Source organism: Carassius gibelio, chromosome A15, assembly GCF_023724105.1.
Source record: "Carassius gibelio isolate Cgi1373 ecotype wild population from Czech Republic chromosome A15, carGib1.2-hapl.c, whole genome shotgun sequence".
Lineage (NCBI taxonomy): Eukaryota > Metazoa > Chordata > Actinopteri > Cypriniformes > Cyprinidae > Carassius > Carassius gibelio.
In genome coordinates, this window is record NC_068385.1 from 10,412,313 (window position 1) to 10,556,491 (window position 144,179).

At 37.2% G+C, this 144,179-nt stretch overlaps 3 protein-coding genes, 2 long non-coding RNA genes and 1 pseudogene across 8 annotated transcripts in view; 2 read left to right on the plus strand and 4 right to left on the minus strand.

Moving 5' to 3' along the window:
- Positions 1–15,753: 15,753 nt before the first annotated feature.
- On the minus strand, positions 15,754–17,948 carry LOC128029495 (uncharacterized). Its single transcript, XR_008187405.1, has 4 exons — positions 17,691–17,948; positions 17,488–17,572; positions 16,809–16,936; positions 15,754–16,688 (listed from the first exon to the last, which is right to left on the minus strand). It is a non-coding gene; the product is annotated as an uncharacterized LOC128029495 (long non-coding RNA).
- Positions 17,949–26,613: 8,665 nt separating this feature from the next.
- Positions 26,614–70,778, plus strand: LOC128028846 (Fanconi anemia group J protein-like; annotated as a pseudogene).
- Positions 70,779–90,963: 20,185 nt separating this feature from the next.
- LOC128029238 (T-box transcription factor TBX4-like) lies at positions 90,964–106,541 on the minus strand. Its single transcript, XM_052616882.1, has 9 exons — positions 106,208–106,541; positions 102,959–103,104; positions 102,689–102,783; positions 98,282–98,401; positions 96,782–96,929; positions 94,247–94,399; positions 94,049–94,137; positions 93,743–93,972; positions 90,964–93,160 (listed from the first exon to the last, which is right to left on the minus strand). Exons 2-9 carry the CDS (start codon positions 103,100–103,102, stop codon positions 92,517–92,519), a joined length of 1,623 nt encoding a protein of 540 aa, XP_052472842.1. The 5' UTR covers positions 103,103–103,104; positions 106,208–106,541; the 3' UTR covers positions 90,964–92,516.
- A 13,245-nt stretch (positions 106,542–119,786) lies between these two features.
- LOC128029171 (T-box transcription factor TBX2b) lies at positions 119,787–127,721 on the minus strand. The gene is made up of 7 exons (XM_052616776.1): positions 126,696–127,721; positions 125,661–125,928; positions 124,417–124,563; positions 123,317–123,393; positions 122,978–123,144; positions 121,754–122,385; positions 119,787–121,232 (listed from the first exon to the last, which is right to left on the minus strand). Exons 1-7 carry the CDS (start codon positions 127,055–127,057, stop codon positions 120,798–120,800), a joined length of 2,088 nt encoding a protein of 695 aa, XP_052472736.1. The 5' UTR covers positions 127,058–127,721; the 3' UTR covers positions 119,787–120,797.
- Positions 127,722–127,732: 11 nt separating this feature from the next.
- LOC128029172 (uncharacterized) lies at positions 127,733–135,363 on the plus strand. The gene is made up of 2 exons (XR_008187305.1): positions 127,733–128,246; positions 135,026–135,363. It is a non-coding gene; the product is annotated as an uncharacterized LOC128029172 (long non-coding RNA).
- Positions 135,364–135,727: 364 nt separating this feature from the next.
- Positions 135,728–144,179, minus strand: part of LOC128029170 (BCAS3 microtubule associated cell migration factor) — a 223,762-nt gene continuing 215,310 nt past the window's right edge. For 2 of the 4 annotated variants that reach the window (XM_052616769.1, XM_052616767.1), the window contains exon 24: positions 135,728–137,303. In XM_052616769.1, coding sequence (XP_052472729.1) covers positions 137,155–137,303 — 149 coding nt within the window. In that variant the 3' untranslated portion in view covers positions 135,728–137,154. Of the gene's footprint in view, positions 137,307–144,179 lie in introns of all 4 variants that reach the window. The other 2 variants (XM_052616768.1, XM_052616766.1) reach the window with 1 other exon arrangement.

The following is a 144,179-nucleotide window of genomic DNA, read 5'->3' on the forward strand; positions in this document are numbered from 1 at the left end:
CATTTTAAAATAACTGACATGCTTTTTCTCTTCTATTTATTTATTTAACTCTAATTTCATCCTCATTACTAATAGTCACTTTAAAAAAAAAAAGTAGGGGAGAAAGAGAATGAGAGAAGGAATGAGTGTACCAGGGCAAGTGGGCCCCGCTGGGCAATAATCTGATCAGCGTTATGGAAACAATCACAATAATTCCCTTAAATTAGCCCGATGCGGCACCCTGCCAACCAGGAGATTGGAAAGTGATCGCAGAGAGACTCATCCTAATATGAGCGCTAACTACCCAGCTAGGGCAGAAAATTGGGTGTCTAACAGTGGTGAGTTCCTAATTGGCAAACACACGGTGCACAAATAAAGCACTGTAAATACAAGAGGTGATCTAGCAGAGACCCCCAAAAGAGTTTGTGTGATTCATCACATGTTTTATGTCTTATTTGGCCTAATATGCATTGCACTGAAGATAATTGTATATAATGTGACACTTTTGTCATGTTAATTCATTACCCATGACAAGAAAACCGCAACATGCCTATTTCAGAAAATTGCAACAAAGCTTTTTAAGTAATTACATTTAAATAATAAATTAGCAAAAAAATAAATAAATAAACAAATTATAATAAGACATGATAAAGATAAAAAATAATACAATAATATTATTGTTAAATAATAACAATAGTGTAAATAAATAATGCATGACAATAAATAATATTAACATCATTATTAATAATGACAATCAACTATTTAGCTTTATAATTAAATTAGTTAAACAATAAAATGAATAATAATACATAACACACAATAACAACAATTATTATTATTATTATTAAAACAATAAATTAAATATTTGACTATAGAAATAAATGTATTCAATAAATGTAGTCAAAATAATATGAATAGTAAATAATACATGATAATACATAATAATATAAACAATATAATTATTAATAACAATAATAATAATAACAATTCGGCAAACAAAAATGCATTTATGCAAGTAATACAATTTGCAAGTTATTAAAAAAAAATCTCCCCCCTTTATTTTATTTTATTATTAATATTATTTATTTTTAACATTTATTTTGACAAATGACTTAAGTTGTAAAGACTAACTAAACATTTAGTTGGAAATTGTTCCATAGTAAGCTTCTTTTTTTTTTTAAGGCATGAATATTTCCTTAAATGATGGCAAAAGGGAAGCTGACAGAAGTTATACAGGAACATTTCTCAGTACCTGGAAGCAAAACTTCCCCCCATTGTCTGCAGTGATACCAGATCAACTCTACCGACTAATAGGCGAACTCCATGTTTCTTCTCGGAACAGCAGCAATTGAGCTTAAATACGTGGGGTATCCCTGGCACTAGGATCTGTGGCTCTTAGCTTGACTCGACAGCACTACAGCAATAACACACTGCAATTTTCATTAGCGTGACAAATTCTCTGTGACAAACTCCGTGTGTGGACGCCAGCCAATCAACGCTTAAAATCCAGCCAAATGTGCGAGGTGTACGAACCCTTTTACTTCTCACTGGCAACAAAATGTGGAGGAGGGGAGAAAAACATAATCCACTTTTCACTCATGGAGGAGACACACACAGCTAAAATATTTACACAAGCCAAACAAAAACAACTGAATGGGAGAGTGAAGGCTAATTTAATAGGATTGAATTCAGAAAGAGGGGTAGCGAGGAGAGGGAGGTGAGGGGCAATTGAAGACAGCACATATCCTGTGTGCGTCATGTAGGAAGACCTTACAGTCGCAGATGGAGGGACACAATGATGCTGGTGATTACCTTTGAGGGACACAAAACAAATCTGCCTTTTTGCAATCAAGGCCCTATGTTGTCTAATCAAATGAGGTCGAAAGGCAGTAATCCTAGCATTAAAAAAGGAAAATGAGCCAGTGTTGTCATCCATCCAGATCCACACAGGAGAGCATGAGTAGCACATGTAACGCAGAGCAGTGATGACAGCTGAACTCAATAGCCCTCCAACACACACACACACACACACACCTGCACATGCTGGCTGTAGCTCACAATCACCTATTGCATTTAAGTGTCTTGGAAAATAACACACTGAAAAAAAAAGAAGAAAAAAAAGAAAGCAAGCAAAGTTCATATACTTATATTACATTAATTGAAAAATAATTACAATTACTGAAAAAAAATCATTTACACATATTGCATAAAAAAAAATATATATATATATATAAGACTTAATTTCATGAGGACTAGAGAGTGATATGGATTTTCATTTTTGAGTGACTATTCCTTTAAACCTTTACTTTTTCAACATCCGTGTTGTGCACTGTGGCAGGACAGCACCCAGCCTTTAGAGAACATCTCTTACCATGAGAGGTGTCTGCATGAAAAGTGGTTGTGTAAGAGAAACATAATAAATCTAAAATGAATTTGCCATAAAGGTGCTTCAATACTTTGTAGAGGAGCGCTGCAAAGTGGACCACATACGAAGACAAATACACTGTGAGCAGTGACGCGGCCTGCTGGGTTCTCCTAGAGATAATATGGTTCATACCACTGTGAGTGAGTCCTTTGGTAGCATAGTAGGATGGGATGGCAACACTGCAGGTAGCTGATGACCTAATCTGGCCCTCAGAATCTGGACTCTGCTTTCTGAATCAGACACAGATGATAACAACAGGAGAAGACAACAACACACCTTTTATTATCTGCCACTCATGCCATGATTGGACTTCCAAGAGCCGGTTACAAAGAAGTGTTTTTGAAGCATCTGTATAAGTGTGCATGTGTGTTTCTGATGAATGCATTGAAACAGATAAATGCATTATCATTGCTACTTAATTAGCCTATTATTTAGTCTTTTCTATATGCCAACTTCAGTTGTGTAAACTATTTCATATGAATCTGTCATCGCATTTTTAAAAATGCTTTAGAAAGCCTTTAGTCTCAGTATTGCTGCATTTATTTGATTAAATTTATAGTGAAAACAGCAATATTGTGAAACATTACAATTTAAAATGCAATTTATTTGAATGATAATGAAGTTATCATATTTCCAGTCATTACACAAGTCTTTAGTGAAACATGATTCTACATAAATCATAGCTATATGCTAATTTGCTACTCAAGAACATTTCTTCTTAACATCAATGTCGAAAACAGATTCATTTTCATCGATATAAATGTCTATTCAAATATACATTTCTATTTTAAATATTAATTCTTATTATTTATTTTCTCTTATTATTTTTTTACTGTCCCCAAATGTGGGGTCTTTAGTGTATGAAAAAAAAACAAGACCATAATCATATTCAGACTTATGTGCAGCAAACCCTGCCACAGCCTTGCATGCAGAAGATTCGGCCAATGGCAGCCAGATCACAGCATTTGAAAAATACAGTATGTATGAGCTGAAGGCGCGATTAAAATTCCTTCATGTGTTTTTAAGAGGCTGAGACTCCATGATAAAACTTGATGTATGTTTCTGAAGGAGACGCGAAAGGGAAGAAACACATAGACTTTGTCAAATGTGGTCCCTTCAGGATGTTCCAGGCAGGGATATACCTTCAGTCTGACTGTTTTCCTTTTTCAGCTGCTGGTAAGCCTTCAATTAAATGACGGCTACCTTTTTCATGTTAGTAATCCTCTTAACATAGAGCCTACCCTTTGCCATGTGCAGTTTCAGCTCCTAGCAGGAAGATGCATAAACTCAGAGTGCCGAATCATCCTTCTCTGCCTCCTACAGGGTCAAAGCAGGGCCACACATCCATACAACTGCAGACTCGGCACCCACACAGACAATAATGCAGCACATAATGACTTCAAGGGACATGGAAACCTATCTACTGTAAAAATAAACAAAAAAAGCTTCTTGTTGGACTTCATTCTTATATATAAAGGACACAGAAAAACAAGATATATGCTCTGATGCAAAGCCACAAAGGCATTAAAATGGAAAGATGCAGAATGTGTGGGCTCTGACTGAAGGGTTTGGTGATTGTAAGACACGTTCACATGACCATGTTCAGCTTGTGTCATTCTTTTCCTCTCAAAACCATTTCAGTGCCCATCTGCCTCCACTTGAAAACGGAAAAAGGCCAACTTAAGACTAAATCTCAGCCTGTCTGATTGGGAGGGCTCCTGTACTCTGCCTCCCCATTAAATTGCTCTTCCAGCTCCTCTACAATTTAGCAAATTTGAGTAAGGAAAATTACCATTGTTAAATATTTCATTTCCTTCCGCGTTACAGGCCAAAATTTGGTTCCATTTCCATCTCAAATTTGTTTCAGAATGAGAAATGGGTGGGTCGGAGAAATTACATCAAAACTATACACATGCATCTTGATGTTCTTGAAAATAATGGGGTTTTATCCATTCTGGTCAGGGGCAATCAAGTGGACTTCAAAAATTAAGGAGATAGAATGAGGTTGGGCGGCAGAAAATACTTCTTTAACCCCTTGTAGTCCAAGAAAGGTGCATAGACAAAATCTCATAATTGTCTCCTCTAAGACAGGGTTCCCTAAATTGGAGTTCAAAAACCCCTATGGGTTGATGAGGGATCTTAAGTCTAATAATTAAATCAGAAAATTACAATAAATAAATAAAAACAAAATCACACTTTCTAAGGTAAAATATTAAATTTGCTTCCCTACATGTCATGTGACCATTAATTTATATCAATGAAACAATAAACATGTAAATGTGTTAAGTATTAACTGACTATGAAATCAAAATTGACCATTATTATTTATTAATATAATGTAACACTGCAGTGTTTATTCTAAATTATTTTTCAGTGTTCTTTTTTTCTCTTTTGATGCAAAAGCTGCACAACCTGTCACTCATATGAGATCACAGCAGTTGCAAATCACAATAACCCAACAAACCAAACAATACCTAATGAAAAAAAAATTAGGTTCCACACAATATTTTTTTTTTTTCTTGGTTGAGAAGCTATTTCATTTGGGTATATATCATTATAGAGAAACAATATCACAACTTCCGTATCATGAGATTTTTTATTTTTATTTCAGGGGTACTCAAGTAAATATTTTAGGTCAAAGAGGTTTGACTGACAACAAAAGAAAAAAAAAACATATCATTAGAAAAAAATAACAGACATATAACAAATTAAACAAATAAACAAATAAAAAAAATACATACATTTATAGTTACACAATTAGATATTTAATGATCTTTTGGACATACATAACCAGATAAAAGCATTTTTTAAGTATTTACATAACCACAGAAAGCTGTCCTGCCAGTTAAAGAGGTCATATGATGCTTTTTAAAAGATCATTATTTTCTGTAATCGGAGTAACAGAATGTGTTGACATGCTTTAATGTTCAAAAACACCTTATTTTTTTAAATACTGTACATTAATGTGTGTCCTCTATGCCCGTCCTCTCTCAAACGCTTGTTTGTCCCTCCTTCTGACAAGCGCAGTCTTCTCTGATTGGCCAACTGATCCAGTGCATTGTGATTGGCCGAACACCGCAAGCACTCAAGCATGGAAATCTAATGCCCCTTTCCATAATCGTGAGCTTCATCTTTCAAAATAAATTTAAAAACAGTTAATAATGTCCTTATTTTTACCACCAGTTCAAGCCCAAAAAGGGAACAGAGTGGCGTGACAGACACAGTGATGAAGCTCGTATGTGTTTGCAGTACATAAGACACAGGCGGTTAAGATGGCTGACTCCACTGTGTGACCATTTGAACATTTGAACAGTCAATAGCAAATACTTATGACAAAACATAATTACAGTAGCTGATTCAGAAGCACCAAATTGTCATAGCAAAGTCAGAATTACCTCCCCTCCGTTCACAAAATGGTCATCCATAAAGTAAGAAATCTTAAAGATTCCTAGATGCATCTACTTTCGGAAGGCCAAATAAAGTGCATTTGCCTTTGCTTAGATACACACAGCATCTCTCTGACTGCTTCAACACTAACTGTGGTTACTGAAACCTCACCTTCTTTCTTTGCGTGAACATTTGGGTGGCATTACAAAAATATTTCCACATAGTGATGTAGACATGTGGGGGTGTGTTTGAATAAGCTGTTTTAGTGGGGCATAGCAGTCTTAATTTTGATAAAGAATATCTCTCTGGATTTGAGACTTTAGTCTTTGCAACTTTACAGATCTTCTTCATGCAACAAGAGCTTGTAAAACTCAGAAGAGAAAGGAAAAATTTAAATCACATCATATGGCCCCTTTAAAGACTCTCTAAAGTCTATGTGTTGATGTCACCTTCTGACCAGCAGAAGCACTGTGGCATCTGCTGTCTTTTCAAAAATTACTTCTCAAATAAGTTCTGATTGCTACCTTGTCCTGTTGTTGTCAGAAAAAATGGACGCCACTCGTTTTACCTACAGACTTGTCACACTTGTCATCTATGGTCCTAGCATCCTGCCAAACTGAGAGTGAGGAGAGCATCGGAGGCTAAATCACTACCACACTGGCATACTTACAGTAAATGGGCCAAACCACAGAGTCAGAGTAAAGGGTGTAGGAGGGGTTAGAGCCAGAGCAGTTGACGTATACTATAACGAAAATCATTTATGCATTTAGACAGTCAGCCCAAACCCTGAGTTTGGACTTGGTGACGGGCACGTAGACAAATAAAATCAAATATACTTAAAAACCTGTGTCCTTTCCATCACAATGACAGACGGAGAGTGAAGGGAAGGATGTCAGGAGGTAAAGCAAGTTTGAAAGAGTGTGAATAACAGTAACCAGTGACTTGATCACATGTGGGAGTGGAGGAACTAGAGATGAAGATCTGGTGCATTGACACCTTCCCAGAACTCCCTTTTCTCTCCCAGTGAAGAACATACAGACAGACAAATGCTGCTTTGATGTTTCACTGGGCTGGAAAATATTATTTAGTGGTAAAAGGTTTCTATAAACAAAATTTCATGAACAATAAATCAGCAAATCATGATTTATTAATGGAAAAAATAATGGAAAAGCGATTACACAAAAGTAGAGCAATTATTTCATAAAACAGTGTTTATTGGTTAGATGACAATTGATATTGGAAGATAATAAAAATAAAGCATCTGAATGAACAAATCAAGAGAGAATAAAGCCATTATCTGCCAATATCATTCTCTCTCTCTCTCTCTCTCTCTCTCTCTCATGTCAGAACAAATGTCTTAAACTGCTCTAAATTACTTTCCATTTTTCACATTCCACATACGTATCTTGCGAACATAATGTACATGATTAACACACAATTGCTGTTGATTTGCAGGTCATATATCAGAATCAGCAAAAGATGTAACCACAAACTATCTATACAACCAATTCCCAGCTGTCCACTTTTATTCAAAACCTTATAATTGGGTTGAGATGAGCGTCTCCTTATTTGTTGTGCTAAATCACCCCTGGCCCATACAAATGTAAGTCATCACTCTGGTTTGGCTACACACCAAAAATTTACACACATCCATCAAAGTAATCAAATGGAAATAGGTCAGCATTGATTGAATTTAGGCAAAAAAAAAAAGGCTGAAAAAAAAAGACGAAGAAGAAGAAGAAGTTTTTTAAAAGCCTTAACTCCTACGTAAAGTATCAGGAAGGAACTCAAAGGCTGCCAACAGCAGATTTCCATTCGACATGTTGACTACTAAGGTCATTGATTTATTTATTTTTTTTATTGTTTTTTAATTGTTTTTAATTTTTTCAATTCAATTGAATTCAAGTTTATTTGTATAACGCTTTTCACAATACAAATTGTTGCAAAGCAGCTTCACAGGGTTTTTTTTTTTGGAAGATTACTGACAGTTTTTTAATTATCTGAACTCCACTATGGTGGAGGTTGTGTTAGTGTAACCACCAGGGAAGCACTGTAACCAGGGAAGCACTTAAGCTTGGCCACTACAATTTTTTTGTGTAAGAAAGACAGATTTTATTGCATGAATCCATGTTTTTGAACGAATCGAGTGAGTCACTGTTTCAAGGCCCTTATTCATAAAGACAGTCACTTGGCTCATTTCTGAATTTATCAGCCATTTGAACGAATCGGTTAAATTAATGACTAAATGACTCACTTATTAAAAAAATATTTAAAACATTAATCTTATAATATTATTTGTGCATTTGCCATTTTGTGGTGTGAATTAATTTTATGGCACCTCTCAGCTTCATCAAACATTCTGTTTAAATACATCTAATATACCACTTCAGATGCAGCTTCTGTGTGTCACACACCTGGACTCATTTAGTGTTTTTGCCCCAGTGACCCAGTTTCTGTCTTCCGTGTTTAGTTTGATTAGTTCCCAGGTGTGTCTATTATCTTCCTCATGTGTTCCATGTCCCTGTTAATTTAATGATTCCATCCACCTGTGTTTCCCCATTATCCTCTGTACATAAGCCTTGTCCTTTCAGTTCTGTTTTGTCGGGTCTACTTGTCATCAACTTGTTACCAACTTGCCACTAACTAACTCACTTACGTGTGTCTATCGCTGTGCTCCATGAGTTGAATATATTAAAAGCCTTCTTTCGTTTATCCTCTGCTCCGTGTTTCTTCCGGCAGCGTAAACCGTGACAGAAGACCCGACCTAAAAGAAAGTAGAAAACTGCGTGTTTTCCCTCCGTTTTGTTTTTGTGTTTTCAAAGTCCTTTTGTTTCATAGTGTTGATGGATCCCCTCTCTAGCCCCGGATTCCTCCTCCTCATGCTGGAGCAGGAGGGACGCTCTCTCGAGGACCACACCAGACGGTTCCTTCTGTTAGCTAATGCCACCAGCTACCCGGACGACGCGCTCTGCGCCTTCTACAACGCCAGCCTGAACCCCAAGTGCAGAGCGTTGTCGTCCGAAGATGGTCCTCGGGAGGATTTCGCCGCATTCGTGGAGTGGACTCTGGCGAGAAATGGCTCACCTTTCACCGTCTGCCCGATAGAGGATCTCGCCAGTCCCACTCCCGACCCAGAGACCAGCCAGCCACCATCACGCCGCACGGAGCCAGAGCCCGCCGCAGAGCCCGAGCCACCCACTGACAGGGAACAGGATCTCGAGAGCGCGACTGACCAGGTGTGTGAGCCGGCAACACCGTGCATCGTGGGAGTCCTCGTGGAGATCGAGGGCGTGGAGGAAAGCCCTGCCCACACTCCTGCGACTGAGGGTGAGCTGTATGCAGTCTCTGAAGATCGTATGGAGCAAGTTCTGGATCTGATGGACTGGTCTATGGAGGTAATCCCTAATTTTCCTGTTTCCCTGCTGGTTCCGTCCAGCCCTGATTCCCCTGTATACCCTCTCAGCCTCCAACCTGGTCTCACAGAATTCCGTGAAATGTCCACGGGCCCTTAACTCAAAATCCGTGAAGCCATCACGGAATTGCCCCAAATTCCGTGACCCGGCCACGGATATTTCTCCAACGCAAGTCAATGACACTGACCTCCCGTGGTCCACACACGGATACCCGTTTCAATGACGGAGTACAGAACTCGCTGAACGGACTTGCTTTCTCATTTGAAGTATTTGTTTCTTTTCCAACATCAAATGCCATAATGACATTAACCAGACAGCTGTTGTAGTTATTGCATTGTCCTGTCATCATAAAAATTACGTTTGTTTCAGTTACAAAAGTCCCGTGATGGCACGGACCTCCGCAACCTGACCTCACTCACTTGTTTAGGAACTTACAAGCTTTTCGTCGACTCTGTTGCAATGGCATGTAATTAACTTGGCATTTTTTCTCGTCCTGTCATCATAAAATCCAGTTTGATGGCGTTTTACACACATTTTGGCTATAGTCAGAACTAAAATCTGTGATAGGAGCACGGAGTGAGTCTGTGCTCTAACGCAAGTCAATGGCACTCATCTTCCGTGGTCCGTACACGGATCGTTTCAGTGATGGAGTACAGACCTCACTCAATGGACGTGCTATCTCATCTGGAAAGGCAACATTTGAAGTATTTATTTTTTTCAACACCAAATACCATGACCAACCTGACTGTTATTGTAACTATTGCATTGTCCTGCCATCATACAAATTCACTTTGATTCTGTTAGCCTAACTAAAATCTGTGATAGGAGCACGGAGTGAGTCTGTGCTGAGATCACGGATAACTCTAACGCAAGTCAATGACACTCTTCTTCCGTGGTCCACACACGGAAACCCAGTCTCACGGCAGTTCGTGATTTTGTCACGTAATTTAATCTATTTATTCGTGGCAGGCACACGTTAATTTCATTATTTTCGTGATTGCAGCACGTTTTTTTAAACTAATGTATTTCAACTGGAGGCATCTTTCGTGCATCAGCACAATATTTTCTGATTAATTATTATTATTATTATTTAATTTTTCACAGGACAACAGAAGAAACTCACTGAAACTTGAAAAAAAAATCGGAGCTTAACTTACTGTACAAAACTGAGCAACATACTGTATTGCTGGTGACAAAAACACATTAAAACTTTTTTAGCTGTAAAATGCACAATGGTTCTTTTTTTACTTTTTCATTGATTTTTATTTTTTTCATAGGCCTATATTTAAAAAAATTTTATTACAGAATTCAATATCAAGTCCTTGACACATAACTGTAACACATTTTTACATTAAGAAACAATTTAGTTTAAATAAAAAGAACAAAAAAAAATTTTAATTTATTTTTTTATTTTTTTACTTTAGACTCTAAAGTTAAAAGTTTTTATTAAGGCTATTGTAAAGGCTTCTTAAAAATGCTGTCGCTGATGAGCCTCTGATCGCTGTCAGATTCTGTGATATGAATGTCCGCTAATGGGTTTAGAATGAGCACCGCTCGGCCCGTGTTCTGGCTTACTGTAATATTTCACCTGTAATAAGACCGAAATAATATAATTAAAATAAAGAAATGAATGAATACATGATAACATCTAAATAAATGTTGATAGATTTAGCGTTATAGTTTTAAAAATATTAATAAACAGCAAATCAACACAGAAAGACCTAAATAATAATAATACATAATTAATAAACAGCGCCGCCCCTCCCACCACGCGCATCACGCGCTGTGCGTCAACCCCAAAGCGTCAAAAACTGAAGCGTGGTCAAGCGCCTCTAGCGTCACTGACATGAGATGTTTATCGCTTTGAAATCACGTTCAAGAAGTCTCATTCAGCACACATCGCGATACTTTCCATCAGTTTGCAAGAGCCGCAGGTTGGGTGAGTTATACAGTCTATGGTGAGTAGTAGTAAATATGCTCTTTTAATGCCTGTCATAAAACGTATTCTGTCTTCTTTATTAATCAGATGAGCGCCTTATGTTTACTCTCTGTATTACATCGGTCATCCGAGGCTGTCTTTGAGTTTCATTGTGTTTAACTAAATGAACACAGCTGCTAACTGGTTAAACTCTATCGGTCACGTGACGTGCCACATACCTGGGATCCGTTTTATATTCATTTCAGGTTCAAAGATGTAAGTTGTATTTGTATTAAAATCATGTTAACCATGACACCTACAAAAGTAGGTAAAACCCAGTAAACAAGACATTTACCATGTTTTTTTTTTTTTTTTTACCACAGTAACTGTAGTTTTACTGTGGTATAGTAATAGCACATTAATCACCAAATTAACTATAGTTGTACCACTGTAATGGTAGTGTTTTAATGTGCTTTTATATGACTTATTTCACAGTAATCACATTTACTGTACCATGCTTGTAATACCTTTTTAATGTAAATAAAAAAAATAATAAAAAATAAACATTTTTCCCATCTTGCAGTTCAATTTATATTTGTTTATATCTTAAATATTTTGCTCACAGATCACTATTAACATTCTGTATATAATTCTGTTTTATTTTCTTTCCCCTTGTATTAATTTTTTAGCTGAAAAGACGTAAAGTAAGCAGTCACCCCAGTGGTGTTTGTGGAGAGGTATTCCTTCAGAAATTGAGAAGACTGAAAGCTGCAGAGGCAGGTTGGTCTGTGATAGTTTGTCCCTTTTATCAAACATTCCTGTTGTTATCATTTGCACAGCATTTTGTTGTTTCTTAAACTGTTGTACGGTCCAAATACCCACACTTGCCATCTTTGCACATTTCCTTTATTTGGCCCAAGTGAGCATGAAGATCACAATGTGTGTCGATCTTAACATGACAAAGTTCGTTTCAACTTTGTATTTTAAAAGAAACTTCTAAATGTCTTTTCAATAGTCCCTATTAAAGATGACAATTTATTTTGTGGTGCTTCTAATTAAGTTATAAAAAGAAGTTACAAATGATGTACAAAATAAATATACTTTTCTGTGCACCAAGAAAACATGCAACACTTTGTTTTACTACTAAATTAGTCTCAATTTCTAATTATTATAAATAATATTTCACAAACATTGGAAAGTTGCGTGACCTCCTGTGAGATCTCTGCAAAAAGTCTCACATTAATTCCAAAACATGATGCATGATGGGATACACTAAGTGTTGTATAGCGCTCCGGAGCAGTATTGGAGAGGTTTAGTGTGTGTTAAGGACACCGTGCTTTGGCATTATTAAGACCGCGGACAGTCTCATAGTCAGTTGCCCCACACAGTCAGAAAGTTTATATTGTTCATTGGCTTCTCATTAAATTACTTCAAATAAGCCCCATCAGTTCATGTTCCCACTATACGTGATCTCCATGACTAGATATTGCTATTAATGACTTGCTTTTAATAATGGATGCATTTAACATTTAATTATACAGCATCTTTGCAGATTATGCTTTCATGGTCTAAAAAAAACACAGTAATGTTGCATTTAATTACATAATATTTCTATCCTTTCTGTCTTACAGGATTGTTTCCAGATAACACTGTAGTTCTCCGTCATGCACAAGGACTCACCAACCCCCCCCCCCACACACACACAGAAATGGTTCCTGGATCAGTGACTCAAGACTTTGCAGTGGTTTGATTTCTGCAGAAGATGTAACTTTGTTTTAATTAACCTTATAATGAATACATTGTGACCTTCCAGCAACCCATATACTGTACTGTATACAGAAACAGTGATGACAACAATAGTTAAAAAATAGCATTTATCATATTGATAAAGCATTGTGTTCTCTTTGTCAAGCTTCATACAGGAAACTTTACTTCTGGTGCTTTTATCATAAAAAAGCTTCAGTTCTCATCAGGAGTTTTAGTAAAGCACATATTCATGCACAGCAATCCCCTAGTTCCAGTCATGAAGTGAATGATGTTATTGTTAAAGTTATATTTCTGCATTTTTATGTAGCAGGTGTTTGTTTTCCTGAACACTTTATCTTTCTTCCATTGTTCGGACAATCAGTGTTTACTTGATGCTCTGCTGATTGAGTTTTATAGATGATATTGCACACTTGACATGCATGTCTTCATGATGTTATTTTGTGAGTTTGAAACATTTACATTGTGTTGTATCACTTTTTGGTCAATAGAATCTTTTAAGAAAATGTATATTTTTACATGTTCTCTGAAAGATATATACCATATTTATAATGTTTTGTTTTTTAATAAAAGAATTTGCACACTGAAAATTGTTAACGTTTACAACATAACTGCCTTTTTTTTCTTCATAGTTTTATTCTTCAAAAACGAGCTTGGTGACAGTGCAGTAATATGCGCACTTTGTCTTTAAATGAGTTTGACATATCAATAAATACTGGAAAACTCTTACAAAATTATGTATGTTCATTATGCTTTATTTCAGTTTTTATTCCTAGAGATTAATTGGTAAAGCAAGGCAAATCACAGAAACAAATTTAAATAATTTAATAACTTAATAATTTCACTCTTTTTATTAGTAAATGCTCTTGTCTTTGGTCAGGAAAAAATTTATCTTTTAAATTGAATGAAATGAATCTATTGGTTAGATAAGATACAACTGTGACTGTGCAGTTCACATCACGTGTTGTACACACACATGTACACATCGATATTGCCAAATTGTTGTCAAGCTGAATAACAATAATTTCTGTATTTGCATTATTGTTGGAAGAAGGTGTAGACGTTAATAAAACACTATCTAATAGGTGGCAAATTTAATTTATTGTTAACCAATCTATCCCTTTAGCCGAAAAACGGAAAACAGCGTTCATGAATGACAATAAATGGTTAAGGAAGTGTGATGACGCTGCTCAGCTTTGATGTCATTGGCTGTGAATGTCCCTTGTCATCGCAGGACTGTCTGTGGTTGGATTATCTTTTAACCCATATTAAACAGCGGATCATGTTACAAAAGTATGTTTTGCTGCTATTATCACATTAGTAAATATATTAAGTCAACATTGGTTGTTTCTATGTTGAGAAAAATCACCTTTTTACCGAGATCCTAACACTAACCCTAAGAATAACTTCAATGAACTACAAAAAACAGCGCCTAGTATTCCCTTTCCATAGATAGAACGATGGAGGCTTATGGGTAATGTAGTTTAAAAAGTTTTATTAACGAAATGAAATAAATAATATATTGAATGGTAAACTAGACATATAAATATGTTCACTGTGTAAACCACTATGATATATTTGAGAGGCATGGTGAAATTTAGTATTTTAGAGTATGCAATATGTAAAATGCCTTTATGCCACCTTTCCATTTATTTCTGAAAACTGTGCCCAACATTATTTTATCAGCATAGCATAAGTAGTAATCATGCTGATTTTCGCTTTGATATGTTAATTGGACTCTGATTTACAGCCATTTGAATTGTACAGTTTTGGGCTCTTCCGGGGGGTGCTACTGGGCCCCTGGGGGTAGAAGGGCAGTAAAACCTACATATATGTATTCTTCTCATCATGGACAACAAACTGAGCTGAGTCACATTTATATCTGACAGTTTTCACAGTCCTCTGTTTTCTAAGTCTTACATCATTGCTATTATACCTTTTGACAGGACATTGTGAGGCCATCTGATGAAACATGGAAAAATTATAAAGAAATGTTTTGATAATAAAAATAATAGATTATTTATTTGATTTTTGAAGTAAACATCAATAAATATAATGGATGAACCCAACATGCCATTATCTATTCCCCACTGTTAAGCAGTAATCAAGGACAATGTATACACATTGTGATACTTCACTATTACACAAGGACAAATTCATTCATATATATATATATATATATATATATATATATATATATATATATATATATATATATTACTAATAACTAATTAGCAGAAATCAGCGTAAAAATGTCCTCTCACCCCTGTCTCTTGCTCCTCATGTGCTGGACATCAGTAATGTGTGTGCTCTTGGTTTTAATGCAGTACAAAATCCACATTGATCATTCCTGCTACATTCTCAGTTATCCCTCAAGTGTTTGTAACTATAAAGCCCATGGCACCATCTTGTAATGCAAAATAATTAATCTCGTAACTCCCTTTCTTTCACAAAACAATTGGCATTTGTTACTAAATATAAACAATAATAACTTTCTGGTGTACTGATGTCCCAGATGTCATTAATCTGATCAAATATTTTTATGTCTTAAGTAAAAAATAATCCCAATAATGATTATGTAGTTTTTCCAAGTCTAAAATAAACACATATGAGCCTACCTAGTAAAATGATGTATTTACCAAGAATCTTCAGAACACAATATTCATCATATTCATTTTATTGAAGCATACACTATAAAGATGATAAAGTAGCATCAAGACAAATAAGATTCAAGGAAAATAATTATTCATAATCAAAAATACATTAACCTCATATATTAATCAGTTCACACAGATGAGTGATGAAATGTCCTTAAAAGTCACAGTCCCATCCAGTCAACTGTGATACAGATCACGTGACACATATAAGACATTTGATACTGTTTCAGAAAATAATGATTCCTTATCAACACTTCTAAACTGGTTTCATCGTGATCTTCTCTCGTGTCTGGAAACAGCTTGTGGTTGATATCCAGCACTGATGTGGTGTAGCTTGTTCTCAGCCAGAAGATTAGATTAGATTAGATTAGATTAGATTAGATTCAACTTTATTGTCATTATGCAGAGTACAAGTACAGAGCTAATGAAATGCAGTTAGCATCTAACCAGAAGTGCAAGAATATAGTGTTTTATATACATAAAAGTGCAGAGTAAGTAAAGCTATGATATACAGAATGTACAGTGGAGTTGCTATATACAATATTGATCAGAGTATATACAGAATATAAATATGAATGTAATGTAGGGATTGTATGTACATTATGAACAGAGCAAAGAAGGATTATATATACATTATGAATAGCAGGAACTTGAGAACAGTGGTAATAAATACAGTTGAATGAGTGTGCAAAAGTATAGTTTAACAATTTATTATATGCAAAATAATAGTAGTGCAATTATATTTACTGTAGAAATAGTTTACTGTGCTTGTACAGTAACAGCTTTAGACAGTTTATAGTGTAATAGATTTAACCATGTGCAGTCTGTGCAAAATATGAGTAGTGCAATACATGTATGTAAAGTACTGTGACCAGTGCAGTAAAAGAGCAGGTGCAGGTTAGATTGGTGGTGCGGTGTTCAGGAGTGTCACAGCCTCGGGGAAGAAGCTCTTCCTGAGTCTACTAGTTCGAGAGCGTAGGCTCCTTTAACGCCTGCCGGATGGAAGGAGGGTGAAAGGTCCATGGTTAGGGTGAGAGGCATCCTTGATGATGTTTCTTGCCCTACCCAGACAGCGCTTCTGATAAATGTTCTCTATGGAGGTTAACTGGGTGCCGGTGAGATCTCCCAGTCCTAAGATCCCAGACCTGGTCAAAGTGAAACAAACAATCCAGATGAAGGTGTTTAATGGACATAGAGCTCATCTTATGTTCTGTGCGATTTTAGCAGGGTGAGTAACTATGACCCTTGTAGTACTGTACACTTACCATTCTTCAAGCTGTTTTAAGATCTTTTGAGAAGCTTTTTCTCTGAAGACAATTTACCACATCCTCTTCTTTCAGTCCTTTCAAGAGCATCACTTGGTCAAAACCCCTCATTTGGTTGATGAGATCATCTGTACAAAGTAAAATTGTTAAAATACTGCAATAAACAATTTCATTATGCAAGAATTTAGAAAAAGTTACAGAGGCAAAGGACTTGCTCATGAGACTGCATTAGCATGTGTACTTCTCAGAGACTCTAGAATTCATCTATTGTTGCAGTAAATGTGTTTTCTTCCTCTAGAATCTTTCTCCAGAGTTAATGACTTCTCTCACAAATGTGTTTTAGTCTGTGCAGTGTAAGGCCTGGCTTCAAACCAATCAACTATCAATTCACAATTTATAACACAACATTCACAAAACAGTGAGATAATGTCAATTGGTGTTTATATCAATTAAACCACTTTTATGACACTTGTATGCTTTTAAGAATAACAGGTGGTGTTTTTTTAAAACTTTAGATTAAAAATGTTCCAGTCAAACTTTGCTAACATGCTATAATTATTATAGCTGTATCAAATAAAATAAAATAAATATAAAAACATTGGAAAGAAAAATCACGGCTGACATGACCAGTCCTGTGAGAGATCATCATAAAGTCCTGTAACACATAACACACACATACCAGAGGACTTCTGTTTGCTTGAGCACAAGATGACCATCTTCATTCCTCATCCTGAGCAAATCATTTCCTTGGTCTTCCTTCTCTTCTGTGAAACAAGATAATCTTACTCTGTGTGCAATGAGCAATATTGCTCATTAAACATATAATTAAGTTAATTTAAAGTAAGATTCAGACCAGAGCATTTGATGAGTAAACAAATTTACCTGGGAAGAGCTGATCGTGGCAAGAGTCGCTGAGACTCAGTAATAGCTCTTTTAGTTTTTAGGAAGGTTTGTGAGGGTTGGCTCCCCAAAAACTTCTGAAAAAGAAGAACAGCATTATCTGCAAACAATCCTGTAAGACAGAAAGAAAGGAAATATTATTTCATTACATGCAACTTATACATTACTATATACTTTAACTTATACATTACTTACATACATTATTTTTTAGACCATGAAAGCATTAGTGAATTATTAAGACTTTGATGTGCGACTGTATTTAGGGATCATTTTAAAGACTTTTCCCCTTTCCAGATACCCACACTTGAGGTCTTATTCACTTGAGAGTGTGTGTACGTGACTATGAGACTGTCCGCGGTCTTAATAATGCCAAAGCACGGTGTCCTTAACACACACTAAACCTCTCCAATACTGCTCCGGAGCGCTATACAACACTTAGTGTATCCCATCATGCATCATGTTTTGGAATTAATGTGAGACTTTTTGCAGAGATCTCACAGGAGGTCACGCAACTTTCCAATGTTTGTGAAATATTAATTATAATAATTAGAAATTGAGACTAATTTAGTAGTAAAACAAAGTGTTGCATGTTTTCTTGGTGCACAGAAAAGTATATTTATTTTGTACATCATTTGTAACTTCTTTTTATCACTTAATTAGAAGCACCACAAAATAAATTGTCATCTTTAATAGGGTTAATAGGGCGCTAATTTAGCGCTTTGGGTTCTAGAAAAGTGCATTAAAATGTATTATTAGGGACTATTGAAAAGACATTTAGAAGTTTCTTTTAAAATACAAAGTTGAAACGAACTTTGTCATGTTAAGATCGACACACATTGTGATCTTCATGCTCACTTGGGCCAAATAAAGGAAATGTGCAAAGATGGCAAGTGTGGGTATTTGGACCGTACAACAGTTTAAGAAACAACAAAATGCTGTGCAAATGATAACAACAGGAATGTTTGATAAAAGGGACAAACTATCACAGACCAACCTGCCTCTGCAGCTTTCAGTCTTCTCAATTTCTGAAGGAATACCTCTCCACAAACACCACTGGGGTGACTGCTTACTTTACGTCTTTTCAGCTAAAAAATTAATACAAGGGGAAAGAAAATAAAACAGAATTATATACAGAATGTTAATAGTGATCTGTGAGCAAAATATTTAAGATATAAACAAATATAAAGTGAACTGCAAGATGGGAAAAATGTTTATTTTTTATTATTTTTTTTATTTACATTAAAAAGGTATTACAAGCATGGTACAGTAAATGTGATTACTGTGAAATAAGTCATATAAAAGCACATTAAAACACTACCATTACAGTGGTACAACTATAGTTAATTTGGTGATTAATGTGCTATTACTATACCACAGTAAAACTACAGTTACTGTGGTAAAAAAAAAAAAAAAACATGGTAAATGTCTTGTTTACTGGGTTTTACCTACTTTTGTAGGTGTCATGGTTAACATGATTTTAATACAAATACAACTTACATCTTTGAACCTGAAATGAATATAAAACGGATCCCAGGTATGTGGCACGTCACGTGACCGATAGAGTTTAACCAGTTAGCAGCTGTGTTCATTTAGTTAAACACAATGAAACTCAAAGACAGCCTCGGATGACCGATGTAATACAGAGAGTAAACATAAGGCGCTCATCTGATTAATAAAGAAGACAGAATACGTTTTATGACAGGCATTAAAAGAGCATATTTACTACTACTCACCATAGACTGTATAACTCACCCAACCTGCGGCTCTTGCAAACTGATGGAAAGTATCGCGATGTGTGCTGAATGAGACTTCTTGAACGTGATTTCAAAGCGATAAACATCTCATGTCAGTGACGCTAGAGGCGCTTGACCACGCTTCAGTTTTTGACGCTTTGGGGTTGACGCACAGCGCGTGATGCGCGTGGTGGGAGGGGCGGCGCTGTTTATTAATTATGTATTATTATTATTTAGGTCTTTCTGTGTTGATTTGCTGTTTATTAATATTTTTAAAACTATAACGCTAAATCTATCAACATTTATTTAGATGTTATCATGTATTCATTCATTTCTTTATTTTAATTATATTATTTCGGTCTTATTACAGGTGAAATATTACAGTAAGCCAGAACACGGGCCGAGCGGTGCTCATTCTAAACCCATTAGCGGACATTCATATCACAGAATCTGACAGCGATCAGAGGCTCATCAGCGACAGCATTTTTAAGAAGCCTTTACAATAGCCTTAATAAAAACTTTTAACTTTAGAGTCTAAAGTAAAAAAATAAAAAAATAAATTAAAATTTTTTTTTGTTCTTTTTATTTAAACTAAATTGTTTCTTAATGTAAAAATGTGTTACAGTTATGTGTCAAGGACTTGATATTGAATTCTGTAATAAAATTTTTTTAAATATAGGCCTATGAAAAAAATAAAAATCAATGAAAAAGTAAAAAAAGAACCATTGTGCATTTTACAGCTAAAAAAGTTTTAATGTGTTTTTGTCACCAGCAATACAGTATGTTGCTCAGTTTTGTACAGTAAGTTAAGCTCCGATTTTTTTTTCAAGTTTCAGTGAGTTTCTTCTGTTGTCCTGTGAAAAATTAAATAATAATAATAATAATTAATCAGAAAATATTGTGCTGATGCACGAAAGATGCCTCCAGTTGAAATACATTAGTTTAAAAAAACGTGCTGCAATCACGAAAATAATGAAATTAACGTGTGCCTGCCACGAATAAATAGATTAAATTACGTGACAAAATCACGAACTGCCGTGAGACTGGGTTTCCGTGTGTGGACCACGGAAGAAGAGTGTCATTGACTTGCGTTAGAGTTATCCGTGATCTCAGCACAGACTCACTCCGTGCTCCTATCACAGATTTTAGTTAGGCTAACAGAATCAAAGTGAATTTGTATGATGGCAGGACAATGCAATAGTTACAATAACAGTCAGGTTGGTCATGGTATTTGGTGTTGAAAAAAATAAATACTTCAAATGTTGCCTTTCCAGATGAGATAGCACGTCCATTGAGTGAGGTCTGTACTCCATCACTGAAACGATCCGTGTACGGACCACGGAAGATGAGTGCCATTGACTTGCGTTAGAGCACAGACTCACTCCGTGCTCCTATCACAGATTTTAGTTCTGACTATAGCCAAAATGTGTGTAAAACGCCATCAAACTGGATTTTATGATGACAGGACGAGAAAAAATGCCAAGTTAATTACATGCCATTGCAACAGAGTCGACGAAAAGCTTGTAAGTTCCTAAACAAGTGAGTGAGGTCAGGTTGCGGAGGTCCGTGCCATCACGGGACTTTTGTAACTGAAACAAACGTAATTTTTATGATGACAGGACAATGCAATAACTACAACAGCTGTCTGGTTAATGTCATTATGGCATTTGATGTTGGAAAAGAAACAAATACTTCAAATGAGAAAGTAAGTCCGTTCAGCGAGTTCTGTACTCCGTCATTGAAACGGGTATCCGTGTGTGGACCACGGGAGGTCAGTGTCATTGACTTGCGTTGGAGAAATATCCGTGGCCGGGTCACGGAATTTGGGGCAATTCCGTGATGGCTTCACGGATTTTGAGTTAAGGGCCCGTGGACATTTCACGGAATTCTGTGAGACCAGGTTGCAGCCTCCCACTCCTACCCCCTCCAGTCATTTCCTCTGCTCCATTTCCGCGGGTTCCATCCAAACGTGAATCTTCTGTCTCTCCGCTGGTTCCGCCCAGCCCTGTATCTTCTGTCTCTCCGCTGGTTCCGCCCAGCCCTGAGTTTTCTGTTTCTCCGCTGGTTCCATCCAGCTATGAATTTTCTGTTTCTCCGCTGGTTCCGCCCAGCCCTGAACCTTCTGTGTCTCCTGTATTCCCTCCCAGCCTCCCTCTCCCACCTCCTCCCAAACCTGCTGGTCCCTCTACTCCACTTTCGCTGGTTCCGTCCAGTCCTGATCCTCCTGTCCTTCCTCCCATCCTTCCTCTCTGTCCTCCTCCTAGACCAGCCAGTTCCTCGCCATCCCTGCTGGTGCCAGTCAGTCCCGCAGCTCACCCTCAGTCCGCGCCATCGGGGCGCGACGGTTCGCCACTGGACTGCCAGTCTCCAGCTCTGCCTTGGCGCGTTAAAGCCCTGTCTCCGCCTCCAGCCTCCGAGCCCTGGACTCCTCCTCGGTCCTTCGACCCAGCGGCTCCGCCTTGGCTCTTAGCTCCCTCGTCTCCACCGTGGCCTGTCATCCCACCTGCTCCACCGGGCTCCCTCGTCCCTCCGGCTCCACCTTGGTCGGTCGTCGACCATCCGCCGCCTCGGGACTCCACTCCTCTGGTTCCACCTCGTCACTCCATCCCTCCGGCTCTGTCAGGCTCCTCCTTCCCTCCAGTTCCACCTCCATCCGGTCACTCCAGCTCCACAGCGGTCTGCCAGGACCCCGCCTCCGCCTTGGTCGCCTGAGCCTTCTGCTTCACCTAGGCCCTCCGGATCCTCGACGTCCCCCTGGCTCTGCGGCTGTGCTGCTCCATCTTGGGCTCCTCACCCACCGGTGCAGTCTCCGCCTGTCGGCCCCCTGGTGTCGTCGACCCCTCCTTCACCATGGCTCCTCCCGCCGTCGACCCCACCTTGGATCTCCGTCCTGGCTGGTCTCTGGTGGACCATCTGGCTCCTCCTGCTCCTGTCTCCTCCCTGGCTCCTCCCTCCGTCATCTCCTCCCTGGCTCCTTCCTCCGTGGTCCCTGTCTGCTGGCCCCCTCCTGGGAGTCCGTCCTCCACCGGAACCTCCTCCCAAGTTACCACACACGCCTTCCTTGGTTGTTTTCTACGGTGCGAGGACGCACCTACAGGGAGGGGGGAGTACTGTCACACACCTGGACTCATTTAGTGTTTTTGCCCCAGTGACCCAGTTTCTGTCTTCCGTGTTTAGTTTGATTAGTTCCCAGGTGTGTCTATTATCTTCCTCATGTGTTCCATGTCCCTGTTAATTTAATGATTCCATCCACCTGTGTTTCCCCATTATCCTCTGTACATAAGCCTTGTCCTTTCAGTTCTGTTTTGTCGGGTCTACTTGTCATCAACTTGTCATCAACTTGTTACCAACTTGCCACTAACTCACTTACGTGTGTCTATCGCTGTGCTCCATGAGTTGAATATATTAAAAGCCTTCTTTCGTTTATCCTCTGCTCCGTGTTTCTTCCGGCAGCGTAAACCGTGACACTGTGTTTCCTGCAGTGGACATTTTTTTTTTTTATGGTAACAGTTCTACAGTTTCTTATTATTGTATAAACATAGTGGAAAATGGCATCTGTTTTGTTATATGCAACTCATTTTCAGTTACATGTTATTTCGACCCTTTTCAAGTCACAGGGCACTTTATTTATAGAGCTTTTTAGTGAGAGAATATCTGTAACTCAGGATTGGGAGAATTGTAATGTTTAATCATTTCATTTATTATGTAATTATTTTTTATAGTCAATTTGTATATGCTGTTAATTATATAAAGAAAATTGGAATCAGCAAAAATCTGTATCAGTATTGGTATCGATATCAGAAGGTTAAAAAATAAAAAAAAATAAAAAAAAATAAATAAATTAACAGAATCAGCCAAGAAAATTGCTGAAAAAATAAGTTCAAGTTCAAGTTTTCACCACAATGATGACCCCAAAAAATGATCAACACACACCAACAAGTCTCCATCTTGTATAATTTTGCTCAGAATGCATCAATTAATTCCAACATCTTTAAGTTCCTCATAAAATATGACACCAAATATGACACAGTACAGACACCCTAACTGCAACTTTAACACACTGCTGCTCAAAAACACCCAGACATAACACAGTCCTTTCATTTACTATCTGCAGCAATTGACACCAGCTCCAGAGCACCTGCATACTGTTTCTCACTGAGAACTGGGCCAGAGCATTTGAGGCTGATGGTGAGAAAGCTCCTCAAACAACCCCCTCCTTAAACCCTGGTATCTACCCATGCATATAACATGCTGGATACAAGGCAGCCAGGGAGCAGAGGCTAGCCGTGTTTATGTGTTTAGCGTGTTTATCAGTAAGCTGATGATGGGGGGCTACAAGAGAGAGGGAGGAGGACCAGATGAAAGAAACAGCTGTAAACAAATGACAAGCGTGCATCGCTCACCGCCTCCCACTGCGAGAGGGCCTTGTGCGGTCATTGAGCAGCTTCAAAGCATCAGAGCCAGCCACAGTGCACAAAGAATCTCAAACAAGCACTTTCTCTCACACACACACACATACATGAACGCCAGTGCCAGTCTGCTGCCTCACACTGGAGAGGTTGCAATGAGACACTGTGTGTTTCTATGCCTGCCTGAGCATGCCAACCTGGCAGGAAGATGTTGGGGAGCAAGTGTAGTGGTTCAGAGGACTTGTGGGAACAACCTGGTGAGCACCATTCCAATATAGTTTGTTCCAATATAGTTATGTAATTTTTCCCTAAGACAAAACACAATAATTCAAGACGTAGTCAGTATTTTTTTGTAAATTAAAATAGCCTTACACATAAATAAATATGCATATTCTAACTTGCTGATTTTGTGCACAAGAAGCATTTCTTATTATTGTTATTCCTGTTATTATTATTGTGTTATTGTAATTGAAACTATGATAATATATATATATATATATATATATATATATATATATATATATATATATATATATATATATATATATATATATATATATATTATTATTATTATTATTTTTATTTTTTTTTTTTTTTTTTTTTGATGAGTAGAAAGTGCAAAACAACAGCATTTTAAATAAAAAATTGTCATTACAATGTAGAAATCTTTAATGTTACTTTTAAACAATTTAAATGCCAACCTTGCTGCATAAAAGTTTTTTTTTTTTTTACTGACCCTAAGCTTTCTAACAGTAGCGCTTTTAAAACAATTTTTGAAGACTCCAGTTATATCAGTAGACTAAATAGTTATATATTCATAAAATGTATAGTTAAAATATATTCATTATATGTGTTTATAGTAGCCTATAAAACATATATTTACAATCGTTCTATTTTACATATTGTGAATCACTAGTTGCTGCATCCACACCACTAGGTGTCACTACAAGTCCAAGATAATAGCCAAATCAGGTGTTGCTGGTAGTTAGCTAATTTGTTTGAAACCAATCAAATTGTTTTTAATTGTATATTATAAACTAATAATAAAATAAATTACAAAATATGAAAAAAAAGAAACTGTATTTGTGTCAGCAAGCTCAGATAGGTACAAAACTATTGAATAATTTGTAGTTGTTTGTCCTGAAGATAGTAAAGCACTTATTAGTGCCCTCACCTGGGGCAGAGAGGAGATGGGGGTGTTTACTGAGGGTGAGTGCAGAGGACGTGGGGAAATGGGGGTGGTGGGTGTGCAGGCAAGAAGGGGGTGAGTGTTACAAGGAGAAGGAATCGCACCTTCATGACACCCCATAGTAATTACACACTTGAGTGGCTGTACTGTGGAGGAAATTGAAGGCCTGAGCGGGAACCCAGCTGCCTCCTTTTCCCTCCCCATCAGCATGGTTGTGATTGAGCCTGGCCGTTCGCTCCGCTCGCCCCCTCCCTTCCTCCCGCATTCACTCCCTCACTCAATCCTCAGAGGAAATGCCGCTTTGTGTCCTGGTAATGAGATTCTCACACACCCAACCTTATTTACCATCCCAGACAGAAGGAGAGCAGATGAGAGGAGAGGAGAAGAACCCAAACACAACCCAACTTTCTCTCATCTACAGAAGTCCTCATCCAAACAGATTTGAGACTCTGGTTCAGGTGCTCGGGACTGGAAAAATACATGATGTTACATATCATGCTGAATCATATTTAACTGGACATATTCCACAAATAACAGTATGACCCAATCCATTCCTTTGGTCATTCTAATTACAATTGTTTTACTTTACTTATAAATGCAAGTTGCTGCATCCACACCAGTAGGTGTCATTATACTGTAAGTCGAATAGTCAAATCAGGTGTTGCTGGTAGCTAACTAATCAAATGATTTTTAATTATACCTTATATACTAAGATTTTATATATAAATATATATATATATATATATATATATATATATATATATGTGTGTGTGTGTGTGTGTGTGTGTGTGTATGTGTGTGTGTGTGTGTGTGTGTGTGTGTGTGTGCAATATATAACCATTATATCTGCAAGCAGCAATTAAGTGGCCAGTCAAAACATCAGAAGCTTTGACAAGATCTTTGAAGATCTGAGAGACAGTTTAAGATGAATGTAGGTTTTTGACCTATTGTTCAAAAGTTATTAGCAAACATGAGTGCAACTTTTGGCTGTTGATGGTGTTAGAGGGTTTGAGATAGAGACTCCAAAGTTCAAATGCTTTAGCTAAAATTCAGAGTGTTCTCTATCTGTGTGCCCATTTTCATTTCTTTCGTAAAGGCTGCCATAGACTCAAGAGCAGAGAAAAAAATAAGAAGAAGTAGTCGAAGAAGAAGAAAACTAATGGATACAATAGGTGCCTACACACCTTAAGTGCTCAGACCCTAATAAAAATAATACTATTTTGAATATAGAAAAGTAACTATAACCATATTAACAACCTTCCCTCATCTACAAAAGTCCTCATCGAAAATGATCCAAGACTCTGGTGCTTGTGACTCGAAAAGGAATGACAGATATATGATGCTACGTACGTATCAAACTGAAGCTTATTGGACATTTTCCACAAATAACACTTATGACTCAAGGCATCCCTCTGGTCTGGACACAATCAGTTGTGTCCAGTTCTTTCTGACCACCTACTCATACAACAGAACCTAGTGGCATGCATTGGCGAGGCTGCCCTTGTTCTCTTGGCACAATTCGAACGTGTACTTGTCATAGCGGACTGGGAACGCACACAATTAAACACGTCAGCATGGGGTACCTGCCCTGGGCCGGCAGGGACACAGCACTCGCTGTCACCAAAAGCAGCGCCTCTGATACACACTTCCACCAGATGGATATGAATGTGTGTTCGAGAGAGGGCGCAGGTGATTAAGAAGTTTCTCTGAGCAGCATACAAAACAAAGCGTGACCTCAATTTACACCATTCCTCTGTAGTGACACTCAGTGTGGATATTCAGAGAGAGTAAGCGAGCGACACAACGCCTCGAATACGCCATTCTCAAAAGCCTGACTGGGTCACAGGAAGATATGTGTGCATGAGCAGCAACATCCTTTTTCCTATTTCTCTAAGAAATACATTTACGTGCAAAGCAATATCAATGTGATAAAATACGTACCACAAATAGACCACAAAACTGCAGTTTGTGTGACAAACTCACAGACGTTTGCTCAGCAACCATTTGCCCGAGCACTGTTATTCTTGTTTGTGAGGGAGGCAGAGGCAGAACTGCCTCGATTATGTGCAAAAAGTCAATTAAATTAACTGTGAAAGGCTATTTATTTTAACCCGAGGATACATTTTTTTCTGTTCTTAGTAATTATAGAAAAACAGCACAACATGTGTTGGCAAGAGAACAAAGAAATATGCTCTATAAGACTAGTCCTGACATCATACTGCCATCCTGTGGTTAAAGACATGCACTGCTGTTTTGGTTTAATAAGAAATGGACAAGACGTTCACCTTTGCAGCACCGTGTGCCAGAATCTGCAGGTATATGGACTTTAGAAAACATAAACAAGAAATCAGTACTTCATTCAGCAAGGACACATTAAATTGATCAAAAGTAACAGTAAAGACATTCACAATGTTACAAAAGATTTCTATTTTAATCTAAATGCTATTCTTTTGAGCTCTGTTAATCAAAGAATCCTGAAACAAAATGTATCACAGTTTCAATGAAAACATTAAGCAGTACAACTGTTTTCAACAATGATAATAACCAGAAATGTTTATTATATAAAACTTATTCAGAGCATTACTGTTTTTACATAATGTGTTTTGATAAAATACTGTCAATGCAGCCTCGATGAGCATTAAAAGGTATAAATATATTTTTTGAACAGGAGTGTATATAACTTGTGTGAAGTGGGAGAGATGATTATGCATTGTGCATAATAAGAAGCATCACATTTAGTTGGTTTAGTGTGGATGTGTGGGACAGAAAATCTGGGGCAAAACTGTGTACACTTAACCATGTGCTTTACTACAATAGTGAATTGTAAGGGTTTTCGAGGATAATATATAATCCAGCTCCATATACTACATTTCTTCATCTTTATTTTTGAGCATTGCTATACTCTTTAAGCAATTGTGTTGTGAGCTCAACCCAGACGACAAAAAGTACAGCCAAAAACTGAGATAGCAGTCATGCAGAGATAAATTGATAATCTGTTTGACAATTATTTTGCCGATATTCACACTTCTCAATCGAGTCAAATGATACCATTTGGCTTGGCTCTACGGAATAGTACTGAACAACATCATTACACCACTGTGTGTTCAAGAGGAAACAGCCGTGTGCACAGGAAAATGAATGTCGTATTTCAATATGTTGGTTGCATAAATTATTTAACTTAACATGCACTCATGCTTAAATGAGATGTTAGAGAAATGCTTGGCATGTAGCATTATACGTTATCTGTTTATGCATTTAGCAGAAGCTTTTGTCCAAAGTGACACTTATGAGCTGCTTTATGAGCCATGCATTTTGCTGGGAACAATTGTGGTTGCAGCTTAGCAATAATCAATAAATGGCTTCAGAGACAAATAAATAAAGAAAATAAAGCATTCTCATTAGAAAACAGGGTCAGGGGTTCATTTCCCAGGGAAGGCTAGAACCATGTAAATATGCATATTGTGAAGTCAATGTAAGTCACTTTGGATAAAAGCGTCCACCAGATGCTGAACATCATGTTTTGATTTAGCTTTAGCTGACTGAACTTCTATATCCAAATAAAACTGCAAATCATCTGTGATTATATATAACTATTCATTCAATCACTTATACCATAGGACACTAAGGTGAAGTTCCAGCATCTGAATATATATATTTTTTTAAATCACAACATCTTACAAAAATAGAAAAGAAGCAACAAGGCAACTGTTCATAGTCCTTGGACTTTGATGAGGTCGGTTACTGGCTTGAGAGAATCTGGAGACTTTTAAAAGATTGCAGTGATACATTAAGTCATGTAAAGTCTATTTCTGCTTTACTGATTTTGTCACTAACTCTCAATAAACTAAACAGTTATTTCTGTTTTACCTGTTGTCATTTCAAATCACCAGTGGGAGAAAAAAAATGAATGTCCCAAAGCAAATGCAAGCACCCACACACACTCACACACACACATTTGCAAATGTAATGACACAAATTGCCTTTGACATCAGCACTACTGCACTGCTCTGCTGAATATTAACAAATTATCTGCATAATTAATATGCATCTTAAGTGATCAAAACATCAACTCTAGTAAAAATAAATAAATAAATACCCAGGCTGGATGGAGAAGTCTTTGGTCAGGTACCTGGTGGCTGGGGAACTGGCAGAGGAGGTGATGTCGTCTGGTTGACAGCTGGAAATGATTGTAGGTCATGAGGTCCCACCGGTCCAGCTGGGGTGGAGATAAAATAACTAGATTCTTATTAGCCTCTTCTCTCACAAATGAGTGTCATATCTGTAATATCAACTATAGTGTTATATCTGGAATAGGAACTTATTATTATACATCAATCTCGAAGTGAGGGTTCTGGCAGGCCTTTAGATCTAGGGAATTGGACACAACATTTAAATTTCATTGTTTTAAGTTCTGGGATTTGCACAGTGCTGCTTTTCAATGTGATATCACCCCACCATGCTATTGTTTTTTTCTTAATTTGGAGCACTGGAGTCATCTTTAGCTGTATATTGTCGAACATGCACAAAATTAGCCTTGAGAATTAAACCTCTCACATCTTTGAGCATTTCTGAACACCAAACCTGCAGAAATATTGCATACGAAATGCTGAGTGATATGGAAATGAGGTTTACGGCACTCTGAGCATGTTAATAATGCTAATCCTGGGATTACAGGCACATTTTCAAGGTGCAATTACATCACCAAGCATCTTGGGATCACCATAATCACAGATTGTGCATGACGCTTCAGCATAATCCTGCCTCATCCTTATTAACTAGTTGGTGCCACCCAGACTCCTGTTAAATAACACTGCTTTAGAATACTTTTTTTTTCCTTGATTCCACTTTTCTTCAAATCATCGCTACATTATTTAATATAGCTGAAATATATATTCAACTTAAATTTAAATAAATAAATAAATAAAAAGGTCCACTTTCCATATTTAACCTGTTCTGAGTTCAACAGTGTCAGTTCAACCATTTAGTTAAGAGAATCAGTGTCATTAAAGATACCATCAAATACTCAATAAGTACCTTGGTCCATATTTATACCCCCCAATTTGAGTCCCACATAACTTATTCTGTACATTAACTAATAGGTAAATACATTACATACATAGGAAGTATATGGAAATAGGACTGTACAATAAAGTGCACCATTTTGCATAAACATTACACAGGAATTACCAGTTCTTCAAACTTTGTAAGCACGGTTGTGGAAAGTTATTTAGCATTAACAGTCAAGCAACTGAAAAACAGTCTTCTTTTTATTAGGTAAGGTTAGGACTTAGGAAGCGTACCGTATATACCAAGTACATTATGTATCTTGTTTGTTACCACATAATACCACATTTTTCCATAGGTGCTACACATTTTCCATGTACATATCATTAGTATGTAAAGTAATGTGTTCTTATTAGTTACCATGGATACTGTAATGACGTGACCTTTTTGTTCTTAATTGTCCGTAAGTACTATATAATTATCATGTATATAAATTAGTACGTAGAGTAAAGTGAATATTTAGTTACCATGAATGGGCACTACCTGTAAGTGACTGTTCTTACACAAACTTGTCTGTATGTACAAACTACAGTACAGCCAAAAACAGCACAAACATTGCATCGACATTGCATCGATGTCAAACAGACACCCTGACTGCAACTTTAACACTGCTGCACAAACACCCCACAACACAACACAGTCATCTAATTTATCTATGCACTGCTGCAACAATTAGCAGCAATTGACACCAGCTCCAGAGCAGCTGCATCCTGTTTCTCACTGAGAACTGGGCCGGAGCATTTGGGGCTGATGGTGAGAAAGCTCCTCAAACAACCCCCAACTCAAACCCTCATATCTGTCCACTTTATAATATATAGATCAGTGATTGGACTTCATTTAGAGTTCCTTTTATTTTGAAAGATGAAAAAGATATGAATAAAATAAAATATGAAAAAAAAATAAAAATAAAAAGTTGCTGTACAATTTCATTTTATTTATGTGTGACTTATTTATTTATATTAATAATTGAATAATAATGTTTTCTTACAACTTCCATTTTATGAAAGGTTTTATATATTCCAAACATATTTGTATATTTACATTGGAAAAGTTAATGAATTTTTTTTACATACTTTTGTTTCATAAATCACATGACTAATCTGTATCCACGTTTATTTGGATTGTTTTGAATGAATCTTTTATTGATTGATTGATTGTTACCAAATTTATATATAATAACTGATTTTTATAAATAAAAAAAATCACTGGCATATGTGATAATGTTCACATTTCTGATTTAAAAAAATTAAAGGTAAGTAAAGTGTCTTTTATTTTGACTGCGGACGTTACGTTGACATACGGACGTCATGTTCCTTCTGCTTTGCTGGAGTTGCTGGCACCCTGGAGTTTGTATTAAATTTCATAATCTTATATGCTAAGTTCTTTATACACAAGAAATTTAATAAGTCTTCCTTATGTTTTAAGCATTATATTTTGGAGCTTAATATGCTTCTTAAATCACACAAGCTTATAAAGAACAAGAAGAATGGAAAACTTTTGTATAAATATTATGACCTATTTCCCGAGGTATTCTTATTTTTCCACCTCTATTTAGTATGTTTGTTCTTTTTTTTTTTGTCTCTGGCATGTTATGTCTGTATAAATGTTTGATTGTATATTGATGGTTTTACACGTTTGTACCCAATGTTACCTTCAATAAAAGATTAAAAAAAAAAAGATTCATTTTTGTACATTACATACATTACATTACACAGCTACTTTTAACCCATCAAAATGCATCTTTTCTTTGTGATGTAATCCATCTGATATTGCTCTTAATTACTCCTGAGGTAAATGAAGTAATCTACAGGTGCTATTGCAGTAGTAACAGAAAGATATTTTGCTACGTAGTTAATATTTATGTACGTTTATGATCACCTGAAGCACTGCTTTAATCCCATTGCTGGCTGAATCGTGTTTTGCAGACCTCTTACCGTCATGTTAAGTTTCAGTTTAAATATTTTCCATGTACATACGATGAATTGAGATAAAGCAGATCCTATATTGATTCGTAAAAAAATATTTTTCAGTTCGTTTTGCCACATTCCGAAATTATCAGTCAGTTTAGATGATCAATTGTCAGCCAAACTTGGTGTAAATTTAGTGTTTACCCACAATTCACTTGTGGTGGCTCAAGAGCTGTCAAATGAAGCCAGTTTTCCAGTCTTCTGCAGCTCTAATGATTGTACAAATAGTTCAAATGAAATATTCTGTTATGTTTCACAGAGACAAGCTTATCTGTCTTTGACTTCTGTGTTGAAAAACTTAAAACAATGGCTCCCATGTTGTTCGTTTTCTGACGTTTTAAGGTAAGGAACAGGTTGAAGGCACTAGTTCGGCTGACTGTAAGAAACCAGAAGTGGCCACTCCATGTCAGTGTGCGTGCCATAACCGAAATGCACACCCTACTTTCAGTAACACAGCATCTAAACCACCTCTGGTTGATCTTCCTCGTGAAGGTACTTCTGCTCAAGCTACAACCCCTCTCTCAAAAGAAGGTAAGCATTTTGAACAAAACAAAAAACATGAAACACCATAATAAATTACTGTTGTTTGTCTTTATTGAGTGTGCTTTCTTGTTTCAGCGGTCAAAAGTGACCAGCCTAGGAAGTCAACTTTGTTTTCCCGTCTCTCTGAGAAACTTCAGGCCTCTCTCTCCAACGGAGAACAATAATAATAATAATAATAATTCTTTACATTTATATAGCGCTTTTCTTGACACTCAAAGCGCTTACATAGTCAGGGGGTATATCCTCATCCACCACCAGTGTGCAGCATCCACCTGGATTATGCGACGGCAGCCATATTGCGCCAGAACACCCACCACACACCAGCTTACCGGTGGAGAGGAGACAGAGCGATGAAGCCAATCAGTAGACATGGGGATTGTTAGAAAGCCATGATGGTCAGAGGCCAATGGGCGAATTTAGCCAGGATGCCGAGGTCACACCTCTACTCTTTCCGAAAGACATCCTGGGATTTTTTAATGACCACAGAGAGTCAGGACCTCGGTTTAACGTCTCATCCGAAGGACGGTGCTTGTTGACAGTATAGTGTCCCCATCACTACACTGGGGCGTTAGGACCCACACAGACCACAGGGTGAGCGCCCCCTGCTGGCCTCACTAGCACCTCTTCCAGCAGCAACCTAGTTTTCTCAGGAGGTCTCCCATCCAGGTACTGACCAGGCTCAGCCCTGCTTAGCTTCAGTGGGTAACCAGTCTTGGGCTCCAGGGTGATATGGCTGCCGGCCATCAGAACAAGATGATTTTAAGATCGACAGGAAGCGCATTCATACAGTACACCAGGCACAGAGCAGAAGGTACTTCTGCAAATAGCTTCTATTCCTGTGACATTATTGATTGGCTTGAGTCTTGTCATCACACTCAGTTTTTTATTTATTTATTTTCACAGAGCAGCAAGCGAAGGTGTCTTGAGCGAGGAGTGATTTACATTGATGATGATGAAGAGGAGGAGCATCTGGAGAGACCAGTTCCTGGGGCTCGGAGTTGGACCGTGGAATTGAACAGTGGTGCCAGAGCCGACAGCTGCCAGTCGCAGCCACAGTGTTGTGTGAGTGCACCTCAGACACATCTCTTATTGGGAGACTATGATGTAATATAGTGTCAAAAATAGCCACGGGGAGCACTGTTTGATATTTCTCCAGATTTCGTCATCCAATATCATTAAAGGGATAGTGCGCCCAATAAATGTAAATTCTTACTTTATGGAACTCAAAAGAACATATTTTGCAGAATTTTAGTATCTAAACTAGTTTGGTGAACATTGACTACTGTTGTATGGAAACATACTAGGATTTATTTTTTTTTTTTTCAAAATAACTTATTTTTCTGTTCCACAAAAGAAAGAAAATCATACAGGATCATAAATGATGATAGAATTGTCATTTTTAGTTGTACTATCCTTTTATCCCTACTTCAGCTTTTTAACCAAGGATGCCACTGGAACAGTATGTTATTAAATAATGTTATGATAAACAATATGCTAATTAATTAATGATTTTTTTCATTTTAATTTATTTAAAATATGTATTTAATTTAATAATAATTCATTTAAAATAAATCAATTCATCTTGTAATATTTCGTTTATGTTGTGTTATTTTATTGTTGACCACTTGGTGGCAGCAGAGGATGGCTCAATACTGAGATTTCAAAGGTTCATGGTGATATTGGATTTATTGTGGGGGTTTTCACGCTGCTGTTGGATACTTAATTATGTGTCTTTAAGCAGGCATTATCTGCTTAATTACTATAATTTGACTAGTACTGTGCCACAACAAGCCATATGACTCCAGATTAAAGGTATGCACACATCCTGAATAGGACAGCGCTAAAGCAATGTCTGACTGAATGCAAAACAGGATTTTATAGACGTTTGAGAATGCTAGATTTGTTTTAGCATATAGACTTTATGGGAAGGTTTCCAGCCTTTTGGATTGCACTTTGGTAATCTTCCTGACCCATCCTATCCATGCTTTGATAAACCCTAAATAAACAATTGGCACTTCATCAATTTCCATCAAGCAGAAATCCTCCTAATCTGGGGTTATGAAGTGTTATTATGAAGATGGTTTATTTGTTTTGTTAAGAGAGGCTGATTTGTAGGGCAGTTTAGCATCTCCATGTACTCCATAAGGCCTCTTAGAAAATCTGATGGAATGTAACCAACACCACGGCATTCACATGGCCAGTGGGGAGAAGAATCGGTGTCAGCGTGATTGTCCTGTCACACAGTAGGACATATTGCTTATAACTGACACAGTAGAAAAGGAGTGACTTGTGCTATGCGTTCCTCAAGATTGGTGGACTGTCACCGAGGAGGACGTCCCTGGCCTGATGGGCGGGCCGATGGGTGTGTTAGGTGGAGGGGGAGAAGAGAAAGCAGGCCTTAGGTTTCACTCTCTCACCTGACACCGTTCTCGGCCCCTGCCAGTACTGACTGACATCTTCAATGGGCCCTTTGAAGCAAGCTCCAGTTTAATTAAGAGGTTTGCCTTGCTTGGCAGTGATCTGTGAAAGCCTGGGATAAATATTGAATGGGGTTCACCTGCTGGTTACGGCGCTCTGGGGATAAACAGGTGCTTTGTGAGATTGGGGATTTGTGGGGTGGGGGCACTCCGGGGCAGCTATCAGGAGGGCTAAAGGGAGTAAAGACCTCACTGAAATGCTTCACTCGCTGTCTCTGTGTCTCGCCAGCTAACTATTTCTCTCTCTGTCCATCTGTATGGTGAGGGTGCAGTGGCCCAGGCAGGCGGACAGTGTGAGATTTCAGTCTCTCAGGTGTCAGGCTCTCAGAGCCAGCCTGTTGAAATGCAGTCTCCATTGTTCCCGCTCACACTCAGGCCTGCATCTTCCACCACAGGGCCATTGTAGAGCGCAGACAATCTAGCCTCACCATCTCAAACACAGGAGCTGCTCTCTCCACACTTCACCTGGCAAACAGAAATGCCACTGTCTAACAGAACAAACCCAGCTCTTATGATGTTTTTTCACCACTATCCGATAAGTACTTGGTAGATTCCTCCACATCTTCACACAGGAATTTAACAATGCTGATTTGTCTTAATTCTAGTTTCTTAATGGTGCCACTAAAGATTTAATTGAATCTGACTAACTTATTGACAACTTTAGCATGAGAATTTAACTTATTATCAGTTGCTATGAACGTTTTGGAAATCCATTAAAAAGAAACTTTTAATTAATGTGGTATACTTGGGAATCCTTTGACTTCATTGGTTGCATTGTAATATGTGTTTATGAGCTGGTTGTTTTCAGTTAATCAGAATCATCAGCTCAAGAATCATACTACACTGGTTAAGCTGTTATGTTTCTGATTTCTTAAAAAAAAAAGGAATCGCTTAATATAAGTTGCTCACTTGGGAAACTTTTAACTTTACTGATTGTAGTCTGTGTTTACATCACTACAGACGCCTGGTGCATAAGTTTATTTGCTCAGGAATCTGACTTCACAAGTAGAGTTGTATGATTTTGACAACTTCATTGTTCTCACCGTATGTTTTTTACAGGCTAGTTGTTTATAGTGAATCACAGTCAAGTTTGTGCTGTTTTTAATTAATAAAAAAAAAATAAACATTCATAAAAGGTGTTTGATGTACTAAAAACAACTTGGGAATCGGACTACACTAGTAGCGCTGTATGTTTTTGATTCATTAAAGAGAACCAGGAACTAAAAGTAATTCTCTTGGCACTGTTTTGACTTCATTGGTCCCACTGTATTTTTATTTTTTCCCCCAAAAAGAAATCGACTTATAGGAGTAATTTGCTCGATAATCAGACATAATCAGTCATACTCTGTTATATGCTGACTCTTTTCCAACTCACTTTCATTTTGCACTTTCTGGAACTGTTAATGTACTGAACGTCATGATGATGAACATTTAGTTCTGGTTTGGGGGAAAAAAAAGATTATTAGAAATGCACCATATAGTGACCAGCAGCTTATTTGATGTATTTGTAGTATGTGTGCTGGCCCTGAACTGTAACTAGCAGTTAGGTCCCACAAGAGCTGTGAAATGCTGTCATTGAACACCAATGCTTCTAAAAAAAACACCAAAGATGCTTTTATTTTCTTAGTGCTAGAACAATGGCCACATTTTCTTAGCAGAGCAATGAGCTGCTGGATGCATCTGCAGGTGTCTGCCCCTGTCTGGAACAGCATGCTTGAGTTAACGCTCCTACACAATGCCATGCACTGTTTTATTAGGAGCCTCTGTTGAGGTCTGGAGTGGCCTGAGGTGTACCTCTCTGCTCCACTGATATCAGGGCTTCGTCATGAAAGAATGTGCCACTCTGCCTGAATGTGTCTGTGGCGGCGGGTTCGGCCAATGGAGGCTGTTATCTGCATTCCAGGGGTGTCTTATTTGCTGTGCGGTAGTGAGTGGGGCCGAAACTGTGGCAGGCTGCATGTAACGGATACTCTTGTGTCAGCTGTTTCCTGCACTGCTGCTGACAAGGCCTTCCATTCACAATCAGCCCTTTCTCTCCCCCCTGCGATGAATAAGTAATTATTCGGTATAGGAGGCAGGATACTTGGACCGGCTTATTGAATGTAGCAGCAGCAGGTAAGGTGATCGGTAGGACCGTAACCTTAGCTGCTGCCAGCTCTCTGTTTATTTAGCATGTCGACACTGGTCTTTGTCCCAACGGGGGACAGTTTGCAAGACGGCTTACGTTCGCTTCCATTCTATCACTTACTGTAATATTTAATGACAAACAAGGTTTGAGAAGCAGCTTGGGTAACCGGAGCTGAACCTCTTCAGTGGAGTGCAGGCTAAAGGACAGCTTGATCCCTGATGTGAAGGTGTAACACACGCCGTGACTTCGCATTTGCTTATGAGGGATAATCTTACTGTCACTCTTAGGAAAAGAAAAGAAGCTAGTGTTATTTTGAAGGGCTGAAGGAAGACTGATATAGGAGTATTTATTTATTGGTATCAATATATTTATTTATATTTAATTGTACATGCTCATTTAGATTGCATTTACCACCATCTGACGCTCACTAAAAGTTTAAAACTAATTTTAAAAGTTAATACTAATGTAATAACACAGTTAAATGTAATCTTAGAAGTCTCAAAATGATCAATCATTTTTCACATGCATAATGTGATGTGATACCTAAAATCATTATTAATAGTACTGATTGATTGATTTTTGTGTGTCTGTTTTATTTTAAATGTATTAACACTCAAACAAAAAAGTTGTCAATCATGCCTGCAAAATCATGGTGTTGAGAGGGGAAAGAATTTGTACACACATACTTATAAAAGACACTTTTTATTTAGAACTTCAGTTTTTAAATAGATTTTTAATAGGTCTCTAGACCAATTTGCCATTTACAATTTCTTTGACCCTGATCGATTGACCGATTGATTAAATTTTTTGGTGCGGATATGTACAATGATGTTCAAAAGTTTGTGGTAGTGTGTTTTTTTTTATTTTTTTTTTATTTATTTTTTATAAGCATTTTATGCTCACCAAGTCTGCAATTGTTTGATCAAAAATACAGTAAAACATGAATATTGTGAAATTGTATTAATATTTTATTAATATTATTACGATTTAAAGTTAATACATTTTAATACATTTAAAATTGTATTCTTATGATTATTATTTTCAGTAACCATTACTCCAGTTTCCTTTATCAATGTTAAAATCATATGTGCTTCCTAATATTTTTGTGGAAACTATGATTTTTCAGTATTCTGAATAAAAAGTTCCAAAGAACACCATTTGAAATAGAAATGTTATGTCATTTTTATCAATTTAATTAATCCTTTCTGCATAAAAATTATCTCTCTGGAAAAATCTTACTTACCCCAAACTTTTTAACTATATTGTTTTAACAGTTTATCGTGCTTAAATCAATTCAGCTTAATGTTTACCCACTAAAATCAGTGCAGAAAATACAAATAAAAAACCTGCGTATTCTGTCTGCTCCTACCTATCAGCAATGATTAGAAACTAAATCCATAAACATACCAGGAAAGATTAAGCCCACTAATGCTCAAGGTGAAGAAATTTTGACTCTGTCCAGTTCCTGTATAACAGTTACTTTATTAAATATTCCAGGCATAGCAGTTCAGTACTGTAGATTTAAACACTTCACAAGCGTTTCTTGTTTTATGCATGCAGTATTTCAATGCTCCCACAGAATAAAGCAGAGACTCTCTGCTTGACACCAGCTGTGTAACGCATGAGTTGTGTGTCATTCCCATGAATGGAGGGGAAAGTGGGACACTTAAAATGCTCATACCTTCCTCAAGATCAGTTTCACCACTATAGCTGGCTGCAGCCAAGCATGGCCCTTTGTGTGAAAGCTGCAATTAAAGAGATCCAATCAGAGGGGCCAGTAGCATGAACAATGGCACAGTCTAAAATTACAGTATTGCTTGGGGTCATTCTGTCTTGACTTGTAGCATTTGCCAGCTATGTGAATGATTATCTATATCACTGCTTATACAAAAGCCTTTTCATGAGCTGGACAAACAAGGGCTGTAGCATTGCTTCAAGTAGGTTGTTTTTCTTTGTAATGTTTCTGCTTGACTTGTTTTTCTCTTTTTGTATTCCACAGTCTCCCGTGTCTTGTTCTCTCTGTCCTTGCGCCAACCTCAAAGCAGTGCAGAAAACGGTTGAAAAGTCCAAGGATAACGATAAAGACAAAGAGGGAAGCGAAAGGAAAAAGATCCCAACTATCTTCTTTGGCACTCGTACTCATAAACAGATCGCACGGGAGCAGAAACGAACACTTTACTCCACCGTGCCTATGACTATTCTGTCCAGCCGAGACCACACCTGTGTCCATCGCGAAGTGGTGCCTCATGCCAGCCGCAACAAGGGCTGCAAGGAGCGACTGGAGGCCAAGAATGTGAGTCAGCCCCTTTCCCACACCATGTGACATTGCAACCACCTTTTTGAGCAGAGGCTCTTCATTCATAAGTCATCATTAGAGCCTCTCGGAGGAATAAAAGAGAGTAGACTTAGACATCTCCTGGTTCAGTGAGTTCAAGGCGTGAACCCTGAACTCTGGCGATATTAGTGTTGAGAGAGTAACCTAAAGATCATCAATGAATCTCCACTCCACTCAAGACTGAAATTAAACTAACAAATTCAGGGTACATTAGGCCAAAAGAGAATAATGGATATTTAAAAATACTTATTTTAAATTTAGCTTTGATTTAATATTTGTATAATATTTTTTCATGTGTAGAAGATATTCTATGAATATTAGAATATTTTAATTATATAAATAAATAATATATAACACTTTTTTTGTTTTGTTTCTTGTTGCCATTTGTATTTAAACATCTTGGTTCCAACGACTTGAAAAATTGCAATTACGCCAATGTTGTTTAATGCAATGATGACTTTAACCAAACAAAGAGTGAAGTAGTGTGAAATAATAATGGTGGAAATGGTTACATTAGCATCATTTCTGCAATGTATGAAGCAACGCCTATACAAAAGTTACTTTTAAACCAAAGAGCTTTGTCAGTGAGGTGAATCCAAGTGACCAACTTGAACCTGCTGCGAAATCTCTGTGGGGAGATCTTTCCCCCTCAGCTCAAATTCCAGATTGTGTGGATGCCAATTTGAAAAGATCCACTGAAAACAGTTATGTGGCTGTACCTTAACAGTTTCTGTCTGCGGTGTGGGGCTGTTTTCTTTGGCTGCAAACAGCGTTTGAATGAAGATGGACAGTTTTTGTGGTCCAAATTGTGGCACATTATTAGAATGCTCTCATTTTAGATTTTTGTATGATAATGGTGTTTTTTGTGTGTGTATTGAAGGAGTGGATGCCGAGTTGCCATATCCTTCATACCAGAGATGGGACCAAGTCCCCATGTCTGCTTCATACTGATATTATATTATATTATTACATGATTTCTTGTTTGACTATTAATCAAGTTATAGCAAGAGTGAAATGTGTAACCTTATGTGTGCTGTATTTCTTTTCCTCAAGATTAATGTCCACATATTATGTGTGTGTATCCAACCGTAATGATAAGACACTTGCCAGTGCTAGAAAGCCTTGAATTTTAGATAAGTTCTCTGTGTATGTGTGTTAGTATCTGTCTGTACAGGGAGAAGCTCAGACAGTCCCAGGACAAACGATCAACTGCCAGTGTCCAGCGTATCAGATATACGTCTTTGGAGGGTTTATCTAGGTTTTGGAACCAATCAGAATTTTGTTGACTCATGTATTGACGCAATTAGTATCCTCTGTCAGGGTATAACTGTGGTTGATTTTGTATTGTACTGGGGGCGGCCTGCGAACTCCTTCGAGAGTGTTGAAGCTGACTTCTGCTGATGAAATTGCAAACTATTTTCTTCAAGTAAAATTATTATTATTAATTGAACTCATCTCTGAGTCCTGGTCTTCATTGCGACATATCTGGTCCTTGGGTTTTAACTGTAAATTCCCCTACAGTTAATGGTGGAGGATCGGCGGGCAATAGTTCTTTGGTGACATCCCTGATCAATCATCAAACCAAGGTAGGAAAGATTTTAGATTTAATATTATTGGTTAGGGACTGTCTGTAAGTGGAGGGGGTCGAGAGAAGGAGGAACGATAGACTCACTCAGACGTGAGGGGGTAGACACCAGCTCCAGGGTGGAGTAAGGTAAATTGGTGTCACAATATACCTGTAAATAAGTAACCTTGTGAGTATAAGGGGTACAAGTACACATCGGTAGGTCTTGATATAAGATATTTAGAGATGTGTACAGTTACAGAGGGAACAGGTGCACACCTATAGGTCTTAGAGAGAGACGTAAAAATTTTCTAGGTGTGCACAGTCCAGGGGAGGACAAAAACGCATTCTTAACAGGCATGTGAACCCGTAAAGGGCAGTGCTGGGTCAAGCACCGAGGGACAAGGGACACATAGAGCCGTAAATAGGCAGTGCTGGGTCAAGCACAGAAAGCCGAAAAGCACGAGAGGCCATAAAGGGCAGTGCATTTACGGCCAGGGAAGCCAAAGTAGGGGTATGGGAAATCCCGAGAAGAATGTAAGACGCTAGACGGGGGTTCTAGTCGTATCTCGCTCTTCCAACTCTCGATCACCCACCATTACAGACGGGGGCGCCCCGAGCTTAGAAATAGGCCAGGTCAGTGGTTAGGGAAAAGAGTATCCAAAATTAGTGTTTAAAAATAAATAGTGATAATTCATATGTGCACCTATAAAAATATAGGGATATATGCAAAGGGAAAGTATTGATTGATCTGGGATGCCTCAGGAACAACCCCAAAAGAGCTAAAATGTAGTTTTCATGACCCTGATTGGATTGGACCAGTATATGGAAATTCTGGAATATACTTTGTAATTTCATCACGCAGAAGTCAAGTGCTGTTGGTAAGATCGCCGCCTCAATATGTTTTTGGTTTATGATAGAAATATGACTGACAAATTAGGTAACCTGGTCAGCCCTGATAGAAATAATGAAACAGAAGAGAGCAAATGCTGTAAACAGTTTGGCTCTGAAGCTCTGACTTTAAAAAAAATATATATATTCTCTGAATTCATTTAAAGAATGATCAGTCTGAGCTTTAATTCTGATTGTAATGTTAAAACAAAAACTTGATTGGCTTTAAACTTAGAAAGAACCTGAGAAATAAACATTTATAAATGTATGTGCCGATTTGTTAAAAATAATCCCAGAAGTAACTGAGTGATGATTTAATCTGATTCTCTGTGCATAGAAGGTTTAAATGACAAAGAATGATATCATAAGATCTGTTCCAGTTCTTATATAATTGTTGAAAGTTCTGACAAGGCATACTGAGCAGAATTCTGGGTTAGTGAAAAAAAAAAAAAAAAAAAAAAACTGTAGGCACACAAATTGGCAGTGGCATTTTGGAAAAACTTAGAAGCTTATGTTTTGCTTTAAAAAAGATAAAATTACTTTGACTACAATGAAGCCGTTGTTTTATCTCATGCTGGCCCCCACCATGACTCTGGCTTAAGCTTTAAAAGTACCAGAGACATGTTCTGAGTAAAAAAAAAAAAAAAAATGTAATTCCTATATTTACTAATGTTTGGCCAAAAGAGTAATTTTATTGTTGGATTGCAAAATTGTAGTCACGCAGCATCATAAAAAAAGAAAAAAGAAGAGAAAAGAAAATTATTTTTTGTTTATGAGATGATAAAGTTGTAAACAAGTAACATAAACGGGGGTTTCAAAGTAACTTTGAAGACAGCATGCTAGCAAGACCCAAAGTAATATACCTGGGTCAGATAACCTCTGACAGATTTAAAACCAATGTTGAAATTCAGAAGCCATGGCCAGAATTAAGTGAATGGATAAATACAAGTTGATGTAAAAGTAATGACAATGACTGCAAAGAACTTTGAGAAACATTTGAGTTGCGAAAAAAAGTAAAAATACAAATATAAAGATGTTTATTTTTAAAATGCATATAATTTCTGACAAGTTTTAAACTGGGCTAGAGTAAAATGATAGTACGATGAAATTATGTTAAAAATGAATGAAAAATGCATTGTTACGAGTCCTGAATCCCTCAGAGTTCTCTCTCTCTCATTCAAAGTAAGCTAAAATGCCGTTATCTGAGCTTGTGTTTAAGTGATAAGATATTTATAGTACAGCACAGTGTTTCAGTCAAATCATAGGCAGAGATGCTAAAGGACATGATAAAAAGAGTTCAGATTTAATGCATTAAGGGCAATTGGTAGTTAAATGTTCAACTGCCCAATGCATGTAAGAAATAAGAGATTATAAAAATAATGAATAACAATTTAGGAGCAATTGTTGAAGAGACATGAGGTCTTTAAAATCATAATACAGACCCTGAGCTATAGATGTAATAATTTTGAATAGTTAAACAGTTGTATTGCTATTTGTTCTATGACCAGTAACTTATCAGTCTTATTTTTAGTCTCCACCCATCATACAGGGCCTGATGGCTGCAGCTACAGAAGCAACAGAAAATTACAATGAATGGACGGGTGTGAAAAATAAATTCACTGAGTAATCTCAGCATGATAGTTTGGAGGTATCCAATTGAGTTTAGCGATTAAATATTAGTTTGATTAACCTTTTTCAATGTTTTAATACTAGTAGGTGCTGTCAATGGCTCTCATGGTTCTTGAGTGCACCTTTCCTAAGCTGCAGGAAATACTGGATTCTGGAAGAAGACTGTCGAGGATGTTGCAACGGGAAAAAGTGGTTACCAGTGTGCATGAGGTGATTTCTCAATGACGGGTAAGATCCTCTTCTGGCCAATAGGGGACAACCTAAGGCAGGGGGTCACCGCCACTGGGCACCTGCCCTGAAGGGAGGTGTTATATGTGAGATGGTAGTGGAGTTGAGCAGATGCTTGATAGGCCTAGAGCATCATTAAGAGGGGAACTGTATGAAGTACAGCAATCTGCCTCAAAATGTGAGCTCCTCCAGACCTGATCACCAGCAACCGCATTCCTTGACTGATTGTTGTGACAAGCGTCCACAACTTGATGCAACTATGCCAGTGGATCACACCCTGAGGACAAGGAGCTTATTTATAAAAAGTTAATGGCAATGGGCTTTCAAGAACCATCTGAGACCATGTGATGACAGCCATTATTCTGAGACAAAAAAATTCTTATGAGGCTAAAATGATATTGAACTAATATGTCTATATCATAGTCTTTACTCATGCAGGTCATTAGGCATGGCATAAGATGATTACAAGATATGGTGGTGGCTAAAAATGAAGACTGCTTCTGCTTAATCAAGAGATGGTTTAGATAACAAAGGTTAAGGGAATTAAACATGTAAGGTAAAAATAATTTTAAAGAAATGTTCCTAGCATTATGTATTTTAAACAGTTTAAACTGAGATTTTAGATCTAGAAACTTTGACATTTTTAACTTATTTGAATAATTTAGGGTTATATGTTGTAATGAATTTTATATTATAGTCTAAGTTAAAGTTTGGCAAAAATTGTCAAAATAAATAAATAAATAATATTTTGCACAGTAAGAGAGAGAGAGAGAGTGCTTGAGTGGAGGCAGGGATGGTGCTCTTCTTCTATTATTGGCCTGCTAAGAAAGAGTAACCAAAACAGAGCAATAATTTTAAGACCAAAACAACCCAGCTGATTTTTCTCAAAATAAAAATCATTAATGAACAGGCAAACTTTGAGATTAGATAAGAGATTAGGTACAAACTTGGTAAAATGCACAGACAATGTTTGAGTTTAAATCCTTCCGATGTAATACCAAAAGGAAAACCTTAAATATGAGCTATTAAAATATAAATGTGTTAAGTATGTGCATGCATGAGGATGGCTATATATATATTATTGGGGGACAATTCTGTTCCTGTTTTGTTTCAATTGAGTCACTAACCTCTGGAATGAGTGTTTTATCATTACAGATGTGTTAAGTGAAATTACTTTACAGAAGTCGATAATTCTGAGTGGAACTAATGAAAAGACAATGCCAAACATGGGACGAGCTTTAAGAGGATTGGTTATCCAGCTCTGTCTGCTACTGGTAATAATGACTTGTTTTGTCTTTTATAATACTGATTTAAATCACTCTCTGGATTAATATGTTAAAGAGTGTTTATATGATTGGATTTGTGAAATTTAAGTTTGCCGTCCAAAATGGGTTTAAAATCCATGCCTAAATTTAAATGAGGGTCTAAATTTTAACAAGTTAACACTTTGTTGTTTGAATGGTGAAGGTAAATATTTTAGACTTGACGGCAGAAAAACAGTGACAGATTGGCTACGTCACTAACCAAATTATCCAGAGAGCACCCTCACATAAAGAAGCCTGGTGGGAAAACAAAGGAGTGAATCCTGCTTGTGTACTATAGTGCAAAAGCTTTATGTAGTGGTTTATGTAGAACAGAGATAAGTTGAACAAAAACGTGTGGATAGCCCCTTAATGGAGCAAATCCATAACAAGAGGTTTGAATTAATTGAAATAGCACAGCAAAAAAAAAAATTATAATAATAAATTTTGTTTAAACAACACAATTGTAATAGGCTCTATGGAGCTGCTTATGAACACTTGTCAAGTCAAATTAATACTGTGAACACTGACAGGTCTTTTTGATAATGTATACTGCTTCAATACAGATTTACAGAAACTGATGATGTCTCTTTAATAAATATTTCGCCGTTTAGAACTAAGTAATAGTATTGTTCATTTAGTAATAGTATTGGGAAATCTGTGTGCTCTTTTTTTAGTTTATAATAATTTATGAGTAAATAAATATCACTACCAATTGACAAACATGAACGAGGGTTTTAAAGACATTGATCACGTAGCTGATGTGTAAGCATTTCTAACTGACAAAACAGTGAGAACTAAATTGACTTAATACGAGGTATTGAGGATTTGCTTCTGAATGTGTCATTAATATAGTCTGAGTACAGTAATATGGTATGATAATTGACAAGACTTACATTAAAAAAAAAAAAGGGTAATAATAAGGCAATGAGTATGGTTAACAGTAATGTCCTGGTATAAAATACATGCATGACAATAAGTGGATAGGTTAGTTGTATTTTTGAAGTTAGACACTTCGATACTTAAAATGTAATTTTGATCAAATGTTGTTAACAATGACAAGTTTGGGTTAATGGTTAATATATGTTTAAACAGCATGTGAACTATGATGACTGCAAATGGATTCGTGGTGAAAGTAAAACTTAATAAAAGGGCTATTAAGTATTAAACTAGGAACTGCTCTAGGTTTTCGAGGAAATAATGATTATGATTATTTTTTTTTTTTTTTTTTTTTTTTTTAAAGATGGCTCAATATTGATCTTACTTATTTTTGGTTTGTTTATTTTTGTGTTTTTAACACCAAGTTTGGAATGAAAGGGTAAAATGGATATTCAATCTCTATAATTGTACCATTGATCGGGAAAATGATAGATTTTCATAAAATAAGGGTATCTTTACTGGGATTTAGGTTATAAGCAATGTCTGTATTTGGTATCTGTGAGGTGACTGAGGGTCTGACATATGTCAGGAATGCAATAACAGTGGTTATTCATTTAGCCCGGCTTCCAGAGAATAATATATATACGTTTATTGTAATGAGTTTATTTTACTATATGACCAAATTAACTAAAATTCATCATAGTTGTATAAGACATGTTAAAAGAAAACAAATAAGACAAATATCCTTCTTAAGGGTTAAATTTTTTTTTGAATTGGTTATAGTGTATGCGTTTTTCTTTAATGATTTGTTAAATCTGGTTAATGAATATGCAAATTTAGTCTTAAGGCTGTTGGATAAATGTTTGGTTTTAGAGGGTAAGTGTGAAGTAGCTGTAGTAGGAAGAGAGGTATTTACAAAGATATGTTGATGAAAGTGAGGACACTTTTCCAGGTAGAGGGACACACAGAATGATTCACTGGAAAAGACATTATGTGAAGAAAGACTAGTGCAAGTGCCGATATTGTGGGATTAAGTAAGTAGATTAATGTATATGGGAAATAAGAATGTATATGGGAAGTATTTTGTACAAAATATTGTGTTTATTACTAGAAATGTCAGCCAGTACCAGAGATTTTAAGTATGCACATGTTTAAGTTGACCAACAGTCTGCATTCTTAGCATGCATCACAACGACACCTGACCTCATTTATTAGACCAGATGTGGGGTATTAGACCCCACATTGATCTAAAACGGGGGACTGAAGGAGTGGATGCCGAGTTGCCATATCCTTCATACCAGAGATGGGACCAAGTCCCCATGTCTGCTTCATACTGATATTATATTATATTATTACATGATTTCTTGTTTGACTATTAATCAAGTTATAGCAAGAGTGAAATGTGTAACCTTATGTGTGCTGTATTTCTTTTCCTCAAGATTAATGTCCACATATTATGTGTGTGTATCCAACCGTAATGATAAGACACTTGCCAGTGCTAGAAAGCCTTGAATTTTAGATAAGTTCTCTGTGTATGTGTGTTAGTATCTGTCTGTACAGGGAGAAGCTCAGACAGTCCCAGGACAAACGATCAACTGCCAGTGTCCAGCGTATCAGATATACGTCTTTGGAGGGTTTATCTAGGTTTTGGAACCAATCAGAATTTTGTTGACTCATGTATTGACGCAATTAGTATCCTCTGTCAGGGTATAACTGTGGTTGATTTTGTATTGTACTGGGGGCGGCCTGCGAACTCCTTCGAGAGTGTTGAAGCTGACTTCTGCTGATGAAATTGCAAACTATTTTCTTCAAGTAAAATTATTATTATTAATTGAACTCATCTCTGAGTCCTGGTCTTCATTGCGACATATCTGGTCCTTGGGTTTTAACTGTAAATTCCCCTACAGTATATATAGCAAAAGATAACCCATGCACCCACCATTTTTACTGACCACCTACATAAGTGTACAGGTAATGGCCTCTACCCTGTTCATCTTTGAGTGTTGGGCCTACAGTAAGTAGCGATCCACTCTTCAGGAATTTGTTAGCTACTGAATCTCTTGAATTGGATCTTGTGAACGGAGATTGACCCACACTTTACTGTGGAACCAAACACCTCGTTTCCTGATCTTCACAGTGGCCTGCAGGCCAACAGCAAGTGTGGCCACTTATTCTGTGAGCCCTCTTCTCCTTTCACTGTAACACTGTCGTAGACGAGCTGGTGACACTGAAACACAAACCTTTGCTTTAAGGTTTCACAAATTTAATCTCTGTCACTAAAGCTATGGAGAACAGTTGCAGGCGATAATATCCCCAATCAGTCATACAGACCTTTTTTGTTGTACAAACTTGTCAAAGGCTTCAAACGCACTTTGTTCCAGTAGTCTCTGACCATCGGGCGGCCCGTGTAATGATACCTTTTATGCTACACCACAGGTGTCCACTCACCTCTCGACTGTGTTGCGCCCCTGCACATGAAAGCGGGAAAGACCCTGCCGACAACCCTGCAACCCCAAGCGAGTTGTCGTTTTCCTCAGCCTCCCTGGGGTCCCATCTCTTGTGTCCTCTTATGAGCCTTATGAGTCTTTATTCCACTCTCCTGGCCTTACTGAATGGCTGAAGAGCATAGGGTTTTCAGACACTTGTCGTTAGGTCGCACACCCCTCAGCAGTGCCATCATCACCTTCATAAGAGTTGGAGGACAGGAGGATCCAAACGGCACAATCTGGTTGACATTTATCCCGTGACGGTCTAAACCTGACTGTTAGGTTGACTGTTAATCCCTCTTTGAGTATGTATACTGGAAGCTGCCATCAGCCTTTCAGCAGCATGTTACAGGTTCCAGTGAATCACGAAACTGGAAACTGAAAATGCACAGATACTCCTCTTTTCTGAAGGGATACACCTGCCTAAATAATTGTATAAAAACATTTTTTTTATAAAGGAAGAGTAAGGGATATCCAACTGTTATGTGGGTTTATTCCATCAGAGCATCTATAATTTTTTCAGTACATGAACCGTTTATTGTATAATTTCAAGTATTCCTTGGGATTCAAACCAACAACCTTGGTCTTGCTGGAGCTAGCTATGCTTTACCACTTATGTTGCTTAAGTCTTGGCAAGTGCATCTCAAACATTAAAATAATGTTATTTGTTTGTTTATATATTTTCATGTCTTTTCAGGGTCTGTCATGTCGGTACTAACACAATGTGCATAAAATGCATGATCAGAACACGTTACACTGGGTTCATGGGCTACATCATGCCTGGGACATTGAGGATCTTGTGCTTCTTGGTGCTAAGCTGCGATCCTGATGGAAATCAATCTGAAAGAGCAGATTGTGGTGCTGGATGAGGCTCATAACATAGGGGACTGTGCCCGTGAGAGTGCCAGTTACAATCTGAACCAAGCTCAGCTGTTGCTGCCACGTGATGAGATTGATGGAATGGTGACACACAACATTCGTCGTGATCAACACAGGCCTCTGCTGGCCTTTTGCTGCAGCCTCACCAAGTATTGCCCATCTTTTCTCCAAAGTTTCATTTCAAAGTCTCATTATACTCATTGGGCTATCAATTTTCTGCTTCATCATGAGTTTTAATATGTTTGAGAGCTGCGTGACTCTTTTTGGTTAATTTGATCTGCTTCCTTACATTTATAAAGCTGGGTGCAGGACAGCTGCAATAGCTTGGAGGAGCGTGAATATGAGTCTTCTTGTAAGGTCTGGATGGGGACAGAGATTCTTGGCATTTTCCATGGCTTTGGCATCACAGCAGACACCTTTTCTTTGCTACAGGTATCCTTCCTGCATGTATCTTCCTCCCTTTTGACCAGAAGGAGTATACTAACAGTCTGTCCACTTTTTTTAATCTGCTTTTTGTAGAAAAACCTGGCAGCAGTGCTGGAGAAGGAGGAGTGGCTCGGGCTGGTGAACGGGAGAGAAGACAAGGTGCAGGTTCCCACCATCAGCTCCAGCACTCAGTCAATGCTCAAAAGCCTCTTTATGGTGCCGGAATTTCTTTTCAGACAAAATTGCAGGTCATTATCACAAACTACCCATCATTCTTCTTCCCTTACTATCTCTAAAAATGTTTTTTGAAGTGATTTTTAAAGACCCCTTGAAATCACATTTGAAGTTTTATGGCTTCTAGTAGTCCATATCTTTTATGCTGGTGTGCTTCTAAAAAGTTGACAAGATTTCAGTATAACTTTTACAGAGAAACCATAAATTCAAAACAAACTGAAAAAGTAAGTAACAGTGAATGTTTTTGCTACTGATATTTAAAACATCGCTGTCCTAATTCAGTACAGTGAGGGTTGCTGAAATATTAGTTTAATGACACAGTCTTCAGGAAACTTCATGGCCAAATAAATCTTGCCTAATATACTATTGCCAGTAAAATCATCAAAAATGTGTGTTGAATGATTGACAGGTCATCCAGACCTAGTTTAATACATGTAAATAGCTTACAAAGTATTTTAGTGTGCTTGATAAATCCTTGTCTTTTAAAAAGTTTTGATTAAATCTTCTACTACATGCTCTAGTAAGCCACTTCAACCAATTTAGTTAATCTGCATTAATCTGTTAGTTTTACTTGATTTTTCTTTTTGTAAATATGTCCAGGTTATGTGGCCCTCCAGCAGAGCTTCATGTGGACCACCCCGCAGGACCTGCCTGATGCTCAAGGCTTTTTTGCACAACCCCACCGTCGCCGACAGAGCACCCGCACCAAAACTCTGGTGCACACCCTGAGCTTTTGGTGCCTCAACCCTGCCGTGGTGAGAGCAACTATTCTTGCTGCAATACTTCTAAAACCTCATTTGGATGATGTCAGTATGAGTATGAATGGTAAGATGCTATGGCTGGTGATGTGTGTCATGACAGGCATTTTCAGATCTGAGCGACGGAGTATTGTGCTGACCTCGGGCACCCTCTCTCCCATTGGCTCCTTTTCCTCTGAGCTGGGCATCAAATTCTCCATCCAGCTGGAGGCGAATCACGTCATCAGCAAGTCACAGGTCCGGAGTAGATATTTTAATATTAACATTTTGATAAAATTCAAAGGGACAGCACTTATTTGTCCATTATTAAATGTCCTTGTTGTCATTTTTGATCAATTTAATGTGCCGTTGCTGAATAGAAGTGTTAATTTCTTTCACAAAAACATTTATGAATGGTTGTGTAACTTAATTTCTGAGTTGGATAATAGGTGTGTGTTTGTTTATATTGCAGGTCTGGGTCGGTACAATTGGTGCAGGGTCGTAAACTTTGCGCCACATTTCAGCATGCAGAGACATTTGCCAGGATGAAGTAGGGGCACTGCTGTTGAAACTGGGTTCTCTGCTTCCGGCCATCCTACAAGGTATATACCTAAAGTCCGTATTCTCTACAGTTAGTGCCGCTGGCTAACGTAAGCATCACTATTGCTCAAATTTAGAAGCTTGTTCAAATCAAATTTAGTTGCACCATTAGTGCTAAAGACATGAATAAACTGGCAATAAAATGGCAATACAATTCTAAACAATGAGTAGTTTTTTTTTTTTTTCTGTAAGTCATGTCAAATTGATACCGCAGCTCTGCAGAGCCACCACTGGGAGGCCTTAGAGACCACAACTTTGCATTTCTGTAAACATGCTGATGCTTTTCATAAAATACTATAAAAATATAATCTTTATGCTGTGTGATACTGTGGTTGCTGTCTGACATTCCGGTAGAGGATCCACTTAACCATAACACAACAATTAACTGCTTCAGAATTCAATAGCATTGGTCAGACTATGACCATATGCGCTCATATGTAGCCCTAATGCATTATAGATAATGAACGAAACCTTTGAGTGCTGGCTTGCGGTTTTTCTGTATCCCTTTTCAGGTAACAGTTTCAATTATTGAAAGTCACTGAAAATTACTTTGTTCTTCATTGTTTGTTATGTTTAGCTCATGAGTAATCCAGCCCTATTCAATCTGCCTGTCATTATGTACCCTCAGAGAGGATGGTTACCTTTATTAAATGTGTGTGTGTGTGTGTGTGTGTGTGTGTGTGTGTGTGTGTGTGTGTGTGTGTGTGTGTGTGTGTGTACATCTTTGTTGATCTAAATTAAGTGTACAATTCCAATATATTTAATCCAATATCTTTAGCCTACCAGGATCATAGTATGGTTCCCCAACTTTAACACAACAACCAGTTTCTTTATATAGTGACCACATCAATTTCCTATTGTAGATCATGTCCATGTATAAATGTTCCATGTGGATTAATATTTAATCCGCAACTGAGCCGTTTAGGGACACATTGGAGACTGTGGAGGTTCTGGAGCCCCGTCTGAGAAGGAGCAGACCATATCTCCAGACACTTTTCAACACTCTTGCTTGATCCAAATCTGTCCACTTCAAGGGACCATGTGTATGTGTGTCTGCTCTGGCTATTTGTTCCCATGACACCAATTGTGCAATACCACCCTCAGGCCCCTCAACAATATCATTCATAACTCATACAAATAGACACACAAGCCCTTTATGGTTCTAAAGGTGTGGTTTTGCAGCTTCCATCCCGTCTCATTTGGACCGTGTTAACCACATTGTTCCATGTTTTCTGGCATGACCTAATGACAAGAAGGGCTAAACAGCTGAGAGGGCCTGCGTATTAAATGTGGGCTAGGAAAGGTGAAAATATCTTGTGGAAACGCAGGATGCTTTTAAAGCAGATTAAGATAAGGGCCATTAGAACTGATGTCGTCAAGCTGTCTGTGTGAAGATGTATCTAAGCTGGCGCCTGGGGCTTGAGGTGGAAAAAGAGGGGTTGGTGGATGTATCTGTACAGCTTGCATCCTCTCAAAGTCAAAGTGCGTAGGCCATTAGCTTCCAAGGCCTCTCAGCATATTGGCTTAAGTCTCAGCAGTATCAGTAAAGGAACTATAGCACATGTGAGTCAAGTGATTTCTATTGCAGAGATACACACTGTGTTATAGAAATAAATAATCTAATGTTTATACAGTACAGACCAAAAGTTTGGACACACCTTCTCATTCAAAGAGTTTTCTTTATTTTCGTGACTATGAAAATTGTAGAGTCACACTGAAGGCATCAAAGGCTATTTGAGCAAGAAGGAGAGTGATGGGGTGCTGCGCCAGATGACCTGGCCTCCACAGTCACCGGACCTGAAACTAATCGAGATGGTTTAGGGGTGAGCTGGACCGCAGACAGAAGGCAAAAGGGCCAACAAGTGCTAAGCATCTCTCGGGGAACTCCTTCAAGACTGTTGGAAGACCATTTCAGGTGACTAACTCTTGAAGCTCATCAAGAGAATGCCAAGAGTGTGCAAAGCAGTAATCAAAGCAAAAGGTGGCTACTTTGAAGAACCTACAATATGACATATTTTCAGTTGTTTCACACTTTTTTTGTTATGTATATAATTCCATATATAATTCCACATGTGTTAATTCATAGTTTTGATGCCTTCAGTGTGAATCTTCAATTTTCATAGTCATGAAAATAAAGAAAACTCTTTGAATGAGAAGGTGTGTCCAAACTTTTGGTCTGTACTGTATATATATATATACACTATATACTGTATATACATCATAATTTAAAGTTTAAAAAATAGATATTTTGAAATAAATGGTAGATACATTAGTTGAATCCCATCACTAAAGTTTTTATTTATTTATTTATTTAAGTGTACTTATTATCTGGAGGAAGTGGGATTGCTTTGCTTGTACTCTGTCCATTGAACACTTAGTTTCAGTTGTGTATCAAAGCAAATGTTTAGGTACTGTGCTGTCGCACCACTGTAAAGTGTGTAACTCTTTCTTTAAGCTGTCCATTAGTGAGGCAAGCCCTTATTCCAGCTATAGCTCTTGACTAGATAACAACAGATCTATACTTCAACAGATCTTTTTCCTTATCTGTGGACTTCAGTTCTCACTGTTGGCCTCACACTAATGGCCTGCTCCGTGTCAGCGCTGAAGAGTGTGGGTGCTTGCAGGCAGGTGGCAGGGGCTCCACTCTGGTCCTTGGCGTGATCATCGTCACTGATATTTGACAGCTGAATTATTTACAGCAGCTACACATCTTCTCCTGCCACCAACAGGGCCCTATGTTTCATTTATGCCACCCTACAACCAAGTGTGTCCATTATTTAGAAGCCTTTTGCAAAGAAAAAAAAAACTCAATGTGTTGCCACATGACAGAATGGCGTCAAGGTTGGAGGAAAATAGATAAAGAGCAGAGTAGGTGGCAGGAAAATGAGAGCGAGAGAGAGAGAGAATGCACAGAGTTGTGCCTCAGTGTCACCTCGCCACAATGTCCCCTCAGAGAACTGCATCCGGTCGACTTAATCTAGCATGGTGACACAAGCTGAGTGATGCATATATTTAGTCGACTAACAACAATGAATTATTCATCTTTTGTTGTGCCTGCAGATTTTCGCTGGATAGTCTTCAATCCACTTTGTTTTATCAACAGCTTCTCTAAATGTTAACCCGTTCTTGTGCAGACATCTCTGAGGTGTGAGCCTCGTCTCTTTACTGTCAAGGGGAGCAACGTTTATATGTACACCAACAGTCTGATTATTTTCAATAGTTAGAGTAAGATTCTCTCAGATTAAGATGGTTATTTCATCAACCTCACTGACATGCCGCTTTCCCTAATTTTGTTTATTAGCTAAGAATTATGGCTGTTTATACCCCTCTTGTTACTTTTGAATTTTAATAGTGAATGTTGCATTTTCAAAACATGTTCTGCTAAAATAGATTTTCAAGATATTTCTGCTAAAATATTTATTCAGCTAGATATTTTAAATTATGTTATTTTTTAAATATTGATATTTTTGGAGACATTTGTACATTGTACATCTAAGCATTCCATTTAACATGAGACATAAGTTTATGCATCCTATGTTTTTTTTAAATAAATATTTTAATTATTATTTATTTTTATTTATTTATTTGTACTTTTAATCACCAATGTTAGGACTCTCTAATTTTATGAAAAATGGTGTGAATTTGTGTGTAGAGATAGACAGAATTTATATTGGGGGATTAGGTGGTGAATACAAGGGGAGATGGAAACATAAAAATAAAATACTGCATATTATAATTAGGGCTGGGTATCGATTCAGATGTCCCGATTCAATTTCAATTCTCAAGCTCTCAATTCGATTTTCAATTTCAGTGAATAGTTCTAATACAAATGCTTTTGATATTTCTAAAAAATGAACCATAAATATCAGTTTACAAATGGTTTTAAATTAAAAATAAATTTAGAACCACAGGCCTGTATTTTAAACCAATAAATGTTTTTATTTTTATTTTTTGTATAGGGTCTTTTTTTAAACAATAATAGGGCCCTATAAAATGTTCTTCTTATTTTTTTCTGGTAAACAGAGAAAGGAATAAAAAATTAATTTAATTTATCCTAATCAAATGAAAATTAAAACCTGTTATTTTTTGGCAAACAAAGTGCAGCACATCAGAGGTTTACTGTTAAAGTTAAAAAAACGAAAACAAATGTGATTATTCCTTTAGAAATAAAGATTTATTATTACTATGCATTAGCAGTAAGTATTAAGACTGCTTAATAGCAATATATTCTGATGTTGCTTAACGTTAAACTATACTTTTATTTTGACGGGATGCTGTGAGGAACTTGCAGCCGCTGTGTATGTGATATGACAGTAGTTTTCTCAAATGAAATGGTAAAATGCTAATGAAGTGACTCTCAGAGCAGCTGGAGATGATATTCGTGCATTCATATCATCATAGTGAGACAGCAGAAGCTGAAAACACAGCGAGCATTGTCCGTGCTTTAGTATGTGTGTAAGTTACGTTTGTAAACAAAATCGTGCGTTCGAATCATGTGTATGGCTCTGTCCTTGGTTTTCATCCACAGTATCTCAGCCATAGTCTCAGCCTCAGACATCACACCCACAGAGTGTTGGCTAAACGTCTGATGAATATTGGACACAAAAGTGGAAACACTTTAGGATTGTCAAAGTCGCCATTGGATTGGTTGAATTATACAGGATATCTGTGAGACGTGTCGCGTTCTTTAACCTTCCTCCTGGAAACAAAGATACCGTGTCGCCAAATCCCCTCATGAAAGAAGTTAGCCGTCGTGTTTAAAACTGTGATGACGAGCGCTTATCAGGATCAACTAAACGCTGGATTTTCAAAAGTATGTGAAATATTTAAAGTTTGCAGCATAGAATCTTTTTGAGTTTTTACACACCAGTCTGTTATTGTGGCGACATTTCCACGCCTCGAAACATGATGATGAACGAAAAGAACTGTGATTGGTTTTTGGACATGTCGGTCAAACGGCTTATGGGCGGGCCTTGGCCAATGAAAGCTGCCATGAATTCCAGACCTTCGGTGTCATGATAAGCATTGAATGCATGACAGGCTTTCCGTTGTAACATCGTGCAAGGTAAATAAGGGTGATATCTAGTGGAGAAGAGTAATAAGATTCACGTTACTCAGATCTTTTGACTTTTTGATGAAAAGATTGATTCGTGGCTTTTGAGAATTTTTACTGAATCAGTGTCATTAAAAAAAAAAAAAAAAAGATAAATCGAAATATCGATATTATCATTTGTTGGAGCTTATTTGGTACTAGTGCATATATGTCGTTTTTGCGTATGCCATCTATTTGATGGCACTGTCACTGACCTCAGAGAGGGATGGTGTAGGGTCACTTCTGCCATGTTTGTGCACCTGAGCATCAGCCAAGTGTGAAGATTGACATTTTCATTCTGCTGTCTCCTGGTCCAGGCCCTGTGGAAACAGCGCTGCTCTTGTCAGATAATGCCTATGAATTAGGTATGAAGGCCATGTGCTCATCTCCACCACCCCCACAAACTCATATTCCTTGTCCAAACATCTTAAAACACAAGTGCACACTTGCAGTGGTTAATTTCATTTGGCAACACTGGATGCTGTCCATTTATTCCATCATTGCTTTTGTTTTGTTTTTATAGATCAAATGTGAGGTGTTATCAGTTGTTTTGCATACATGAAAATGTTTAATCTAAGTTTAATTAATTTGTAATAAAAATTCAAATACCAGGTAAATATTCTATTCAGAATTGAATTGAGAATTCCCTAGCCACTTCCATCACCTCCTCCTGGGGGATCCTAAGGTGTTCCCAGGCCAACCAAGGGATATAATCCCTCCAGAGTGCCCTGGGTTGTCATGTAACTTTTTATTTATTTATTTAATTTTTTTAACTAAAAATGCAAATTGTCAAGACCAAGTTTAAATGTTAGCTAAAACCTTGTTTGCAAGCTTTTAATACTTGTGATAAGTTGGATGGATGGATAATTACTGTAGGTACGATAGATACTAGTGATACGTAGGGATGCATCGGTCGACCGGCCATAAATCGGAACCAGCCGGTTTTTACTTAAAATACGCGATTGGCAATCGGCCGGTTTTTGGTCTTTTTTTGGCCGATTTTCACGGAAGTGCACCCGAGTGCACAGACTACATTGTAATCGGGCAGCCGTTCAGTACTGGAAGTGCAGAGCTACACGTCTGAGGCACAGATAGCAGGAAACGAACAGCCGACTGCACAAAATGGGAGTCCCTTTCCTGCTCACTGAAGCTGCGTGAGCGTACTGTACCTTTCCTCGGCCTACACAAGCGGAGACAGTGAAGTGATGTTCAGCACAACTTCTCGCGTGTTGGATGAGAAATGAAACGGACTAAACTGTGACAAAACTGAAATATTTTTTGTTTTGTTTTTGTTTTTGTAAAGTAGAACTTGCATACACGTTTGAAAAGCCAGAAGTAAGGTCAGTTCTGTTTAGGATGATTATTTTTATTTGACCTTAAAATTACATCGACTTAATTTTATTTAAAAATCACCTGCTGTAGCACACTGGAAAAAAGTGTTGCATTCATCCAATTAAAAATTTGGGTAATGATGGACATCTATATTTTTAAACTTGAGACACTAGTTATTTATTTTTCATTGGCTCAAGTAAAAAAAATATAGATGTGAATCATTACCCTATTTTTTTTTATTTTTTAATAGGGCTTGGGCGTCGTGACGTCATTACTTGGCGTGGCCGCCACGTTGACTGCATCCTTTACTGCCACTCGGACTACTGTGCAGTGTTTAGACATACTCCCTCTCATCCTTGTGTCTTAATTTGCTTAATTAAAAATCTATTTTAACCATTTTCAACCGTTGCTCTATTGTGGGGTGTAATAGCGCAACACATAATCGCCATGGGGAAAATAAAATGAGAATGGATTAACTTTACACAGCTTTCCTGCTTGGAGGCGCAACTACATAGACCATAACATCTGAATATTAATGTATATAGTTTAAGTCGACATTGAAAATAAGAGAAAATTTATCGAGTTACTCATCCAAAATACGGGAAATTTCAACATTCATCTTTTTGTTACTATCCCTCTGCTGACAGCAAAAATCTGTACTATAAAACTGCTGCATTAACTAACGTTAAGCGATTTGTGAAGCTAGGTCTAACGTGACTTTAGTTACAGATTGGCGTGAAATCGTGCTCTCACAACAACCACGCTATCTTAAAAAACCCAACATCATGCTAAGGTTGCTTTCAAGTAAGAAAAACGATGCTTTAAAAACATCTGTTTCGCTGGAAGGACAAGGAGTAGCAACAGGACAACAACACAGAGACTTGACAGTTTCGATTGAAGAGCTAACGGGATATTTTACAGGAAAATACTAAAACGGGAAGACAGCGGGGAAAGAGCTCAAATACGTGAGAACCCCAGAAAAAATGTGAGGGTTGACAGCTACTAACTACACTTTTGAAACACATTGTTAAAAGTCCATGTGTGAATGGTTGTTAGCACTAACGGTTACTAAACTAGCAGCTAGGTAACGTTAGAGTGCAGCTTACCGGATTACTGTATACTGTTTGCCGCTGTTCCAGGGTTCTATGATTTGCAACTCCTGAACCCATCCATTTGTGAACTGGACATGAGACTTCAATGACTTGTAGCTTCGGAACTATTCTGAAGTGTAGGCGATCACAAAACAAACAAGGTAGCCGAAGATATCTGTAATGCAAAAGTGCGACAACAAGTCTCCGTCGGTACTCCACTATTTGTTGGGAATTTCATATGGATCCAAACTGTTAATAGTGCCGATTTGGTCCAAATACTGGTCTCTGGCATCCCTATTTAGCGTATCCCTATAAATCCCACAACCTTTTCGTGATTTTGACATCTTTTTTTCTTTCTCCAAACTCTGTTCTTCTCGTTCAACTTGCTGTATGTTTACATTCGCGAAGCTGGCAACATGGCCGCCACGTCCCAGAATGCAACTCGGCGCCCAAGCCCTATTGGATGAATGAAACACATTTCATCTTTGTTTTATTCGCACCAACATTATTTTATTTTAACATTTTGGAATAATCTATTTATATAGCATACTTTTATTTATTCTCACTGGTAAAGAGTTTTTTTTTTTCTTTATTTTAAACCAAATTTAAAATCTAAAATACTGAATGCTGATTAAGAAACATCTTATTGAATGTGTGCTGATTGTGTTGTTTGGATTGTAGAACTATGCAGTTATTGCCTTTAATTTCACATGGCTACAGTTAATCTTTTAATTTAAGGGCAGTTCTATGTAGTTTCAACCCAAGTCAAATACAAAAGCTAAATGCTGATGTCTGTACCATCTATTTTTGTATTGAATGTAGGCTACTTACTGTGCAGTTACTGCCTTTAATTTCAGATGGTTATGGTTATTGTTTTCAATAGCCAAAAGCCAGTTTGGCCTATTAAATACCAAATAAACATCTTGTTTATGCACACTTACTTTCTTTCTTGTTTGTTGCTTAAAGATAAAAAATAGAAGAAAAAATATCGGAAATTGAAAAATCATGAAAAATCATGATCGTGCATTCCTCGTGATACGATAGATATAAGTGATGCGATAGGGAGGTAGGGAGATACTATAGATAAGATAGATACTATGGATAAATGGGTATAGAAAATTGTATTTAGTGTATAAATTGCATCATATTTAACATCTGAATAAACTTTGTTCATCTTCCTCTGGTCAATTTAATTCAAATTCCATCTCCAAGTAAAAGAAGCCAATTTTTAAATTCAAAACTTGAAAAATATGAAGGCTGTAATTAGTCTGTATAATTAAACAACTGGTGATACTCTTGAGTTTCTACCTTACCTCTGACTGGCTCATCTTTTGATTATTATTTTTTTTAACTACAGCTCTAGTCTGTCAAGATGAGGGATGTGGAAAATGTGCCTGTAATGAAATGACTGCAAAGAAGCAGACATAGAGTGATGTTTACTCACAGTGTCTGTGAGATAAAAGCATTAGGACCATTACCCTTTGAGCCAAGGGACTCCAGTGGCACTGTATTGTATTTCACCCGCTTTTATAAATTACAACTCTGGGAATATCAACAAGCTTATACAAGGAGTCTTAGAGCTTTCATGTGCCCTTGTCTTTTTACTATCAGCATTTTACTATCAGGTCATCATCAGGTTACACTTCAGACCTATCACAAATTAATATAGGGGTGCAGGATAAATATCGGCCAATAATTAATGAAATAGAGAGCGTTTACTACACAAAGCCATTGTTAACTGACAAGCTGCGCAAATCCACGGTCATTATTAGGGTGGATTTGTGTAGTAACCATTGCTCTATGTGAAATCATGCACGTGTTGGAATTTACGGCTGATTAGAGAACCAGATTTACTGACAAGCATTAATTATTGACTGATATTTATCATGCACCCCTAAATTAATAACTTTGACCCTTAAGGTATTGCAAGATGCAAAATAGTACTTCCAAACCCATCAGTGGTATTTATCAAAAAAGACCATCCAAGTCTCCAAGTTTTCCTCCTTTTTCTTGTTGTTATGAACTCTTCCTCAGAAATCTGAAGTAACAGAAATTTCCTCCAAGTACAGGGTGTATAATGTGGGCATTCTACTGAAAGAGTGCATTCATAATTCATATTTTATTCATATTGGATTTGGAGCAAATGAGGGACAATTAGTTTGCTGTAGTCTTTGAAACAGTGACGTTTATGAGTTGATGTTGCATCTTCAGCACAAGTGTCATGTTTTATTTAAGATAAGTGGCTTGTTTGTTCCTATAAGCACAGACCTGATGAAACATTGTGCATGCACTCCAGTCACATCAGTGTGTAAAATAGTTTTCATGGTGCAGAAGTCTCAGCCACCTCAGGTGATTTAAAGGGATCATATGATGCGATTCTGAAATCTGAATTTTCCTTTCTCCTTGGAGTGTTACAAGCTCTTGGTGAATAAAGAAGATCAGTGAAGTTGCAAACACCAAAGGCTCAAATCCAAAGGGATATTCTTTATAAAATTTAACACTCGTCCACTCCCCCCTGAAGCAGCTCGTTCTAACACGGCCCCACATATCTACCTCAGTATGTGGGAATATTTGCATAACGCCACCCAGATGTTCACACAAAGAAAGAAGGCATACTTTTTGTTCTCGTTGTAGTATTGTTGTTGCCGCCGCCGCCATGTCGTATAGACGCTGTGTGTTTCACTGTGAAAGTGAAACTACTTTTTTTGGCCTTCCAAAAGAGTACGATATCCGCTTCATCATGCCTGGGGCTGATTCGTGCTAGTGGCTAAAAAATTCATCAACTTTGCACTGTGGATCGGCGAATCGACTTTCACCAGGGACAAAGTGGCATCCAGCCTGGGGTCGTCACATGTAGTTGCTGCTCTTTCGTAGAATCCGCCTGCCATTCAAGCTGGTCGCGGCTCACTCTAGACCATGGCTCACTCTAGGCGTCCGGCCTCTGCAAACTCAAGGCCGCGGTGTGTGACCCTGTTTCATTGAGAAAGCGAAACTACTTGGCTTTTGCCTTCCAAAAACATTATGAAATTATGTTTATATCACATTTACACTGGGTTTTATGTTTTTGTCTCATCGTTCTGGCCGGACAGGGCGTAACATTTCCATCACAGGGTTGAGGCATTCGGCTAATCACAATGCATTGGATAGCTGGCCAATCACAGCACACCTCGCTTTTCAGAGAAATGATTTTGTGAAAATCGATGCGTTTCAGAAGGTGGGGCATAGAGGAGAAACAATAATGTACAGAATGTGGAAAATAATGTGTTTTTTAACCTTAATCCGCATAAACATATTTCATTACACCAACTACATTAAATAATGTTCTTTTTAGTAGCATCATATGACCCCTTTTATAGTGCAGTAATTTTGGTGAATTTAATGTCTTCTTGGTAAAGGTGGGACGTGCTTAGGTTTTCTGTCTTCCAAACAACAAAAGTGTAAAGATCCTAATACTGAGCCCTGAGGCACTCCTTATGTTATTTTTTATCTGAATGAAGCCACAAATTCCTGTAGTCATGAGAAGTTTTTTGCTGATCACAAGCAGAACTTTTGTTGAACACATTTCCAAGCCAGTGAAGATTTGCTTGGATTGTAAAGGCATGCCTATTCAAGAGGAAAATGCGTACAGCAGAGACAAGAGTTGCTCCCTGTGTGGTTGAGCTTTTAGATCACTGTTCCCCCTTTGGGAGTCACTGACATTTTTGCACTAACAATAGCACTCTAACAGGGATTTTTATTATGAACAGTCTGAACTTGCAGTTTATTTGCTCTCAGTAATGGGAACTAGAGAGAAGGCAAAAGAGAATCCTGTGTTGCTGTGATGTTTCGTTCTGAGGCATTTAGAGTGCAGTGTAATCTGGCTGAGCAGTGTATTCCATTACTCATCTAAAAAAATAATTTAAAGTCCAAACCAGCAGTGTTTACAGTGCAAACAGGAGGTTTGTATTTATTAAACTAAGAAATTACTGGGCAACCCATAGTTCATACATTCCTCTTCAACTGAGTCTTGTTTTGTTAATGGGGGCCACATGAATATTGCAGTTTTTAATCGGACATTTACATTCTATAATTTTGTTTTCATTATGTTTGGTATTAAAATCGTCCCTGTTTACCCTTGTAGCTCACTGCTATTAATATTCTACACTAATTATACTAATGTGTTGCATCAGAACAGAAATGTAAAAAACAATGGTGTCCCAGTGAACTAACTTGCATATTATTATAGACTTAATATTATATCCTAACAATTTTTACTAAATGTATACTACATAATAAAAATATCAGATTGTCTTTTATTTATTTTTTTTTTCAAATAATAGTTTATGGTCAGTTTTTGTTTTCTATAAGATGTTAGATAAACTGAGCGACCGCTGGATAAACACAGGTCTGTGGGACAAGCTTGAGGATTAGAAAACTGTGATCACTGAGCCACGTGGTGGTGGCAAGAGTGATTTTGATGAGTTGCTGCAGACATACTACAAGGCCATCAGAGGAATAGCTGCCAACAGTGAAAACAGAGGTCAGTATTGATTCATTCCTAATGCCGTGTTTAAATATGTTGTCTGTGTGATGATAATGAATTATTTTCCCAGATGGAGCGTTGCTGGTTGCTGTTTGCAGACGGAAGGTTAGAGAGGGATTAGACTTCACTGATGATAATGCCAGAGCAGTGGTCACTATAAGTATCCCATTCCCCAATATCAAAGATTTGCAGGTAACGGTCTTCAAAAACGATATCACATTTATAATTGCATATACTGAATGTGGCATGTCTGTGAAGTTTCTCATTCGTAATTGATCTCATGGATGAGCCATGTTCAAATTAATCAAAAATAGATTTAATTAGTGGAATTCTGTAATAACATGGCATATTATTTACATTATTTCCAATCCCATAACTTTGATAATGTCACTATAATGACTTGAAAAGTGTATTGCTTTAGTAGTTGTTCTAGTCAACTGGATGTGATATTTGTGGTTTAAGATGATTCAACACCATTTAAGTGGCTTCATGAGCTGTGAACTGAATTTAGATATTCCCATTAGAGAGTAACTTTGCTAGACTCTCCTAATCTTTTTATAAACTGATTGAAAACTTTCACTTTTCTTCATCCTCATTTTAATCCTGAAGTATAATTTGTCCTCTCATATGTGTTCATGTCTTAAAAAAGTTACTTTGTAGGCAGAACATTAGTTCCCACCTTGCTGTGATCCGTAAATGAATTCAATAGTGATTTTCTGTGTTTTGCCTGTCCTTAGCAGATAGACCTGACCTTTAAGCTTCCCCCTCCGTCTACCTTGCTGTCAGAGTATGTTGAGGCTTTCCTAACTGGGTCTGTCACCGTGGGGACATGTACAGATGATTGACACTTCCGAGCCCTTCACCTTCGTGGAAGCCGTTGGCGTGGTTGTACCCTAACCTCTGAGGAAGGCCTTTGATTTTTTTTCACTTCTGCTTCAGTGGAGGCCGATTGAGTTTGCCATTTTATTTGAGTTTTGGAGGCTTCTGAGGTAGGTTTTAATCTTGTGGCTTGTTGCGGACAAGCAATGAGTTGATGTGCCAGAGAGGGTGAAGAGCAAGGAGGCAGGGGTTTTCTACTGCACCTGGCCAACCGTGATCCTCCTCGTTTCAAATGCCACATGTAGTGGTGGACAGCACTCAAATGTGTCTGTTTGTTGACCTCAATTTCCCCTCTGATACCATCCCCCATCTACATAAGTGATGATTTGTATCATTTGCCTAGTGTAGGTTTTAAAACTAGAAGGAGTTTTGGCGTATTCATTCTTATCCCAAACAGATTAAAAGTTTCTGGAGCCATTGCTACTTTTTTAAGATTATTTTTGCCATTTTTCGCCTTTATTAGGAAAGGACAGTATTTCAGACAGGAAGCGTGGTGGGAGAGGAGGGGGGATTAGAACGTGAAAGGTCCGCGAACTGGGACTCTAATTAGGGATGCCTGGAGAGCTATACAGCACTATATGTTGGCCCGCTGCACACGAGGCTGTTGGCGCCAAATTTTTCAGCTGGGTAATAAGTCTATCTGCAGATCATCTTCTTCAAAGCATCTTTTTCAGTTTCTGTACTTTTTGCAGGGTACCCACAGTAATGATTGCCAGGCCTGAAAAAGTCAAATATTGTTGAAATGTTTATTGTGAATTTATCTTTTCATTAATTTAATGTGAGATATTATTAGAATAGAATTTAAAAATAACTGTTTTCTGTTTATTTTTTACAATGTAATTTATTCCTGTGATGGCAGAGCTTAATTATTTTAATTTTATTATTGAGTGTAATTTTATTAAATAATTTTATATTTTACAGTAATAATAATAAAATTAATAAAATAAATTATTATAGTTCACCCAACCAAAAAAAGACAATTCTGTCATAATTTACTCACATGGTCCAAAAAAGTATATGTAATACATTTTATATAAAAAAAATTCTTGCTGAACCTACTTTTTGTAACCTCTGTTCGATGCTTTGCACAAAAATGACTTTAAATGATCTTTTCAGAGTAATTTCTCCTAATTTGATGTGCGATTAATTAGATTAATTAATCACCACATCATGTAATTAATTAGAATATAAATAGTATTCACTTACCAGCATTACTTTCAGAACATGCTTGAATTCATTGACTTGTGACTCTGACTGTCTAGTCAGAGTAGAGGTCCTGTTGTGTGGATGCCTGCACAGTCTTTCCAAATAGACATAAAAGCTATTAAAATGCCTCTAAAATGAGAGTATCGCTTTTATTAGTTCGTTATTGTGAGCAAGATCAAAGGTGAACTTTTAACAATCTAAGGCATTATCCAGTAAGCCGATGGTGCACACATAAAAATAGCCTCTGGTGAACATAAAAACTGTAAGGAACGTTTTATTTCGCTAAGAAAAATAATCTCCGATTTAAAAGGCACTAAAAGGGCTATTCCAGCTGATGCCGTGTCTCGATGCCTAATGAACAGCTTGTGTGAGACGATGGAAAGTGTATTAAATTGTTAAGGTTTGTGTGGAATGTTGTGTCTCGCCTCTCTTTGATTGTCCTTTTAATTGCGGAGCAGAGGACTCTTAGTGTGACCAGCTCTGCTGTTTCCTAACACGGACAGACAGCAGGCTACAAGATCTCGGTGACAGGCACGACGGCCGCAGCGTTTCGCTCTGCTGCAATGCATGCCTCTTGGTCAAATGTCTGTTTTTAAGGATGAACAGGTAAAGAGGTTGAAGCTGATGTGAGAGTGGGCTATCTCCTGACATTTTACGTAATCCCTTCCAGCTTGCGGTTTCTTGCACATTGAAGAGATTTGGCTTGTAGCGGGAATTGGCTTTTTCACATATGCAAGCTGTCATGTCGGATTGAGTGTTGACGTGGTACCAGGAGGTGAAGGGCCTTGATAGTGAAATAGACTCTGATTGGATTTATATGACAGTCCGCCTCGGGGTAGCGGCCTTTATTTGACAACAGGATCTCTATCCAGATGCTTTTAACCCTTCCACTGGGTTAGAGATTGAGATGCATCAGATGGCATCAGATGGCGGATTCAGTCATGCTTAAGTGTTTACTCTTCAGTTCAGCCCCATGTGTATGCCAACGTGTCCATGTGTTTCTAAATATTCCTGATTAAGGTGTGTGAGAACATCGTGGATGATGCAGAGCTGATGTGTACAAGAGACAAGCCTTACCTGCAACGGTCATGCCCTAGTACAGGTTGTGGCATCTGAAAACACAGTACCTGTCACAAATAGTTAAGGCTTTCACTGTGCTGTCCCATCCGACAGGATTTGAACTTTTCACTTGTCAATTCAGAAAGGTTAGCGTTAAAACCGTGAGGGCAGTGGGTGAAAATTGATGGATGCCTCCCTGGCATTTTTATGGCAAAGCAGATGCCTATTGTCTGGTGGCCTCTTTCTTCCGCCTCTCTGCAATGGATCAGCGGATGTGGGCAGGCGAGTATGAAAGCACTTCAGGCCTAGGGTGTCATCTTCAGGGGAGCTTTGCCCTCTGCAGATCACCGCTCACCAGCCTACCTTCTGCCAGTGTCAATCTAATTAGTTCTGTATGAGTGGCACGATGGTGGTGCAGCTGCCCCACTCCCAGGTGTGGCCTGTGGGGTCTTCTGATTAATGTAAAGTTAGTGAATATTAATACTGTCTACTGAGTTTAGAAAAGAATCTTTATATGTACAAGAAGAAAATGATCAATGCCTCAGGATTGGCTCTAAACCAGCAACCTTCCAGTTACAAGACCTGTAAACTCACCACTACTCACTACTTAACCAATGATATACTGCTTGTTTATTTTGCTCAGGCTTGGAATCGGTTCATCAAAAGTTCCACAGGGTTTCCATGGTCCTGGAAAACCCTGCAAATATAAACTAAGGAAGTTTAAAATGGTGTTTTCCAGGTCAATAAATGAATAGAATAGAAAAAGAAAAGTCAGGGAAATGTCTATGCTTATACTACCATTGAAAAGGTTTGAGTCAGATTTTATGTTTTTAAAATGACTCTCTTATGCACACCAAGGATGCATGTATTTAATCAAAACTGCAGGAAAAAACAATATTGTGAACTATTTGAATTAAAAATAGTATGATTTTTTTTTTATATATAAATTTATATATATATGTATACATATGTAATGTATTCTAGTGATGGGAAAGCTGAATTTTCAGCAGACATTTCTCCAGTCTCATTTGTGTCACATGATCCTTCAGAAACAATGAAACATTTATTATTATCAATGTTGAAGAAAGTTGTGCTGCTTAATATTTTTGCTGAAACTGTTATACCTGAAATTCTGTTTAATGTTTTTATAGGAGCTATTTTGGTCCAAGTCATTGTTTCTTTTGCATTGCAGGTCGAACTGAAGATGAAGTACAATGACAAGCATGCCAAGACACGAGGGCTTCTGCCTGGTGGCCGCTGGTACGAGATTCATACCGGGCATTATACCAGGCACTCGGAAGGTGAGAGCTACATGAAATTCAGAAATTCAGTTGATATTTATGCAATTGCTTGATATTTAAGACCAATTTGTAGTAACAATACAGTATGTTTGTTTTCCTAACAGGTGTATACGGCATCGAAATGACTGGGGGGCACTCATACTGGTAGGTGACCGGTTTAGGACGAACCCAAACAGATATATCATGGGTAAATGACAAATGGTCTAAAAGTGCTAAAAATTTATGGGTTTGTCCCATTATTTCACCCAGTTGTAGTTCTATTTCTGTATCACTAGATGGAGATAATTACCCGTTTTGAAATTTTAGACTGTGGGCTGTGGCCGGATAATGTGTACATAAGGTCTTGCTCTTTTACATGTAACAGTGATGGGTTGAAAACCTTCATTACTTGAAAATCTACACTTATTGACAGTACTGTGGTAGAGTGTTATGAAAATAGTGGTCAAGTAGAGTGGTTAAATGTATGTCAAACGCTGCTGTCCTCTTCTCTCAGGCCTCTCAAAGTGGGTGCGTCAGCTAGTGAGGCACCATGACACCTTCACTGGCGCCATGCAGTCCCTGGAGTTCTTTTCTCAATGCCAGCTGGGGGCAGTAGAGACCTTCGAAGAGACACAGTCTCAGGCTGCCCCTCAAAACCCCAGCCCCTCCACTGCTACCTCACCGTCTCCTGAGATAATAACCCCCGACAAGCCATCTGACTCGCCACTAGCACAGCCAAAACTACACACCGAGGTGCAGGCGGCCAACTCCTAGAGCAGGTCTTCTGAATCAGGTATATGGCTTGTGTGGATACAAAATAATAATTGTATTTGTTTAACATTCTCAATTGTGTCCTGAAGGAAATCATCTGGTGATGGTGAACAACTGTTGGGCGAATGGTTTCCTGCGTCAATCCATTAAAGTAACTTCTGTGAAATTTTATTATTTCTGTCTTTTATAATGAGACCCTCTTGGATAAGTTACTTCATGCTCTTCATGTAATTTAAAGGAAATGTTCACCCAAGAAAATGAAAATTGATTTAATTACCCTCATTACATTGGAAACAAACATATCTTTTTTCTGTTAAACAAAAAAAGAGAAACAAGATTATATGGTTTTATAAGATTAACTTTGTATATAAGTGCATGAGTTATAAGGACTATTTATTTTTTATTTATTTACATTATTACTAATTTTTTTTTATTTTATCTTGGAGCTTGACAGGCCAAACATTACCATTCAAAAGCTTGGAGTCTTTAAGATTTTTTAAACATTGATGCTCTGTGTTTAGCCAGGATTCATTAAATTTAATCAAAAGTGAAAGTAAATACTTTTGTAATGTTCAAATATATATGAATATAAATATATACATCATTTGGAATGTACATTTATCAAAGGAAAGTTTTCGCAAATATAATAAGCCGCACAACTGTTTGCAACATTGCTTATAATAAGAAATGTTTATTTTCTATTAAAATATATGCCTTGGGGAGGAAAAGAGATGAGCTCTTACAAACTATAAACATTGTATGGTAGTCTGTGTAAACTAGTGGCCCAATACATTCTTCAACATTTCTCCCTTTAGTTTAAAAATCAGATTTATTTAAAACAATGTGAGGTTGAGTAAAGGATGACAGAATTTATTTTGGGGTCAGCTATTTCTTTGACATTGTGTGTACCTTTAGATAAAACCATCTGGTAAGTGAACATGCGTTTATGTGGCATGTACATGTATGTATGTGTGCTGTACACACTCTTCACTCCTCATTGCCCCTGTCAGACTGTGTGGCCCCCGACTGACTGAACAGCATTGGGATGAGCAGATGTCTGACTGTTGCTTTTAATGCAATCCTTTGACCTTTGTTTGTGTTAGATTGAGCGTGAGTATTTGTGCACACTTGAGAACAAATCAGGGACTCCACTCTTTCAGATATATAAACCATATTGTAGACCCAAATCTAAAGTCCATGCACAGTTATCCTAGAGACTCTGTGCTCCAACAATCAATCAAAGCTTACCCTTAAACGTGTTTTGTCTGACGGGCAATGCTGACTGTATTGTTTTAGCCAAAGCATACGTTTGAGCTAGTATACACACCCAAGAGTTTTGTATAAATGTCACTCAGATGTCTTTGTGTATGTCTGTTTGAACAGGTGACCAAAAGAATATACAGCATCCATCTGAACCAAGCAGAGAATGTGTTGTCCAAAGAACGCCATGATCTACAAGCCACCTCTTCACCTCCACTCCAGTCAGTAGCCAATTCAGGATTCTTATTTTTCAATCTGAGCCGGATGAGAAGTCAGTGAACAACAAGCAGGTTCAGAAGGAAGTTATTCCTGTGCTTCCTGTGGCACCAAAGCACCAAATAAATGGTGCTCCTGACCTCAGAACACCAGCAGAATGGACCAGGAAGATCTTGAAGAGGATGAACAAAGTATCTTCTACAGCCCTGAGCTGTTTGAAGGAGATGAGGAGGAGAAGGATGAGACTATGGAGGTGAAGAAATCTCCTCCAGAAGTCAACCATCCTCTCGCTAATAGCACAGCCAGTGTTCTTTTGGAGGGTCTGTTTGGTTCAGAGCAGGGCAAGAAGACATTGTCTGAAGACCATGTGAGCAGCGCTGTCCCATCCAACACATTGTTACAGGGTAGTACACATACCCTCAACCAGCCAAACGTGCATCATTACAATTGATGACTGATGATGTTTAGCTTTGTTATAAAGAAAAAAAAAGATTGAATATATGCAAGTCCTTTTTTTTTTGTCTTATTTGGTGTAATAATGAAAATTTTATCCTATTCCCAAAAGCAAACAAATGGCTACTGTCTTTAATATGCTCCCAAGTATATGTGTATCTTTTAGTAGAATTATTAAAATAAGTGACAAGCACGTCCTCCTCTCTGCAATGTGATGTCTTCATTTATTTTAATGAGATGTACTGTAATGTGGGGGTTGAAAACTGGAAGGAGGTGCAAGGAGGGGTTTACATGGCTAATTTCTCTCAGCTGAGAGGGTCTGCATTTATACAGTGTTTGTTCCACATACATTCACAGCTTAATGATCATAATGCATTTATAGATATTATTTTTGAAAGGTGTGGTACTGGCAGAAATATTCAAATAGTCTTACTGTGAGAAGAATGAAAATGGACTTTAAAATGTCATCACTCTCATTATGTTCCAAGGAGAACATATTACACTATTTTTTTTTTCTTTCTCTGAGACTTCGCAGAGGGGGGTGGGGGGGGGCAGTAGCAAATTAACCGCCATTAGCCTGACAAGATTTGTCTCGTTAGAGGGACTTAAATGGCAACAATTGGGGGCCAATAAATAAATTTTATTAAAACCCATCCCTCCTCATCTGCCAGGCAGGCAGTTCGTTATTATAATTGCATGGAGGGCTGAGACCGGCCCATTAGTATCAATATGAATGAGGATGCTAAGGCGTGAGAATGTGTGTAGTTCAAGACATCCTAATAAGCTGTCTGCAGCCATGCATAACTGCAAAACAGTTCGACTCTTCCCCAGCTAGCCATTTAATAAACAGATGCAATTAATTGAATTAAACTAATTCACCCCTGGTCTCTCTCTACAATCAGTTAAAAGTTTTTTAATAAGAGCAGTGCTGTGCAAGAAAGCTCTTTCCACTGCGATAAACATTATTCTATTCAGGCATTATGATTTTCTCAAAGCTCTTTCTGAAGCTCTTTTTTAAGTCATTTTTTAAAAGTAGGCTACATTTTGTAAGCTGTTTGCTTTAGTCTAACAAGACCACATTCAAGTGTGACACCCTTAGTGTCCCATTGATGTGTGGTCTTTGCTGCTACTTTTGCAAGCCGTCATTATCCTATGTATCCCGTGTAGATCAGTCCTGTCCACCTGACAGAAGGGCAGATGGGCCATGATTATGCTTTCAGACTGCCAAATGATTTAATTTTCTGCCCAAATTACTCAAGTAGGCCTGTTAAAGATTTCCATTAAATTAATGAACTTTTATTTAACTATTTTATTTCCAAATTAAGTAATCAGAGTTTGTACTGTTTCGGAATACAAACTTCATATTTGTGGTAGAATAATGGACAAGTTTGATTTTCCTTTTGAATTCTTAGTGATGAGGTTCTTTGTCAGTGAGAGGAAATCCTGACCACACATACTCTCTGAAAGATATACCTTTTTGTTATTTGTGTTTTGCTGACACCCAGTCAATATTAGGCCAGCACTTATTTTAGGTGAGAGCGCATAGATGAGTGCACACCGTCGGTTTCTTTCTTTCTCAGGTTTTTGTGCATACTGTACACAAATTTCCACATTGTTTGTGTACAATGCCATATGGAATGAAAAGAAATCCTTATTGATTGGAGGTCCTTGAGCTTTAATTAAATCAGAACCAGACTGGTACTTAGACGTGTAAAAGAAGCCTAGGAAAGGTACTTGAAAAACAAGTTGAAAATATAATGACATGTTTTATGTTGTTTGTTTGTATCTTACAAATTAAACCTGCTGTAACACTAAGGACAGTCTATTAGAGATCTTGACCAATAATGGAAAATAAATCAGTTTATTATTCTATGAAATATTGATCAAAGTCATACTAGAAGGGCTTACTGGTCTGTTGTTGTTAGGCTATTATACATTGCACCCCTACATATGAACATAAGTTTATTGATCCATAAAGTCTGCAGTGGGTGAGTAATCATAACTTTTCAATGCGTCTGGTGTGTCTGAACTCCAATTACCCATCAACTGAGGACAATATTTTATAGCATCAAAACACTTTTTTTTTTTTTTTACACTTTTCATACACTACTGTTCAAAGGTTTGTGGTCATTCATATATATTTATTTAAAGATTTTAAAAAAAAAATATAAAAAGGTAACCATGAAGACATTTTACAAAAGATTTTAAATGTATTTCTTTTGAAATTTCTATTTATTAAAGAGTCCTGACAATGATGCATCTCTGATTTCTGGAGGATCATGTTTTCACTGCTAAAAATTTTAATCTGCCATCACAGGAATAAATTACATTTTACATTTTTTATTTTATATATATAAATATATTAAAATACAACTTTAAAGTTTGAAAACAATATATTTGTATATCTAAAAATTTGTGTACAGTTGCATTTAACAGTTATTGTATTAATTATTAATTTAAAGACTAAATGAGCTTTAAATGAGCATTAGACGAAGACAAAAGCTAATCTAAATGCAGAAATAGCTGATGATGCTGATAATTTGAGAAACTCACAATTGCTAATTTATCATGTTACCATATAGTTCAGACCTATTTTTAATTGTATTTTAATATATATATATTAAATAAAACTTCGAAATTGATTTCATATATATATATATATATATATATATATATATATATATATATATATATATATATATATATATATATATATATATATATACACACACACATACATGTGTGGAAAAGATGCTGCACATGTGGAAAATGTCCTGTAGCCATCTTTACATGGCTACAGCCCACCACCTGCTTTCATCTGCTGTCCGGTCATGCAAATCCTGCTGTTGTGGTACTGCTGGCCCATTTTTTTTTCTCCGTTCTTGGCCTTTTGTCTTTGACTCAGAGCAGAGCACAACAGCTCTCAAAGGTGATAGCATCAGTCGTTACCCCTCAACACTGTCCAAACTTTAACTCATAATGGGCAAAGACCCTGAGAGCACATTAAATAATTGCCTATTATTCACAGCCTGTAGGGAGCAGTTTGGTGGTTTTTAATGTGGAGAAGGAAGGTTGACAGACTCTGATCCCATTACGGAGGTTAATGTTATATTTGTAATTAAACTGGATCATTTTGTCCCATGAGAGGAAATTATCACGCTTCGCAGAGTACAAAATATGATCATTCAGTACAAAGCTTTTCACCTCACTGCTTTATGGATGAAACAAAAGAAAACATTGCTTCATCTATTTGTCAAATGACTAAGCCTTCTTTTACATTGTGTATTTAAATAATTTTTTTAATCACTTTTGAATATCTTGGTGGGGGCTTTAGGAATTTTAATATTACGATATATGTGGATGTTTTTGTGGAAGTTACAGAATCCAGACTGACTTAAAAGTCATCTGTACAAGATTTTTTATTTCCCCCATCCATCTTTGACTCCCACCTTGATCCATTCTTCAATATGAGCAGTGGACTTGGATATGAAAAGGTAAACACAACAAACAGGGAATGAACTTGTAGGTTTTACAATATATATGAGGCCATGTGTCCCCAAGGCATCACATTGCATGCCAAAGGAAGCTGTAAGCCAGAAGCTGTGATAGCATTGTTAGGGCTGTTAGGTGGGGTGATGTTGTTACTGCTTGTGTTTTGGGTTTGGGTGTGGCTTGTGGACTAGTGGTTGCCTAGTCACTGAATGTTTGTTGCTGTAGCAACAGTCTGCAACAGGCTTGATTGGCAGTGGGTTTTTTTTTTTTTCGGTTTTTTTTTTTTTTTTTTCATCTCCGAGGGGGATGCGACTAGGCAGGTGAGGTGTATAATGTAATGGATAGCTAATCCTCATTTTGGTTGATCTGTCTGTCATATTACCATCTTGTGCTGGCTTGGATGCCAGTTTTTACAGCTTAGAATCCGAATAAAAACGCTTATCGGCTGAAGAGGCTCTGTTAGAGGTTTAGACCTGTAATCTCTGGCAGTAATTGGCTCATGAGCTACCAACGGCAGTAAGAAACGGACAAAGAATACGTCTGATATGCCACTTGTGTTTGGTCTTTAAAACCTAAACAATTTAAATTATTTTAATGAAAGGTTATTTAAGTATAAGTAAGAGTTCTAATGTACAACAGTTTCATGTCATGTTCAAGTCTAGGGCTCTGAAGGCACTGTTGGCTAGTTTTGATCATCTTAGTTCCTAAACATCTCCCCCCTCAATCTGTCTGCAGACACAGCTGTCAAATCTTGGCTTGGGTTATAGTTTTGAAGCCCCTTGAGCAATAAACCTAGATTTCTTTCAGAGGTTTATTCAGAATTAGATGCTTAATCTGATTTAACAATTTGATAAGTAGACTGATCTTAGTATAGACAGTCTTTGTTGTGGTTTATCTTCTGTTGTTTACTTAAAGCCTTTAATATGTGTTCTTTTTTTTTTCTTTTGCATCTGTAATCTCTGGGATCACATGACTTTGCTAAAAAAAAAAAACATTATTTTGTATATTTGGTGTAAGGCAATGTGTTTATGTGGGTTAAACACATGATTTTCCATATACTGTACATTATTGTTTCTCCTCTATGCCCCGCCTTTCTGAAAAGTGGCGATTTTTACAAAGCTAATTGTTCTGTAAAGCGAGGTGTATGCTAATTGGCCAGCTATTACATTTGTATCTATGTATATGCGTATCGTTTTGCACTTGTTTTGGCATTCATTGTGGACAGAAAGGTAAGTATTTCATTGCTCAGGGAAACTTGTTTTTCTCACTGGGCATATGACAGTAAACACTTTGAATCCTTGGGGCTTAATTTCATATTCATTTACTAAGTGGTTGTAAGTGTATATGAAGATTTAGCCACTAACACATTTTTTTTTTTTTTGTCATGTAGTTTTAAATACTTGAGTGGCCATCATTTTAATCAATCACTTGAAACGGATTTGGTAACTCTGTATCATCATTTCCATTTTTGTAGGAAATTGATTTCTTAATTATTAGAAAAAGTGTGTGTTGTTTGTTTATTAATACAGTTAAACATTGCCGTTGAGACACATCAGTGAATCAATAAAATTGACTTTTTAATAGAGATGCTGATGGAGCTTGAACCAGGCAGCCTACTTCTGTATTTGGGGGGAATTTATCGCAACACGATCCGAACTCCAGTTGGTCAGGGTTTCAGAGTTATGTTTTTGAACTTTTGCTTTTATTTCATCTCTAGTTACCGTGTTTTAAACCATTTTGGATCTAACTGGTTCCAATAGTCTGACACACCATTGCTTAGATTGATCAGAGACTTATTTGAATTCCTTCTGTGTGATTCGGGTAAAAGTATTGACTGATACAGAGCCACAGATAACAGCAAATCAGCCAGACAATGGATAACAGCCTATCATTGTCTTGTTCTGCTGTTGTATTTCTAGACTGCTCATATATTACCTAACATTCCCCTTGTTTTGTGAGCTAGGTGCCTATAAATTAGTATTATTCCACCATGTGTTTTTGATTTAACTGTAGGCTGGGTGGGAAGACTTGTGCAGTTGACTTCTCTAGGAAAACTGTCTACTTGATGCTGATTATAGCGGGGATTGTAAAAGCTATGAGCCTCGGCGGACTTCATGCCATGATATAAGCCTCAGCGCTGGCTCCTATTGGAGGACAAAGTAAACCTTCCTGCCCAGGGTGCTAAATAACCATGTTCTTGAGGGTCTGTCTCCTGCTCATCAAAGAATGTTGAAGCGCTGAATATGAGGTAAATCAGCAGCTATGGGCCTTGTTGGTAGATGTTGCATACTGTTAGTGATTTGCTGCCATCTAAATGCTGCAGACAAGCTATTTTGTCTGATTTTGCAGTTCTGCAAGCCGTACAATTAATTGGTCCAGTTTATCCCTTCGTGTATACGTTTATATTTGTTTGGACTGTTAAAAAAAAGATACTTATTCTGTCTTGTTTGTTTGGCAGATCAGGTTTGCTGGAATTTTTTTCAGTGCAAGTTATGGACTGTTCTGTATGGTTCTGGAGTGCAGTGAGACAATCACACCTCTCAGTGTATATTTCGAAATTTCAGAGAATTTCTAGTTTAACTGCCAAATGGCTTTATGCACATGCAACATTCACAGATTTCCAGCTTATTTGAATGCCTCATAATTTGCATGAATCATATAATTCTACATCGTGTTCTCCCTTTTTATGTTTGTTTACCAACAAAACTTTTACTAATGTGTAACTGATTTAAGTTACTAATAAGTTTAGTTACTTATGTATTATCATTTATGTATTTTTAATGTTTTTTTAATGTTTCAAGAGGTGAATTACTGTATGAACCAACATGGATTAACAAAGAACGCTAGTATAACTATAAAATAAGCTTAAACTATATTATATTAATGAATGCTGTAATAATAAATTATACAGAATGTTAATGGATTTTATCTTTTTTCTTAAGTACATTGCCAAAGTCTCCTATGGGGTCCAAATATGCAAGGTGTTTTAATTCTGACATATGCAATGTGCCAGAGCACCAATACTAAGTAAACCGTAAGCATGTTCTTAACAAGTCGATAGCGATTTCATCAGAGAAACCAATCAATCGTCTACTGTTAAATCCAGCTGCCAGCCCCCAGAATGATGGATGCTATATCTGTTTGTAGAGGTTTGTGTGGAAAGAAATCTCCAGGCTGTGAGAGAATGCCCGGCTCCTCCTCTCTCTGGTTAAGTGTCAGAGCTTGCAAATGAGTGAAGGAAACCTAAGTGAAAACTGAATGCTTTAGAAGTTTGTATGCACGCCTGTGAGCGCGTTTGTGTGCCTTGCTAGAATGTAGGTGGTCTGTGGTTGTGTAAATATTGGAAGCTCTGAGACACAGTTTGTCAAAACACACAGGGCTTCAAGTGCCACGCTAATGAATGGGGGCCACATGTAGAGTGCCACGGCAGTTTGTTTAAGCAAATGAACTCTGCTCACAGACATCTGCCCTAATGTGCAGGCAGAGACAGCTCTGATGCTGGATTCATACACAGGTACACATACTAAGACGCACCCATTCCCTTCATGCATCTGTGTCGAGAGGCGACTTCAGAGGCCTTTCAAAGTGGCAGACGAACATCAGAGGCACTCAGTGTGCTGACAGACAGACTGTGTAAGAGACAGAGGCTGGGTGAATTATGCATGCACACTTTCCCAACACTCAACGCTTGACCTGACTCATCATTACACAGTGCACAAGTATCACGAGAAAGGCACATGCTTTTATTCCTGTTGCCTTTAATCCAGCTCAGCACAACCCAAGATCAGTAGTGTTCATTTTCAAATTGATAAAACCGGTTTATGGCCTTTCAGAGGTGGAAGTTTAGCATGTAGACACAAGCCAACAGTGCCAAATGTCTCAAGGGATTCAAAAGATTCAGTATAACAAAGATGGAATTAGTTATGAAGAACTAATGAATTGTCATCGGAAGCGCGGCTGTGTAAAGAATGGCTTTCAGCATGAATATGAAGTGCTTTTTTTTTTTTTTGCTGAGCAGTTAGTTGAAATATCTTTACAACTTCACTGAGCCATGCCTTGAGATTTTTTTTTCCATGCTTCTCTGAGTTTCTGCTGCAATAAATTTTGTCATTATCTTAGTCTGAATAAAATTTAGCAATAAAGTTCAATTCATTAACATTGATTAATTCATTAAGTGTGTGAGAAATCATTTTATAGCATTTATCAATAGGCTAATGTTAATTTATGAATTATTTTTGTTGCTTTGTAGTTTCTAATTCTATAGTTTCTGTGTTCGTTTGATTTTAAGTTTGTTGTAAGGATCAACACTGCAGGATTTGTTTTAGTTCATAATTCAAAAGTACCATTTCAAAAGTTCAGTTAGTTTACTTAAAAATTGTTTATCTAATGAATTAACTAAAGTATATATTAATCCAGATGCATTTTAATTATAATTCATTGTTTTGTGTGTGTGTGTGTGTGTGTGTGTGTTTTTTTCCACTGTAATGACGGTTATTACAGTTTTAATATTTATAGAAATGTTAAGTGTTACAGAGGGTAACAAGTTATATTTCCTCACAGTGAAATAAAAGTTGACCAGAAGGTGTGAATCCACTGTCAAAGAGATAAAATACCATCACTTTTAATATGATATCTACCAGCTTAGTACCAGGAATCACACCCCCCAAAAACTAAAAAATGGTGTCGGAACAGCCCCAAGCCAGAATCTTCGCAACAAGTCAGTGTTGTCATTTTCCAAAAAAAGATGAAAGTCACTTATGCTCTGAAAAGATCTGTGTTTAGAAGTTTGTGTGCTTTAGCAAGCGAGGGATTACTTATGTAAAATAACATGGGGAGGTGTCAGCACAGGTGCCTCTTGCTGTTGAGAAGCTCCACTGGCCGAGGTCCAGACACACTCACGCATCTGCAGATCCCCTTCCTTCCTCTGCGTGTCAGCGCACAAAGCCCATTAGCTTTCTGACAATGAGAGCATCGCTGTCGCACCAGGAGAACACCTCGAAAGCAAACACGGTCATAGCTGGCCACAAAAGCGACCAGGGAGCACTGCACTTTTATGCCCCTGAGTGCGTTGTTAAGGGCACAATGACTTGCAGGCCTGGACAGCAGGTGTTACATTAAAGCGCTGCTCTGATGTATTGTGGCCGTCTATTCGCACTATGACCTGTGTTTGCTTTCTCTTTGACTTTGCAATCACACCCAACAAAGCATTGTTTTTGAGAGCACAGGAAAGTGCAGTGATAAGCTTTGTTTTCAGTTGTTTATTGAGATTGAAGCGCTCTCCTACTCAGCATCTCGCTGTTCTTTTTTTGTTTGCTGAAAACCAAACCACTCAGTTTGTTTGCTTTTTTTTAATGAGTTTATATTAAAGACATTTATATAGTCAGATTTACAGCTTTTGTATACATTTATATTTACAATTATATTGTAAATAGGGGTCGGTAAGATTTTTTTAAATGTTTTTGAAAGTCTCTTATGCTCACCAAGATTGCCTTTATTTATTGTATTTAAAATTACAATTAAAAAAACAGCAATGGTCTCAAATATTACAAAATTATAATAACAGTTTTTTGCATCACATGATCCATCAAATCATTCTAATGCTATTTTTATGACAACTGAATAAAGATCAATCCTTTGAAAAAAAAAAAAAGTTCAGAAAATACATTCAATGTCACTTCTGATTGATTTGATGCATCCTTTCTCAATAAAAGTATTAATTTCTTAGTGACCTGCTTGTACTGTTTATAATGTACTTGTATGTGTGTTTATATCTATAGATGTGTGTATGTAGATCATTTTGTGGAATTATTTTAAATATTTATATAAATTAACGTTTTATATTCATTACCTATTTTACTGTATATTAGGACATTTATTCACTCATTAATTAATTGAAGGCCAGTAGATGGCAGTATGCTCCACAGCATTGCTGTTTTGCCAGCACAGTCTGGCTTACCCACATTGTCTTATTATATCTACAGTATGCTGCCTTTCATAGTCATTTGGAAAGCTGATGAAATCTTTGACTGCAGCAGGATTTTAACGATGTACATGTCACAACAAAGGTGCACAACTGTCTGTGCTTGACACAAATATGCATCTGCACAACCGGCATTTATAGCATCCTCAAACGAGGTCATCGATTTAAGCTGTGATATCAACCGTACATCCATGAACCTTTGAACTCCTCTCAGCAGCTTGCTGGCTGTGTGCTGCTGTTTGCTGCTGGTGTGTTATGAAAAGCAGGACATCTTTGCTGTGTACGACCTCAGAGGGCACATGCTTGGACTGGCTGGAGAACAGAGCTCTCATAAAGCCCCAGAAGGAGTCATGTGACAACCGTTCTGTCATCATGTGATGAAGCCCTCACAATCCTCTCTTCTGCTTTTCTTATGTATTAATGTTTGCTCTTATGCGACTAGGCAGAAGGCCAGGAGAGACAAGGAATTACCATTAGAAACAAGAGCATGTTGATAATTGCCATACACATATCCTGCAGCACTGCTGAGCCGTGAAGGCTGTTTGCAAAATTAGGAGTGAGTTGGAGGCGTTAAAGCTTGGAATAATGAGAAGGCAAACAGGATTATTGACAGAGAAACAAAGAGAGCTTTAGAGGTGTCTACACCAGCTGTGTGAACGTAGCACACACTCCCAGTGCACTGGGAGGTACATATAATCAACACCGATATGGCTGAGGCCGTTAACCCTGTAATGTTCAGATGGATACTTAGCTTTGGAGTTACATCAGTATCATTGAAGAGTCATATGACCCAGACATAACCATTAACCTCATTTTTAGGGTGCTTTATTTGAATGTGCCATCATTGTCTGTTAATTGGCTTTCATTCGTGACCCACTTTTTGCCCCTGAGGCTTCAGCTCCCGTCGTGCATCTCCAGTCATGTGTAGGAGGGAGGAGGGACAGTGCGTCTCTGAGTTTGCAGATTGGATTGTTGCGCCATTTCTAATTACCCTCCTCTTTGTGAGCACCAAGGTGTCACCGACATGTTCACTTCACCCAGTCATTCTTTTTTTCCCATCAGTAAACGACCATTATTTTACATCTCTTTTGTTTGCAGAAAGGGGGCGCTGTCCTCTTACACTTCTGTACACCTTTACATTTATTCAAATAGATGGACTCTTCTCTTTACGATTTGGGAGAGCCATGCGAAGATTTACTTATCACTAAGTAGACGATATTTAAGTTTGCCTATTCTTCGCAAATTGTGTGAGGACATCTGTTTCTGAGTCTCATCTCATAGAGTACCGGCTGTTCAAACTCCTGGAAGCCTCCACCAATCAGCAATGCAAACACAAGCAAATATCTCTCTCTTTTGTATCAGGCAAATCATTTGTCTGTCCTAGCAGTTTTCACCAAAAATGTTTTGTGTAGTGAGGCAAGCTGTGTGTTCTGGCATAATTGGGAGGATTTTGGAGCTTCAAAGTGTGTAAGGAAAGCTTATGAGGACATCTTGCTGGAAAGTTAAAGAAAATGAAAAGAAAGCACACATTGCTGACCCCCCCAAAAACTAATTGAGTGTCTAAAACAACATGGTTTCCCAGGGGGGCTTGACTTGTTGTTTCATAAGTGTTAGTTAACATCTTCTTGACAGAACACGCTGATTGTTCAGTGCCCATGTATAGACCAGCCCAAATTTTTAGCCCCAAATTAATCTCCTGGTGTCTTCTAGTGCAGAACATGTAAGTTTCTTACAAAAATACATTTATATTAAAGTATATTAGACAATAATATTATAATAATTTTATATTGTAATGATAGTAATATTTTTTTTTCTGTGAACTTAACTGGATATTTTACAATGTATTGAACTTTTTACAATCATTTATGCACATTTGTGTGTTTTGTTTAATTTTACACCCAAAATACCTAAATATGCATAATTGATCAAACATTTTTAGGAATAAAACTATTTAAATAATTTATAATGAGATATGAATATTGAATGTTCTGTTGCTTTTTCTCACTGTAAATGTATTTTTTTATGTAGAGAAAACATAAACGTAACAGTTACTAACTGTAAATGTACTTGTGTTTTCCTGTAAAATATTATAGATTTATAGTAATTCATACTTTTTACCTAAAAAGCCAAACATTTTGCTATGAAATTGTAATACAATGTTAAAACTTTACAAGAGATTATTTCATTGTGTAGGTTACAGTTGTATCTGTAGCTGTTATTGTCGCACCTTTACTGTAACTGTACCCTTTTTTCTGTAAAATTACAAACATTTTACAACACTGTTAGTTTAAGAGGAATAAAATTGAGCCTCAACATCCCAGTATGTTTATTAGTGACAGCAGAGGTGAGATCAGGAGCAATGTTCCCTTCACACAGTAAGCCATGTTTGCTCGTCTTTGATTTTCAACAGCAAACAGTCACTGTGTTTCTGATGACAAAGGAATAAAAATTATTTTGAGTCACGCAATTCTGTGTCATAGATGTCTCCTCCTCTGTTGCGCTATACACAATAGACTCGGGCTTGATAGCTCCGCTTTATCTTGCTCATGAACACAAATTTAATTGCTAACAGCCAATATTTACCCAACTAACAGTTGAGCCCCTTTAAAACACAAAGTTTAGTGATGTTCTATATTAGCAATCGGATTGCTAATGGCAGCAAGGGTGTTACTGCTAAAGAACATAGAAAGCCTAAGGATTCCCCTTCTCACACATGCTGTCACTTGAACAAAAAAGTTGTGTGTTCTCTCACTCTTGTGCTCATAGCTCATACACAAACACACAACACAAAGACCAATAGGGGCAGAAGCTATGAGAGTAATCCAAAGAGCAAACAAGGGTGGGGAGCACGGATAAGTGAACATAGCCGTGAGTTTGGGGAGAGGCTAGAGATGTGTGCTCTTACAGGCTTCACCAGGTTTATATCTAGTCACATTTTTTCAGGCTTCACCAAAAGTGTTCTCCAGCTCTACGTTTGATTGATTTCGATTAACGCCATTAATAAATAGTTAATTCTGTGTCAATATTTTCTTCTCACTGTTAAGCACAAGATAAATATGAATAAGTGATTCATAGCAGATACTGTCACCTGTCACGATCAATACTATTAATACGTATTTCTCACGAAGAGGGACTAAGTGTTTATGTTGTCTTCGTGTCATTCATCTATTTTCAACAGCTTACATGAGGCTTTCACTTATAAATTATTGTTTTTACTGGAATATTTCTGTTCCATGCACGTGTCTTTGGTAAAAACTAACCTGCGTACACTTTGTTCTCAAGCTAAAAGCTTCAACAAGGTAAAGCTGACAACTGATGAATTTATTATTTATAGATTTGTGTGTGCTTTGAGCTCACAACATGCTTTTTCAATCATCTTTGTGCATGAACAGATTGTTTTTTTCGTGCATGTTTAGTGTACTGACAGGATGTCAACTAAGCCTGCACTTTAGACACCCGGCGCTAGTCCACTCTTGTGACACAAGGATGTTTGCTGGTTCAATCCGGATGAGAATCTAGAATTGAAAGAGACAAGCTGTTGTGTCAGTTGGGGGATAGAGCAACCTACCCGACTCGTCCTGCCCTTTAGCTAATTTATAAACGAATCATACTGGCCTAGAGAACGTGACCTAAAAAACCAAGTGATGCATTCGTTTTCTTTCGCACCTTTGCACTGGAGAGTTATACATAAGAATTACGTTGTTTTACTTAATAAAGTTTGATTATTTTCTGCTCTGATGTCTTTTTGTCCCAGCAATGTTCATAGTGTTTCATAGTTACTGGGATGTTGCTCATGGTGGTGTAATTATTAAACTGCTGTATTAGACTTTAATGACCCCTATTTTTTAGTGAACCTTGATTCTTGTTTTGGAACACAGCAATTCAAACTGACTAATTCTCCCTGTGGTTCATGGATGCTATTTCCCCCCTTTTTTAGACATATGGAAACAGCGATGCCCATGCAAATAAGCAAAATGTGTCAACCAACCACTGTGCATTGGTAGCAATGCTGTTTAAAGAGGTAAAGGATAGCCAAAGTCATGCGGTATGGGATAATATGCCAGGATTCTTATATATTCATCACCATTGATTGTGTATAATTTATATTCCAATGCACCAAAGAGCATTTTTTTTTCTCACTGATGGCCAAATCAACCACAGTCAGCTCCACCCCATTCTGGTCTAATATCAGGTGTTGAGATTTTGAGGTCACATTCTCAGTCGTTTTCGATATCCATCAGTGTCAGATTCCAAACCAGGATGCACCTGACCTGACGTGCCTTTCATTGGTGGATTTGGTGTGGAAGATGACAAGATAAAGACCTGAACCACACACAAAGGTCACTGAGAAGATGACTTATGATCTAGATGATCTTGTATACAGCATGTGAGAGTGTTTTCCATGTTAGTTGGCAAACGGTGCCTAATTCTGAAAAGAGGAAAAACTAAGCATGTCTAAAAGAAAAAGAGAGATATAAGACTGCTTTGTCAAAATCAGCAGAAAGATTTAACTTTAATTTAATTAATTTGTTGAAAGTGGGGAAACAAACGACCAAGTAGAGAGGTATTACACTGTCTCTGTTTGCTCGCTGCGACTGTGACTCTCTAGTGTTTTTAGCCTGACCTGAGTGGGTCTCGTTGCCTTTCTCCTTACATTTTTTGTTAATTAATGGTGAAGAGGTTGTGTAATTGGATGTCTTTGTCACTAGTTTATGCATGTGACTGACATAGTGCTATTTATTTAGCTAAAATGGTGTGCTTTATGACATGTCACTGACAAAATGAATGGACCCGTTGAAAGTTCACTTTCAGCAGAAAGTGTCATGGCTGATTTCGCTGCTAAAGTAGCATTCCTCTGTAGAAAGGAATGTGTTGTCATGCTTTGTTCAGCCTGTCAAAAGGTTAGATTTTCTATAAGATATTGAAGCATGTTGGTACAACGTGCCAAATGTGTGGACGTATCAACCTCCAGTAGGAGTTTAATTGTTTTTATCAGTCTTAGTTGACTAGAGGTGATACCATACTGTATGTGCAGTTATATGTGACCCTGGACCATAAAACCAGTCTTAAGTTGCTTGGGTATATTTTTAGCAATAGACAAAAAAAAAAAAAACATTGTATGGGTCAATTATATATATATATATATATATATATATATATATATATTTTTTTTTTTTTTAATGGCAAAAATCTTTAGGATATTAAGTGAAGATCATGTTCCATATTTTGTAAATTTCCTACCGTAAATATATCAAAACTTATAAAAAATTCATTTGGGGTGATTTTCTTAGTATTTCATATGAATTTTATTTATTTTTTTTATTTTTTTTTGCTGGTTCTGTGTGCAAGATTTAAAGATTAGAATCGATCTTTGGTAAAAAGGAAATCTTATTTCAGTTCTACTGATGCCATTTTGATAAGTTTAACTAAGCAGCTGTCGAATACTGAAAATATCGGTCAGTGAGAAGCCTGGATTTATACATTAAACTATAATTTTGCTTATTTGATATGTAAAATTTTTACACAACAAAGACACTAAAAAAAGGACCTGAATAGCATTTGAAGTTAACGCACATTTGTGACAGAAACTACATTCTTCTGCTCTCTCAGGGCTTTTCAAACTCATTCAGAGCGATCTAACCTTGGCATCCCTTCTGCTAATATACAACCACCCAAAGTACTGAAAATGAGACCTATTGAAACACTTAAGGGTATGAAAAAGATCGTGACAATGACAGCACGACCTGTCACTAATCTTGTGACCTTTCATGCGTTCTTCGCATAGCCACCATTCCTGCATTGTTTCAGTGGTGTCCAAACACGACAGGTAAAAGGTGTATCGCCCTTCATTCCTAGCCTGAATGCAGACGTCTGTGTGAATTCCCGCTTTATCTGTTTTGCTTGGCTGCTCGTTAAGGAAGGAACATTGATTTGAATGTAATACAGTCTGCTTCTCTTATCGTCTGAATCTTACCGGTATATACTGTATGTAATCTTAACTTGTTTACCTTCATTACCTCTAGAGGGAGTCAAAACAAACTGGAGGGCATGAAAGATCACCTACACAAGTAGTACTGTCAAACAATTAATCGCAATTAATCATTTGACAGAACTATACACAAGACTAAGCAGAAAAACCCCGGCTGAGATTCAGGTTTGATGTTAATAAGTAAATACTGAGTATCACTGCTTTAACTTAATTTGGATCACTTAAAAAAAATGTATCCCATGACCTTTTAAAGCATGTCATTTTCCTGTATAGCCACTATAAACAGACCAACTTTTTCGTTCAGCCTGTCAACATGAAGCAGTAGATAACTGTTCTAGCCAAGGTGCATAATCAGCTCAGGACAGCTTTATGTAAGCCAGCAAGGATCACCTGTTTCTGAGGATGAGACTCTCTGAGCCTTAACTGAGGATCCTAATCCTCTAGTTTGCCTTCCATCTCAGGCTTAGGGCACTTATAGCTACACAAGTTGGCATCGCTTTTGGCCAGAGGCCCCTGGAAAGTCCATTTGTCCTTTGTCAAATTCAAAATTTGTTTATGCTAAACTCATACTTTTAATTTTGTCTCCAGGTTCTATGTCCCAATTGTTTATATACATATATCAGAGATTCTTTTTTACATGGAAAAATCTGTTTTGAATGTTGTTTTTCAAAGTAAAAAAGTATCTAATATGCCGTTTTCTGCTGAATTTTGTGCTAAAGCAGTTTTTATAAATACAGTTAGCTACCTTATGTATTGTGAGAAAGGTGCTTGATTTTCTTCTGGTCCATCTCAATGTACTTATTGTAGATTCTGCAACATTGCTCTCATTCCTTAAACGTGTCGTATTCTGTGATAAAACTGATTGCGTACACTGCTAACCCGAACCATGAGTTTTCTAGTAAGCCCATAGGTGGGTGTAGCAGATTACTCACGAATCCAATCTGCTGTAGTTTTCGTTTTATTTGTCCGGTGGATCTGGTTAATTAGCATTACAGGCTTTGCTTGGCAAAGTGTGCAAAATGACAAACAAAAAGTATTTTGCTCCTCCTTTATCCAGGTAATCACTTTTCAATGGTCTTATCCACTCTGTCTGTCTCTGGTGGCCTGATCTAACATAAGCTGTATTTGTCAAACTGAACACTTGATCTGCCCAGGCATCAGCTGAAGGTGAGGTCTCAGGAGGCAGAGAATCTCAACTGGGATTTTTGTGAGGAAAAATTTATTAGCCAGTGGCTTTGCAGTTGCTTTTTCCAGGGTAATCCCAAGATTAATGTCACGTCGTTCTAAACCTGAATAACTTAATTTATTCTGCAAAACACAAAATAAGATATTCTTAAGACTGTTTGAACTGTTTTTGTCCATACAATGTAGTTAGTGGACCCAAGACATCATTGGACCCCATTTACATTTACCTTCATGATAATGAAGATGGTAGGGTCAGAATTTGGCGTAAATAACATGAAAGCCTGGATCCATCCTGCCTTGTCTCAATGGTTCAAGCTGGTGGTGGTGGTTTAATGGTGTGGGGGATATGTTCTTGGCACACTTTGGGCCCTTTAGTACCAATTGAGCTTCATTTAAATACTACAGCCTACCTGAGTATTGTTCCTGACCATGTCCATCGCTTTATGAATACAGTGTACCCATCTTCTGATGGCTACTTCCAGCAGGATAATGCACCATGTCACAAATCTCAAATCATCTCAGACTGGTTTTCTGAACATGACAATGAGTTCACTTTACTCAAATGGCCTCCAAAGTCACCAGATCTCAATCCAATAGAGCAGCTTTGGGATGTGGTGGAATGGGAGATTTGCATCATGGATGTGCAGCCGACAAATCTGCAGCATCTACGTGAAGCTATCATGTCAATATGGACCAAAATCTCTGAGGAATGTTTCCAACACTTTGTTAAATCTATGCCATGAAGAACTAAGGCAGTTCTGAAGGCCTTTTGGGTGAACTAACCATTTAAACATAACATTACATTTGCACTTACAATGTTACTTTTCAGTGTTTTATTGAAAATATGAATAACCAATAATTTGCCACAGAAACCATGTCATTAAATTACAAGCTTATTTGTCCAACTCCTCCATGGCTCTGCAGTAACCATGTTCAGCCAGTAGAGGGGATTGGCACTCTAGATGGTTGAGAATGTTTGGCAGGCATTCTCCTTTCCTCATACACAGTACCTTGCCTGTTTGAATAGACCTGTCCCTATTCTATCCACTCCAGACAGCCCTTGTTAAGTCTTTTCTGTCAAGTCTTCAATCATTTGTTATTTTGGTCAAATAAACGGAATATGTGCTGTAGTAACAGAACTGGAACAAGTGATGTAAGCATAAACAGTGTCTCAAGTTTAAACAGATTGGTTTTCCACTTCCTTAATTGACTAATGCCTTTAAAGGAGTGCTGATGTGGGAGTCGAAGACTTGGACCTGTGGACGGAAGGAATCTGTTGTTGTAAACTCAATTTCATCACTAAGATTCTGTATACTCGAGGAGGTCCCATTAAGACCAAATGCTGCATCTTGTTCTCAAAACAGTCAATGTCTAATTGTTTGCCTGGAAATGTGACTTAGGAATCTGATCTCTTTCCTTTGACCTGTATAGTTGTTCTACCACTCATAAAATACAGAGGTAAACAGACTCTGTTACTTTAATCATTGATTGGTCACTTAATAAGGCATGTGTATGCTGCAAGAACCACAAAAGAGTGCAACACTTCCTGCATTTCCTTTTTGCCCTGTTCACACACTCCTGGATGCCATGTTAGGATTGGCCCTTGGTGTTTTAACAGCTGATTGGCTCTCTAGACCCAACAGAAACTGTTGAGATCGAGTGCAGAGGCGGAGTTTTTAAGTGCTCAAAGATGTATCAGGCTTTGAAACACTAATTTGCCATCAAGACCCTTCTCTTTCCTTGACTACTCAAGCACAGTTTCACATGCTAAGCCATTAGTTGGCGAGCAAATGTGATGTAACAATGAGGTAATGTGAAGACTATGCATGTGTATTCCTTAAATCCAACCACAACCGTTTTTATAATCATATCCTTTTTTTTTTTTTTTTTTTTTTTTTTTCATATTCCAGTGAAGTATGTATTTGGATACAGATCAACATTGTTTTCTTTGAAAACTTTGTTGTGATTAGTTAAATACCCTTTTATAAAAAATTTGCTTCAAATTTGACTTTATTTGTTGCCTGTGTTCTTCTGCCATTACAACACATTATATATCAAGCTCACATGCCTTTATATAATCCGATGGATAAAAGATTAATCCATCCACCATTTCTTTAGCAAACTCTAATCCGCAGCATATATATAATACAATTATATTTTTTTATTGGTCCTTTTATCCAAAGGGACTAAGTAAAGTTGGACCCCAATTTTCTACAGTTGGGTTTAAGTTTTATTGGAGTCGACCAGATGTACCTTTTTTGATCAAGGGATTCCGCCTTGAGTTGAACCTCTGAATCTCCCAATTTGGCCCTCCTCCTAAAACCCACCCTCTCATCTAAAATCAGTCAACCCCCTCATTTCCAATGCAGCAAGACCACAGACAACTGCAGCTTGAGGGATTATGACTTTGTTTTCAATCCAAAATCACTAAAAGTGTAAAAAGCAACTTAGTCTTAGACTCGACAGCATCTATGCCTGTTGCAATTGGCAGGTGACGCACAAAAAGGGCTACATATGGTGCCTCTCCCCTTTTTTTTATCCCAAGAGTGTTGGCGGCCCCGGTGAATGCAAAGCTGTCCAGTCGCCCCAGCGGATCTGGCCCCATGTGGATCAAATCAGAATTATCCACTAATTGACTATTTACTGGGCTCCAGAAAGGCCATAATGGACTTGATATTAAATCTCCTCAAAGTATTTAAAGTGTACTTCTGAGTGCTCCTTCGAAGAACCAATTCCAACGTTTTACAAAAAGGAGTGACTTGAGCTGCTGGGTCAGAGAGTTGCCTTGCCAAGGTGGCTCTCAGATGGGATTTAGGGATGACAGTGGGAAGCTGCAAGTGGAGGGCAAGGGAGATCTCCTCCAATGAGTTCCAGATGCCCCCCAGTCCCAATTTAGATAGACACTACAAGCTGGAGTATTCTGTGTGACGCTTAAATCTGGCTCTGTTTTAATGGAGATAGACAGCTTTTTATGTGGAAAGTTAAATCGCATGAATCTTAGAGGTCTAGTTTGTCTTTTTATGTGCTACCAAAGCTTTGGTTTTAAAAAAGAAGAAAAAAAAAGGCCGGCTAAGTTTTGATCAGATGACAATGAGGACTCTTTTTAAGTGATCCTAGATTTATCCGATAGGATTTGGTAAGGGAGAGTGTTTCAGTTTTTAAAAGCATATTAAAGTACCATATGACACTTCCTGTACTTGAACCCAGTGAAAAACAGAACAGCACTCAATTGAAGTTATGTATGATACAATGACTATTTATTTCATGCTCATGTGTCCTGTTACTCTACTGGTTCTTTATGGGTTTTATTCTTGGACTGTGTAACACTCATGTAAATCAAAATGTTTTTTTGGAGCATTTCAAAGAGCCAGAGTCTGAAGCTCTAATTTCCTCCCTTACCCTTAGATCTTCTTGGTTTCATCAGCAATCTAGTTCCTCTCCACAATCTAACCTGGGACCCATTCAAAGGAATCAACTGCATTTCCCATTTTTTACTTGTTTGTAGTTAATTAAAGTCACAAAAATCACATCACCTAGCACTTCTGTTCATCAGTTAATCAGAATGAAAATAGTTTAGCAGATACTCTCATCCAAAAAGTCCTTTAGTTTTAATCTGAAAACATTATAACCTGTTTAACACACTTTTTTTTTTTTTTGGCTGGTAGCTGATTTTCTAAATGTATTCTATTGTATCTATTAGTTAATTATTACAAAAATTATTTTAGTCAGAGTTTATTACATCCATTAAAACCACAATTTTACATATCACATTTTTAGCATCTACTACATTCAGGGTTGAAATTTGAGTGTTTTCTATAGATCATTATTTCATATTTCTTGGTTATGTTAATTAACTATCCTAAATTTGCCTTCCGCAGTCCGTTCAAAAAGAAGGCCTTGGAAACAATGCTACACAATGAACTCATCATGGGAAATTAAGAAAAAGGTACAGTTTATTCAACGTGTGGAAAAATCTGAAATACCTATGCATATAATTAGTCGCATGCTGAATTAACTGTCTTTTTGTCGGTTTTCCCAATTTAATGATGTAGTGCGAGTACATTCACCACTATGCTACCCTTAACACATCCTGTTTTCGTTAATTAGAACCGCAGTGCTTACCAGTGATACCACATTCTCTTTGAGTCTGTTTTACATTGTTGACCTCTTAAGGATTTTCCAACCCAGCCAGTTGAGTTTTGGACTTCAGATGAGTTCTCTGTTCTTCTTTATTCCTCTCTTAATGATCACTTTTAAAGCTTCCATCTGGTTGCAAGGAATTCTCTGATGTCACATTGCACTGATTGAACAAATTTGGACAATGATTTGGTGCCAGACTCACAAGTCAAACATTTCTCTTCTAACACATATTGTTCAGCTTGCCCAACACTCCATTTACAGACACCGTCCAACAGAAATGGAGGGAAAGAATCGGAGCCAATCCAAGCCCACTTTAATCTAAGATGTAAGTCTAGTTTGTTTGTTTGTTTGTTTGTTTTTTGTCACAAATATCATTTGATTATTTGATTATGGTAGAGGTTCAAGTGTTTTAATATATAATAGCTTCATTGTTGTGATTGCATTACAAAGATGTATTAGCAATTGCATAGCATCAGTACATTAGCAATTCCATTTAAATGTAATATAAAAACTTTTTGTTTAAAACTTTATTGCGTTAATAGGAAATAATAAGGATCTCTTAACACCCAGAAAATAACTCCAACCCATCTTGGGCTTGGCACGGGTTTGACACACTAACATTTGAAGAGGAAGATGGCTGCTGTTTAGGTTAACTAACAACTAAACTTCTCAATATAATCCAGACAGAGCACAATTTCAATTGGCACACACACATTTTGTGCTTCATACAAAAAGTCAGCACTGAAAAGGTTCAACTTAAAAGGACAGTTCACCCAAAAATGACATTTTGTCATTGTTTGCTTGCCCTCATGGCATTGCAAACTTTTATGATCAACTTTCATCCTCAAATAATATTTTTTTTATTTTTGACTGTGCTATCCCTTTAATTCTAACAATAGTGCATTAGGTACGTGTTTGTGCTTGGCTTCACTACCCGCACATGAACTGCAACTCTAGTCATATCTTAAATTTAAATAAATACACAGTGCCACAAATTGTGGGCTTCCAATACTATTAGGCTAAATAGATTTATGGGTTTTGCTTTACAATTTCGTATCATTGTTCTACGTAAAAATAATCTCATTGCAGTTGTTGTTCAGAGAGAGTTTGTTGCTCTTAGCTGAAGAGGAATACAGTTGAAGATGGTGCTGTGGGCCACTCTTTAACTGTCAGTCCAGTGTGGCCCAACACTGCAGAGCCCCGTTTGGTATTGATAGGTTGGTTCTCGTGTTGAAGTGGGGCTGTGGGTCAGATAACCAGCGAAATCCCTTTGTGAACGTAACGGCGATCCCGGCTTCCTATGAAACAGCGAGGAATGTGCTGTATCACAGGGGGCAGGGACAGAGGGGGAGGAAGAAGCTGAAGATGGTGTTGGTGGCAACACCCGCTGTGTGGTAAATGTGACTAGGTCGGGAGGTGCTGGATGTGGATGCTGCATGGACGGTGAGTGGTGGGGAACCACAGAGGGAACGGAGACTGTGCTGTTGAAGTGGGCAGGAAAGGGCTGGTAAGACATAGCCTCCACAGTTTGCATGCTGTAACGAGGATACGGCTGCACTGACGCCCACATATTGCAGTTCAAGGAGGGGGCCGGGAGATCATCGGCACCCACTGTGCCACCTGCCTCTCCCTCCATTCCTCCATACATACATGTCTCTCTAGAGCCCAACGCCTCGCTGCAGTATGGGTGGGACAGCAGGGGTGGATCGTAGGATGGAGCGGAGCGGAAATAGTGCTCATCTGTAACTGCAGATGCTGATTCAAGATAGGGTCGTTTGCATCCCAGTTCCAAATGCCTTGTGTTGTCTAAAAGAAAATATAATGAATACACATGCATCGTTTTTATTAATTTTTTTAAATCTCAAAATGCTTCATAAACAAATGCAGCTAATCATAAATTTTTGTCAGGACTAGAGCTACACCCATGCCAATAATCTTATTATATTATATTATATTATATTATATTATATTATATTATATTATATTATATTATATTATATTATATTATATTATTAAAAACTAATGCTATGATGCATAAATTTACCTGTAGCATTTAAAATGATTGAATTTAATCATTTTAAATGCAACAATTGAATTTAGGCAACAGTACTATAATGTAGAGTATAAGAACTGTGAATTTATTTTGAGATTAATTAAAGATTACATTTTGCTATCAATCAGAATTTTAAGTGAATGTTAGATAAATACAAAGGAAATGTAAATGTAAAAATACAGGATATGAGCAAAACTGATATCAAATATATAAAAACTGACTGACTATGACTATAACTGACTGATTTAACTGACTACTAAAAATCATGCATCTCTAGTCAGGATTAAGCGATTTTAATTTTTTTGGCAATTAAGGTCGTTGCCACAGCTGTGTACCTCTGTGCTTGAAGCAGTGGTAAAGAAGGCTGGATTCCCGTCTAGATGGGAAGGAGTTAGAGAGAGCTTCCTGGGAATCTGAGTGAGAGACGCCACTGTCATACTGATAGTGTGAAACCCCCTGCGGGTGGCTGCTCACCACACCTGCACCCAGTTTTCCTGACAGATGGCCGTGTGATGAGATAAGCCGCTGCCGGACCATGTTTTTAGAAATCACAGGGTAATCTTTCCTAGGAAAGGGGGCACCTTGGTCAGTAAGATATTTATTTGGTACATTATTGAGCATATTTTAAATTATAATCTTACCCTTGAAATCTAGACACACGCAAATCACCCTCATCGCTGCCACGGAAACCTTTGGCAAAAGGATTGTTCTCAATTTTTAACTGGGTGATCTATAAAAAATAAAAATAAAACATGTTAGTAATTGCAGTGCATTTTAAAAATAACTGCAGGTGTAAGTAATAGTTTGCAATAGTATTATGGGCAGGTTTCTGTTGGTACCTTATGGTTCTGATAGGATGTCACAGAGATGAAAGCTGTCTCATGGAAGACGTGAGTGCAGTAGGCCGTGTTCTTGGAGCCAAAGGCATTGTTCTCATCAGCCTTCACAATGTGTAACCTGGGCTGGTATTTGTGCATTGAGTTCAAGATGATCTGATAATAGAAATTCGGATAGAATATTAAAAACAGACCTTTTCTTCTTTTATTTCATATGCATGTACATTTTCATGCAATTGATATACAATTGCATTATTAACAGACTGAGAGCACTGGACGCATGAACAACTTAAGATGTGTACATTATGTTAATGAATCTATATAATTCATGAGAAATCATTAGGTTTGGTGTATGGGTTGGGGTTAGGACTTTAGAAAAAAGGAAAATATAACTATACAAATATATATGATAAATATTTGTTTTAAAATGTAATTATTTCAGTGTACTGTATATAAAGTATATATTCAAGGATTATGAATATTTACAGAGGAACTTATCTATTTTTACCATTTTTAAAATGTATTTTGTAATTTATTCCTGTGAGGGCAACGCTGGATTTTCAGCAGCCATTACTCCAGTCTTCAGTGTCACATGATCCCTCAGAAATCATTCTAAAATGCTCAAGGTATTTTTAATTTTTTTTTCATCATTCCTACAGCACATTTTTAATTTAAAAATTTACATTTCTAAATATTTGAATACATAAATACCTATATGTATGATCCTCTTACACCCATATTGTAAGTTTTTGGGAATATTAAAATGTACAAAACTGTATGTTGAACACTAATGAGGCTGTTCATGTACATTATATGTTAAAATGACATTATCAATAAATATGTCAAGAGGTTTTAATGTTGTATGCAAGTAATCCAATTGGATCTTTTGTGTATCTGTGTTTGATCATAGAGTTCTAGCACCAGTCTGCTCAGTGCGTCCATGTGTTTGGTGTTCAGTGAAGCGTTTAGCTAGGGTCATCCCCAACACAGTTTTGTCAGGGCCAATAAGCATCAAGGCCTTTCCCTTTGTTATGTCGACTCTCAGACAGAGAGTGAGGCAGCTCTCGTAGCTGCACTTTTTTAAGAGGAGTTGGGAGCACTAGTGCACAGAGGGCAACCTCAGGTCAATCCCCCCATCTCAGACACAGACGGTAGCCCAAGCAAAATGAATGGTTTGAGTGCTTCATTGGGTGAATGCAGACACATGTGACCTTTGCCTGGTTGGCTGGCTAGCGTCTTGAGGTAATACCATGTGATACGAGCTGCACTGTTGATTCAGATACACGGATGCGTGCTGTCCAAGTATATTAATCAAGAACCCTTTTCAGATCAATGCAGACTCCGGGCTGGCCCTTGCCTTTCATCTCAAAGTTTTCCTTTAATCTAAGATCTATTTTGGGGAATAAAAGTTGTGTCATGTGACCTTAAAGCTAGATGTTCCTGCACCCAAAAACATTCCTGCAAGATCAGTCCACAGAGAGCTTATAAATATCTTTGGGTGTTGGATGTCTGTGTGATCAGTGGCCTAGCAAAGGAAATCGAAGCATGGTGTAGTGGAAATGCCAATAAATCCAGAAATATTGGTTAGTTTTTTTTAAATGTATTGGCCAATATTGTATATACAGTATTCATAACATTAAAAATAATTATCACCAGCACAAAATTATGATATCTGGGACTCCTAGATTTTGCGTTTGTTTTGACTTGTTTTGACTTGGGACTTGTGTGGCGTGCACTAGCATGGCTACAGTGGCGGCCAGTATTGGGGCTTTCCACCAGCCTTGGTGTCCCTGCTGCTTTGGGCGTCAGTAGAGCTTAGCAACCTCTTTCCGAGCTCATTACTCGCCCTTATCACTTCCTAGGCGTTCAACTAATACTGACAGGCCAACTTTGTGCCGTTCTGACAGGTTATGAACCTAATGAGTTTGCTTCTGATGTTATTGCATCAGACAAGCTAGGTCCACTGGCTCATTTGGGCAGCGCTGCCATGGTCAGACTCCTCACCTCTGCTCCACTGTCTCTCTTCTCCTCTCTCCTACTTTCTTAAGATGACCCTTACCACAGCTCTCACATGAGGTGTATTCATTCAGAACTGAACGGGACGCAGAATTGTAATTCCAATTGAATAATCCAATTGAGTACTTTTTAGCAACGGAACAAAATGTCTGTCCAAATAGACTTAAACATGTTTGTTTGACAGCTTTGCTTGAAAATTTTATTCCAATTTAATTTCAGTTTAAAGAAAAAAATAAAATAAATTTGAGCTTAAGCATGCATTCAAATCTGCCTCCATACAATCTACAACTGACAGTGGAAACCAAGCCCCCACCATACACTTCTTTCTTTTTTTGGTTAATATGTTTCACTTGGATGATTGTCACAATACCAAACAACAGATCGGTTGCTATGTCCACTACATTTTGTGTCCAACCTAGTCCACCTTGTAGCTCTCTCTCATTTACCCACTGTCTCATCAAATCCAAAGTATTAAAGTCAAAGCTCAGATTTTTCAAAAATAGTTTGTTTATGGCCACTCACATGCCCGAATGGATCAAGGTGGTTGTTTGTGAGCTTCAGCTTTTGAAAGGAGACCAGCTGTCTCATCCAATGGGCCCCTGTTGCAGGAGAGTCTGGGTGGACGTAGAGTCTTCCAGGCATGGCAGGCTCTGCTTTTCCTGCCACCATCCTATGCAAAAGAACATAAGAATTTTATTTTTTTGACAACCCTTAGAGGCACTAGCAAGATTTGCTTAAAACCTGTAGCTAATAGTTGTTGGTGTAGTGATTTAGACTGTCCCCCAGATTTTCTCTTCTAGTACTATATAGCTTTCCAGCACCCTGACATCACGCCATGACACTTTTAAAAGGAAAACTGTTTTTCAATGTTGCATAAATTCTATAGGATATAGCCGCAGGCTACAAAAAGGCTTTATGCAGAACATCTGTACATAAATGACAGATTCAGAGCGCGAGTGGTTATGTCCGTGACATTATGGGAGTAATTCCCAAAGATTTGGGGTGGCTGCTTTGCCCATAACATCACTGCTAATTGTGTGCTTTGAAGGTGTCGCTGAAGATCTCCAGAACCAATGCTGGCAGATGCAGGAATTCTAGTCTATCCCACAGATTTTGAAAAATGGTCATAAAATACTCGTTCTCGTAACAAAACATGCATTTCATTGAGATTTGCGTGCCATCATTGTTTTATTTAATTTTTCATGCTGGATTTAACCAGATCTGACTTATTTCTGGTGCCAATTGTTGGATGGGTGGATAGTGCCCAGATCTAGTGGCATTGCCAGAGGCACAGGGTCAGAAAGAGGACAGCGTGAATAACCCAGCTGTTTTAAGCCCATTGGTTTTGACAGACTGCCTGCTGTGGCCTACAGTAATTAACTTTGTGCTAATGACAATCCAAGGCCAGGACCAGCTAGCATCGCATGAATAAACTGATGCAGAAGGCACTTTGTTTGCTAATAAATATGGCTGCAATTTGAGTTTCCTACAGTGTTGGCCTTTGCAAAAAGTGTTTTATTGGATAAATCTTCATTTTATATTAAAAAAATAAAACTGTTACAAACCAGGCCAAAAATTCTTTGTTGTTTCTTATTAACCAACATTATATTCATGAATGCAAAGTATAAGTAAAGGTAAAACTACTGACAATACTCATTACTTCTATACTATAAACCAGAAATGAATAATTATTATATTATTGTATAGTTTATTGGCAGTTCATTACTGAACCGATTATGAAGTATGTTAAAAATTGTACTGCGTAGAATGGCGAATAGCACAATTTGTCCACTCAAGTCAACAACTTAGAATCAAATAGACTGGAGGAGACAGCAGAATGTAAAACATGCTCATTTTCGTCCAGATTGTGTTTGTCCAGATGCCTCAAGGGACTAGTCACTTTTATGGTCCACACACACATATTCTATTGCATGTTCAAGCTGAATTTCCAAGTTTACAGAATGTGGTTGTTCTAATTATAACAAAAAAAAGAACATTAAATATAGACAAATTTAAACTCACCACTTGTTGTCACAGAACTTATACCGATGGTCATCAGCTGGAACAATGTCAGTTAAAAGGATGTATTTGGTCTTGGGATTCATTCCTGTGACTTTAACTTTGTAGCTTGGAAACATTCGCCTAAAAAATGTGCAAATACCATCAAGGGTTAAAAAATAGTGCCTTACCATTGAAAGATGATGTCATATTGAAATGGATAGAACTTCATCGTTTAAGGTGTTGTAAAAATATGAGAAATAATTGTATTAATTTATTCATTACTATTTTGAACAATAATTGTATTTCTGTTTTTATAAGTTATTTTTGCTTACATATTACTGTGGATTTGTCCTTAAATGCCATTTAGATCTAACTTGGCAACTTGTTAATGCGCTATTGTACTCACTGAGGTCATTCTCTTTCAATCGCATCTACGCAGGCTTGTATTTTATGCTCTTCTGTTAGTGTTATCTGTATGCACCAAGGGTCTGAGAGTAACACAATTTCAATTATCTGTAGGTATGTGCTGTACATGTGGAAGAATTGAAAGTAAAGCAGACTTGACTTGACTTATCCCATTTGTGTCATTCAGGTATCTCAGTGTCGTCTTTATTGCTCATTACAGGAACAGCACCAAGGTGAGTGTGCGCAAAAGCTGAGCACTGACAGTAAGCAAGGATGAGTCCGTTTCATCAGCTCTTTCAAGGGTTTTAACAAGACTTAAATGCAAGAGAATCCAGGGAGGTGTTTGTTTGGGGGGATGAATACACGATTAGTGATCAAATAACACCTAAACCTGTTTTTAGGCGTGTAAGGTCTTTTTAATCTCAAAGAAGGCTGCATGTTCAAGCAACCCATTATATAAGGCTAAACTTAAAAAAAATCATAAAACCTAAAGCATAAACTGTTATCTTCGACAACCCCATATAAGGAGTCTTGATCTGTACCTGGAACTGATTTGCTTTTGGACAGATATATATTTTTAGGGATTGACTCTGTTTTGAAGGAGCCGCTCTATAAAATGTGGGACCTATATTTTGTTCAGATACAGTTAAAGCTGAGATGACAGACAGAATATGCTAATATAGCAGATGCGGTCATAAAACAGATAAATGGAGCTACTGTACCTTCGGTGACCTTTTACATGAAATATCTAGAACATCTTTTTTTTTTTATCTGATCTGCAAAGTTGCAAAAAGATCAAGTCCCCTTATAAACTCTGAGTGCTTTTTTAATGGCAGGTCTTTTAAACCGCGGGCTGTTAAACAGCCCCATTGCACCACCCCACTCCTCCAGAAAGTTCCACTACAGTGCATTACTTTCTTGAGGTTCCACCAACAGTCATACATTTATTACGGCAAATAAATGTGACCTGAACTGAATCATTTCATTTCATTGCATTTGCAAATGCAGCGCTGCTCAGGCCTGCACTATGTAAAAAGTTCCCTGAAAGCATACCTTTAATACCTAGAGTGAAGAGCTCAGGGAAAGGTAAAGCTTCATGTCTGGCTCAGGTCTACTATCCAATCAATGTAAATCACTCTGGGCAAGAGATTGCTATAGAGTTGCTTTAAACCACTAGGAACATCTTAAACCTGTCCACCAGTCTGCTCTGATGATGATGTTTCCTTGTCCTTAGGTGTAAATAATTTCAAAAATTATCACCCACTGTCTTATTTTGCTGTTGGTTCTGACATAGTTTATAAACTTGACAATTAGGTTCAATTAGTTAATATTAGCATTTGGTATCATGAACTAACAGATTAACTTTTATTACATTTTTATAGAATTGTACTTTTATTTAAACTGTATCTTTAAATCTAGGTTAATTATGAGTGTGTAGTTATAAAATCAATTTATAAATATGCTATTGTTCATTATGCTCCTTTTTTAATACGTTTACAACTTTTAAAAATGTTTTGGTTTATGTCAAATTAAGATGAACCTAAATGCTGTAAAATATATTATATATGTATTATTGGTAACCTGTGATTAATGTTTTATGATACCTGTTGCATTCATTTAATAAAACTTACTGTAAAAATGTTACCTTAGTATTACATGAAAGATTACAAGTGTTCTTGTGTATGTAGTTGTATGTACTGGACATGAAGACATTTTCAAAATAGACAAATTATTCATGTTAGGAAAATACAGTTAGGAAAAATTAACTTCACTATTTACAGTACTAACAGTGAGGATGTAATAAATCTGGAGTAAAATCCATTTACTCAAGACGCATGTGTAAACACCTGAGGGATGTGTAATGCTCTTTCCATTTCTGTAACACTTTGACATAATGGCTGCCACAGTAGATCACATGGCTATTTTTTTATTTTTATTTTATTTTATTTTATTTTTTTGCGTTCCCCAGAAGAAAGTCAGAGAAGTTTGGAATAACATGAGGGCGAGTAAATTATGACACAATTTACATATTTGGTAGATATTACATGTCAAGTTTGTAAATATCCATTGGAGTAACAAATTAGTTCAAGTGATATGGTTATGTTTTTAGTTATCTCAGTAAAAGCACTGTTTATGGGTGGGCCTGGCAACAATGAGAAATGGCAAGTATGAAGGTATATCATATCGGTGTCATGTCAGCATGCGCGTTATGCCAGCTGTTTCTTTTAGTTCTTTTGTAAGCCTGCGCTTTTAGTGATTCATACTATCTGAAGGAGTCGGCAGAATGGTTAGATCAAAAGGAGCTTGATGATGAAGCAAAGATTAGGACCTTTAGGGCCTGGGAGACATGATCGAACGGGGCACCGAGCTTCTCTCATCAGCCTAGCTGATGCTTACTCTGACAGGCTGTGTACAAGAAACACCAGCCGGCTGCTTTCAATAGTCATGCTTTGTGCTTAGTACTGGGCCACAGGCTGTATGCAATAAGACGTGTTGTAGCAGATTTTTGTTAAGTTTCGTCACTTCTTCAAAGGAATATTCTGAGTTCAACGCAAGTTAAGTTTAATCAACAGCATATTCATAATGTTGAGCACCTAAAAAATTATAAAAATTACTTGCAAAATTTGAATTGCAAAAATGGACGTTGCAATAAGGCACTTAACTTTTAAAAAAGCAGAAATATGTGTCATTTTATTAAAGCACTGAATTCTGTTAAAACCTGTGTATTATTTAAGCCGTGAAGCTGTTTAAATCATCACTTTCTGCTGTCATTTTAGGTTTATGTGGAAATCTTTGTGGTAATCAACATTATGCCACAAAGGATGTTAACTGAGCTTAAAATGAACCCAGAATATTTTTTAACACAATGTATGACCCACTTTCTCTGCAAAGAAAGTAGCACTAGTCGCATAATAGGGGATTGTTTTACTGTTTATGCTAAGTAAATTGCTTTTTGATTACAAAAACAGTTTTGGTCTTCAGGTCTGACCCACTAAAATCTGAACATGATATTATTCTTTGGATTCTTGCCTTGTTTGTGGAATTCACAGAAGCAAAATATTGTCATAAGCAATTTTTGTAACTGTACTACACCCGATGAATTTTATATAAGGGTGTATTATTCTTCAGCGTAGACCTATACTGTCAGACGGCATATAACGTGCAGACATGGCTCAAGCCTGCTATGTAACACAAGACCACGATGAGAAGCATTGCATGAAATTGGCCTCAATTTTGTGTAATGGGAGCCATCGTGAAGAAACCTGGTGAGTTTTCTCAAGATTTACAGTTCAGTGAATGGCTGTCTAATGTCCTACAAGTCATATGCCCTCTAAAAAAAGAAAATGTAATGGTGAAAAGCTCTTCCTGCTTCATGGCTCGATTGACATATTGAGCATCTTTAACAGAGCCTGGTGTCCATTATACACTAAAGTATGTAAAACGAAATGAGCCCATCTGTTGTTGCAACTATGAGGAAGTAGTCTCCTGTTCTGTGCGCAGCTGTCAACTGAACAGTGCTTTGGCTCTTCAAAGGGTTTGAGGATTCTTGGAGCACTTTATCAGTTGGACAAGGGAAAGCCCATCCTTCACAATGTTACAGCATTAAAGAAAAATTGTGGTGACCTTTTGCATTTTCCACAGAGAAGCGCTGAGAAACTGCTGGCTATGACTGGCATTGACTTATTCTCTGCTTAATATCCAGGGTCCTGCTCCTAATCCACAGGGTGCATTAAATCTAACACACGGGGCAGCCGTTTGTGTTTTCAATTAGATATCTGTAGGCACAGGAATTCAGCCTTGCTTTAGCTTAGTCGCGTAATATTTTATAAACATTCCATTAAAAGAGCTTCAGCATTTCATGTAACTGAGCCCCTTGATAAGGTTTCACATTTGCATTTCTTACTGGAAGCAAGATGGCCTAGTTATGTTTTGGTATCCATGTTACAACACCATTTTTGTCTTTGTCTCTGCTAATGTATAAAATCTATCAAGATGGGTGGATGGAAATGACACTTTTCTTGCCTGCCTGCTTTGGTGATGATCATCTCGGTTCCGGCCTCGTGAAACTTCTTCCATAGTTCCCTGTCATGAAGAACCACTTTGATGTTTTCAATGTTCTAAAGGCCCACGAAAAAAAGAAAAGAAAAAAAAAGATATATGATAATTAGTATCTTAAAAAGCAGAAATAAATATATGAACTAGCAATAAATCTGTCATGTTACATTACACCTCTTCGTAGATGTGAAGACCTACAAGTCAGGAGTCATTAAAAGAATGCAGCTGATTGGCTACCTGGTCAGGCTCATTGTACTGGGGAATGCTGGGAGTTGTAGGCAGGCCCAAATGCGAGGAATCACTGGCAAGCTCAGGACGCCCACCCGACTGGGCCACGGTCATACCTTCATCAGCCACAGCTGAGGCCTTCTCCTGTAGCATTTCTGTAAAATTACAGAAATATTAGTTTAACAGTGGCTTCACATTTCACAAATTAACTTTCAGAATAGAAAAATCATTTCAGATTAATGAAAACTGAATGTAAACTGAAACCTGGGTTTTCCCCCTTTTATGACTAACATCTTGATTAAATAAAAAATAGAAAATTGAGAATTCCCATGCATTATCTAATTGCTTGTTTTATTATTTTCTGCTAAAAACTTGCATCATGATTTGAAAATAAAATATATCTTAGATTACGATTCTAAGAAAATAATGCATTCAATAAATTCAATCAATCAATCAGTTAGAACACATACTTTCTTTTAGTTTTGTTTCTTGATTATGTTCAGTTATTCAGCCAGTGTAAAATGAAAATATAAAATACTGTATACTTATTTGACAAAAATTAGTTTGAAAATGAGCCAATGACAAAAACGTACGCTGTGGTTTTAGCACAAGTTAAAAATTATCTAATGATATACGTGTAATGAAAATACCACAGATGCCATAATTCCTCTTTGTTCTCTCATAGTCTACTGTAATTGATTATACACACACAGACAAGGCACAGGCTGCAAAATCTGAGGAATAGCATACATTAACATTTACATTTCGTGAGGGAAAGTCTGTCCTAATATCATAGCCTGGCCAATTCATTTCGAGGAAAGGGGTCGAGATCCGTTTGTTCTGAAGTATCGTAAGATTAAATATTTACACTTCCAGCATTCGGGCACATCGGTTTTATGAAAGCATGCTAAACACTGCTGATTCCATTAAGGGAGGTCACAAACTAAGCCCCGCTCTCACGCCCCTTCTCTGCTCACGCTCAGACATCACACCAGAGGTATGTCTCATTACTGTACTACAGCACACTGCCTCCATAAATGCTGCCTATCTCCAGGGCAGATACCATACCGCTCTCACACTCACAGTGAAATCCACCTCCTCCCACCCACTCCTAATCCCACGCATGTAAACAATGTGAGTGTGCGCCCTTCAGATAAAAGGAGAAGAGCGGGATTCCGTGTAAACTCGGCCAGGCATTTGCCAAAGCTAATAAAGATAAAGTCTGACAGGCACTGTGAGGCTACAGAAAGTCAACCCTGGACTTTTCCAGTCCAAAATGTGCCTTTCACTTACACTGTTTAACTAAGCCCAGTGAGCGAGAGCTCTGTTTACATCTCTGTCACCCCAGACATATAATCCGCTAAACTATTCCTGGCAGATACTGCTCTGTGCACACTGAGGTTGCCTGGCTATTTCCAGAGCCTGTTGTCCAAAATGTTCAACGCTGACATAGTTTCAACTATCCTTACTTTAAAAAAAATAAAATACAATTGTTTGAGGATGGGCTGCATTAGATTAGGCATGCTTTTGTGGTCAGAATTCACATAGTTCACTGAAATGCCATTTGGAATCCTAAAATCATCTCTTGCCTGGACCCGTAAGGAGTTTTCAGGTGGTCCATCTTCCAGATCTGGTTTTGTTATACAATTTTGATGCACATTTTAATAGCAGTCCAGTATCTTTTGGTCTTCCTTTTGGTTCTGTACCTCACTGGATACAATGTGTGTTAAAGAACAGGCCCGTTTAAACACTGTAAGACACAGTTTTCCTTCCTGCGTGAGTAAAATAATATTCTGCACTATTTCTTCAATGGTATTTTGCAGGACATTGTGTTTAGGAAAGTTCAATCTTCTTATCAAGAATCATTTTGCCTGTATAAAGGGTTTTTGAGTTAGTTAGCCCATATGTTTTTTTGGAGATTAAAAATTGCATTGATGTTTCATTATAGGCTTCTAAGATTATGCAATGGTTTCTGGTTCTATAAAGCACCCATACAAAAAGAGTTTCCTAAAGCCAAAATTGTTTTGAAACTTAAGGCATCAGACCCTTTTGGATTCAAATTTGAATATTTGTTTTTAACATATGTTGGTTTAGTTATCCAATGACTGCACAAATTTTGTCACTGTGATTTCGACAGTCACAGAAGGAACATAAAAAATGCTGGAAATGTGTTGGCAGCTTTCTGGTGGTGAAATTCCATGGGAATTAAATACGATTTAACACAACAAAAAAAAAAAAAAAAATTATTATTATTGGGTCCATTTATAACACAAAAGGTTCAGTTGAAAATAGTTTCCTTTTCGGTTGTTTTTGGATTATGTTTAAGAATAAGTGTGTGGATGGATGGGGGAAGGGGGGCATTAACATCGTAAAATAACGGTATGCTTCTTGCTATCTGGCCGTGGTGTAATTTTATTTTAGTTGTGCATTGCTTTTTCGTTGTGATATAACACTGTAGCTAATATTATTAATAGGTGTTGTTGATTATTTATTGAATAGTTCGGTTTGTGTACAAATACGTGTTTTTGTTGATTGTTAATTTATCCCGAACTTTCAGCATTTCTCCGACCTAAAATTAAATAATAGGGAAATCATTATTATTGTTTTGATTTTAAAATTTTATAAATAAATAAAGATCAGTAGCTAGTTAAAAAAAATAGACAACTGTGCTGATAGCTGCGTAGGCTATGTGGGTATTTTTCTTCTTTTGCATTTACGCCAGTTCTCTATTTATTTTTTATTTATTTTTATTTATTTATTTACATTTTTATTTCGCAATTTTGCGTCAAAAATATAGAGATTATTGTCATCTTATAGTTTACCAAACACTGTGCCTTCATAATGAATTAAGAAGATGCTTTAAAGGCCTTAGGTCTACTCCATGCTTCGCGGCGAAAGGACACGAACAATCAGTTTTTTAGACACGTAAACAATGTGCACCCAACAATTCATTTAAAATATTTAAGTCTATAGTCTTTTTAGTAATCATAGACAATAGAATGGTTAGTGTAATTTGAACGTCAGGTTGCGTTGTTAACATAACATGCTAAGACGATATTTAGATATTGTTAAAAGTAAGCCCTAGATTTTTTTATGAAGGACTGACGCCTTCTCGTTAATTTGATAAAGAAGAATAAATGAACTGCGTCTAATCGCATTAGGCTACCGCCCTCCATGCACACATAAGTGAGGGTTCAGTTCGGCACAAGAATTTCAGAGCAGCATGATGTGACCTACTGAGAACAAATGCAATATTACCTCATAAAATATTATGTTCTGAAATCCTCCATATCATTCCAAACCGCATTAATCTGTCCACTGCGACATTACAGCAGGAAGTTACGTCCCGGTGTGGCGTTGAGTCCAGTGCACTAGTATCAGCTCAGCATCCCCTGTCTCTGATCATGAGCAGACAGAGCTGTCTCTTCCCCAGAGTCTGCTTCTGTTCAAATACCGCCGCGAGCTCCGTGGTAACACCGGTGAGTGCCCGTCTCAGAGGCAAATGGTCCCTACGTGATGTTTTCTTGGAAACGCAGAGTATCCACAGAACAGCTTGAATTGTTAAAGCACTGGGGTGAATATCTTGACTCATTCCCTCCTTCCCTCCTTCCCCCCGCGCCTCATCGCTGACGTTGCTCAGCTCTCAATAACACCAAACCCAAGACAACCCGATGCGCGTGGTCCACTCACAAGCACAGCAAAGTCTGATCATCGTAAAAGATGACTTGTATCATCGTCTCCTTGTTTTCTCCCCCGCATGAACAGTGTAAAATGCAAGCATTCAAAATACTGTAGCCTACCTCAAGTACCAGGACCAAAAAAAATAACATTTGAAATGTTGGGTTTTATTTGATATGGGGGGAATTGTGTTTAAGGTTCCCTAAGACGATTTCGAATAAGAAAAAAAGTTTTTTAACTGCTTTTTTTGTCTTTTCATTTTTTTTTTTTCGTTTTATAAATATTGAACTTTCCATATTCTCGGCTTGTTCCTCGTAGAGAACAGCAAAGTGACCATTTGAAGATTATAAATATAATTAATTTGAAGAATTTCACATTATAATAAAGAAGCTTTATTCTGTCATTACCATTTCCATACCAGTCATTATTTAATCATTTGAATTAATTAGAAATAATTTGAATTTAGCATTGGCAAGTCCAAGATATTTTCGGTCATATTGTTTTTCTGTTATTTATATCAAGTCCACGACTTTTTTCTGTCAAAATGTCAAAACCATTACCGTCACACACACACACATACACACACACACACACAAATCCACAGCATCACACATTATGCTATTATACCTAGATGGTGTAGTCTAACGTGTGATCACATTATACCAAAACCAGGGCTGACCAAAATCATCATCAGATCTTTATACAAGGATGTCATAAATGTTTTAACAGATAGGCAACAGTTGAAAAGATTTTAAGTTAGCCAAAAGTGCCTATAATTTGAAGAATCACCCATGCTCGGACACAAACAGGTTGAACGTTAGCTATGACCATATAACAATGTTTTTTTTTTTAGTTCATATATCATAAGCTTTCTGTCATTTTCACAGTTTCGCATATTTGTTCCGCTTTATTCGCTCGCATGTTTGAATGTAAAATCTATGAGGATTTCGTTTAAATGTCCTATAGCATTTCCAGTGAAATATGGTTGCGGTTTTGGAGTAAATGGTTCGAAGCACGAGGCTGAAAGATCAGTAAATCACCTGCAGAAGTTCGAGGGCCGTGGGAGCCTGGACTTATATTTACTGATGACATGACCGAATGAATGGCAACAGCCTGAATATGTCCTTCTCAAACCTGTTTGTCGTTCTCGCCATTGAAATTTTCCAAACAGGTCATGCTATCAGATAAGAATAAACGCAACAATAATGCACGACGGTTTTCTGTTTTAAGAGATATGCCTCAGTCATGGGTGTTGTGATATTAGTTTGATCCTCCTATTCCGGACGACACATAGGCCACTATTCTTTCGTCTATAGGTGTAGACAAATGTTTAGACTTTTCTTTTTTTTAATATGTACAGTCCATCCTCCTGAAAGCTAAACATTTGCTCTATATAGATATAGCCCAGGCCTACGTGTTTGATTTAAAATAAATTGATCAATAAAAATTCACTCTGCCGCTTGTAGAAAGTTTGTTAGTTCGCCTAAGTTCATTCTTGTTCAGTTGTTATAAGTATGTTCGCTTAATTTCTAAACCTTTTAGCTAATCGTTTAAAACAGACATAATATTAAATATAATATAAATAACAAAACAATAATAATAATAATAGAACGGACTAATGTATTTACACTGTAATGAATCTGTTGTCTGTAGCCTATTTCTTTTTTCCACGGTACTCTCTTACGTTTTTCATGACAAATACAATAAGGATATTTTTTTTTTCATAAAATATTGCTGTAAAACAGTGTTTGCCCAGATATTCATCCATATTTTTTAATGTAGGCAATGTAAGCTGCAACATCACGTTTACCAAAAGTCAAAATGTCGGCTTAAATTCACGTGAAGGCCCCACTGCTTTATTTGTCCCATTAGACTTCAATAAGTAAAACAAAATCTTTATTCTTTTCTTTTTTGTCAGTACACATATATTGAAGCAGAGTATATCGCCTACACTACAGTTTGTTTGAAATAAACATTAAATATGGCCTAGATTCACACGTCATTAATGTCTCAGTTAAATCACAAAACATTTAATTCTTGAAATTGTTTCGTAACTGTGCTGGTCTATTTACTCGACTGTTACTGTCAGGTTCGAACAAAAATAAATAGCTTGATGTTTGTCTTATTTCACTACTAAATAAAATCATCTAAAAAGTCACAGGCCTAGGCGTGAAGCAGGAAATATTCTCATGAGGAATAATAATTTTAGGGAGTATTTAATTTCTTAAACCCCAGTGTATTAGCTACCGATATCACACGTGATTGAAAATAATTGGTCTTACCTCCACCTCACTGATCTTGATACACCTTCTGTGTGTGTGAACCTTAGGGTGAGATTCGCTCGAGATGGGCGCTTTCTTGGGGATCCTCAAGTAGGCAAGTTATACCTTAGCGTGCTATATAAGATGTCGCTATAAAAGGGATGATTTTTTATAGGGGATGAATTGAGCTGCCTTTCTGAAAGGGAATTTAAACTTCACTCACTCCCACCGTCACGTGGTCTTGAAATTAGGAACAGCAGTAGGGTTAGTTACTGAGAGCAGGGTGTTATCGAATGGACAGTGAGCGATGCTCAAAACACGTTACAGTTGATGCCTTACCGTCAGACCGCTAGCTTTTTTTTACTCTGCCTCACGATAAATGTTTACCGTTAACAACGTCTATTATGAATGGAACCAAGGTGCTATAATAAATCAGTCATCTAATTTAATAATAAAAATGTGACGATCATTCAAAATTCATGCTGAAACCTTGATTATTGAAGGACATTTTAAATAATTTGGTCGTCGTTTTACATTATATGTTTTGTTCCTCGTGGCTTTACAGATTATTAGTAACCTACAGTTTAAAAAAAAATATAATGTTAACATATTTAATCGAATTTACCGTCAGTCGTTGGAAATTCAGCATAAAAAGCTAAGCAGTTAATTTAAGGTTTTAAACTGACAAAATTATTAATACCTATATCTTGATTTTATATTTTCTTTAAAAAAAAAGAGTATTTTCTATGGTGTCATTTGCAAGAAGAGAAAAGCACTGCTATCACGAGGTTATGTTTTATTTATAGCCTGTATTCAGACTCTGTGGTAGCCTAAGAATTATTTCTAAACTATAATTATTATTGTAAAAATGTATATTACATTTATATGATGTAGCCTACATATGAATTACAGTATATTTACACATTACATTTTTGAAAAAAATCTTATGATATTGTATGTCATAAATTACATTTTATTCTAAAAGCTATTTTTATTGTAAAAAGTAGTTTTTGTATAGATTCTTATTTTTGTTGTTTTATTCGTTATCTGATTTATTATTATTATTATTATTATTATTATTATTATTATTATTATTATTATTATTATGTTCTTTATTTTTACATAATTTTTAATATAAAAATTGCTTGACTAAAGATTTTGAAATCAGATTTTAAAGAATACTGCTGTATTTCTGTCAGTTGAGTCAGTATCCCTGTGGAAGCATCAGTGAGTGATTAATGTGTATGGGAGGGCAGGCTCTTTTTCCTTAGAAAAACATTTGCCTGTATAATTGGTCATGGGCAAGAGGGGTCTCTGCTAATAAACAACAAAGAGTAAGGAGGCTGATGGGGCCAGAAAACCCTCTTGTCCTACATTTCTCTCTCCTTTTTTCCCTACTTGAAATCTTCCTTCAGTGCTGTACATTATGGTCTCAAATATTTCCAAAATCCTTCTTATCCTGCTCAGATCCAGTCTTTTCACACTGGTTTATACTGTGGTAACACAGTGACCAGTATAGTTTTTGGCATGAAATTATCGGGTAAGGGATGCATGCTGTATTTCTCTGAAGAGCATTATGTGCAGTGTGCTTTACACTAGGACATTGTCTGTGCCTGGCTGCAGATAGACAGTACAGAGCAGTGACATCACAATAGCTTCATAGTAAAACCTCCGACCGACCCGCCACCCTGGAACCAGCATAACCCCATACTGCCACAGTCATTAGCTCAGATGTCTGTGTGCATTCAGAGTGTTTAGCATGCATGCTGTGTCTTTTCTTCCACCATTAGCCCTCTTCCTATAAGCCACATTCCTGTGTGAACACTTATATTTTTGCAGTATAGCAAGCTTGCAATCTTTTTTTTTTTACTGTTCGATAGGGCATGTGTTCAAAAAGTAATTATGGAAACAAACATTATACCATGCCTTTATGAGTAATTTTTTTTTTTTTTTCAAGTTTAGATTTAACATCCACACTCTCGGAAACAAATGTACAAAAGATTCCACTTTTCAAAAGGTATTTATATATACTTTGGTATCCATGTGTACTGTTAAAGTATCTTTACAATACAAATATGAGGGAAATAACTATTTAAGGTACAAAGATTTACATTTTAGCTTTTGTGCCTTAGTGTACTGCTGCCCCAGTGTTAGCTTTGTACCTTTTTCTCCAAGGGTGCATAGGTTTTGAATTAGCATTTTTATATCCAAAAGCAAGTCCTTTCACTGGTTAGTTTCCGTCTTATCACAATTGGTTTAATAAGCATGTGTATTTCTTATGTATACTGTATCCAGTGTTCTAATTTGTTTGTTTAACTGGGCAGTATTAATCTTATCATTATTTAATGTAAACCAGTGAGTTTTGCCAGGTATTATCAAATATTTATGAATTCTCTCATGAGCTGCACAGTATGCAACGTGATGTGTGCCATCTGAACCTTGACATATCACTGATATATCACTAGTAGAATTAGTTAATGTAATAGGCCTTTGATATATATAAATATATACAGTACTTCACTGTAGTTTTGTGAGGTGTTGAGTCTTGAAAACTTTCCTCTTTATTTTAATGTCAGATTTCTACTTGATTTAACAAACATTAGGATTATATCATTAAGATAATTATATTCATTGTGTTTAATACGTATATACAGCTCATTACTACTCATGACATCAACTGTCATGAAATATTAATATGGCAGTCACATGCGTCCTATATGCTTGCTCTATTCATGCTGTTCAGTTACAGAGGACTAGATAAATCGCTTCTCTGTCGTTAGTCTAATGCAGCGCTGATCAGTGGGATAAACCATCTAACCACAGATGGTTTGGTTTTGCCTTAGACACAAAAGCATGGCCTTAAAATATATTTATACAACATTTTTTGAACAGGTCTTTTTTTCAACACATCAAGAAATACTGAATGTCCAATTAAGGAAAAGAGACTGTGTCTGATTAAGCTGGAGAAACAGGGTTCAAAACAGTGTGATTGGATCAAGTCTTGCATTTCTAATCACTTATTTTAGTTGATTGTGGTATTTTATGTAATTAAAAGCATGTGAAAATGGTCAGGTCACATTTTATTTGTTTTATTAAGCTATTAAAAGTTATATTGCAAGAACTGTATAAGTTATCGTGCAAGAACAAGAAGGAAAGTATTACAGTCTGAATGGTCAAGATTAATTTACAACAAATGTTGCATAGTTAACTTTATCATTCTAAACTGACCTGGGATAAACCATAAATGTATCGATTTTGCCCCCAAAAGCAAACTTTTATTTTAACTGAGCAAAACATTTTGTGCTCTTACACTAGCTGTGTTATTCTTGACCTTATAACCTGAGGGTAAAAGAAAATAGGTGGGAAATGAAAACTGTGTGCATAAATATTCACATGGCGGCATTTTACCATCAAAAATGGACCGTTTATATACAGGATTTGCTTGAGTTGAAAGCTAGCAGAACATTGACCCAAGGCTGTCATCGAGTGAAGGTGCTGAAGTACAAATCTTTGTAAAAAGTGAATGGTTTATTTAGCCTCACACCCATTTTTAACTCACTGGTCACAGGCACTACCTATCTGTACACTAATAGACCTTACAGTATGATGATCTCATGTTTGCAATATGATGTAGTACAGATTGTAACTGGGAAACGAGCAGTACAACTTTGAGCTTTAAGGGAAACCAAATGCATGAAATTTTGCATTTCGTGGCCACAGTTTCCAAATACCTTTTACTGTTTAGGTGTATTTTTGTTTGCATTGCAGAAGTCTAAAGTTATTTATAGCACTTTTTAAAACCATTAATTCTGCTCAGTGCTTTTGTGTAGCCAATGCTGAGCGCAAACATGTTGGTGTACAACAATAGATCAATTTATAAAATATACTTTCCATCCTCCCTTCGTTTCTGCTTGCAGTACTTGTGTGACTTGCACAGGTGTCGTTCTCAAATGTTTCAGCACCTGTCAGCTACAGACAGAGTAATTAATCTTGTGCCTCAGTATTTGAATACAGCCTCAAGGAAAAGCCTGCACATGGCCCATAAGCACCGTTGCTTTCAAACAACAAACATTTGTGTATTGCTACAGTATTGATTTGCAAAGTGGAAATGATGAATAGGGAAAGTTGGGAAGGGCATCATTCTAAAGAATCGACAAGTGCAGTCATATGTTTCCTGCTTCACTGAAAAAACATATTTGAATAGTCTGTTAGCATCACAATATGGCTAAAACTGCAGAAGCAACCATATAAAACGAACAAGATTTCTTTCTAGTGTCTTTTTAATGTATTCCAGAAATGCTAATTAACTATATATATATATATATATATATATATATATATATATATATATATATATAAAGATCAAATCCAGAGAAGTTTGTATATAAAACATTATTAAAGAATGTAGAGATAAATATATACGTGCATTTGTGTTGCAATAAAAAGCTATCATTCAAAAGAGTGGCCTTTAAGCAGTTGTAGAGTTTCAGTTGGCCAGAAGTCTAATTTCTCCTGTTTATTATGCTTGTCATTGTGAATCGGTTGATTAGTCATTTAGTGTCTTTATCACTTAGACTATTAGACATCACATGGCTCATGAGCAGTCATGCTTCATGCTAATCACCAGCATCACAGCTGCTCTCTGACCTCTGACCATGTGACACGGGGCACGGGACTAAGTTTAATAGTACTTCAACTGCAGTAGCTAATAGCTATATGTGGTCCTTCAATTGTGCTTTCAGTGTCCCACACATCCCAGAAGATTTATAAGATTGACTCAAGAGGTTATAATTGTAAAGAAACGTATTTTAACGTGGTTGTAATTATTCTTGCTTGTGAACAACTAGCCTGGGAAAGGCATTAAAATAAATTTATTAATTTTTTTTTAATGCAGGACTTAATTAAATCAAAGAGATAAAAAATTGTCACTGTTTGATATATTTTTTACAGCCTGTAATCTACTGTTAAAAATATTGTGTTCATAGTTGAGTGGGGCCTGTTGTGTTTTAGCCGACATGGCGACTTAATTGAGTCAAGTTAGTAGTAATAATGCTTATTAACCTTAAATAATTAACTTTAGACACCTAATGTGATAGCATTTATTATAATGCGTGCTTAATATATTTGCTGTTTCTGCTTTGGAATCATTCTCCGGATGAATCCTGTCAGAGCAAGCTAGTATAGACACTCTTTACCTTACCATTAGGGTTTATAATATCATTTACAAACAGTCATATCACAGGATATAATCCTAAAAAAACAGAGACCCTTAAAATGACCCCTTGACATTGACCTCCCAGATTATGCTCCAGTACTAATGAACCCCGAACCATCTCGAGCCACTCTGGTGACTTAAAGGTGAAATACATTAGTCTCTTTCTGTTGGACTAGCACTGAGACATTCAGAAAATGAAAGTATATTTACAATGTGATCACAACCATTTGAGTGCAGTCTGTATTGTAAAAAATATATTCAGTTGGTACTATTTCTGCCTTGTGGTGAAGGGTTGATGGTACAAGTTAAACTAAGAAGATTTGTTGCTGTGTTGCTTGCATTATATACATGAATTATATAAATTATAATTATATATAATTTTGAGTGCTTGAGTATTTAAAATAGTTTGAGGTTAAAGTTGGTAAAGAAAATTGTTATGAGGCTGAACTGTTTGATTTGCACAAAAAAAATGAAAGAAACGTTAGTAGGTTATAGTGACACCTAGTGGTTGTTTTATATACTGTATAAATGGTGAGCGGATTGTTTTCTACATAGTGACAATGCACTGGATCCAGAGGAGAGGAAGGCCTTTTGTGGTCTGTTCAGTGGACGTTATGTAACTTCACATTATTAAATTGTTCACAGCAATAATAACGTAATTAATTAATAAACAATAAAAAAAACTGAATGTTAGAATGATATTAATGCCAATATGATAAATCAGTTTTGGGTTTTATAATGTATAACAATTTTTTTTTACAGCACAATGATTGGATACTGTCCACTTCATTAAAAGTCTCTCTCTTTCTCTTTCTCTCTCTCTCTCTCTCTCTCTCTCTCTTACATGGAAAGTTAAATGCTTTGTGATTTCTTCCTATAGACTTTTTGGACTTTTAATGGATGCAAAATTATTATATGAATTTTGAATAATACTTGTGTATTGTTTTCTTGTAGATATATTCTCTGCTCTCTGTCCTTGTAATTGCCACTAAATATTTTGATAATCTCTACCTTTTATTATAAATTGCTTTAGTAAGAAACCATGCACCTAGAACATAAATGTAGACATATAATATTACCAATTGCTTATGTTCATTAATATGTCCAGAAGGTGGCGATGTATCCTTTATTCAGATTTTATTTATTCTGCTTGATCAAAAAGTGATTTGTGTGTTAACAGAATGCATTTGAAACACACTGAAAGAATACTTGAGAACAGAGAAACTCACCATCACTCTTTCTAAAAGCACAATTTGTGTGAGAATGAGGCTCCTTCACAAGATCTACACAGACTCTGACAGCTTCACTCAAGCTTGAAAACTTTAACGAGGAGGTGTGATGACAATTACATGCTTGTCCTGAGCGCTGTGATATTTAAAAAATCCATCAAATCACTTTTTCTTACCTGATACATAATGAAAACAACTACTCCTTACCACCAATGTTCTGAGAAGAAAATAAAACTTCATAGGTTGTCAGGACCGGTACTAGCTGTCACATTTTTACTGTATTTCATATTTTTTCAGGGTACTTTATTTTATTTATCTTCTCATCTTGGCTAAAGTGATGCATTTTTACATTTTCACTGTTATTGCCAAGAAAACATCAAAGTAAAGTTCACCGAACAAACATCGAGTGTTATGACATTATATGGGGCAAGTGTAGGCTTTTAAAACAGTGTATTATAGGCCTTTCAGCAAAAGTTTAACAATTGAGGCAAAAAAACTATTCAGAAACAAATTTAAAAGAAATATCGAACCATTGTTTGGCTAGCAAATTTCACATTAAAAATATGTGACACAAATTATGAAAATTTATGAAAATACTTGGGCTTTAAGTTACAATACACATTCATTATACATTCACATATATTATATAGTTGACCTTAATGTATCCAAGTGTGGTTTTATTGCGTTCACTTGTTTACCCAACAGATATGTCAAAAATATGATTTTTTTTAATCCACAAAATATATTTTAATTTAACTATATTCTGATCAATTCTAAAATCAGTATTAGGTGATGGTGTTTGCTCACCTTTATTATTTTTTTATATTAATTATATGATTACATTAGAGTAATTGTATATAGAAAAATGTTTCAAAATCAAATAATAGTATGAACCGACATAAGCCTGCGCACAAGTGTGACAGACTGTATGTTCTTCTTTAAATAAATAAATAACATAAACCAGTAGAGACTGATCAAGTTCATGTAAGCTAAAATTCTGATGTAGTACTTTTATTATTTTAAATAGCAATAAGCCTGAAAAGTCTTTCTTGCTCTTATTTATGTAGTATTTCTGTGGATCATACAATACAATGATATCAGCAACTAGTCATCTCAACCCCTCAGTGCCTTCATAGATTTTCAAGCTTCTCAGTGTTCAATTTCAGCTTCTGCTGCAGATCAGATAAAAACAGCCCAATATTGTCAATGGTCCTTTTGTCTGTTTTTGTTTTTTTATTCTTCTTTCGTTAATATAAAAGAAACAACTAGTAATTGGCTTCTAAGATTCGGTCCTTCTCACTTTCTGATTTGGTTGACTAATATATGGGATTAGATCTCTGCCACAATTCTGCATGCAAAAGACCATGTTTTGAATGCGCAAAAGTGTGTTTTGTGGAGAAGATGTTTGTTTTGCAAAGAAAAAAGTATTTTGATGTGCACAAAAATCTATTTTGCATTTAAAATAAGTTTTTTGCGCATGCAACATTTCACTAGCTTGCTCACCTGATGGCCGCCCTCAGTGTTCTCTAAATGTCAATGGTTCCATTGCTCAACACAACCCAGCTTTACAATATGCCATAATTACAGCTAATCAGAGGCTGTTAAATTTTGTTTGGCTGCCTTGACAACCAATCACAACATTCTCTGCATTACAGCAGAAGAAGAAAAATACAGTGCATGCATAATTATTATGTAAGTTGATATTCTGATCATATTTTTTTCCAAGCACATTTGACCAATTTTACCATAATCTTGTATTTAATCATTTATAATTTATATATAATTGTTCGTGAAGACTGGAAATGGAAAATGTCTTATATTCAGCTGTGCATAATTATAAAGCAGATTTTCTTTTACAGATAAAATGAGCTGAAAAAGAAGGATTTAAATAAAAAATTATTAAATGCACATGAGAAATTTTCAAAACTTAAAGTTAAAAGTTAATGCATAACTATTGGATCGCAAAATGCTCAGTGGGTCTGCAGGGTCAGTCAAAAACATGTTGAGAAGGAAAGATGGATGTTAACTGCAAAATAATTAGGAATTAAGGTGAAGAATTAGGTTTGAAATCACCAGGAACCATTTAGTCTCCATTTTCCAGAACTTAAGCCTGCCTGGAGTCTCCAAGAGTAAAAGGTGTCTAGTTCTCAGAGAAAAATTACCCCTACTTAATAAGAATCAAATACTGAAGTGTAGTAAAATACTTGAAGACTGATTTTGTATATAAAACTGATTTTTATCTGTAGAAGATAACCTGCTTAATCATTTTTCACTTCCAGCTCTTATGAACTATTATATTTCAGTTATAAGGGATTAAGTACAAGATTAATAGTAGTTATTAAGACTGATGTTGTCCACTTGCATAATAATTATGCATGCACTGTATTTTCACTCTTCTGCAGTAATGCAAGGATTGTTGTGATTGGTTGTCAAGGTAGCCAATCAGAATTTAGCAGCCTTGTGTCTGATTGGCTGTAATTATGTCATATTGTAATTCTGAGTTGTGTTGAGCAAGCCAGCTAGAGATCACAGAGGGTGGGCATCAAGGGAGCAAGCTAGTGAAAGTTACAAATGCAAAAGAGAAGGCCTGCACACATCCAAAAATTTATTTTTAATGCAAAATAGATTTTTGTGCGCTCGAAATACTTATTTTCTTTGCAAGACGAACATTTTCTCCACAAAACTCAGATTGCGAATTCGCAGAATTGTGGCAGAGATCTAACCCCATAGGGACTTAAAGCTAACTATATAAACACTTCGCTGGTTTTGTCTTGTACCAGAACCGTAATTGCTTGTCATCGCAGTCTATTGATTGGTCATTGACTGATTAGTTTGGACAAAGAGTTAGGTTGCGTTGTTCGGTCTGTTAATTGAATATAACAGCGTTTAACAATGGCCCCTTAATGAAAACGAGGGATTGAGGTTATTGCACGAGAAGGAAAAGAAGAGAAACAAGGGGGGATCTCTAATTAGGAGCTGAAACTCTCGGGACCTGTCCCTTTGTACGCGGGTGTGGGGAAGCTGCTCGGCCGGCAGGCAGGCGACAGGCGCCGGTTGCTGGACAAAGGGCTGTCTGCTGCCAAAGTGGCTGGGCGTCCAAACTCTCATCCTCCCTAACCTCCTATCCGCAGCACTTAACCCTTTCGCTTTAACATTAGAGTAGTTTACCCCCAATATTTATTCTCTGCTGTACAGCTTATCATCTCATTACTGCTTAACAACCTAAACTACGTTCTGGGCGCGCTCAAACCATTAATGGTCGGTGCCAAAAAGCGCAAAACGTATCTGGGTCGTTGAAGGAAAGGAGATGGGAGAGTCAAGGGTAGTTCTGCTTCCGAGTCAAGCTTTGGCTATAAATAGTACTCGTACATTGCAGTTCTGTGACTAAAATTAGGCTTAAAACAACACAATAGGTTGTATTGTACTCCACAGGACACATTAGAAACGATAAAGGATTCAAATTAAGACCTCTGGTCTTTGTATCATGATGTATTATTATTATTATTAGTAGTAGTAGTAGTAGTATTAGCCTTGTTGTTATTAGCCTTATTATAATTAGTCAGACTGGCATATAGCCTATACTACATTAGATTATAAATTATAAATTATCATATAGTGAATATTTCGCCTGGTGGTAAATTGACACTAATGAACATAAGTCGCGTTCACTCAATATAACAGTAAGCCGCATCAGCACATTTTTACAGGTCATCTTCTGACAGAAAATAAACAAACTCTACCACTGTCCTTATTTCACTTTTTATGGATTAATATAAAAGTTCTTCAAATTAGTAGGCTACATGTGCACTATTTTTTAAACCATTTTTTAGAGTGTATTATTATTATTATTATTATTACAGTAACCTATATACAATCTATATAGAATATTACGTTGCTATTGCTTTTAATATTTTTATATTTTAGGTCTGTATGTGTTGCAGTTGTATATTGCTTTTTAATATTCTACTCTTTTTCGTCTAATAATAATAATAATATTAATAAATAACCAAAATAGTATACAGATGCCTATAAAGGCATTAAAAAAAAACTACCTTTGGTCAGTATCTTAAAATAACTTTGATCTTGATGAGGTGTAAAATAATCCGGAACATGAGTCTTCGACAGAGGGCGCAGTAGCTTTTGCTTTGGCTAGGCTGATATGCTACATTTTGTAAAAACCATGATTAAATCGTTAATAATTCTGCAAAGGCTGTTATTTTCAACTTATTTTTCCTTCCAAAACATTACGTTTATTGTTATTACATGCGATCAGTAATCACAAATACTGGCCAACATTTTTTTCTGCTTGCATGTTGCAAGCAATATATATATATTGTTATAAAAAAATCAGTGACCTGTTATAAATCAGTATAGGCATCCTCGCTAATACATAAATTATCTGTCATTAGTAAGAGTGCAGCTTGAGGTAACGTAGTGCCATAAATGTAAACATATTTAAACATGTTGATTTTTTTATTGAAATTGTGAAAGAATCCTACAACAACAACAACAGAAAAATCCGGACAGCCAGCACAACGGGACACGTTCATATATTTCTTTATATAAACTCAGCTCAAGAAGAGGAATGTGGGTCTCTTCTGTTGGAGTACATTAACCTGAGGCTTCCCAAACCTTGCGAGTCCCGCAGCGTGATAAGTGTTTTTACAGCGACTGCTAATGCATTGATGGCACACGCGTTCTATACGTGTCACAGGCAGATTAAACAGCAACGCATCACAGATAGGAAAACCCATCCAAACAACAAACGCTATAGCTTTCATTTACAACAACCAAAGTGAAAAAAGGGGGAAAATGCAACGAGTTAAACTCTAAATATTATGTACACGCAGATGTACAGCTTTGAATAAATTAATACCAATTTGCATATTCTTAGGTCCTTGCAGCTTATTTACAGAATTATGTTTCTTTTATTAATAATTACATTAAATAGTTCAGGTATAACTGTCTGTCGGATTTAACAAACGTTCAACTGTCATTTCAATCCCTTTTCAAATATCCTTTTTTATTTAATTTTTCTTCGTTTTTTCTTTTCCTTTTTGTATATAGCTTGGAAGTTTTCATTCTACAGGTTTTATGTGGATCACCATTTGGATATTGCAACCAGCAGTGATCCTACTGACGTTACGAAAAATGATTTGATTTGTAAATTCCTTTATTCTATCTTTTCTTTTCTTTCTTTTTTAAATAGATTTGTGTGGTCTTGTCAGCATGTTCTATAAAGAGTTAATTACACCGTAGATTGTCTTCGCAGCACTTCCTACGCAGACCTCCATCACCAAGAGCACAAAGTCCAACGTTTTCTTTGATTAATTTTTACTTGTTTGATTTTTCCCACTCCGGTCATCCATGCGCAAAAATTGCGTAATTAAATTTATCGCAGAGAACCCTTGTTAAAATCCTCTGGTAATTCAAGTCATGCCCTGGATAGGCTTGGGGGTGCTTGATCACTTGGGCGAATCCCTAGGTGAGGAAGTCTCCCGCTGACTCTCTAGGCCGCTCACAAGTCTCTGAATGTTCTGAAGTTCATTGATGGATTCCTTCATTGTTGTTTTAGGTGAGCCGTTTCTCTGACTCGCCCCGGATTTGTGAGCAGGCACAGGACTCGCTTCCCTGCTAGCGCATTTAGACGATTCGGATGAAGGGTTTAGGCCGCGTGGCAAACCGGTGCTGAGCAGGTTTGTGCTTTGAGGGATCGACACGGGGAGTTGGTAAGGGTTGAATCTCAGTCGAGAGCGCGTGGAGCTGCTCAGAAACGGGTTCCTGGAGAGCGAGGAGGCCGTGCTGCTGTTCACCGGAAGGGCGGAGGCCGCTGCAGCTGCCGCGGCCATGTAGTTGTAGGGGTACGGGAAAAGTCCACCGAAGGTTGGCATCGGAATGCCCTGTAATAAGAGACATTCGTTAGCGAATTTTAGCACATCGAACATGCAAGAGTTTGAAAGGTGAGATAGAGACAGCATTTGGACAGATTATAGGGCGCTTTTAGGGCGCTAACCTATTATTAATTATTTCCGATTGTGACATTTTAGGAAGCTGAAAATCACAAAGATGTAACAAAATTGTATTACCATGATTATTGTATTACCACTAATCATTTTTAAGGAAATCATACGCATTTGCATGACATTTTAAAATCAATATATGACTTGTCTATTCAATGGCTGAAGTTTTATTTATGAAAGTTTTATCAATGTATTTATATATTCTATATCCGTAATGTAGAAAATATTTCGACAGCCATTATTACGATTTGAACAACCACATGCATGCAAAATCAAAAGCATCTCAGAAAAACGATCTCTAGATGCAACCTATAGCCTGTTTACACTCACATGCTTCCATAAGATATGGCATATCATGGCAAAGGCCTAGATTTACATTTTAATGGCGAAGGTTCCCTTACCTGAGAGGCAAGCATGTGTTGAGACAGATGAAAGGGAAAAGGGCTCGGGTTGTTTCCAGTTCCCTGGGCTGACAGACCTCCATTCTCCAGGCCACCAGCTCCTGATACTGAAGCTAATAGATGTCCCATACCCATGGCTGAAAACGCTCCAGGTCCCATTGCAAATTGTCCGGGGTGGAATAATAGAGGTTGTCCGGTGTTTAGTGGGTTAAAGAACTGTTGACTGTGTAGGCCAGAAAGCGCCAAACTCTGAAGGTGCCCTGCCCCAAAATGTGAAGGACTCTCTGTCTGTACCATTAGAGGAGAGATGCTGTCTTTACTGCCGCTAAGACCACCGTTTTCCGTGCCCTTCTTCGACAAGTCTGTGTCTTTCCTCGGCCTGTTCTCTTGTTTGTCTTTCTCCAAGTTTCTTATGCTAAATATAGAATCGCTAGATTTTCGGGAGTCCAAATAATCGTCTTTCTTCTCTAGAACAGCCCTCTCCCGCTCCTGCTCCCGGTCCCGCTCCCGGTCCCGGTCCTCAAATGTCGACCTGAATGGAGATGGGGGCTCTGGTCCAGGACTGCTGGAGCCCCCACACTGTTCATCATGGTGGTCCAATTCGGGCTCACTGTCAGTGCATGTTTTCTCGTCTGTGGTAAAAAGAAAAAAAAAAAAAAAAAAGAAAAAGAAAATGAAATTTTCGTTATCCATGTTCATAACGAAATTAAATAGCCTATAGCAAAGTAGGAAACAACTTAGGCCTACATATTCAAATGCCTTTTAAGTGTCGCCTAATTCCAGTAGGCCTATATGCCAAATTTCATAACGCTTGACAGTCTGTACTTTTTAATACACTTTATAATAATTTTTAAATGTATTGCTAAAATAATGTGTAGTAGGCTAACTATGAGACCAGCTGAAAGTAAACGCGTTGAAATATGTAAATGTTCGGCTTAGTTTCAGGATTTATGTGAATCTAACGAAATGTAATTCAGGCTATTACCCAGGCCTTATGTGTTGCTCCAGACGAATTCGTCTTATAATTGTTTGAGAAATTAATTTTATCAGCACTTTGTTTCAGTATAAATGCTTTATTAAAATGTCATTGTCAATTATTAAAATATACTTGAAAAACGCTCAAGGCATAATACATAGGATTGTAAATTATATGACACTTAGGCATGTTTCCTCTCAGTGATCTTGAAGCATAGCAATATCATTTATTCATAGATTTAGATCTACCTCTGCTACTTCGGTTAAATATAAGCGGGCTGGAAACCGGTCCAGGTGAATGACCAGCATCTCTGCCGGTTGTGTGTTCGCTTGAGGAAGCATCAGAGTCCGCGCCATCACGGTCCACTTTACACTGATCCTCATACATGCGTAATGATGGAAGGGTCAGCTGTTTCCTATAACACAAATTCAATAAAAATTTTGAAATATGACCTATTGACCCACACTACACAGTAAAATGAATGAATACTAAATCCCTTGAAAAAAAAACATATTGCTAGGTTTTGAATGCGGGTCCTCGCCTATTTTACATTGCGTAATAATGTATGTGAAGGTTTCAAAACCTACCTTTTTTCCCTTCTTCCATTCCCTGTGTCTCTGAAGCCTTTGGCAAAGGGGTTATTATCAATCTTCAGCTGTGTTATCTAAATGCAAAACAAAATAAATGTAAACATGTAAATGGATGCATATTATAGCTTATTTATAATTTGTTTGTACATTATTAATACAATGACACAGCGGCAGTCTAATGGTATTCAAATATTATCAATCGCAGAAGGGGTATTGTTATCAATGTTATGCTGCACGAATTCAAAATCTACAAGTAAAATACTCTTGCTTAAAAAGCAAAGCCATTATACGTGGTGTGATCACCAGTTATTATCCCAGCACCGTTAAACAGACTACTTTAGAGTGATCATTTTAATTATTAAAAATGTTTAATGAAAAAGATCAAATCACGATCCCCCTGAGAAAATTCCACGAGTAAATATTTTTCATTTGTCAAACTGGTAGTCTCTACAGCACAACAGAGAGAACAAGAGAGGCGACTAGCTGAGTGACGCCGACCTGCTATCAATAATTAATAGTGTGGTTTGAACCATTGCCAGTTTTTACAAGTTCCATGAAAATACAGAGCGATGTAACAGAACGATTTTCGTTGTGCCCAAGTGATTTGGACGCTGTAGGCTATAAATTCAGGAGAAACCAAGGCCTTAAAGTTCATAGATTGCTAAGCTAGATGGCCTCTGCTTTTTGCGTTTAGTAACTGACACGCTTTGATTGCTGAGCCTCAGAGTGTGTAGCTCCCGGACAAACCGGCGAGCTTAAGTGCCTGCTAATCGATTGTGACTCTATGTCATAAACTTTACGATACCGACAAGCTCACTAGGCCCCTCGGACACAGAATACAATTAACATGAGGAGTAGCTCGAACCTGGAAGCATCACTGGACAGAATGACTTTATATTTTTGAAAGATACGCCTTTGCATTCATGTACTCAAAATACTGCTTCTATAAATTCTACTCCTCTTAAGTGAACATTAGCTATCAATCCGATCAAACTGAGAACATGCAAAACGCATCCTAGAATAAAAGCAATGATACGAGCATGTAAAGTTTTATATAGTGCACATCTGCTTAAATTCGTCAAAATATGGGTACATACCTTGTCATTTTGATAAGCTGTGACAGCAATAAAATCGGTCTCAGGAAAAACATATGTCCTGAAAGTGCTGTACGGAAGCTTCAAAATATCGTTTGCTCTCACAATATGGAACCTGGGCTGGTATTTATGCATTGAATTCAGGATGGTCTAATGAGAAGGAGAGGAAGAGGAATGGAAAATTAGTGCGTGTCAAAATTATAATCAATTCAAGTCATTAGTCTTTAAAATCGTTTTAGACAATAACTACCGCTTAATATATGCTGTAATAGTGGAATATTGTTTTTGGGTTTAATCGCAACAGGCCTGTGCCAGTGGCAGGTAGACAGAAAAAATTTACGCGGACATGCAACGAGTTATTTGGTGGAGCTATCATTATAACACAAATTTAAATCTGAAATAAAAATAGTTTCTCAATTGTAGGAATTAAGGAAGCAAATTGTTTACAACAACAGTGTGATGATGAACACACACACACACAAAATGTATTTGTATGTATTTTCTATTTGACTGTTCAAATATCAAATGGTTGTGCTATGCATGTAAATGTTTCATTTGTTTCCAGTCGATTTGTTTGCTAGTCGAGTAAGAGAGCAGGTCACACACACTATATTTGACTGCATGATCACGTATAGTGTATTGGTTCTTAACATCGTTCATTGAAGACTGCACATGTCGCTTTACCTATGCAATTTGTTGGTGCGCTCACTCAAAACAGCCCAAATTACACTTTCACTGTTGCTATTTGTAAACTGATTCAAGGTCTCTCCGGTTCCTGTGACCTCATTTTTTGTCACTTCCACCCCCTCATAAAAATTGTAGCGCTCTGTGGCTATCATAAACAATAGAAGTATCAGTGGCCAAGAAACAACTCAGGATAAAGTATTACATTACATAACCAAGCTGTCAATGTCATGATTATTAATAACGAATAAAATTAAGACTTAGTACCCCATATATGGTTTATAAGCTTGCCAAAACAAAGAAAGAGATCAAAGTAGCGACAATAAAGAATTACATAGCCCTAGGAAATTAAGTAAGCTAAAATTAACATTTTAGAACATCCATAATTCACTTCGTCTAGAAATAAACAGAGATGTTGTAAGCGTGTCCAGTCATTGCGAGCGTAAGCATTACAGCCCACAGATGGCAGTAAATTTATATTTATATATTACACAGCAACACACGATTACATCAGGCCTACATGCAACACACAAAAACGTGCTATTAAAAAATGTGTTACTTACAAATCCATGTTTGTCCGAAATGTTGTTGGTTAACTTCAGTTTATGAAAAGCAACAGGCTTAGCCATCCATTGTTCCCCAGTAGCTGGGCTATCCGGGTGTATATACATTCTCTTGGGCATCTCCGGGTCGGCTTTCCCCGCGACCATCCAGCGAGAGTTGTGGAACTTGTAGCGGCAGTCGTCGGCAGCCACAATATCCATTAATAGAATATACTTCGCTTTTTTATCGAGTCCATTTATGCGGACTTTAAAAGGTGGAAACATTCTCCTGTAGAAATAAGAAATATATTTTTTCTTCCTTTGCATATGTGGGCAACGTTTTAATAACACAACTAAATAGGCTACTATTTAAACGTTTTCAGTGCTGTGTTTACCCTGATTTATTAAGTAAAACAACCGCATTAAAAATATAGGCTGTGTTCAATAAATATTAACATTTCACTTGGCCCCAGATAATTTTGCTCGCCGCAAGACTTAAATCTTCCGTGAAACCTGAATAGTTAATTGTCACCTCAGTGCATAAGCAGACCAAGAGAGACATTTCTCTTTACGAAATGCATGAAAGCACGGTTTAACTGTGCCACACCGTGCCTTGAAAGTCAATATTTGTTGATAATGATAGAAGCATTGAAAAAGCCTCAGCTATTTTCCTTTTGCTAGCCACAGAATACGCCTCGCTTGTACTTTCCCCATTTTGTTTTCATAAGTCAAAAGAGCAGATGAATCGTTAGGTAGCTACACATGTTCTGACAGTAAGACATCCATTTCTACAGTCTCTTTGACATCATAATTAGGTCAGCCAGTTCAGTGCGCAAGACATTAATAGGGGAATAAAGGGGAAATGACTTATGAGAGCGACGAGCAAAAGACAGATTTAATAATGCATTTCCTGGGCCTGCTAAACTACTCTGCTATCGACCTAAGAAACCTTTTCAATTTATTGTGAAATATAATGTGAAACGCTGAGTGCATCATATTATTCCCTCGTATAAACACTGAAACAAAAGACTAAGAACAGAGCGCCTGTGAACTCACCTGCCAGATTTCGTAATAACCATTTCTGTTCCTATTTTGTGGAACTGGTCCCATAGATCCTTCGCTTCCAGTGTGACTTTTGGATCGTCTTCAACCTCTTCCTCTGGCTCCAGGCTCTTAAGACTGCGAAGATGAGCTGCCTGATGATGGTGACTCAGAGCCTGATGGAGCCCAGCCTCCGCGACTCCGGCGAGAGTGTGGTCCGGGATCGGCTTTGTGAGAGCCCCGGGAGGCAAGGTCAGCGTCGGGAAGAAGGAGGGTTGCGCGGCCGCGAGAAAAGCTGACATGGGAAAGTCGGTTGGCCGGTGAGCGTGGAAAGGGTGGTAAGCCATCGCAGTCCCTGTAAAAACTGGATCTCTCATCGGTGCATCCAACAATCGTAGTGAAAAATATATATTTAGTGGTGTTCTCTGGCAAAAGCAGCGCCTATCCAGACGATAGATTGTCTCACTTCGAGGAGGAAAAGCGCACCAAGGCAATTCTGGCCAAATGTGAATCGCGAAAAGGCAAGCAAAGACAGTGGCAAGGATCTTCCACTTTAACTCCCGTAGCTGCTAGTTTCCACGAAGTCCCCGTAATAATATCAGTCAAAGTGAGCGCAACGACACTTTGAAGGCAGATTTGGGGATTCCTGTTCTCCAGCAGTTGCTCTCATAAAAAGATTACCCTATCGATGCGGATGTCCATTCAAGCGCAGTCATTCTACGCCGACACGGAGTTAGATCTTGCTCTGTCCACTGTACAACTGTAACTATCTCACATGTCCCTCCTGCTCTGATCCCAGCACTAATGAACCAAGCCCCCTTGATTGCTGATTTTACGCTTTCTGGACCAATTGTGGGCCTCCATAGGCGTGGTTTTGACAGCTCCGGCCAGACTCAAGGAGAGGGGGTGGACAAGAAGGTGTCGGAAGCATTAGCAGTAAGAAAACATGTCAACAGAATAAAATATTAACCAATGACAGAAAAGATCGGGAAATCCCACCCCCCGTCTCCAAGCCAAGCAGCGGGTCAGCCCTCAGTGCTTAGCCGGTGGTGACTGCACCTCGGTCGGCTTACGCTTTATAATTACGATCCCTCCTTGTTCGAGGAACAAACTCACTCTTCGATACACTGAAAACTAGGAATTAAGATTATTCACGTGTAAATTAAAAAATATATATGCTTTCCACATTTTAAAACATAAATTGAGGATAACTATTCGCAATATAGTCACTAAAAATATCAGAAACACCAAATGGCGTTTATCTTTTCGCTGTTCATGTCAAAGTGACGCGTACGAGTATTTTGTTCATAATGCAGCACTGCACACTCATATCCAAAGGACCTGGTTGTGCTTATGAATTGAATTCAACGTTTCACTGTGTGAATAACTATTTCCGTGCTGTGCGCGTGTGTCCCGACCGACTTCATGTGGGGAACAGCAGCCAAAAATCGGACATTGGCACTTTAAATTCTGCCCCGGGTCATTCAGAGCGCACAGCCACGCACAATGCAGAAGAAAGAGGAAGAGAGTTGATGGAATCTAAAAACCAATGTAAAGATAATTCTGGTGAGTGCTGCATTACTCTTAACTGTTAACTCTTTACAGGCATCTGCGGTTGTTAACTTTTTTCATATAGTACTCCATATAGACATAGACAACTGTTTAGGGAACATAAAGGTATTATATTCTAGAATTGACATATATTTTATTGATCCTAACGCTTAATGTACACGTAAGCGGATAAAATCATATTCTCAGATATGTTCGAAAAATAACATAGCCTACATCTCAATACATTTAAGTTTAAGTGCCAGGCCACTATAAATGTTCACCATCTACTTTCGACCTGTAGTTTTAGCAGTGGGTCAAGCCATAAGTGTAGTCTATACCTTTAAGAAATCCACTCGTGGACTCTAGATGTACTTGGATTGGGTTTGTTAGATAGCCGCTTGGCGCCAGTCGGCTGACGTACCGCAGTAAGATCCGTCTCATGTCACTTCATATTTACTCCAAAATCCTCTAACAGTGCACTCCAATCCCTTTAGCATTTACGCCAAAGTTTTGGCTTGCGCTTGGCTTCTTTGTCTCCAGATGACTTGTGATCTTTATAAATGAGCATTTCAGTGTAGCCTATGTTTTCGATCAGATGTCGCACTGAATACTTCCAATATTTCCAAAACGCGTCAATGTCCAATCTGTGTTTTTGTGCGGACGGATTCAACCGGTTGCGGAATGTTGTCACTTTTACACTTCGATACAAATCAGCAGAACAAGATGACAGGCTTGATGTTTAACCCTTACTGTGCCAGAGAGGACCTGATATAGTGATTAAATATTGTTTAGAAAATACCGAAAAGTTACAAAATAAAATTCTGAGTTTATTTTTTTGTCAACAGCTGGCCAGAAACTTGATTCGTTTGCATTTGTTTTTTAAAACGGCAGCGAGGACATTTAATACAGGCTTTTTGTTTTTAGTTGCACGATTTGTTATATTTACTGAATTGTATATAAAATGCCTCAGAGAGCATAGGATTCAATGCAGATCATTACGGATTGCCGCCACGGCATACTGTCATTATAAAAACTAAATTATCTTTGTAAAAAAAAATATTTTATTGCAGCGTTTTCGAATCGAACATTAAATATTAATCAAAGAAAACATGGATAACATGTTTAGCAAATTCATTAATGTCTATAGAAAAGTTCAATAACACATTCACAACATAAGAATATAGCTAAATCCGCACCGTAAAAATAAAACAGCAGACTATAGGCAGACACTTGTTGCCGAAGCCACGAGTGAATAGACACAGAGCTAAAGCCGGATTTATTCAAACTGACACTAAAATATGGGATATGCTCGCCTTCACCAGACAGGTATGCTGATTATTTAAACAGGATACGAATTTCTTTTAAAATTCGTGAAAATAATACCAAATTAACATAATACAGAATTAAAATAAATCAATAATATTACGAACGAAACTTTCAAAATTTATTGTAGTAAAATTATAGCTAAAAACATGTAGATTTTGAATTAGAAAGTTTTGCTGCTTTCATAAAGGAGAATGTTTAAATATAGCCAGACAAGAAAATAAGCAGTGTGTCTCCTGATATAAAATCTTCATGATTTAAAGCTAAAATTAATAACCATGCTAAAATACATAATCTCAGTTCTGATGAAAGTAAAATAAACCCATAACTCTTCAAAGTCATTTAGAATATTAGGTGTTAACTTTAAATAAAGTCTAATTATTTATACGAACGTCATTTTAACATATCAAAAAAGCCTATAAAAGGCTATATTAACATAAATCACATTCTAGAGGAGAAACTTCCAATTTATTATCAATGTACTTCCTGGTTTAGTGATTGAACTTTTTTTCCACTTTTATTCAACAGGCCTATCTAGTGCATTTGATGTAAATATTAAAGATTGTTTATGAAAATGTACACATTCTTTATATGCGAAGTGTTACCTGCAGCAAGTTGTTGAAACAGGACTAAATCAGTAGTCTGTGTTTAATCTCTGGGCTAAAACTTCGACAGAGAGTGATCTGGATTGTTAGGAGATTAACTACACATGGGAATGGTAATGGTTTTCTATGTATATACTTAAGGAAGTAATCACATCAACAAAGTCTTTGCAATTACGCCAGATTTATTTTCCCTGCTGTACACATCTAAACCGACAAGAATGTAATCATGCGCTGAGCTCTTATCACACATGATTTAAAAGGCGTTCATGCTGGAAAACGTTTCACAGCACTGTGCTGTTTACTGCCAAAACAACGAGGCGTCCAAAAGTCAATGACCACTTGTATTCCGAATGATTGTAATGATGAAGAAACATGGGTAAAGGTTCGTCAGGAGATGCAGAGAAGTGTATGTGCATCAGCTTCGACCAGAGGACACTTTCATTAGTTAAAAATAGCGTGGTGCCAAACTTTTATGCATGATCTCCTTCTGTCAGCCTTCGTGTCCTTGAGACGGTAAGACAATGTGTCTAATTGTGTTTCCAGGTTCTAAGGAAATTAATCCGTTCCTGTAAAAAGATAACGCAAACCTTTGCAATACCTTTCACATGTATGTAACTAGATGATCCTCTAGGGCTGATCATTAAATGACCGTCGCTCTTTTTTTCAGCTTTTACATTGTTGCTCCTTCTTTTCATCTTTTCATCATCTCTCTGCATCATCTCTCCTGCTATATTTAGCCAGTAGACTGAGGCCTTGGCGCCAGACCGTTTAAGACCTGTCAAAGTCCCTCATACTTCCCCTTGTCACATGTATGGCTACCCAGCTAGCAGCCCCCTCCTCTCTCCTCCTCCTTTCCGTCCAGTTCTCTCTCCTCCATTCTTTCTACCCATCCACACACACCCTGTATAAATTTCCGCATGTCTCCTCTTTTTCATTAGGACAGTGTTTTTGATCTGCTCGTGCTTACTTTGCCAAATCGTGCAATTTGCTCTTCGCATAGCCCATTTTGTATCACCCAACCGAGTCAGCAGAACCTCCTCTGGACGTGGACATGCTGTACCTGATGGATGCGAGACAACTATTTTATAGACAGCTCTGGTGCTCTGCTTCTTCGCTCACAATCTCCTTTTGCCCAGAAGTATTGGCAATAGTAGTCTCCACAAATCTAAAAGCCCATTTGAAACTATAAAACACGTAGCATGTTGCTTTCACTGGGCTATATAGACACAATAGTCTTTATTCCGAGGTGATGCTAATGCTAACCCCACCCTAATCCACACACAAACCTGTTGATTTCAATAGATTTACAACAAAACATGATTTTTATTAATGAAAAATAATGTAGATGTCCTCACAAGTGGGTTTTAAATTTGTAACCTACTAATTATCAAAATGTTTTCAACAAAATTTGGCCCAAACCGAACTCATATTAGAGATTTTACGGATCATAATTTAGTTGTTACTTTTTTGAAACAGACGAATTCACAATTATTAGGTCCAATACTCTACAATTTATATAGGCTAATTACTTTGTACTATTTTTGCAAGACAGGTAGTAACCTTTGTTTGATCGCGAGTCTGGTTATCTTAAGGCGTTCATACTTAGCTATACATTTTAGTAATTTAATAATTGTTATAAAGATATAGTTTGTTGATAGGCAAGTTGCCTGGTTTTTGGCATTTAGGGAAAAATAAGATTCGAGTTAATAAATAAGCAACGGCTTCAGTGATCAACCAATAATCGCTGCAAAACAATATAAGTTTTATATTTTTAGTTTTCTTGATAGAAATGGTAAATCATTCATGCAATCATCATATTAAATAGTATCAGCAAATCTTTCAGTATATTCGCCATAATGCTTTAATAATTCCGAGCTTTCAGAATCAACTCATAATGACTAAATCTGTTTTTAAAAGACGTTCGAGCTGATTTGGGCGAAGCACGGCTGATGGTTGTTAGAAGCTACACCTTTCTCAGGTAACAGTTGGGGGCGCTCTAATAACCTCCGGGAATTATTTCACCTGATTCTGTGGCTCGTTCAGTGCGTGTATAGTGCCATCAGCAGGGATACAAGCAAACAATAAAATCTGTTCAAATATGGAAACCCTATTTCTTTTTTCTCTCATTTTTTTTCCTTTTTTTCAAGCATGAGTTTAACTCACTGAACACCTAACTCGGTTACTTTATACAAAATAATGTTAAGTATTACAAAATGATAGGCCTAATTGTGTTTCGCAAACATCAGTAACATCTGAAAATTATAACAGGCTCTGTTTCATGCTTTAGCAATAACCTGTTGATACAACCACAGATTGTGTAACCAAAAACATTTTAAAAATGTTAAAATCATAAGAAGAAACACATTTAGCATATATTAGCAATGAATCTGATATGTTAGATCTGTTAACAGCAAGGTTACACATGTAAATATCACACTGTATTAGTAATTAAATCAGTGATTAATTCATTTCCTTTATGATGACACACACAGACACACACAGAAAGAGAGGACTTTTTTTGGTCCCCTGAGCTTTTGTGTTGTGTGATGCTGAGTCCATTTCAACTTCAGCGATGAAGCATCAAGCTCTGTTTATATGCAACAAGTGCTTTACCCGTTTTTTGTTGATAAAGAATTGTAGATTGCCTTCAGATCTAATGTAATGATAGACTAACCAGGGTCATCACTAAACGTTTTTCATCATGTTAAAACATCTTTGTTTCCATTAATTTAACGTGTAACAACAATTGAGCAACTGAGCTTACATTTTCTGTTGTATTGTGCTGAACTTTTACTTTGAGTATCCATTTAGAGTTTTAATAATATGTTTTTTTTATATAATAACAGCGGAAGGAGATACAATTAGACGTATCATTTGTTAAATAGCTATTTTTTATCCTTTCACTTCTTTTGTGGCAGTTATCCTGTTTTAAAACAGCAATATAGGCTACTTTATTACTCTGCACACTCTAGCCTGATTATTTTACTTTACTGAGGTTATATTAACTCAGTATCTCCAACGAACAGTACTAATGGATTAAAAAAACTGTATCACCTCGAAAATATCGTGCAGTGTGATTAAATATTTTATATAGGTACGATTTGCATTTACCCAATGTGTGTTTCCGACTTTATAGCCTAATAATTATCGTATAATAGCCTATAGGCCTACTCTATTATATCTTTTTTTATACAAAATAATGTTTTTCCTAAGACTCCGATAATAAAGATTAGGCTACTTATCATTGTAATAGGATAAGAAATAAGAGATGGGGGTGGAGGGGGGGGGGGGGGGCCTGCGTAGTAACGTCAATAATATAAAACAAGCACCCTTTCACAATCAGTCGGGCGTTATTCAGCGAGAATGACTTCAGGATAAAGGAAGATTGTTCTCACTGTATCTGTGAGCAGCAAACAGACGCTGACGAGATGCGCGTGCAGGTGTGCGCATCCTGAAGATAAGGTGATCTAATCGAAGCTATTCAGCAGCTAATTGAAAAATAGAGTGTGTCACACATTAATGTCAACACTGACCCCTTTAATCCCCCTGGAGCTGTCAGATATTATTCAGTTTACTGTCTCTCAAACAGCTGTGGAGATGAGTGCTTCACGCGCCTCGTCTGATTGACAAGTAGCATACAAACACGAAGCGATTATACACGGTTTACTGGAAGACAACAGTCAACCAACAACCACCCAGCCCCTGTAAACATGAGTTGTGTGTGTGTGTGTGTGTGTGTGTAAATATGTATGTGGTAACTAGGCCTTTGCAGCATACAGCAAATAAATTGTGTGGCGAACACTTTAGCTCCTTCGAAACGCGCGAATAATGTGGTCATTGCACAGGAAACAACATTTTTATTAATTTTCACAAAAACATTTGTGAAGTGACTTTCTTAAACATTTCTATCAGACAAGAATAGATCAGATAATGAATGTGACTGTGCAATGTAAATAATTATAACAGCAAGTTGGGATATAGATATAGCCTTTTCAAAAAAGATAACAGGGTTGACAGTTTTACCTAACAAGCCTTATGTTTGCGTTCATGACACTACAAGGTGTTTAAGATAATATAATTCTCATATTTATACAAATATCCTTTACTCAATGAACAAATGTTTTGTATATATATATGTATAAAAAGTTTAAAATGTTTAGTACAAAAATCAGAGTTGACTTAGACTGTTCTCTTCTGAAAAACCTACCAAAATATACTGATCACAAATAGACATTTACCTGAATGATATATATTAATGTTCTTACATTTTAACAATGATAATTTCTTTTCTTTTTTTTTCTGTTTTTATTTAAAGTGCATTATGCGAATAAAATCAGCAAAGCTAGTACAAATTTACAAGCTTTTATTTCCACATCCAGAAAACAGGGTTGCATGAGGCCAAAATACATCTTCATTCAGATATAAAATGAAAAACAAGTTACTGGATTTTTGGTTATTGTGTTAAAATATAGACCTACAATTAATCTTATGTTTTCTGTTTATGGTTCGAGAGGAGCTGCCATTAGTTCAGTTTGTAGTAAAAGGATGTAAGACATCCAAAGCGAGGAGAAACCAGCAGCTGTGCCAGAAAGCAGCCTGTTACTGAATGGAGCCCCGTTCCCTTTGGGATTCATGGAGTGTATAGAGGATTCAAGGAGTGTTTTGGAACAAACAGCCACAAAATCTTACATGTATTGCCAACAAGCCTTGACGGATTGACTCATGGTAGACTGTGTATCAGTGCCACAGTGACTCAGCAGCAGATTGTTTATAGATTAATGCTTCTTTAACTAAATGTACAAGAAAGAGAGACAACCTCTGACACTCCTCACTGAAATGCCTGCTATCTTCTGTTGGTATTTATAGGCTGTTGCTCCAGTGATAAAGTGGCGCTGGCGGTCTGTAAGGAGACGGAGAGAAACGAGGACTGACCTTCCCAGATTGGAGAGTGTGAGCTCTGCCACGGTCCTCCACACCATCTAGATGACTGCTTCATGTCACTTTTGAGTCACTGTGAGCAGCATTACTGTATGAGGGTGATTGTGTGTGTGTGTGTGTGTGTGTGTGAGGTGGAAGTGTTGAGAAGACGCTTGAAGATGCTGGTGGTGATTGAAAAGTGAAAAAAATGACCTTTTGCTTCTTTGCATGCAACACATTTCTGCTTGTCTGATTCCGCACAATAAAAAGCACTATGATAACAACAATATCTTTTTTGTGTGATTTTTGTCTGTGTACTGCATCAGGTCAAGTTTCATAATAAAATGAAACTTTATATACACATTATATTGTTTCCTTACAGATATAATTATTAACGGGTTTAAAATAATTTCACAAGTTCAGTATTGTAAGAGCACATTTATATTACTGATAAATTCCTAAATACTTTTACAACAGACAGCTTGTGCTGGAAAATTCAGCTGCTCTATATAACTGCAAATAAACCTTTCATTACAATATCACGAATCAAAGCTTACACACATGCAATTAAAGCAGTGACGGAAGAAATCTCAGCTTGTCCTGAAGCCTGTGGAAGATTCATGATGATAAAGAACAGTCTCAACAAAGGTGGTGATTGAGTGATTGAGATTATCATCTCATCATTTAAATGCATTTATTTACCTTTTTTGTATAACAAATATATTCAGGAGAAAGCAAGGTTTAACAAGCGAAAACAACAAACTGAGGGAGTCAGAATGCATATGCTGTATTAAGCAATCACGCAGATGTATAGAAGACTCGTTAAACTCACTTGCATAAATTCCTATTTCTAGATCACATCGCACAAGTATTATAACAAAAAATATAGTCCGTCCAAAGCATGTGCACTGCATTCAGACTTAAAGTCATGCCAACTTGAATGCCATAATAAATGACAGTGAACAAACTCTTGATGTTTCCTCTCCAGCTTTCATCATGCAAAGCGCTGTCAGCCAACGGCAGGCTCTTGATCAGGACCATGTATTCACATTTCTTGTTTAATTGGTATTTATCAATAACTGTGTGTTGTGAGTGTATGTAAAATACTGCATCCAGTCAAGCAAGACATTCTTCAAACAAAGCCATTTAAAATAGTTAAATAAGCTAAAACAAAATGATATATTGGTGATACTAATGATAATGATGATAATGGAACAGGTGTCTAAATCACCCGAGCTGAATAAAATTTGCTGTGGATCCTTGAGAGCACCACTGCTAAATATCAGCCTCACACACATCCTATAAATCACAAAAATGCCTTTTGAAAGAATCAATACATTTCATTTACCCATAAAACGAATGGAAATTGAATCATTTGAACCTATATAGTTTGTAAAGCAAATACAATTGAATCCAAGAAACTGACTCTTGTTAAAACATTTCTTTAAATCAAATATACAGCAGAAATGTGCGGAATATGAACACTATGTAACACCAGATCAAATGGTAAACATAACCAGGTTTGATTACCTGTAAAAGACAAATCAATTCAAATGTTACATTACATATTTACTAAAATATATCAAACACCATTTGTCTAATAAGCTCAAACCTAAACTCAACTACGGAGAAGTGATCAGGACACGTATTTGATGAACACACTCTCTCACTCACTCACACACATTCAATAAAGATACGCACTGGAAGTTCGATTGATAATAATATTGGTAATAGGACACGTCTTTGAATAAAGTGGCAACTCCAATGGATCCCTTTCTCTCCCTCTCTCTCTCTCTCTCTCTCTCTCAGGTGGAGGCAACATTAACATTATTCTACAAGGGAAGTGAATGACAAAGGATGTTAACGCCGGTGCCTGGTTGAACACTGTTTTCCTGCATGCTGAGTCTGATTAAAGGAAAATCCACATTTCAAAGAAAAGAGAAATGATATAGCAGAGCAGGATGCAGGGTGAAGAGTGTGGCCTGTCGTGGGTGATGTGTTGTGGTTGTGCTGGCAAGATTGTCCAAAGACGACAGAGAGGTTTCCTCGGGTCTGAGATGTGGGCGGGACGGCTGGTTTTAGGGGAATGCGGTGGGGTAGAGGCTGAGGGGTTGGCTCTCATTGGTGGGAAGTGGGGACCGGTAGCCCTCGAAGTTTCGGGGAATGCTGCCACTGGTGGAGCCAGAACTATTGCTGAGCGTCTCGATGCTTCCCTCCCTCTGCAGCTCTGCTGCATTCAAAACACACACAGAGAACGATGAAGCAAACAACATTAAACTAGAGAGATTTTATCTGTAAAAGTGTTCATCTCACAAGTTATCTGTAGTTGTTTCATTCTTTTAAAAATAAATGAAGTGTTCACAATTTAAGATCAATGCTGCAGCTTTCAGAAAAATGGGACTTGGGAAAATGTTAATCAAGTGAATAAAGAACAAGTTCTGGTTAATTTAAAGTAAATCATATATATATATATGACAGTTTTGTTTTTTGTACTATATCGTATTTAGAAAGGATGCATAAATTAAAAGTGACAGTAAAGACTTTTACACTGTTGCAAAAGATTTCTATTTCAAATATAGTTGTTATTCTTATACACTTTCTGTTCACCATGTCTCTTCAGGAGTCATGAAAAATAAGAGACTTTTTAAAAAACATTCAAAAATCTATCCAGTCAATAAATACTCACAAAGATGAATTGTCTTTGCCTGAAGTAGTAACCGTAGCAACAGGTCACTAAGGTACCTGAATATTTTTCATTAGGATCACCATTGGATGGAATATTGACAAAACATTAACACTGTCATTATGACTCGAGAGAAGACTTGCATATTTCAAATATACAACAGAAGTGTTTCCATATTTAATATTAGTTAAATTGTGTGACCTTAAAAAATCCTGTTGAAATGTCAAGCTCCTTACAAGTCACTGTATAATTCACACACAACCAGCTTGAAAAGGTAGAGGTACAATGCTATTAATTTTAACAAAAATAAAACCATGTATTACGCTTTCTTGTCAAAAAAAAAAAAAAAAAAAGACTCACTTTAATGATGACTGAAGTGAAGGATCCAATGGGGGAAAAAACGTGTAAAATAGACCCAAAAACGATGAAAAATGGTACATAAAATATTTGTGCACATAATGGCCAAAGATTGTGTTTTGGCACCTTGTGGAGAGTGTTATTCTCAGCGTGATTTGTTTTGTATATGTTGTGGACGTTACATGTTGTGAAACTTTGTCCACTGTATACACAGTCACGGACAGCAGGGACTCATAACCGCTGAGATATATGCAGTGTTTTAAACATACATCAGATGCAGAATGGTGGAGTCCATAATTTTTCAGTTATTATCTGGTGTGTTTACAGAACTTCTCAAACACACACACACACACACACACCCCGTACAGTGCTAAAACGATAGCAGGGAATGGGTGGCCACATCCCCGCTGCTGATTTGCGCTGGTGGGGGAGGAGAGGAGCTGTTTGTTTGCTTTGCTGCACATACCCCCATGACAGGTGCTCGTAAATCCTGTTCTACTGGCTCAAAGCAAAAGAAGTGTGCCTGCCAGGGAAGAGACAGTGACTCGGCTGTTCCTGGTGTGCCCAGCAGATAGCACATACACACAGAGTGGCAAATAAACACTGCTTATATGATGCCACACGGTGGTGTAGTAATTAGAGGCAGGACCCACACCCGGACCAGAGGAACGTGAATCTGCTGGAAACTGTGCTCTTGAGCTCAAGGGCTGGACAGTGTGATCAGAAGCTTTTATCATGGTACAAGCAATTTAACATTATAATCTACTTATTTTCACTAGACAAAAATTGTGTGTATATATATATATCTATATCTATAAATATGATCTATTAAAATATATAATTTGTAACTTAGTAAAATCCAGTCGATTGAATACTTTAATAATATAATTATACAAAGTACTATTCATTTGTAAAGTATTTTATTTACAGTAGAGTTCAATAAATTAAATTCTTTAATTATAAAATTATATGAACTACAATTTATTTGTAAAATATTTAACAGAGTGAAATGCAGTAAGGTATACACGTCAATAATATGATTGTTATACTTCATTATAATTATTATACAATACTACTCATCTGTATTGTATTTAGAGTAAACTCTAATAAACAGTTTTTTAATGATATAATTATATGAATTACCACTCATTTGTATTTAGTATAAGTATTTTGAATTGATTTGACTTTATTTGATAGATGCAAAACAAAGGATACAAATATTGGTCTTATTTAGTCTACACAAAATTATAGATAATAATAATAATAATAGTAATAATAAGTAGTAGTAAACAAAAAACAACAACATTACTATGGAAGCTTATTTCAGAAAGAGAATAATGGAAAAAAAAAATTGGACTTTTGTCCTTGTAATTTTTTTACTTCGTAATTTTCTATTTTTTATATGTACACACACACACACACACACACACACACACACACACACACACACACACATATATATATATATATATATATATATATATGTGTGTATATGTAAATATATATAGTATATACCTCAATAATTCAGATTTTTTTGTTTGCAGTTCTGAGAACTGTGAGATTTAAAGTCAGAAAAACAAGATATAAATGAAATTCTGAGAAGAAAACTCACAAGTCAAACTCATAACTACAAAAAGCCTCAATTGACTTTTTTAACATCTTATTCCATTGCAAATAATGGAACTGCAAGATGTAAGCTCAGAATTCAGAGAACAAAGTTAGAATTTCTAGATGTAAGCTACATTCTGAGTGCACCGCGAGGGCCTGCTCCCCAGAAAGCAGGCTCCAGCAGAACATAATCAAACCGTAAACACTAGTCCAGCGTGGCACAGACATTTCTGGATCCTAGAACGCTGTTTGCTGTGGGTAACCAGTGCATGCTTACACATTAGACTGAGTGACAAAGAACATGCAGGCTGATCATTAGAAGGAAACCAGACAGATCAAAGCATGTAAAGGGCCCTTCATCAGACTGCTGTGCCAGTGGAAATGCCAATGAGAGAGTGGACCCAATTTGTTCCCTCATTATGAGGGAGTGGGGGGTGGGTAAATGGGACAGAGGGTGTAACTTACTTTGATAAATACTCTTTAAGAGTTCAGTTTCTTGTTTGCACTTTAATCGTAGCATGGATACAGTTGGAGTTGATAAGCACTCTCTCATCATTCTTCTCTCCAGGTCATGTGTCTCTGCCTGACAAGATGGGCTTTTAATAAAACTTGGCTGTCTGTGTAGTTGAAACACACAAAAAAGTTTGAAATTCATGATTTGTGACTAGAGAAAACCCCGTTATTCGGTAATGTGATATATCATGATTGTGGCCATGCATGATATTGTTATTGTGGGCATTTCAAATAAATAACAATAAGTGAATAAATATTTATTACTAATTATTCAGATTTGAATGCATTTTAAGAATAGCCTTCTTTTCCCATCAACTGGTTAAAATGTACAATGTGCTGTATGCTGTATCAAATCTGCATGTGCACTTTCATGTAAACAAACCCAACATTGATGAGAAGAGCATGGAATGAGTGAAGGAGATGTGCTGCCGAAAATGCACATTTACTCTCTGAAAGCAGATTGCACTGATGGAACAGCAGAAATGCAGCCGTTACCACGGAAACCCCGTAAACGAAGCAGTTCTGCTACTTTCCGTATCTGAATAGGATCTAACAGCAAAAAGATATTTTTATCAGCAATGCTGCTCATCACAGCACCAAATATTTAGGCTTAACAGGCTATTTATTTTCAAACTTTTTTTACATTTTAATTTCAATCTGGACTACAATGTGCCTTGATACTGTTTGAAATGTTTTGATACTTTATTGTTCAGCCACACTTTACATTAGGCTCCATTATTTTGCATTAGCTAATGCATTAGCCTAGTTAACATAAATTGCCGATGAAAAATTCTTCTAAATCATTTATTAGTCTTAGTTAATTTCAACATTTTATGACTCAAGCAACTAAGCAAAAGTTGTAACTGTATTATTTAATGGACCGAAGTTAACATGAACTTACAGTTGTATTTTTTAAACAAAGTATAATAACTGTAACAAATGCTTGTGTTGCTCATTGTTAATGTTAGCACATAAACTAATGAGAACTAATGATGTACACTGTGCTTAAAAAATAAAAAAATAATAATAATAATATTTCATATTACCATTATTAATAAAATTAAAGGTACTATTTGTAAGATATTTGCAGTAAAATATCCAAAAACCACTGGGCTAGTGTTACATATTTTGTCCAGCTGATTACTAACACTATCTCTAATGTTTTCAACTACTTGTAAATCATGAGAAAATTCCCATTCTAAACAGTGACACGGGGCAGTGCAGTCATCTGTCAATGACGTTAGTTACCCTTTGTGACCGCCTTTACTGACGTAGAAACAACATGACAACAGTGTCGTGGACAAATGCGGAAATAGTGTGTAGCATCCAGCAAACCACTAGCTTGCTTCAAGCAGTTCCTTATTTACTTCTTCTTGCATGTTTTATGGTGGATTGTGTTACTTTTTTATGGAAGATAAATACTGTTTACCGTCTGCCGCTGGTTCTGTCAACAAGGACAGCTCCCGTAAACGTAAGCGTACGGGCCAACCAAACGACCCAAGAAGAGTTTGAGACAAGAGTGTTGTATTTTCTTGATGGAGAGGGCTTCGCGACAAACTTCAACTAGAAATAGATGCCCATCTCACTTGTGTTTTACTCGACAGTTGAGTTGTTTTGATTCGTATCTTTACAGAAAACGTATGCTATTATAACGATCAACAAGATTAGTATTATGGGGCATACACGCCAAACGCAGGGCATCGCGTCTCTAGACCCGCACGAGGATGCGTCTGATCCATTGTCTGATCGCGTCTTTGCCTTGGCAAATCATTGAACTCGCATTTGCTATGCATGCCCAATTATTGTGTTTGAATGTACACAAGTGTATGTATTTGTTTAACGAGTGGTAATCGTTTTCATATCGTCTGATTGATGGCCGTCAGCGGTTGGGTAGAAGACAACAAATCCCATTATTCCACGCTCCTCCTCAGCGTCATCAAACCACGCGATTGTTATTGTTTTGCTAGTCCACCCTCTAGTGGCAGGTCCTACAATCTGTACCTTTGATAATAATAACAATCTGAATTATTATTACTACTACTAATAATAATAATTCTGATCTGGATACTGGATACTGGATATGTTTGTACTCTCGCATTTCTAGGATTCCTCATTGAGCACATGTGGAAACAGACCTAAGCAAAAATAACTACATGCATAGACAACACATTCATGGTGCTGTCTCACACACACACGCACCCACACACACACACACAGACACTGTTGATAGTTATTTCACAGCCTCTCTGAGATTATCACTCAAATGAAAAGCTGGCATTAAGGGAGTCATCCTATTAATAAGTGGGCATTAGCAACATCCCAGCTGAGGGGCTTGTGAGTGTGTATGGGACACTATTATTGTGATGGCCTTTTCCTGTATCCAGTTTATCCATCTACTCATTCCATCTGGGGTATTAATAGTAATGTGCCTGTGTGTGTGAAAGAGAGAAAGACATAGAGAGACCCCCTTCTGGATTAGAAGCAAAGTCCACTGCCAAACTGACAAGACCCTATCAGAAAGGATGAAAAGCGGGAACTACATTCAAAAAGCCCCGCCCACATGTGAAAGTCCATATTTCATGGTCATTACAGAATGAGGTAAAGGTGGCCGGCCTCGACTGTGCTTTCAATTACATATAATGGAAACCTACTGTAACCTCTGCTGCCCTGGCACATACCATCTTCCAGCAAGGGCACATTTCTCATTTACTCATTAGAAACAGAGCGGCGCTATTGGTGAAGGCCGTGGTGATTTGTGTGTGGGATCAGACATCATCTCACTGTATGCAGACAGCCCTGAGGGTACAAACACAAGACAGACCAAACAGAGTCTATTGCTTCATGATAATTTCAACTGCCTAGCAACCAGCAACCAAGCATTTCTTTAGAAGGAAATCTAGTGAGTGCTTAAAAGCAGGACTGCGGCAGACAGTAATCCGAGTTATGAATGATAAAACTTACAGTCCTGAAAAATGAATCACTTACAAGGATGACCACGCACAAACTCTAGATCTCACATTGCAGCTGTGTTTCTAACTAGAGCACAATGAGTTGAGTGCATGTCAAAATGAAAGCATATTCATGTTCCAGCATGTAACGTCCGAACTCAACGAGGCTCTACTGTTAGATTACTACAGAGGTGTGAATGACTCTCCACACATATACTTAAAGGCTTAAATTATTCATTTTCTTCCATACACTTTCCTTTACTTTCTTTCACTGAAATAACACGAAGATAATGAATGAGTTAGAATAGAGCAAGAGAAAATGTTTCTAGGAAATGTGAGAAGAAACATTGTCCTCTGACACATGATGCTAACATCTGCTGTTTCTGATACATCAGTGGCTCGTGCTGTTCTACAAAAGCAGAATATGAACTAGAGTTTTACATTTGCTTGAGGAAACATGAACCGAGAAAACAGCATTTGCTTGTGCAAATCTCATCACCACAGTGCTAGAGTGTGTTGGTTGGTTGCCAAGGCATCACTACACAGTTGCTAGAGTGTTTGGACCATTTTTGCGCTTTGCAATGTGATTGTTAGGGTGTTAACAATTGAAATCATTAAATACAGATCTACTGTGAGCTCTAGGGTTTTTAATCAATAGTATGCACTTCTATTAAAGCTATCAGTCTGTATTATATGAACGGTTTACAAATCACGTTGACTACTTAATTATCTGTATATATCTGAATATTTTGCAGCTTTTAAAATATTACATTTATCATGTCATATTGATAAATATGAATACACCAATTGAATACACCATTCAATGCACTTTAATTAATTATACCAAATATTTAAAAAGCCAAATTTTCAGCAGTCATTTCAACAGAATTCAATGTGACATGATACTTCAGAAATGCTGGTTTGCTGCTCAATAAACATTCTTATTATCATCATTGAAAACAGTTGTGCTGCTTAATATGTTTTTGTGGAAACA

What these genes read in the sequence shown, in the direction of transcription:
- LOC128029238 (XM_052616882.1), bottom strand. Translation starts at nt 103,102, where the DNA reads ATGCTACAGGAGAAGGCCTCAGCTGTGGCTGATGAAGGTATGACCGTG. An exon ending in AGTACAATGAGCCTGACCAG is followed by an intron (nt 102,784 to 102,958) that starts GTAGCCAATCAG and finishes GTGGGCCTTTAG; the next exon opens with AACATTGAAAACATCAAAGT. An exon ending in CATCCTATCAGAACCATAAG is followed by an intron (nt 94,138 to 94,246) that starts GTACCAACAGAA and finishes TATTTTTTATAG; the next exon opens with ATCACCCAGTTAAAAATTGA.
- LOC128029171 (XM_052616776.1), bottom strand. Translation starts at nt 127,057, where the DNA reads ATGAGAGATCCAGTTTTTACAGGGACTGCGATGGCTTACCACCCTTTC. An exon ending in GTTATTACGAAATCTGGCAG is followed by an intron (nt 125,929 to 126,695) that starts GTGAGTTCACAG and finishes TTATTTCTACAG; the next exon opens with GAGAATGTTTCCACCTTTTA. An exon ending in CAGCTTATCAAAATGACAAG is followed by an intron (nt 123,394 to 124,416) that starts GTATGTACCCAT and finishes TTTTGCATTTAG; the next exon opens with ATAACACAGCTGAAGATTGA.